The 144,179-nt window shown below is 38.6% G+C and overlaps 3 protein-coding genes across 6 annotated transcripts; all 3 read left to right on the top strand.

The window, feature by feature from the left end:
- The first annotated feature begins 32,240 nt into the window (after nucleotides 1-32,240).
- On the top strand, nucleotides 32,241-130,964 carry TMLHE (trimethyllysine hydroxylase, epsilon). Of its 4 annotated transcripts, none has more exons than XM_042974711.1 (8): nucleotides 32,241-32,370; nucleotides 49,232-49,422; nucleotides 74,341-74,517; nucleotides 79,843-80,122; nucleotides 90,169-90,288; nucleotides 114,161-114,271; nucleotides 128,107-128,245; nucleotides 128,643-130,964. In XM_042974711.1, exons 2-8 carry the CDS (start codon nucleotides 49,242-49,244, stop codon nucleotides 128,772-128,774), a joined length of 1,140 nt encoding a protein of 379 aa, XP_042830645.1. In that variant the 5' UTR covers nucleotides 32,241-32,370; nucleotides 49,232-49,241; the 3' UTR covers nucleotides 128,775-130,964. The 4 variants fall into 4 exon arrangements, with proteins under 4 accessions (XP_042830645.1, XP_042830643.1, XP_042830646.1 ...); XM_042974709.1 differs by lacking the exon at nucleotides 114,161-114,271 and adding an exon at nucleotides 99,841-100,077; XM_042974712.1 differs by lacking the exons at nucleotides 74,341-74,517; nucleotides 114,161-114,271 and adding an exon at nucleotides 99,841-100,077.
- Nucleotides 130,965-141,599: 10,635 nt separating this feature from the next.
- On the top strand, nucleotides 141,600-142,125 carry LOC122235352 (histone H2A-Bbd type 2/3-like). The gene has a single exon (XM_042974373.1). The coding sequence runs from the start codon at nucleotides 141,686-141,688 to the stop codon at nucleotides 142,025-142,027; it is 342 nt and encodes a 113-aa protein (XP_042830307.1). The 5' UTR covers nucleotides 141,600-141,685; the 3' UTR covers nucleotides 142,028-142,125.
- A 576-nt stretch (nucleotides 142,126-142,701) lies between these two features.
- LOC122235364 (40-kDa huntingtin-associated protein) lies at nucleotides 142,702-143,946 on the top strand. The gene has a single exon (XM_042974461.1). It carries the CDS (start codon nucleotides 142,714-142,716, stop codon nucleotides 143,842-143,844), a length of 1,131 nt encoding a protein of 376 aa, XP_042830395.1. The 5' UTR covers nucleotides 142,702-142,713; the 3' UTR covers nucleotides 143,845-143,946.
- The last annotated feature ends 233 nt before the right edge of the window (nucleotides 143,947-144,179 follow it).

The following is a 144,179-nucleotide window of genomic DNA, read 5'->3' as shown; positions in this document are numbered from 1 at the left end:
TTATATTCACAATGGAATACTATGTGGGAATGAGAAAGAATGAAATATGGCCTTTTGTAGCAATGTGGATGGAACTGGAGAGTGTTATGCTAAGTGAAACAAGTCACACAGAGAAAGACAGATACCATGTTTTCACTCTTATGTGGATCCTGAGAAACTTAACAGAAGACCATGGGGGAGGGGAAGGAAAAAAAAAGGTTAGAGAGGGAGGGAGCCAAAGCATAAGAGACTCTTAAAGACTGAGAACAAACTGAGGGTTGATGGGGGGTGGGAGGGAAGGGAGGATGGGTGATGGGTATTGAGGAGGGCACCTGTTGGGATGAGCACTGGGTGTTGTATGGAAACCAATTTGACAATAAATTTCATATTCAAAAAAAAGAAGAGCTTCATATATGAAAAAAAGGGCTTCATATGTAAAAAAAAAAAATGTAACTGTGCACCTGGGTAACTCAGTCGTTTAAGTGTCCAACTTCAGCTCAGGTCATAATCTCATGGTTCGTGAGTTCAAGCCCCACATTGGGCTCTGTGCTGACAGCTCAGATCTGGAGCCTGATTCAGATTCTGTGTCTCCCTCTCTCTGTTCCTCCCCTCTCACACTCTCTCTCTCTCTCTCTCAAAAATAAATAAACATTAAAAATCTTGTTTAAAAAAAGTATAGGGACGCCTGGGTGGCTCAGTCAGTTAAGCATCCGACTTCAGCTCAGGTCATGATCTTATGGTTTGTGAGTTCAAGCCCTGTGTTGGGCTCTGTGCTTACAGCTCAGAGCCTGGTGCTGCTTTGGATTCTGTGTCTCCTTCTCTGTCTGGTCCTCCCCTGCTCATGCTCTGTCTCTCTGTCTCTCAAAAATAAATAAATGTTAAAAAAATTAAAAATAAATAAAATAAATAATAAATAAAATAAAAAATAAAAAAAGTGTAGAGGTCTTAGTTGACCTTAATCCTATGAATCAACAATTTACAAAAATAAAAGCTACTATAAAAGCTACTAAAATCAGTCTTTGTTAGTAAAAGTATAGTATACAGAGGAAGGAAGATGTGAAACTTCTACTTAAATTTGCTCTGACCAAATCCAACCTGAAGGGATGTGCTCTATTTTGAGAGACAATTTTAGTTTGATAACAAGTAGAACTGCATAACCATTAGACTTAGCCAACAATGGAACAGATGATTTCCTTCCTTGACAGGCAGTGAGTTTCCCAACACTGGACATGTACAAAGAGAAAATGGAAATCTACTTGGAAAGATTTTGTACAAGAAATTCATCTTCAGCATGACAGGATAGGTGAAAAATAAATAAATCTCAAAATTTCCCAATTGGTGTGTTTTTGGCACAAGTGTTTCTCCACAAATGTACTATAGGGATGCAATAAAATATTTATTCCTTCAACTCTCATGGTGATCAGATAGAGCTTTGGGTAGCTGGAATCTCCATGCCAGTTGTCTCTGGCTGCAAACAGCCTTACCTCTTTGTCCCAGTGAGATATACAAATATTATTTTCTTTTTGTGTCATGATGTGAAAAAGAATGGGAGCCACAGTCCAAAATGAGTTCTTGGTTCCTTTCAACTAAGATGACTAAATTGTACAATATAGAGTTAGAATTGTCACTAGAAATTAGTCCAGGGTTTTTTCTCAATTACAGAACCCATAATTAGAGTAAAATATCAATAGAATCTTGAATTGAAGCAAAATAAGATAGCTGCTGTGAATTTGACTTAGAGAAAGATGGCAGAGAAGATGAAGGACATAGGCTACAGCTCTAACGGTCTGGCATTAGGAGGATAAGTCCCATTCTTTCTGTATTAATCATAGCATTGACCAGAGGCAAATATGACTGCCCTCTAATTGTATCCTGAATCAGTACCTACCTCTGAAGGGTTAATCTTTCTAAGTCCATGACTTGTGAAAAAGAGTATAGATACATTTTGACCAGCAAAAGACTAAATAGAAAACTCCAAGAAGGAACTGTCCAAGGAAGGCTGATCTGGATAAGATGCAATAAGAAGAGGGCCTGAAAAGCTGGGGGACAGTTTGAAGGCATTGGAAATTTGAGAGCCAGTAGTCAGGGAGGTTGGAAGGGCACCAAAGAAACATTGGCTGATTTCACACTTTGGCAGCTTTTCTGACAAACTTCCACACTTTGGCAGCATTTCTGACAAACTGTGGCCAGAAACATCTCCCACTGCATTGTCCCCTTTTGAGAATACTAGGCAGATTTACTAAAACCAACAAATGCTTTTCACAGAAGCGATAGCAACATCATTTCAAACCTACTTAATATTTAGTGAATAAAGGAGAAAACAATGTTATATACATGTAGTAGTTTGAAAGCATATCATGCTCATAGTCATGTGTTGTGCTCATGACGTAAGGTCATTGAAGGCAAGAAATGGTCTTGAGCTTTTGTATTTGCATTCTGGTGCCCAACAGAGCACAGCATGATGGATAGATGATATATTAAAATGATAGATTAGGTAGATGATAGATAGATAGATAGATGATAGATAGATAGATAGATAGATAGATAGATAGATAATAGAAGGAAGGAAGGAAGGAAGGAAGGAAGGAAGGAAGGAAGGAAGGAAGGAAGGGAGGGAGGAAGGAAGGGAGGGAGGGAGGGAGAGGGAGGGAGGGAGGGAGGGAGGAAGGGAGGGAGGGAGGACCATGGATGTCTATTCAAAACAAATGTTTGAATGAAATAGTTGGGTAATCGTTAAGACTTGGAATGACACTCATAAGAAGACAGAATGATTTGTCCTAGCCCTTGGCACGCCCTTCCTGCTTCCTCACCAAGCCCAAATACCAATCCTCAAAATATTCCCATCCCCCAGACATTAGGAGAAGCAATAACCTTCCTGCAGAAGAAAACTGGCTCTTTGCCTCAGGGATCAGAATGACTCAGGAAAGAGAGTGATTAACAAAAAATGTTATCAGGCTAAAAGATTACTGTTTAAATCATGAGCATCCTAGAAGAAAACAATTTAAAATAAGTAACTATCTTTCTCTTCCCAGCCTATAATTCCCCCTATGTCTCTTAGTTCTACATTCCCAAGGCCTCAGCTTCCTCATCACCTCTAAAATAAAGTATCATACCCTAGCAGATTGTGTTAGCACCTTCCAAAACCTCAGACGGTGGGAGTACAGTGGTTTAGCAGAATATAGATGGAGGTAAATGGCACAGAGTACGCCAAGTGTGTTACATAAAAGGAAAAGGTTGCCATGAGCTTGCATCTGAGGACAAGGAAAAATCATGGACTGGTAATCGGTATGGCTTTCCTCAGGGAACTCTATTTGAGGATGATCAGTGAATCTGGTCCCTAAAAGACTTTAAAAGGCTAGTATGATAGTAGAGAAAGAACAAAATAGAAAGTGTCTAGTTCTGGTTGTACTCTGCATGGCCTTGAACAAGTTCTTTTGCCAATCTGGGCCTAACGTTTTTAAATAGAAAAAAATAATATCTACTTTGCCTAACTCACAGGTCGTTATAAGGTCAGAGGTGATAGTTCTCATAAAATAATTATAAACTATAAAGCAAAATACAAATAAAGGGAATTTTCTACTCTAACCTTTTTGTTTTACAGAAGAGACAATTCTGAAGCCAAAAGATATTATGGTACTTGCTCAAAAATACAGATAGTAGCAGAGCCCAAATAAGAACTCATTCTCCTGACTTAGTCAAGTGCTTTCTCCACTACACCATTTTTACCTCCTTCACAAACTTGGTATATGTCAGAACTCAATTGACTGAGCTTGCAAGCATGGGGTGTCTAATTAATTTAGAATGATAATCTACACATTTGCATTCACACTGCAATAAAATTTACTGAGGAATGTTTAGATATTGTCACTGTAAATTTAATTATTTTTCTGTGGATTTTAATTTAGCAAACTTTTTGCAATCCTAAACATGTCTAGCTATTAATTGAAATAGTACTGTGGTCTGTATTGTAATTAGCAAATAATATATCAGCATAGGAATTATAAAAATGCTTATGACATCTTTTTGTAAGGTGTGATATTTTCAATTTAAAGTCAGTTTCTTAGAGATACAGGTAATAATGTGGGAGATTAATTTGGATTATACATATTGTATACCTTAAATACTTTAATGCTTAGAATGTGGAGGGTGAGAGTTCCAAGGATAAATTTTAAAACTTTGTAGAAGATGAATGAGAAACACAAAACTTTGTAGAAGGTGAATGAGAAATACAATAGTATAAATGGATAGCATGATGTGACAGAATAGGAAGAGAAGGATAGAGGAAGGATGAGAAAAAAGGGTAAAGGAGAATTAGTCTAAAGGTAACTCTATAAAAGCCATTGATGATTATTTAGAGACACATTAGAAATTATTCAGTCAGTACTTAAAGCCCAGAAATAATCCCTTTATTACTTGCCTAATCTATGTTGTTTATCTCCTAAAGCAAATCATTGGAATGAAGCCAGTATTGCATTAAGGTTACTAATGGCTCACTGTCTATGATGACTTAATTTTTTAAATTTGAAAGACACTTAAAAAAATCCTCTACAAGTACCCCTGAGCCCTTGGGCCTTTATAATACTGGCAATCCTAAGTCATGGAATAGGGAAGAGGACAGAAATAGAATATCCTAGAACTGATAGTTATGGCTTAGAACATAGAGACTGAAATATTCTGTGAGATCGGCCCAAGCAAAAGAGAAAAGCGAAAGAGGATCAGCAATTAAACAGAGAAGACACAGGAACAATATGGGGCCCAAGGACAGGTAGTTATTCTGGAAGCCCCAAGGTAGTGTTACATTTCATGGGTTTTTTTTTTAAAGGCGAAAGATTTATGCGATCTGAAGAGAAACCAGAGTATCATGGTTTTTTTTTTTAAAAGGCTCAAAACAAAGGAGTGAGGAGATATTTAATATAAGAATTACCACAGTATCTCAAGATATAAAGTGTATAAAATGCATAAGGAGCAATAATCTGAAGTGCACAGCTAAATAAAGTCGTGCATATGTATATATACCTGTGTAATGCCTATGTAGATAAAGATATAGAGCATATCTAGCACACAAAATTTCCTCTGGTGCTTTCTGATTCTATATTTCATTTGTCCCTTCCCAGAAGGTAACCCCTATTCTGACTTTTTGTTATCATAGATTTTCTTTTTCTAAAAATTGATATAAATGGAATAATATAGTATGTACTTTGCTGTGTCTGGCACTTTTGCTCAATACATTGCTTAGAATAATACTCTCTAGCTCCATCAATGTAATTGCAAATGGCAAGATTTCATTCATTTTTATGGATGAGTAATATTTTTTTTTTTTTTGCTTCATCCCAGAGGTTTTGGGCTATTGTCTTCTCATCTCATTTGTTTCCATGTATTTTTTTATTTCTTCTTTGATTTCATGGTTGACCCATTCATTCTTTAAGTAGCATGTTATTTAACCTCCATGTATTTGTGGTCTTTCCAGATTTTTTTTCTTGTGGTTGACTTCTAGTTTCATAGCACTGTGGTCAGAAAAGATGCTTGGTATGATTTGAATCTTCTAGAATTTGTTGAGGTTTGTCTTGTGGACTAATATGTGATATATTATGGGGAATATTCTGTGTGCACTTGAAAAGAATGTGTATTCTGTGGTTTTAGGATGAAATGTTCGGAATGTATCTGTTAAATCCATCTGGCCCACTGTGTCATTCAAAGCTATTGTTCCCTTGATGATTTTCTGTTTAGATGATCAATCCATTGATGTAAGTGGGGTGTTAAAATCCCCTACTATTATTGTATTATAATCTATTAGCTCCTTACATTTGTTATTAACCATTTTATGTATTTGTGTGCTTCAATGTTAGGTGCATAAATATTTACAGTTGTTACATCTTCTGGTTGGGTTGTCCCCTTTATTATTATAAGGTGTCCTTCTTTGTCTCCTTTTACAGTCTGTGTTTTAAAGTAGACTTCATCTGATACAAGTATTGCTACCCTGGCCTTCTTTTGACATCCATTCATATGACAAAGGTTTCTCCATCCCCTCACTTTCAGTCTGCAGGTGTCTTTAGGTCTAAAATGGGCCTCATGTAGGCAGTATATAGATGAGTCTTGTTTCTTATTTATTCTGCCACCCTATGTCTTTTGATTGGAGTATTTAGTCCATTTACATGCCAATTAACTACTGACAGATATGTATTTATTTATCGCCATCTTATTATTTGTTTTGTGGTTGTTCCTGAAGATTTTCTCTGATCCTTTCTTACCTTTCGGTTTTTCATGTTTTACTGATTTTCTCTAGTGTTGTATTTGGATTTCTTTTCTCTATTCTTTGCATGTTTATTAGTGGGTTTTGACATATGGTTACCATTAGGTTTACATATAACATCTTCTGCACATAGCAGTCTCTATTAAGATTATGGTAGTTGAATTTTGAACACATTCTTTTCTCCTTTTATCCCCATATTTTAGGTATGTGCTATTATATTTTATATCCTTTTTTCTCTGAATTCCTTGACTGATTTTTTACAGAAATATTCATTTTGGGGACGTTGGGTTGGGTGGCTCAGTCAGTTAAGCGTCTGACTTTGGCTCAGGTCATGATCTCACAGTTCATGGGTTCAAGCCCCATGTCGGGCTCTGTGCTGACAGCTTGGAGCCAGGAGTTTGCTTCGGATTCTGTGTCTCTTTCTCTCTCTCCCCCTCCTCCACTTGTGTTGTCATCTCTCTCTGTTTCTCTCAAAAATAAATAATCATTAAAAAATTTTAAAAAGGAAATATTCATTTTTACTCTTTGTATGTTTCCTACCTGTATACTGTCACTTTTGGTCTTTCCTTTTCACTAAAAGAGTCCCCTTTAGTATTTTTTTTTCAGGACTGGTTTAGTGGTCATGAACTTCTTTAGTTTTTGTTTGTCTGGGAAACTCATCTTTCATTCTATTCTGAATGATAGCCTTGCTGGGTATTCTTGGCTGCAGATTTTTCCCACTCAGCACTTTGAATATATCATGCCACTCCCTTCTAGTTTGCAAAGTTTCTGCTAAAAAATCTCTTACTAAATTTATGAGCTTTCCATTGTAAGTTAATGACTTCTTTTGTCTTACTGCTTTAATTTTTTTTATCATTATATTTTGCAAATTTAATTACAATTTGTCTTGGTGTGGGTCTGCTTTTGTTTATTTTATTGGGGGTTCTCTATGCCTCCTGGATCTGGATATCTGTTTCCTTCCACAAATTAGGGGAATTTTCAGCTCTTATTTCTTCAAATAAATTTTATGCCCCCCTTTCTCTTTCTCTTTTTTCTTGGACTCCTATAATATAATGTTATTACATTTGATGGAGTTGCTGCGTTCTCTAAGTCCATTCTCATTTTGCATTATTTTTTGTTGTCTCTTTTGTTCAGCTTGATTACTTTCCATTACTCTGTCTTCTGGGTCACTAATTTGTTCCTGTGCTTCTTCCAGCCTGCTGTTCTTTCCATCAAGTGTTTTTCTCATTTTGTTTATTGAGCCCTTTATCTCCATTATGTTATTCCTTATCTCTATGTTAAGATTCTCACTCATGTCTTCCATTCTTTTCTCAAGTGCAGTGAGTATTCTTATAATCATTGCTTTAAATTCTCTATCAAGCATGTTACTTACATTTGTTTCATTTAGATCTCTGGCCATGGCTTTGTCCTGTTCTTTCATTTGTGATAAATTTCTCTGTCTCCTCATTTTGTTTGCCCCTCTATCTCTGTTTCTGTGTGTTAAGAAAGTCAGCTGTGTCTTCTGCTCATGAAAGTCGTGACTTTATGACCTAAATGAAGATTTTAAACCATAAAAATCCTAGAGCAGAACATAGGCAGCAATCTCTATGACATTCGCCATAGCAACTTCTTTCTAGATATGTCTCCTGAGGCAAGGGAAACAAAAGCAAAAATAAACTATTGGGACTTCATCAAGATAAAAAGCTTCTGCATAGAAAAGGAAACAATCAATAAAACTAAAAGGCAACCTACAGAGTGGGAGAAGATATTTGCAAATAACATATCTGATAAAGAGTTAGTATCCAAAGGGCACCTGGGTATATTAACTGACTGGAGATTAAATAAAAACTTGACAAAAATAAAAAGGAAAAAGAGAAATACACACTTCTATGTTTATTTCATCATTACTTACAATAGCCAAGATATAGAAGCAATCCAAGCATTCATCCATAGATGAATGAATAAAGAAGATTACGTATATATATATATATATATATATATATATATATATATGCATAATACGTATATATATAAAATATGTATGTGTGTATATATACACACACACACATATATAATGGAAATTTACTCAGCCATAAAAAAGGATGAGATCTTGCCATTTGTGACAACATGGATGGACCCAAGGATATTATGCTAAGTGAAATAAATTATAGAAAGACAAATATCATATGATTTCACTTATATGTGGAATCCAAAAACCAGAAAAAATGAATAAATAAACAAAAAGCAGAATCATACCTATAAATACAGGGAAAAAAACTGATGGTTGCTAGAGGAGAGGGGTGGGAGATGGGCAAAAAGAAGTGAAACGGAGTGAGAAATATAGGCTTCCAGTTACAGAATGAAAAAGTCACAGAAACAAAAGATTCAGCATAGGGAATATAGTCAACGGTATTGTAATAGCATTGTATGGTGACAGATGGTAGCTGCACTTATGGTGAGTGTAGCATAAGGTATAGAGACATTGACTCCCTATGTTGTATACCTGAAACTAATATAACATTGTGTGCCAACTATATTCAAACTAAAAAAAAGTCATGCATTCCCCTAAAAGGGGCTTTCAAATGGCCATTAAAAAAAAAAAAAAAAAGATGCATTGACTTTATAAATCATCTGGAAAATTTTTAATGTTTATTTATTTTTGAGATAGACAGAGTGTGAGTCGGGGAGGGGCTGAAAGAGAGGAAAATACAGAATCTGAAGTAGACTCCAGGGTCTAAGCTGTCAGCACACAGCCCAACTCAGGGCTCAAACCCACCAAGAACAAGATCATGACCTGAGCCGAAGTCAGACGCTTAACCGACTGAGCCACCCAGGTTCCCCAAATCACCTGGAAATTTTAAATTAAAACAGAATGAGGGGCACCCGGTGGCTCAGTCAGTTAAGCCTCTTGATTTTTTTTTTAATTTTTTTAAGACTCTTGATTTTGGCTCAGGTCATGATCTCACAGTTGTGAGATTGTGAGCGCCGCATCGCTCCCTTAAGATTTTCTCTCTCTCCCTCCCTCTGATCCTACCCACTTATGCTCTCACACTCCCTCAAAAAAAAATTCAAAAAACCACAATGTAATAGCTTACACACCTACAAAAAAGGCTAAAATTTTAAAAAATCTATCATTGACTACTAATTCTGTTGTTAGGCTGGTGGAATAAAGGGCACTCTTTACACCTGCTGCTTTGCCTATAAATTGCTTGTATCAATCAGGGTCTAGTCAGGAGACAGAAACTACAGAAACCACTAAACATTGACCAAACATTGAACAAATAAAAAAGCAAAAAGAGAACAATAAGTTATCGTAGATATCATAATGGTAGGAAGCAGCTACCACCCCTAGGGCTGGGAAACAAAGAGGAAAGTTTGGAATTATTAAGTCCTAGAAATGAGGAGAAGACACCTTGAGATGTGAAACTCAGATCTCTGAGGCCTGCTGATGCTTGTGTCTCTGATTGCAGAAGACAGTCCCCAGTGAAAGACTTCTGAGGAGGAGGCGCTTCCAGATGGTGGTGGAGTGTCTGAGGGGATGTAATGAGGCTGGTTCTGGAGACACTGGGAAAACTGCAAACTGGAGTTAGCTGCTACTACATGCAGGAATTTATGCTGCTCTAGCACTCCCTATTGGCAATGCCTACCAGGGACCTAGCAGTCAAAACATAAATGTGGTTTGCATAATATTAGCCCCAATATTCACAAAGCAAAATACAGAATGTGGGCTTGAATCTTAAGATAAATTTCTTAATAACCAGCAGTCAACCCATTTGCCTAGTAAGCATTCATTCATATCCTTCTACATGTATTTTCAATTCCATACACCAACAGAATAACTCTCTGTATTTGATTAACAAGATGTAATTATCCTTCATGCAAACAAGACAGTGTCATAGTCTCTCCAAGTGAGGAGTGACAAAATTCCAATAGTCATTGTATACATCTCTGGACTATGTTGATTTCTCCTTAAATTCAGGCACAGCTCATCTGAAATTTCTGTTACCTAAAGGCTAAGTTGTAAAGTTAAGCTCTAACAACAATCTTTATAAAATATAATGAGAAAGCAGACAGAGAAAAAGAAATTAGTCAAATATACACATATATTTTATATACAATACATACATTTAAAAAAACAAGTAAAAATGATGTTTCATTTCCATTTATATACCCTCTGGTTCTGAGTTAGTATCTAAAGCATTCTTTTTTCACTACTTATTCAAATATTCCTTGCCCCAACTTGTGCCACCTTGTGGGGAGATACACAGTTTTATTTCTAAAAGGTTTGAACCTTTAATGGTCTTACCTATTTTCTCTTTGATGTAGTTTTCCATTAACTTTTACTATTGGACACAGACATACTATAGAGGTGCCCCATAGAATCTCCTGGGCACCAGCCATAGTCCTCCCTGACCCTGTTGTCAGCAACCCAGTTTCCCTTGAAGATCAGGATCAATCACTCCAGCCAGTAGAGTAACCCCCTTTCCTAATTGTTGGTTCAGTTGGCATAAGAACCTCCAAATATGCAATAGCAGGTGGCAGTCTCAAATTCCGATCTCATAAAACCATTGTTGTGGTCCCTGCTGAAAACAATCCTCCCTTGGTAGATAAGACCTCCAAGCCAGCAGAGCTCAAAGTGACAAGGACAAGAAGCAAAAATTCTGCAAGTGGGTTACTGGGGAGCCACTTCCACATTCATCCCTTGATTCCTAAGTACATGGGTACGTGCACTTAGGGTACTATCTTCCAACTGATGCCACAACTGAGTCTTCAGTAGTCTACCCACTGTTTAATCAGTCCAGCTGCTTCTAGGTGCTATGACATATGGTAAGACAAACAAATTCCATGGCATGAGCCCATTTATGTACTTCTTTTGCTATGAAATTAGTTTATTGTTCAGAATCAATGTCATTAAAATACCATGATAGTGAATAAGGCATTTCACAAGTGCACACATGGTAGAGCTAGCAGAAGCATTATAGTAAATCATACCCAGGGTGAATGTCTACTCCAGTGAGGACAATGGCTTCCCCCTCCTTTGACAGAAGCAACCCTATGCCACCAGGTGGATGGCTTGTCCCTTCTAAGGGAGTGGAGCTAAGCGTTCTGCTTTTCTCCTGGCATGTTAGGCACTCAGTAGCAACAATACCCCTATAATCCTGTGAGAAGATATCTCAAAATGCTTTTGACCAGTTGACCACCAGAAATTTCACTGAGATCTTGTGATCTCAATTTTATGGTATTTGTTTCCCATTTTCTGATTCTCATATTTAAATAAGGCATTTAAAGTCCGTGCTACTTTTCCCCCAACAGGTAAAATCACTGTAATGCTATCAATGTAGATAACCAGTATAATATTTTGTGGAATACGACGAGAGTTAGCATATTTATATATTATGGCCCAGAGGAAGATTGTTGATATAGCCATGAGGCCAGATTGTGAAGGTGTACTGTCAGCCCAGTCAGGTAAAACTAAACGGATTCTTGTGATCCTTGCAAACTTATATAAAGAAAAAGCATTTTCTAGGTCAATGGCTGCATATGTCAGGGGATGTGTTGATTTGTTCTAGTAAATAAAGCACATCTAGAATGCAGCTGTTACCATCTGATGAAGTTTATAAAAGTTCACAGTCATTCTCCAAGTTCCATCCTATGTCTGCACAGTCCAAACAGGAGAGTTAAATGAGAATGTGATATGTATCAATACCCCTCTTCTTTTAAGTATCTGATGGTGTTACTAATTCCTATGGTTTCCACAAGCATTTAAGTTTTCCTTTTGGTTTACTATCCTGGTATGAAGGGAAAGTTCCTGAGGTTTATACTTGACTCTTCTTACAACAATAGCTCTCATTTCATAGATCAAATAGCATATATGGAGATTCTGTCATTGTCTGAATGTATCTATTTCAATTGTATATTCAAGAACTAGGGGAAACAACCACAGAGTGTGTTATCCTACCTATTTAGTCACTGTTATTAAAACATAGGTCAAAACTCCACTTAGTATCTTACTGCCACAAGCTCACATTTAGATTCGTGGACCAGAATAATGACTTGGGTCCTTAGAAGTTAACATTAATTCAAAGACAGTGTCTAGTATCCCCCAACGTGTATGAATATTTCCTTTTCCCCAGTGGTGTCACTATGGTGAATGGCCACAGGTCCCTTTGGGTAAAGTTTGGGATAAGATTTACAGTACATTATGTATAGCAATGCTGTAGGGTTTGTCCCCAAGGGACCTAGCCTCTCCTTCACAGAGCTCTGGGTCTGTCTGGGAACTTCTTAGGTCTTGGAACTGGGTTCTTAGAGAACACGGATTTCCATTTTAGTAATTCCAGTAAAGTTTCTCTCACACTGGAGCTTTCTTGTTATTTAAAGTATCATTTTAATAGTATGTTCATCTATTGTATTCCTAAGGACATTGATGAATTAGCTATCATCAAAGATCCTTGAGGACTAAAGCACTATGATCATTGCTTCGTCCTCATTTCCAATTATGGTATTTATTCTCATCTTCTCCTGTAGTTAAGTGTTGACAGTTGGCTGTGGTAGTGGTGCTGGTGAGTGTAGAAACTTTATGTGATAAATTTACTCCATCTTTTCTGTCCTCCTAAGGTTCTGGATTATTTTCTCTACATTATGCCATGGAAGTTCTAGCACCGTAACCTCATTAAATATAGGCCATCATTCAGTCCACATTAAGATGCTAAAGCTACTTCCTACTGCAAAAGCTAATGCATTAAATCCAGAATCTCTGGTAAGTATACTTATATCAATACATTTGGCCTGATACAATGTTAGATTCCATCTTTCTTGGTAAAACACTTAGAATCCATTTCAGTATATATTGATTAGGTTTATGGTATTATAACTTAGAAAATCTTTAAATTTTGACCAAGTGTAAATTATTTCCTCTTGAGTCAGATTGCATTTGCCCATCAGCACATTGAGATCTGATCCTAGTTACAAGTCTAGTGGCAAAAAGTAGTAGGACAGTAGATCCTGAGAAGAATAGACATCCCTTTGCAAGGCAACATTGAAAAACAATTTGACAGTATCTCCTAAAGTTGAATGTATGTATATTCTATGACCCAGCAATTCTATCCCTAGGGATGTACCTAACAAAAATTTATGCACATATACTACAAAAGACATGTACAAGAGTGTTCATAGCAGTATTATACTTCACATTCCCAAATTGGAAACAACCTCAATGCCCATCAAGAGTAGAATAGATGAATAAATTGTGGTATGGTCACACAATGGAATTCTACACAGCAATGAGGATGAATGAGTTGTTGCTGTACACAAAATTAATAATGAATTTCATAAACATGATATTTTGGGAATGGAGACAAAACAACACAAATACACACACACACACACACACACACACACACACGGTTTCATTTATATAAAGTTCAAAACAGGGGCACTTGGGTAGCTCAGTTGGTTAAATGTCCAACTCTTATTTTGGCTCAAGTCATGATCTCATGGGTATAAGATCGAGCCAAGAACATCCATGATGGGCATGGAGCCTGCTTAAGATTCTCTTCCTCTCCCTCTACCTCTCCCTGCTTGTACTATATAAATACATACATACATACATACACACACACACACATACATACATAAATACATAAACAGACAAATAAATAAATAAAGTCAAAACAGGCAAAACTTATTTATGTTGTTAAGTCAGGATATTTATTTTTCTGAGGAAGTCTCCTGGAGTACTGGCAACATTCTAGTTCTTGACTGAATTTGTGTCGACACAGGTGGTTTCATTTTGTGAATATCAACTGAATTGCATACTTATACTATGCCCAGTTTTCTGTACTTTTGTTACATTCAAATTAAAAATGTTTTTAATCAAATTAAAAAAAAGGGTGGGGCGCCTAGGTGGCTCAGTCGGTTAGGCTGCCGACTTCAGCTCAGGTCATGATCTCGCGGCCTGTGGGTTTGAGCCTCGCGTCAGGCTCTGTGCTGGCAGCTCAGAGCCCGGAACCTGCTTCTGATCCTGTGTCTCCCTCTGTCTCTCTGCCCCTCCCCTGTTTGCTTTCTGTCTCTTTCTCAAATAATAAACATTAAAAATAATTTTTAAATGTTTTTAAGCAAATCAAAACCACGAGATATCACCTCACACCTGTAAGAATGGCTATTATCAAAAAGGTAAGAATTAAGTGTTGGCAAGGATTTGGAAGAAAAGAAACTCTTGTGTGCCATTCTTGGGAATGTAAATTGGTGCTGCATCTATGGAAAATAGTATGGATATTCCTCAAAAAATTAAAAATAGAACTAGTATATATCCAGCAATTCCACTTCTGGGCATTTATCCAAAGAATACAACACTAATTCAAAAACATATCCGTACCACCATTATATTAAAGCATTATTTATAATAGCCAAGACATGTGATACATAATGGAATATTATATAGCCATAAAAAGGGAAAACATATTTTTTTAAGTTTTTTTTTCCTCCAAGTTTTTATTTAAATTCTAGTTAGTTAACATACAGTGTAATATTAGTTTCAGGTGTACAATCTAGTAATTCAACACTTCCTTACAACATTCACTGCTCATCACGACAAGTGCACTGCTTAATCCCCATCACCCATTTAACATATCCCCCACCCACCTCCCCCTCTGGTAGCCATCAGTTTGTTCTCTATAGTTAAGAGTCTGTTTCTTTGTTTGTCTCTCTCTCTCTTTTTCCCCTTTGCTCATTTGCTTTATTCTTTAAATTCCACATATGAGTGAAATCATATGGTATTTGTCTTTCTATGACTGATTTATTTCACTTATCATTATACTCTCTAGTTCAGTGCAGGTCGTTAAAAATGGGATGATTTCATTCTTTTTTATGTCTGAGTAATATTCCATTGTATGTATATACCACTTCTTTATCCATTCATCATCAGACAATGGATACTTGAGCTGTTTTCATAATTGTAGATAATTATGCTATAAACATTGGGGTGCATGTACCCATTTGAGTTACTATTTTTGTATTCTTTGGGTAAATATCCAGTAGGGTAGTTGAATTGCTGAATCCTAGGGTAGTTCTATTTTTTACTTTTTGAGGAATCTCCATACTGTTTTCCACAGTGGCTGTGCCACTTTGTATTCCCCCCAACAGTGCAGGAGGGTTCCCCTTTCTCCACATCCTCACCAACACTTGTTTCTTCCATTGTTTGATTTTAGCCATTTTGACAAGTGTGTGGTGATATCTCGTTGTAATTTTGATTTGCATTTCCCTGAGGATGAGTGGTGTTGAACATCTTTTTCTGTGTCTGTTGACTATCTGTACGTCTTCCATGGAAAAATGTCTATTCATCTGTTCTGCCCATTTTTTAGCTGGATTATTTGTTTGGGGGGTATTGAGTTTTATAAGTTCTTTATAGATTTTGGATAATAACCCTTTATCAGATATATCATTTGCAAATATCTTCTCCCACTCTGTAGGTTGCCTTTCAGTTTTGTTGATTTTTTTTCTTCCCTCTGCAGAAGGTTTTTGTTTTGATAAGGTCCCAATAGTTTATTTGTGCTTTTGTTTCCCTTGCCTCAGGGGACATATCTAGAAAGAAGTTGCTATAGTCGATATCAAAGAGGTGATTGCTTGTGCTCTCTTCTAGGATTTTAATGGCTTCCTGTCTCACATTTAGGTCTTTCATACATTTAGAATTTATTTTTGTGTGTGGTGTAAGGAAATCATCTAGTTTCATTCTTTTGTGTGTTGCTGTCCAGTTTTCCCAATACCATTTGTTGAAGAGATTGTCGTTTTCCCATTGGATATTCTTTCCTGCTTTGTTGAAGATTAATTGGCCATACAGTTGTGGGTTAATTTCTGGGTTTTGTATTCTGTTCTATTGATCTATGTGTCTATTTTTGTACCAGTACCATACTGTTTTGATCACTACAGGTTTGTAATATACCTTGAAGTCCGAAATTGTGATGCTTTCAGCTTTACTTTTCTTTGTCAAGGTTACATTGGCTACTCAGGGTCTTTCATCATTCAATGCAGATTTTAGGATTGTTTGTTCTAGCTCTGTAAAAAATGCTGGCGGTATTTTGATAGGAATTTCATTAAATGTGTAGACTGCTTGGAGTAATATGCACATTTTAACAACATTTGTTTTTCCAATCCATGAGCATGGAACGTTTTTCTAGTTCTTTGTGTAATCTTCAATTTCTTTCATCAATGGTATCTTTTACCTCTTTGGTTATGTATATTCCTAGCTGTTTTATGGGTTTTGGTGAAATTATAACAATGGTATTGATTCCTTAAATTCCCCTTATTCTGCTTTATTATTGGTGTATGGAAATGTAACACATTTGGGGCGCCTGGGTGGCTCAGTCGGTTGAGCATCCAACTGTGGCTCAGGTTATGATCTCACATTGGTGAGTTCAAACCCCACATTGGGCTCACTGGCATCAGCCTGTCAGCATGGAGCCCACTTTGAATCCTCTATCCCCACTCTGTCCCCCTCTCTCTTAGCGCCTCCCCCACTTGCACCCTCTCCCTCTCAAAAAATAAATTAAACATTAAAAAAAAGAAATGCACGAGGCACCTTGCTGGTTCAGTCAGTTAAGCGTCCGACTTCAGCTCAGGTCGTGATCTCACAGTCCGTGAGTTTGAGCCTCACGTCAGGCTCTGTGCTGACAGCTCAGAGCCTGGAGCCTCCTTTGGATTCTGTGTCTCCCTTTCTCTCTGACCCTCTCCTTCTCACGATCTGCCTCTCTCTCTCTCTCTCTCTCTCTCTCTCTCTCTCATATAAATAAAGGCTAAAAAATTTTAAAGAAAATGCAACACATTTCTTTCACATGTTGATTTCATATCCTATGATTTTACTGAATTTGGGTATCATTTCTAGCAATTTTTTGGTGGAGACTTTCAGGTTTTCTACATAGAATATCATGTCATCTGCAACTGGTGAAAGTTTAACTTCTTCATTGCAGATTTGGATGCCTTTTATTTCTTTGTGTTGTCTGAGGAAAGGCTCTTAATTTTTCCTCATTGAGGATGATATTAGCTGTGCGTTTTTCCTATATGACCTTTATTATGTTGAGGTATGTTCCCTCTAAACCTACTTTGTTGAGGGTTTTTATCATGAATGGATGTTGTACTTTGCCAAAAGATGCTTTTTCTGCATCTGTTGACAGGATCATATGGTTCTTATCCTATCTTTTATTTAGGTTGGTGTATCATGTTGATTGATTTGTAAATATTGAACCACCCTTGCAGCCCAGGAATAAATCCCACTTGATCATGATGAATGATTCTTTAATGTACTGTTGGATTTGGTTTGCTAATATTTTGTTGAGAATTTTTGCATCCATATTCATCAGGGAAATTAGCCTGTATTTCCTTTTTTTTAGTGGGGTCTTTTTCCAGTTTTGGTATCAGGGTAAATCTGGCCTCATAGAATGAGTTTGTAAGTTTTCCTTCCTTTTCCGTCTTTTGGAACAGTTTGAGAAGATTAGGCTTTAACCCTTCTTTAGATGTTTGGTAGAATTCCTATGAAGCCATCTGGCCCTCAATTTTTGTTTTTGGGAGCTTTTTGAGTACAGATTCAATTTCTTTGCTAGTTATTGGTCTGTTCAAGTTTTATTTCTTCCTGTTTCAGTTTTGGTAGCTTGTATGTATCCATACATACATATGGTAGCTTGTAATCCATAAATTAATGGATTTATCCATTAATTCTAGTTTGTCCAATTTGTTGACATATGGTTTGTCATAATATTCTCTTATAATCATTTGTATTTCTGTGGTGTTGGTTGCTATTTCTCCTCTATCATTTGTGATTTTATTTATTTGGGTCTTTTTTCTTTTCTTTTTATTAGGTCTGGCTAGAGGTTTATCGATTTTGTTAATTTTTTTAACAAACCAGCTCCTCATTTCATTGATCTGTTCTACTGGTTTTTTTTTCAGTTTGTATCTTATTTATTTATACTATAATATTTATTTCTCTTCTTCTGCTGGTTTTAGGCTTCATTTGTTGTTCTTTTTCTAGCGCCTTTAGGTGTAAGGTTAGCTTGTTTATTTGAGATTTTTCTTGCTTCTTAAGGTAGACTTGTATAGCTATATACTTCCCTCTTAGGACCACTTTTGCTGCACTCCAACAGTTTCATCTGTTGTGCTTTCATTTTCGTTTATTTCCACGTATTTTTAAAATTTCTTCTTTGATTCAATGGTTGACCCAATCATTGATTAGTAGCATGTTGTTTAAGCAGCATATATTTGTGGTCTTCCCAAATTTGTCTTATGGTTGACTTCAGGTTTCATAGTGTTGTGGTCAGAAAAAATGCATTGTATGATTTCAATCTTTTTGTGTTTGTTGAGTCATGATTTGTGACCTAGTATGTGATCTATTCTGGAGAATTTCCCATGTGCACTTGAAAAGAATATGTATTATAATGCTTTAGGATGGAATATTCTGAATATATCTGTTAAGTCCATCTGGTCTAGTGTGTCATTCAAAGCCATTGTTTCCTTGTTGATTTTCTGTTTAGATGATCTGTCCATTGATGTAAGAGGGGTGTTAACGTCTCCTACTATTATTGTGATATTATCAATGAGTTCCTTTTGTTCATTATTAATTGTTTTGTGCATTTGTATGCTTTCGTGTTGGGTGCATAAATATTTACATTTGTTATATCTTCTTGTTGGGTTGTTCTTTTTATGATTATATAATGTCCTTCTTTGTCCCTTTTTACAGTCTTTGTTTTAAAGTCTAGTTTCTCTGATAAAAGTGTTTCTACTCAAGCTTTCTTTGAAATCCATTTGCATAATAAATGTTTCTCCATCCCCTCACTTTCAATCTACAGGTGTCTTTAGGTCTAAAATGAGTCTCTTGTAGGCGGTATATAGATGAGTCTTGGTTTTTTTTTAATCCATTCTGACACACTATGTCTTTTGATTGAAGCATTTAGTCCATTTACATTCAAAGTAATTATTGATAGATATATATTTATTGCCACTTATTACTTGTTTTATCATCATTTCTCGAGATTTTTTCTGATCCTTTGTTGTCTTTGTCACTTTTTGTCTCTCCTTTGCATTCAGAGAGTCCCCATTAATATTTTATGCAGGGCTGGTTTAGTGATCATGATCTCCTTTGGTTTTCATTTGACTGGGAAACGCTTTACCTTTCCTTTTATTCTGAATGATAGCTTTACTGGATAGAGTTTCCTGACTGCGAATTTTTCCCTTTCAACATATTGAATATATCACACTCCCTCCTGGTTTGCCAAGTTTCTGTTGAGAAATCTCCAGCTTGTGTTATGGGGTTTCCTTGTAAGTTAAGGACTTCTTTTGTCTTGCTGTTTTTAGGATTTTTCTTTATTGCTATATTTTGATGTCTGTTTCCTTCCTTGAGATTAGGGAAGTTTTCAGCTATTATTTCCTTAAATAAATGTTCTGTCCCTTTTTCTCTCTCTTCTTCTTCTGGGACTCCTATAATACAAATGTTATTACATTTGATGGAGTCACTGAGTTCCCTAAGTCTATTCTTGTGTTCCATAATTCTTCTTTCTCTCTTTTGTTCAGCTTCATTATTTTCCATTATTTTGTCCTCTAGGTCACTAATTCATTCTGCTGTTTCTTCCAGCCTGCTGTTCATTACATCATGTCTGTTTCCAATCTCTTTTATTGCATTCTTCGTCTCTGACTGATTTTTTTTAACTTTCTATCTCTGTGGTAAGGGTCTCACTGATACCTTCTATTCTTTTCTCAAGCCCAGTGAGTATCCTTATGATTGACACTTTTTAAAATTATCTATCAAGCATGTTACTTATATCTGTTTTGCTTAGATCTCTAGCCATGGCCTTATCTTGTTTTTTCATTTGAGATAAATTCCACCATTTTTGAATTTTGTCTAAGTCTCTGTCCTCTTCTCTGTGTTAGAAAAGCCAGTTATGTTTCCTGCTAATGGCTATGAAGAAGAGGTCATATAATTTCCAGGGCCTGAGACTTCAGGCAGTGTCTCTGGTGTGTGCAGTGTGCACTCTGCTGCTGTGTTTTTGGCTGCTCTATCCTTCCGGTCAGTCATGGGCAGAAGCTCTCCTTGCCTGCAGTGGGCAGTGTTTGGTCCGTTGCCTGAATGTGGTGAGTTTTAACTAAGTATGCTCTGGTCTGCTTGTGAAATGAGACCTGTCACTACTTCCACCAGAACTGAGGCCTTGCAGAACCTTCTGATTCTGCAAATGTGCAAATGGAAACAAAACAAAACAAATGAGCAAATGGAAAAAAAAAACTGAAACAGAAACAAACAAAAAATCAGATTATTAACTATAGAGAATGAAATGATGGTTAGCAGAGAGGAGGATGGTGGGGAATGGGTTACATAGGTAATGGAGATTAAGGAGTGCATTTGTTGTGATGAGCAGCAGGTATGGTATGAAGTGGTGAATCACTATATTGTATACCTGAAACTAATATTACACTGCATGTTAACTAACTGGAATAAAAATAAACACTTAAAAAAAGAACTTGTGGTATTTCTAAAAATGGGTGTGAAGATAGAGATCCAAAGAGAGAGATCAATTGAATATCCAGTTAAAGAGAATTTAGAGTGCCAAATCCCCTCTTTACCTCAGCTTGGTGGATGGTTTCCATGTTTATTCTCATCACAACAGAAGTCTGAGGTTTTATTCTCTGCAGAGTCTCTGAATTGCAAGATGCCAAATACAAACCCTAACTCTAACCTTAACCCTGACCCTAAACCTAATGCTACCTCTAACCAGTCACCCCTAAAATCTGCCCATAACCCTAGCTGTAACCCTGAATCTAACCTGTGGAGAGGTCTCTGAATGGCAGGATACGAGGCACATACTCTTTAACAGTAACCTTATTTCTAAATCTAACCCTAACCCAAACCCCTAACTGCTAACCAGTAACTCCTAAACCTAACCATAGCCATAACCATAAACTTGTCTTTCTGGAAAGGTCTCTGAACTTCAGGACAATAGGCACATATAGTCACTCTAAATCAAACTCTAATCTTAGACCTGCAGGGAAAAAAAGATTTGGTATATATACACAATGGAGCATTACTCAGCCATAAGAATGAAATCTTGCCATTTGCAATGACATGGATGGAGCTAGAGAGTATTATTCAAGCAAAATAAATCAGTCACATAAAGACAAATAACATATGATTTCACTCATATGTGGAATTAAAGAAACCAAACAAGCAAAGGGGGAAAATAAGAAGAAACAAAGAGCCCAACCAAGAAACATACTCTTAACTATAAAGAACACACTGACGGTTACCAGAAGGGAGGTGGGTGAAGAGATGGATGAAGTAGGTGATGGGGATTAAGGAGTGCACTTGTGAGGAGCACTGGGTGTTGTATGGAAGTGTTGAATCACTACATTGTACACATGAAACTAATATTACACTGTATGTTAGCTAACTGGAATTTAACTTAAAACCTGATAAAAAGAAAGTATGTGTTTAAATTTATAATAGTTTTCTAAAGCAATTGTGCATTTTATTTTGCCATCAGCAAGTTATGAGAGCTCAAACTGTTCCACACTCTCACTAACATTTGGTAGTATCATTATTTAAAATTTTTATACATTTTAGTTGGTGTGTTGTTTTGTGATTTTCCCCCCTTCATCTAAGGGGTAAATGACATTGAACTTCTTTTCATGTGTTATTAGTCATTTATATTTTCTTTTGTAAAGTATATATTCAAGTATTTTGCCTATTTCTAATTGGGTTTTTTTGTGTTTTTATTTTTTTAAGTTTATTTATTTTGAGAGAGGGAGAGCATGCATGAGAGCAGTGTAGGGGAAGAGAAAAAGGGAGAGAGAGAATCCCAAGCAGGCTTTGAACTGCCAGCATGGAGCCCAATGTGGGACTCAATCTCACCAACCACGAGATCGTGACCTGAGCCAAAATCAAGAGTAGGATGCTTAACTGACTGAGTTACCCAGGTGTCTCTGTGTTTTCACTTTTTACCTTTAAGAGTTCTTTATGTATTCTAATTATCTGATCTTTGTAATGTGTATGCATTATGACTATTTTCTCCCTAGTCCATGGCTTATATTTTCATTTTCATAATAATATCTTTGATGATGTGCAAAAGTTTTTAATGTTGATGAAGGTCAATTTATCAATTTTTTCTTTTATGTTTTTCTTCTGTTTTAGGAAATATTTGCCTATCTCAAAATTATTAAGATATTCATCCATGTTTTCTTCTTTATGCTTCATAGTTTTAGTATTTATGTTTATGTCTATGATTCATCCTAAATTAAATTTTGTGTATGGCATGAGAAGGTTAATTTTCTTCAATAATCAGTGGTTTATGACACTTCCTTTCCTTATTTAATGGCATTGGTAACTTTAGAAAAAGTTAATTGAAGTTATCAAGGCAGTGTGGTGTTGGCAGAAGGATAGACACAACAATGGAATTGAATTTAAAAGTAAGAAATAGACCCATTCAAATATGTCCAAATGATTTTTGTAAAAGTAATTCAATAGAGTAAGAATAGCCTTTATATATATATATATATATATATATATATATATATATACATATATATATATATATATATATACACATATATATATATATATATATATTCCATTGGAATGGAATATATATAAATATTCCATTTATTCAAAATAAACAAATATGTAGAGACAGACGTAGGTTAGTGGATACCCAGGGATGGGAGAGATGGGAGTGAATAGGGAGTAAGGAGGGTTACATTTCTTTTCAAGTTAATGAAAAATTTCTAAAGTTGATTGTACTAATGGATGTACAACAATGTGAATATATTAAACCACTGAACTTGTACACTTTATATATTTATTTATTTGGGGGGAGAGTGAAAGTGGGGAAAGGACAGAGAGAGGGAGACAGAGGATCTGAAGCTGGTTCTGCACTGACGGGCTGACAGCAGTGAGTCTGACGCGGGGCTCAAAATCACGAACTGCAAGATCATGACCTGAGCTGAAGTCAGACGCTCAACTGACTGAGCCACCCAGGTGCCCCTGTACACTTTATTTATTTATTTATTTATTTATTTATTTATTTATTTATTTAAATATAAGTTAGTTAGCACATACTGCAATCATGATTTCAGGAGTGAATCCAGTAAGTCATCCCTTATGTATAACACCGAGTGCTCATCCCAACAAGTGTCTTCCTTATAATGCACCTTATCCATTTAGCGCATCCCCCTACTCACAACCCCTCCAGCAACCTTCATTTTGTTCTCTATATTTAAGAGTCTCTTATGTTTTGTCCCCTTCCTTGTTTTTTATATTATTTTTGCTTCCCTTCCCTTATGTTCATCCGTTTTGTATCTTAAATTCCACATACGAGTGAAGTCATATATTTGTCTTTCTCTGCCTGACTGATTTTGCTTAGCATAATACTCTCTAGTTCCATCCACGTTGTTGCAAATGGCAAGGTTTCATTCTCTTTGATTGCTAATACTCCACTGTATGTATGTGTGTATATATATATATATATATGTATGTGCATATATATATATTTATGTGTGTATATATATATATGTATATATATGCCACATCTTCTTCATTCACTCATCAGTCAATGGACATTTAGGCTCTTTCCATTCTTTGGCTATTGTCAATAGCGCTGTTATAAACATTGGGGTGCATGTGACCCTTTGAAACAGCACACCTGGATCCCTTGGATAAATACCTAGTAGTGTGATTGCTGGGTCATAAGCTAGTTCTATTTTTAATTTTTTTTAGGAACCTCCATACTGTTTTCCAGAGTGACTGCACCAGTTTGCATTCCCACCAGCAGTGCAAAAGAGATCCTTTTTCTCCACATCCTCACCAACATCTGTTGTTGCCTGAGTTGTTAATTTTAGCCATTCTGACTGGTGTGAGGTGGTATCTCATTGTGGTTTTGATTTGTATTTCCTTGATGATGTGTGATGCTGAAAATTTATCATGTGTCTGCTAGCCATCTGGATGTCTTCTTTGGAGAAATTCATGTCTTTTGCCCATTTCTTCACTGGATTACTTGGTTTTTGGGTGTGGAGTTTGATAAGTTCTTTATAAATTTTGGATACTAACCCTTTATCTGATATATCATTTGAAAATATCTTCTCCCATTCCATCAGTTGCCTTTTAGTTTTGTTGATTGTTTCCTTTCCCATGCTTACACTTTTTATTTTGATGAGGTCCCAATTTTGCTTTCATTTTTGCTTTTGTTTCCCTTGCCTCTGGAGATGTGTTGAGTAAGAAGTTGCTGCAGCCAAGGTCAAAGAGGCTTTTGCCTGCTTTCTCCTCAAGAATTTTGATGGCTTCCTGTCTTGTGTTTAGGTCTTTCATCCATTTTGAGTTTATTTTTGTGTATGGTGTAAGAAAGTGGTCCAGGTTCATTCTTCTGCATGTCACTGTCCAGTTTTCCCAGCACCATTTGCTGAAGAGACTGTATTTCATTGGATAGTCTTTCCCGCTTTGTCAAAGATTAGTTGGCCATACGTTTTTGGGTCCATTTCTGGGTTCTCTATTCTGTTCCAGTGATCTGAGTGTCTGTTTTTGTGCCAGTATTATACTGTCTTGATGATTACAGCTTTGTAACACAGCTTAAAGCCCGGGATTGTGATGCCTCCAGCTTTGGTTTTCTTTTTCAGGATTGTTTTGGTTATTCAGGGTCTTTTCTGGTTCCATACAAATTTTAGGAGGGTTTGTTTTAGCTCTGTGAAGAATGCTGCTGTTATTTTGATAAGGATCGCATTGAATGTGTAGATTGCCTTGGATAGTATCTACATTTTAACAATATCTGTCCTTTCAATCCAGGAGCATGGAATCTTTTTCCATTTCTTTGTGTCTTCTTTAATTTCTTTCATAATCTTTCTACAGTTTTCAGTGTATAGATTTTCCACCTCTTTGGTTAGGTTTATTCCTAGGTATTTTATGGGTTTTGGTGCAACTGTAATTGGGATCAATTCCTTGATTTCTCTTTCTGTTGCTTCATTATTGGTGTATAGAAAAGCAATCAATTTCTGTGCATTGCTTTTATATCCTGCAACTTTGCTGAATTCATGGAATATTTCTAGCAGTTTTTTGGTAGAATCTTTTGGGTTTTCCATATAGAGTATCATGTCATCTGCAAAGAGTGAAAGTTTGACTTCCTACTTGTCGATTTGGATACTTTTTATTCTTTTGTGTTTTCTGATTTCTGAGGCTAGGACTTCCAATACTATGTTGAACAACAGTGGTGAGAGTGGACATCCCTGCTGTGTTCCTAACCTTAGGGGGAAAGCGCTCAGTTTTTCCCCATTGAGGATGATATTAACATTGGGTCTTTCATATATGGATTTTATGATCTTGAGGTATGATTCTTTTATCCTTACTTTCTTGAAAGTTTTTATCAAGAAAGGATGCTGTATTTTGTCAAATGCTTTCTCTGCATCTATTGAGAGGATCATGTGGTTCTTGTCCTTTCTTTTATTAATGTGATGTGTCACATTGATTGATTTGTGTATATTGAACCAGCCCTGCAAGGGACAGCCTTTCAAACAATTGTCCTGGGGCAACTGGACATCCATAGGCAAAAATATGAACCTCAACTTAACTTACACCTTACAAAAATTACTCAAAATGGATCATGAACTTTAATGCAAAACATGAAACTATAAAACTTTCAGATAAAACATGTGATAATATTTGGGATATAGGCCTGGGCAAAGAGTTCTTAGACTTTAACACCTAAAGCATAGGCAACAAAAGAAATACTGATAAATTAGACCTCATTGAAATTCAAAACTTTTACTCTATAGAATACTCAAAAGAATGAAAGAGACAAGCAACAGAAAGGGGAGAAAATATTTGTAGCTCAAGTACCCAACAAGGATTAGTATCTTAAACATATAAAGAGCTCTCAAAATTCAACCATAAAAAAAAATCCAAGCAAAAAACATGAAGAGACATTTCACTGAAGATAATACACAGATAGTAAGTAAGCACATGAAAATTTGCTCAATATCATTAGTCATCAGGGAAATGCAAATTAAAACCACAATGAGATATCATTACAGACCTATCAGAAAAGCTGAAATGAAAAATACTGGCAATATAAAGTGTTGGAAAGGTTGCACAGAAAATGGATCTCTCATGCATCACTGGTGAGAATGTAAAATGTTTTACCCACTCTGGAAAACACTTTGGTTGTATCTTAAAATATTAAACATGTAACTACCACATAACCCAGCAATTATACTCAGGGATATTTAGCCCAGAATAATTAGAACTTGTGTTTACACAAAAACCTGTACATGAATGTTCATAGCAACTTTATTCACAGTAGAAAAATACTGGAAACAGCCCAGATGTTCTTTGATTGGTTAATGGTTGAACAAACCCCCCAAAATAAATGAATGAATGAATGAATGAATGGCCATATATGTGTAGGTATATTACTGGATTCTAATCTGTTCCATTGACTTATTTGTCTACAATATCATACTGTTTTGATAAGTGTAGTTTTTACAGAAGTCTTGAAACCAAGAAGTGTAAGTTCTATTTTCCCTATTTTTAAAGATTTGTTGGAAACCCCAAGACATATGCCTGCCCATTCAAACATCTTCACAGCTTTGTCTTCTCTAATGTCTTGTTCCATGGATTTAATTTGGTTAGCTGCTCTGAACTCTGATCCTTGCCTCCTGAGCTTAGTGAGAATGCTAAACTCATCTTGGAATGCAGCTTTCTATGTTGGCGTCAGAAAATTGACACCAGGCAAAGAATGGAGTGATCCTGGGGACTTACTTTGTGAGTTTCTCTTCTAATGTAAATCACAGTCATGTGCTGACTATTGTTCAATACCTGTAAACAGTTTCTTGGCATATATTATGCAGTTTTATGATTTCTGTAATAGCATGAGTGCTAGTCTGGTGCCATTAACAATATAGATTTATTAAACTTTCCTTTGTTTAAATCATGCAGATTCAGCTTCTGTTGCATGCAGCTAAGAGTCCTGACTGATACAAGCTGTTACTTTATGTCATGCTCTATGATAGTTGCTTAGAATTTATTATGTGACTTAATCCTTATTTGGGGAAATCCTTCCTTGTAGAAAACAAAGCATTGGGGAAGAGGCATTTCTCTCTAACAGTGGTAAGAAGGGTAAGCAGGTTTCAGTGAGAGAAACTTTCTAGATGGACTAGGCATGTATAAATGCACAAGAGAGTGAACATGACAAGAAATAAAATATGAAACCTTTGGCATTTTCATGGGAATAGTTCTGAGACCTTCATAAGTTCCCCTAATCTAATAAAACCACTATACCAGAGAATTTCCTCCATAAAATGCAGTAAGATGCAATTGTTCATACAGTTTAAAATCCTATAGGATTATCTTAAATGCCCTTCCCATGCCTATTAACACTAGGAAAAGCAACCATCCCAGTTTACCCTGGAGTATCATAGTTTTAGGAAAATCTTTAGGGAATCTCTCAGTCTCAGGCAAACTGGGATGGTTGGTCACCCTTGAAAACTGTCCTTTACTATAATATGACATCAGTCACTTAACTACAGTTAATTGGTCCTGATGACTTAAAGCTTGATGATGAATCCCTCTCCCAGTGTCTGTGGCAGGTGCCTTTCAGATTTTCTTTCAAGAGAAAATCTACTGTGGGCAGTGGAGTTAGACAACAGCCTCCAGCTGTAGCACCTTGGGGATATTTTTGCATCATTTTACCCAAGGCCATACCCATCCCAGGCATCTCCAGGCAATTTCTGAGCACAGAAGGGATATTAGGAACATTTATGCTCAATGTGGGATTCTTATAATTAGTAACCTTTGCTCTAGAGTTCCCAGTTGGGCTGGCTGGAAATTCCACAGAGTTGCACTGCAGTCTGAGGCATTTTGTACCCATTCCTCCTTAATTTCCTCTCCTTTAATAAGTGTCAGACCTGTACTATGGTCTGAATTCTCCCCTGCCTACGCCTGCTCTTCCTCTTTATCTTCTTAATCATTACCCACAATAGATCTCTGGACTTGTAACTCCATCTTGGCATCTGCTTTTCAGAGGACCCAATGTGGCATAATGTCTCTTTCCAGTGGTTGAAGCTGTAAGATGAAAATTTGGGAAGGTATCAGTAACCATATTTCTTATTGCATGAACTTGAGAAACAAAGGAAGATTTTAAAGGAGATGGGGGAAGGAGAGAGAAAGAAAGGGAGAGGGAAGGAGAGAGAGGAGAGAGAGGACAGAGACAGGGAGAGAGTGTGAGCACAAATGTGTAGGGAAGAATATGGATAAAAGAATGATAGAGCTATAATGGCATTTGAATAATTGCCATTTGACCATTCTTGAGGCCTAACTGTATCTTGCCCTTTCCAAATTTTGATTGTTCCATTCCTTAAATTTTGTAACAAACTCCACATCTTTCCACAGATTTCTCGCTCACTTAAGTTAGTTTCAGGTAGATTTGTGTCCCTTTCAACTAATGAAATACCTCTTCACTGCAAAAGTTATTATACACGCTACTGATTTTGTGCTGAGTCATATTTCTGTTAAGTCAGAAATGTTCATACCCTGCTCGTATCCTCAGACATAAATTAATACAACACTTCTAAGGTTTACCATGTTTTTGTTCATTGGTAGATGAGGAAAATTTTGCATGGCCTACATGATTTCTGAGATGTTTTAGCATTTACTTATTTCTGTATAGAATGTATAGAATTGTTGTCATAGACCAAAGCCTCAGCCAAATTTGACATTGCACTTTGTCCAGAATATTTATTTTCTGATTAAAAGTCACTTTTAATCATATAATAAAGGTTAGTTTTAATATGAATTTTTTCTTTCTTTTCTTAATTATTTTTAAGCTTTTCAAAGGTCACTAGTAGCTTCCTTTAAGGACCATTTTGATAAATCAAAATTCAAAAATCACAATATACAGTTTGAATCACTTTTCAACAACTCTTAAGGTTGTGACCAAGTTTAGAGAGTATGAAAGCTTCATTCAGATGCTGACAAAAGTAAGATATAGAAGTTGGCCAAAGATGAGAGCTCCTACACATCACCCTTCTAGAACATTCATGCAAGAATGGTGCTGATTTGGTCTGGGGCAGGGCTGTCAACTTATAGCCCACAGGCCAAATTCCACCTCTCTCTTGTTTTTGTAAATAAAGTTTAATGGAATACATTTACACTCATCATTTAAGTGTTGTTTGTGGCTGCTTTTGCTCAATGAAGGTAGAATCAAGTAGTAACGGAGACTGTATGTGTCCCACAACACCTAAAATACTATCGACCCTTTACAGAAAAAAAATGCCAACCCTCGGCCTCAAGTATTATCAGTACATGTGGAGACGAACAGATGAGCAGATTATATTTTTGAAAGCAGAGCAGGAACAAGCCTGGTGTATTCTAGGAACACAAGGAAGACCAGTGTGGCTGAAACATAAAGGACCCACATACTATTGTGTATTTTTTTAGCACATTTGTACCTATTGATTTTTGAGACATTAATTCACTCACTCAACAAATGTTCTTTAAGTTCCCACTCTGCTAGACAGTGTTAGCTATTTCACACACACAAGCACGTAGAAATTGTAATAAGGGAAAGCAGCAAGTAAACAATTGCAACACAGAATAGTAAGCACTAACTAAAAATGCAATTGATGCCAAAAGGAGGAAATTAACTTTTGTTTCACCGCCCACTCAATACTTATCTGATATTCCATGGTACCTTCTTCAGATTATACCTGAACCACATCTTATCTGGTTGGTCACAGCTCCCTTCCTTCATTCACTAAAACGCATCATTATAACATTAATAATCATAATCATAGCAGCCAGTACTCACTGACCAGTAACTGTGTGTCAGACACGGCTGGGTACTTTATACACATTGTTTCATTTAATCATCACAACCCTGTAATATAGAGACTATTATTATGCCCATTCGTAAAATCAGAAACTGAGGGTCAGAGACCAAGGTCTCATGTGTGTCTCACAAAGTAGCACTCAGGACATCTACTATTTTCTTACTCATCTACTCTGGCTTGCTGCTGATGCCTAATGTTATGATCATTGCTCCTTGATGGTATCACCTACCAAAGGCACCACTACCCCTGCCAATACCAACCAATGTCTATACCAAATTCTTCTGTCTACAGCATTAATGTTTGACTCCAGGTTATTGTTTCTCATAGATGTTCTATATCTGGGAACAATGAACATATTTTGTGAAAGAGTTCTTTGTAGTTTTTACTTGTGCTTTTATTATAGTTCCTGTCCTCAGGTTTGGAGCCAGATTACCTAGGTTTGAATCTCAGACCTGAAACTTAACTATTCTGCGATTCTGATGAAATCGCTTAAGTGGTCTGTAACCCAGTTCCATTATCCTTAAAGCAGAGATAATAATGTTGTCTACATTAGTGTTTGTTATAAAAAAAACTTGGCCTAGCATTTGGCATATAAGGCAGGTTTAATAAATGTTGGTTATATTACTAGGGCAAATGACTTCTTTTTCCAACTGTTAAACAGGCTTTATCTATCAACCTCTTGCCTCTTTCTGGGTACTTACTATCTGTTGATTTCACCTTACCTTTACTGATCTTACTCACTCTAATTAATACTGTCATGCTCCTTCCTATTATAGGACCTTTGATCAGGCTGTCCCTTCTGTGTAGAATGTTCCTTTTCCTGTTTGCCTGGCCAATTCCTATCAGTTCATTAAGCTCCATAAGGGCATGGACACTATCTGGTTTGTGTTTACCATTTTACACCCAGAGCTTGATATCGCACCTGCTGTACACTAGGCACTCATTAATACTGGCATGAAAACCAGCCTGAGTCTAGAGTCACTACATTCAGCTATTCCTCTGTATATGAATTCACCTCCTAGACTAGCTAGAGCCTTTTCTTCTGTCTAATCACTGGTTCTAGATAATTTTCAACAAATATTCAGTAAATACATACTACATGTTAGGTTCTGTGCTAGGGTCTTAGAAAATAAATTTTATAATTTATTATTTAAAATTTATTTAAAAATATATATATATATATTTTTACCATCTCAAGAGGCCACTTGTTCATTGAAAGACACAGGCATGCAAAGGTAGAAGTAATAATACAGAGTGATATTTGCTATACCGAAGGCCTGTACTGGATCCATTGGGCATATTGAACCCATGGAAAAGAATAGAAATTTATCTGGGAAGAGAGAGACTGATTCATAGAGGAGGTAATATCTAAACTGAGTCAAAATAAGGAGTAGCAATTCTCCTAAAGAACAAGCAGGGGTAGAGCGTGTGGCAGAAAGATTTTCGGGACAAAATTATGAAGTCATTTCCTTCTTTTATTGGTGCTAACTTTTACAAACCATTTCCTTTATTACCCTTTGATATTAGACGAATTATTTTTCATCTGTAATAAGTGCAATACCGGTCAGTTTATTTTTCAATGTCTGTACGTCATATTTGTTTGTTCTTGCTCTAGATTTTTTTTCCCTTTGTTCTGGACTTCATTTTCATTGTATATACTATTTCAGTGCAGTTTTTGGTCTTTTTGTAATATGTGTTGTTCTTAAATTTTTAAGTGCATAAGCTGTGCATTCGTGATGGCTCCTTCCATTCTAATGTTCATTGTATTTAGCACTGTACAGGGGCCCTGAATTCAAGTAGCTCAAATGAACTCCTGGGAGTCCAGCAGTGAGTGGTATGTGGCTTAAGTTCAAGAAAGTGGTGCAAGGAAGTGGAAGAATTTTTGTTCCAGCAAACCTCGATAAGCAACCTCAGTAGTGGGGAGAGTCAGGAGGGGCACAGAAAAGGCAAACAAGGAAACCTAGGTGTTAGTTACACCCAGTATACTTTCATGAGTCCGTCTCTTCTCCTCTCTGTGCCTGGGGCTCCAAATCTGTCAAACTAAGGCCATCGACTAGGGCACCCCGTCGCCACCCTTCTGGACCAGAGGCTGTAGCACACCCCCGCAGCAGTCCGGGTCCCGGGCGCACAGGACGCGCACCCACAAGGCCGGAAGAAGTGGGGCGGGGCCTCTAGCCAGTTGGGCCTGAACGGACTGGGGGAGGGGAGCGCGGGGCAGATGGTCTCTGGGAAAAAGCAAAAGGCGGGTGCAGGGCTGCCTCCCACGGCTCTACTTGCTTGCATTTCCTCCCGCTTTGCTGAGTTGGGAGTCGCGACCTCCAGGACAGGTGGGTCCCGTCCCACGGATCGGGAAGGGGTGTCTTTGGTGGGTGCAGTGGCTGGGTTAGCCCGGGCGCTCTATTGAAGGCCTGGCACGGGAGGCGGGGTGAGGGGAATGGTTCCCACCCCGTCTGCTCGGTACCAGGGCGGTGGTACTTACCTTAACCCTGGCTGAGGAGAAGGCCACTCGTGCATTTCCGCACGGCTGTCGTCACGGTTTATGCCAGTTGCGCGACAAAGCCCGGAGATCAGCGCAGGGCCAGATGGGCCTAGCGCTCGGAAAGAGCTGGGAGAGCTGGAGGAAGCTCGGGTTCGGAGTGACGCCCAGTGTACATTGTTTCAAACTCGATCCGACTTCCCCGCCCTGGGTCTGTCACCGACTTGGTGTCTAGCTTTCAGAGAGCCCCTAGCCTGTCCATGTCTCACTTTGTTCGGCGGTAGAGTGGAAGGTGGAACTCCTTTCGTTATAATATCCACCAGTGTTGTCTGCGCATTGTACCCTTCGTCTGCCCCTCCCGAGCAAGAATGCCTAGCAGGAGTCGGGAGTGGCAGGGCAGGGCAGCGGAGAACTTACGCGAGGAAGTGCTCTCCCTTACGAAAACAATTCTGAAAAACCTTTTCAATGTTTTTAACTACTGACTGCCCCTAAAACTGGAAAAAGCATTCATCCAATGCCCTAGAGGTGACTGTCCACTCTGGAAGAATGCTTTTGTGAATGCTTTACTGTTAAAGATTTTTAACCAAATGATTGATCAAAACATTATGAGTTGAATGAACGTAACACAATGCCTAGCAAAAGTCTCCTCATAAAAGACTTGGGTGGTTTACCTGTTACCAAATCGCTGCAAAAAAAAAAAAAAAAAAAAAACCCAAAAAACAAGCAAACAAACAAAAACCTTGAGCTCTCATATGGAGAAACACTTCCATAATCCATTCCCACATAGCAGTCGTTTAGAGTTGCTTCTTGGGGCGCCTGGGTGGCTCAGTCCGTTAAGTGTCCGCCTTCGGCTTGCGTCATGATCTCGCAGTTGGTGGGTTCGGCCCGCGTCGCGCTCTGTGCTAACAGCTCAGAGCCTGGAGCCTGCTTCGAATTCTGTGTCTGCCTGTCTCTCTGCCCCTCCCCCATTCACACTCTGTCTCTCTCTCAAGAAATGGATAAACATTAAAAAAAAATTAGAGTTGCTTCTTAGCTGGCATTGTCCTTTGAGGAATCATTATAGTAAAACTTACATACAGTTTATTGTACATTAACTCTAGAGATAGAATTATAAACACTATGGGCCAACATTTTGGTGTCATTCCAATTCCATCTCATTAAGAAACTGCTTATAATGATAATGACAGCCATATACTATGCAAAATCCTGTAGTCTTCACAACCGTGAGACATGAATGTATTTGTCACCATACTTAAAGATGTGTTCTGTCTCATAACCAATATGATGAAGGGAATGTTCACTGGGTTAGTTGAGTCTGAGGCGCATCGTCCACATACCCCATCTCATTCTTATTTCTGGGAAATCTGCACTGGGACAGATCACTTCCTGGTTTTGGTCTCTGTACCAGGAACCACAAGCAGTTCTGTATCTCTGCTTGTCCTGAGCTGGGAGAAGCAATAAAATATCCAAGCTGATCACTTGATGTCTGTGGTGTTTCTGGCAGTTGTATTTTTTGCCTGCCAGCCCGACGGTCTGGGGGGAGAGGCTGGATTAAGAAACCCGTTTGGTGGGAAGAGTCTCTGATCCAAGCCAAGGTGAACACAGATCCACCAGTTGGGTGCCATTGTGACCCTGTTTCTACAACACCAAACGTCCCCTGTGCTCCTAAGGGTTGTACGCTGTGCCACTGGCCTCATGTAAAGAAATTACAGAAGAGGCTCCTGGCAAAACCCGGTCTGTGCCACACGTACAGGTTCTAGGCAAGGAGTGTCTGATGTGAAGGTGGGTGTTCTTCTGGACCTGAGATATGGCGATTTTCCAAACGGTTGATAAAGTGAGAGGGAAACTGTGATAGACCTCTGCTGAGCCGACCTTGAGGGTGAGTTTAGGACTGGCTGTTTGGCAGGCACTGGTGAATGAACTTTGTTTGGCCGTATTTCTACTCTATTCATTTATTCTTTCACTCCAAAGACAATCAATGAATGCTTAGTCTGTGCCAGCATGCTGATCCACTCACTGAGATTAGCAGTGAAGGAAGACAGTAAGTTCGGAGGCGAACAGCAATTCCACTTTAAGCATGCTAAGTCGGAGGCATCCTCTCTCTTCCCGATTCCCAATATAGAATCAATACAAAATCTCACTTCTGCTTCCTGAATATTTTTAAACCTATCCACTTCTCTTTGCCCCCACTGCTACTCCAAATTTCAAGCCAGCAACATAGTTTTGTAAATTCATTTATTAAAAAATTATTATCATTGAAATAGAATTGATATACAGTGTTATGTTAGTTTCAAATGTACAACATATTGATTCTGCAATCCTATACATTACTTGGTACTTACCAAGATAAATGCAGGCACCATCTGTCAACACACAATGTTATTGTAATATTATTGGCTATATTCTCTATGCTGGGCTTTTCATCTGCGTGACTTACTTACTTATCCATTTAAAAAAAAAACTTCATCTTCCAAATTTTGTTAAATATATTTAGAGAAGTTCTCATAATTCTTATCCTTGCTCTCTAAGGTATTCTCCCCCCACCCCGGGTTCTTCAATATCACATGCCTCTGTATAGACTTCTTCTTTTTTTGTTGTTTATTTATTCATTTTGAGAGAGGGAAAGAGAGAGAGCCTGAGTAGGGGAGGGGCAGAGAGAATCCAAAGCAGGCTCTGCTCTGTGCTGACAGCACAGAGCCCGATGTGGGGCTCAATCTCATGAACAGTGACATCATGACCTGACCTGAAATCAAGAGTTGGATTAACCAACTGAGCCACCCAGACACCCCTAGATTTTTTTTATTTGATATTTATCATGCTCATTCTCTGACCTTCCTGGATCTGTGGTTTGGTGTTTGTCAATAATTTTTGAAAATTCTTAGCCATTATTACCTCAAATATTCCTTCAGCTCCTTTCTTTACTTCCTGCTAATCAATTAAGTGTATGTCACGCCTCTTGAAATTGCCCCATAGTTCATAGGTATTCTGTTCTGAGCTTTATTAAAATTTTTTTTTCTCTTTGAATTTCAGTTTGGGAGGTTTCTCTTGACTTATGCTTACATTCACTGATTCTTTCTTTGACCATGTCCAGTCTACTGATGAGCTCATCTAAGGCATTCTTTATTTTTGTTAGTGTTTTTTAATTTCTAACATTTCCTTTAGATACTTTTGTAGAATTTCCATCTCTCTGCTTACATTTACCCATCTGTTCTTGAATATTGCCTGCTTTTTCCAATCGAGCCCTTAACGTATTAATCATGTCTTTTCTTTCAAAACTGTCATATCTGAGTCTGGCTCTGATACTTATTTTTTATCTTAAGACTAGGTTTGGGTTTTTTGTTTGTTTGTTTGTTTTGCTTTTAATGTACCTTATAATTTTTTTGTTGAAATTCAGGCATAATGTATTGTGTAATGGTACTGACATAAATAGCCTTTAATATGAGGTTTTGTTTTAATCTGGCTGGAAGTTGGGCTGTATATAATGTTTGCGGTAGCTGTAGGTGTCAAAGACTTCACATTTTCCTAGTGTCCTTGATTTTTGTCTCCCTTTTGTCCCTCCTATGCCTTAAGTACTACTCATCAGATAGAGTCTACATCTTGCAGATCCTTCATTTAATAATCCACTCTTATTATACTGAAGTCTGATGGCATGGTGGTACGGTGTGAGATAGGGGATGCATTCTATAATCTTATGATTAAATCTTAGTTTTTTAGTGGGCCTGTGTCCTTAACAGTGTTTCATACCACCTCCCTTTTGGTAACATGAAAAGGCTTAAGAAGGCTCAAGTAAGAGAAGGGCCGTTTCCCCAGATGGGATAAGACTCTGATTAAAGTCTTTTCCCCTGGAGAGCAGGCCTTTGTTATAGAGACAGCTCTGTTAGGAGAATACTCTATTATGGGCAATGCAATGTTTACTCTCCCCTCCCCTGCCAGAACCATGCAGGAATTGTTTTGGACCCTATACCATAAGATCCTGGTGGGATTCATGGAGGTAAAAACCCATGAAAGTGTGGGTTCCCCCTTAAGACTATGATCCCAGAAGTCTCTCCTTCTCAAGGTGGACCACACTCAGCCTCCAGCAGTTCATCCAAATTACCATTTAAGTGAATGGAGTTTCTCCTCCAGGTAAATAGATCTTGGCTGTGCTTCTCTGGCTTTGCCAGTCTCTCCAGATTTTGGGTGGCAGTTTGCCCTGCAACCTCAGTTGTCTAAATCTAAGAAGAGCCATTGTTTCTCAATTTGATCACCTTTTTCTTATTGTTAGGACAGGAATGACAAGATCCAAGCTCTTTACATGTCAGAACTTAAACCCAAAGTCTGATGAGGTTTTTAAACTATGATCTTGTAGCTTATCTGGCTGATTCTCACTTTTAGGGCTGGTGAAACAATCTTTTGTAACTTTCTTCAACCTAACCAGAAGTAAAAGCCTAGGGCTTGAGTGACTTTTCAATTTCTTTTAATTTGAGTAGACTTGACACTCAGTGTTACATTAGTTTCAGGGATACAACATAGTGATTCAACATCTCCATACATTATGCTGTGCAGCTACCATCTGTCATCATAAAACACTATTACAATACCATTGACTGTATTCTCTGTGCTGTTCCCTTTATTCCCATGATTTATCCACTCCATCACTGCAAGCCTGTATCTCTCACTCCCCTTCACCCATTTTGCCCATCCCCCCACTCCCCTCCCCTTTGGCAGCCATCAATTTGTCCTCAGTTTTTATAGGTCTGATTCTGCTTTTTGTTTGTTTCTTTATTCATTTGTTTTGCTTTTTAAATTCCACATATGAGTGAAATCACATGGTATTTGTCTTTCTCTGTCTGATTTATTCATGTTGTCCAAATGGCAAAGTTTTATCTTTTTTGTGGCTGCACAATATTCTGTTATACACACACACACACACACACCACGTCTTCCTTATCCATTTGTCTCTCAGTGGACACTTAAGTTGCTTCCATATTTTGGCTATTATAAATAATGCTGCAACAAAATAGGGGTACATATATCTTTTCAAATTAGTGTTTTAGTTTTCTTTGGGTAAATACCCAATAGTGGAATTATTGGACCATAGTTTAGTTCTATTTTTAATTTTTTGAGGAACCTTCATATTGTTTTCCACAGCTGTACCAATTTGCATTCCCACCAACACGCATCCTCACCAACACTTATTATTTCTTGTCTTTTGGATTTTAGCCATTCTGACAGGTGTAAGGTGATATCTCATTGTGGCTTCTATTTGCATGTCCCTGATGGTGAGTGATGTTGAGCATCTTTTCATGTGTGTTGACCATCTGGATGTCTTCACAAAAATGTCTAGTCAGGTACTCTACCTTGGCTTGAGTGTCAATGCTTGCAGGAGAAGGCCTTGGCTCCTTACAAGTCATAGAATTGGGATGGAGAACCTCAAAGATCTACACACAGTTTAGCAAAAACTCCACCAACAGAATAGTGATACATCAAAGAAACTTTTCCATCTTAGTCTAGGCTGTAGATGAGCCTTAATTAGGATGTGGGTTCAAATGCCTATAAAAAAGACCAAAAGTGGAAGTGGAAAAGTGGAAGAAATGCAGCCCAGAGTGCACTGTGGTGGCCTCACCTAGCTCCTCAAGGAATCTCCATGTTCTGAAAGACTCTGGACAGAACTGGTCACTGCAGCAGGCCAGTGTTGCACTTCTTCCACAAAGGGTCTGCTCACCCGTGAACACCAGATTCCTGAATACACACCAAAAGGTTACTATATGTGTGTATACTAACTACATATATATATATATATATATATATATACACACATATATATATGTATATGTATATGTATATGTATATGTATATGTATATATAATGGGTTTTATATATATATGTAAACATAAATGAATTTCATATATAAATAGAATAAATGTTTTATATATTATATATAATTATATGTATATAATATATATTAAAAGGTTATATATAATAAATGTATAAAAGTTTGCATTTGATTTATATGTAATAAATATTTATTACATATAGTAACTATAATAAATATCTATATGTATTTAAATGTAGTCTTAGAGTTCTTCCAGGGAAAGAGCTCCAGAAGAAACCTCGGAGAAATCTACAAATGTTGTGATGTTAGAAAACTACTTGTTACAAATGTGATAGCTAAACAACAGGAAGATGAGAGCCAAAGGTTTTTCTATCCAACTAAGTTAACTTTAAGTCATAAATGCAAGCTATAATGAATGTGCAAGACTCAGGAAATATTAGTTCCATGATGCTTTACTAAGGTATTTAATGGAAATACAAAAGCTTCAGATAACTTAGAAATCATAGGAGACATTTGACGTATGTTTAATGGTGAGCTGTAACTATGTTTACTTGTAAAGCTAAGAATAAGTGAGGAAGATGAAATGACAGAATAGAGGCAAATATTTTATACTCTGAAATATAGATATTACACAAGTAACAAAAAAATGGGTGTAGAAAGAGGACATAGATACTAACCAGGAGTAAGAAAATATAGGTTTAAATTAGAGGCTGGGTCAGAAGGAGGGGAGAGAAAAAGAAGATACTAGCAAATTTTATTATGACTCATGAAGGAAATCAATAGAAAGTATCTTTAAAAGGAGGATAAAAGTAGATCTGATATAATCCCAGCTTAGAACCTTTGCACTAACTTACTTTACACTGGATATCTTCATGACTAACTTCCTCTTTGTTCAAATGTCATCTTTCTCAATGAGGTTTAGCCTTACCATCATATTTAAACCGCCTACTACCTCCAGCCTACCCCTTTTTCATGCTGGATTTTTTTCATAGCTCTTATCATCTTATAATGTGTTATATAGTTTACTTATGTATTGTGTTTATCTTTAATCATCTCCCACCTCCCAATGGAAGATACACTCCATGAAAGGAGGAGTGTTTGTCTTTTTTGTTCACTTATATATCCCAAGCACCTAAAATAGTGCCTGGAACAAAGTTGGCGTCCAATAAATATTTTTTAAATGAGTTGATTAATTAATTAGTTAAGAGTGTTAGGGAAGTTTTCTTCAGTGAATTGATATTTAATCTGAGACCTGAAGAATGAGTAGAAAGAATAAGAGGGAGAACATGATAGTCAGAGGAAACATAGGTAAAGCCCCTGAGGTGGTGGGGCAAGATGGGGCCAATTATGTAAAACCTTGAGTGCCATTGTAAAGAGATGACTCAATCCTTTTGCCTTCCCTCAAGGAGCTCTTAGCAAAAGGGGAGAGAAAAATAATAATTTAAGCAGGTGATTATTATACATGTTGTAATTGCACTAATAAGGGTATGCACAAAGAACTATGAAAACATTGACTAGGCAGCTATTACCTCTTCCTAGGGCAGTTAGGAAGATTTTATAAAGAAGGTGACATTTGAGCTAGATCTCAGGCTGGAGAGTGACATGATGAAAGTGTTTTAAGAAGATTAATCTGGCAATAGTATGGAAAATGGATTGGAATGTGGAAGGACTAGAGGCAAAGAAACCATCTAGCCTATGGCAGTAGTCCAGGCATGAGGTGATGAAGGCTTCTATAGGAATGGAAAAAGGAGGACAAATCTGAGAGACATTGGAAGGAAAAATTGACGGGAGCTAAATGGATTCTTGGCTTTAAGCCTTTCAGGAGGTAATGCTTCTTCCTTAGTAATAACCATGAAAAGATTCAAATTGACCTATTATGTAATTGCCTACTCTGACTAGAATTTCTAGCTATGGCTGTTCTCCAAAAGTTTCTGTTATTGTGATTGATACTTGTTGGACCTTAATTTACATTAAGATGGTTTTAGACTCTAAAGATTGGGGAGCTCTCAAAAACATAATTTTGACTATGAAACAGCAAATTATTCTATTAAAGGAGAAGTGAGGGAAACCATGGGGCTACATAGGAAGTTTTACAATGAGCTCATAGTTCCCTTTTTAAAAGAATAATATGAAAAGAAGGATGAATATAACAGGTGGTATGTGCCTAAAGCATCAGTATTTGGAAACATAAGGCCCCAAAATCACCTCAGGTTGGTAGAAATACATATTTGCAAAAAGAACAAGAACAATGTGCATGTGTCCTGGCATGGGAAAGCTATAAGTCAGATGATATCATTACACTACTCTCAATGATCAAAGGAATTATGGAGAATAGGAGAAGTGCTTTAAGACTGGATTTATGTAAATATATTACCACTTCTAACAAAGACAAAGAAGGAAGAATTTTCAATCTAGTAATCAGTGAACTAAGTATCTCCTGGGTTGGATTCTAGAACAGGCTTTCAAGTAAGTGTGTACTTAGAAAATTACAAAGTTATCAACAAAGACATTCCACACAAATGTAATTTTTAAAAAAAAAAAAAAGCTTATTGGGGGTAGTTTATGGAAATTTGGCAGACATAATGTGCATTAAGTGAATTAATGAATGAAATTTCATTAAGATTTTAACAACTCTTTCATGAAACCTTCATGAACAAGAATTATAAATCTATATTTTGATGGGTTTTATAATTAATATAATTATGTATTAATTAATTAAATCTACATACTCAAAGGGAACTGATTAAGAGACCATAGGCAAAGGAAGAGTTTCTGTTGGCCTCCTGCAAAGCCTACCTTTGGTTTGACCTGACTATTTTCATTACTGACTAAAGTGAAGAGTTACAACAGACATCTTACCAGATTTAAAGAAAATAGGAAGTTGGGAGAAAAGTAATTCGATTGAATTCCCACAAACATTTATGGAGTTTTACAAAGCACTAGGAACCATGCTAGATGTTAGAGTACAAATATTAAGGAGACATACATCTTCCTGTTGAGGAGCATCCAAATATTACTAGGAAGAGAGACATAAAAACATAGTTTCATCAAAATGTATAAAGAAGGAATATAGAGACATAAACAGAATATTAAGAGAGAACAAAAGAAAGCTTCATTCTGGGAATTTAGGGAAGAATTCTTAAATGAAATGGTATCTCCACTGATTCTTGAAATATGAATAAAAGGCAGGGTTTCCTACTCTGTTTGAGAGAACAAAGGGCATGAACATGAATTTCTTAGAATCAGGAAAGAGTATAGTGAGTCCGGCAAACAATAAGCAATGAAGTACAAGGAGGAAGTGAGGCTGAAAGGTGACTCAGGACCAGGTAAAAGAAGGCATTATGTAACATGATAACAAATTTGGATGGACTTCACCCTGAAGGCCTTAGGGATCCATTCAGAGAGAATTACACACCAACAAGTCTATTTTAGTTCACTCTTCCTACAGTGTGCAAAATGGTTTGAAGGGAGGGCAAATGTGTATATGGAGAGATCAATTAGAAGACTATTACATACAGTCTTTGGGAGAGAAATAACAGTGGGCTTTGACTGGGATGGTGGCAAGTAAAGCTATAATGCAGTGGGTCAGGTTAGGGAATTTCTTAGAGAGTAAAAGTTATGATTTGATAATTGCCCATAAGGGAGAAATTTTACTTTTTCAAAATTTTTCAAAATGTCTATTCATTTTTGAGAGAGAGACACACACACAGCACAAGTGGGGGAGGAGCAGAGAGAGAAGGAGACACAGAATCCGAACCAGGCTCCAGGCTCCAAGCTGCCAGCACAGAGCCTGATGTGGGGCTCAAACTCACAAGCCGTGAGACCATGACCTGAGCTGAAGTCAGACGCCCAACCAACTGAGCCACCCAGGCACCCCCATAGGGGAGAAATTTTAAAGGGGAGGTATCAGTTTGAAGCACAGATTTCAGATTGAACCAGTTATAGACCTGATTGGATGGTACTGGAATTGACTGTGAGGAAGAACACTGTGGGAGGAGCCAGTTTAGGTACAGTAGATATCCGGAGGCCATTAAAAGGTGCTTCATGAGGCCTGAGGACAGGAGTATTCGTTGTGTTTACTGATATATTTCCAGCACTTGTAACAATGCCTGGCACCTAGTACATGTAAAGGTCTGATATATTTGTAATAGGAGCCCTAGAGGGAGAGGAGAGATAGAATGGTACAGAAGCATGAAGAGATGGTAACTAAGAGTTTTCTAAAAGCAACAAAAGCATTGTATTATTTTGTTATTGCTGCATACCAACTTACCAGACACTTAATAGATTAAACTAACACCCACTTATTAGTTCACAGTTCTATAGATCAGGATACCAGGTTTGTCATTACTGGCCAGTATATTAAAGGCTAAAATGAGGGTGTTGGCCAGCCTGCATTCCTTTCTGAGGGCTCTGGCTAAGAACGCACATTCAGCTTCATTCAGATTGTTGGCTGAATTCAGTTCCACGTGGCTGTAGGACTGAGGTTGCTGTTTCCTTCTTGCATGCCATCTGTTACTCACTCTCCTTTCCTTGAGACTGCCTGCATGACTTTCCCTGTGGTCCCCTCCGTCTTCAAAGCCAATGGAGAATCTCCTTGACAGCAAATCCCTCTCTGGTTTCACATCTCTCACCAGAAACATCCCTGTCCCTTTTAAGGGATGGCTGGATAAGGACAGTCCAACCAAGGATGTTTCTAAAAGTCATCTGTGCATTATACATTGCTTAATCACTCAAGTGAAATCCCATCATATTCATACTCTAGGGGAAGGGATTATAATTTGGCAAGGATCACTGGAAGTCACTTTAGAATTCTGTCTATCACAAACATCAAGTCAAGGATTCAAAAAGTCCTGTGACTCAAAGAAGAATAAATACAAAGAAAACCTTATCTAGGTGTTTTTGTAAAAACTGCTAAAAATGAATAAAAAGATAAAAACGTAAAAGTAGTTGGAGAAAAAAGATGTAATACCTAATACGGAGCAGCAGTTAGATTGGCTTTGACTTCTTGACAGAAACAACATGAAGATAATGGAATGACATCTTCAAAATGCTGGAGGAAGTAACTGCCAATCCAAATTTCTATATCCAGTGAAAATAGCCTTCAAAAATGGAAGTAGGGGTGCCTGGGTGGCTCAGTCAGTTAAGCATCTGACTCTTGATCTTGGCTCGGGTCATGATCTCGGGGTTCGTGGGATCAAGCCCTGTGTCAGGCTCTGTGCTGGCAGTGTGGAGCCTACTTGGGATTGTCTCTCTCCCTCTTTCTCTGCCCCTCCCCTTCTAATGCTCTCTCTCTCTTTCAAAATAAATAAATAAACTTTTAAAAAATTGAAGTAAAAGCTGTTTTTAGATGGTTCAGAACTTAGGGAATCTGCCACCAACTGCAAAGGTAATATTAATGATCTTCAAGCAGAAGTAAAATGATCCCAAATAAAAGCTGGGAGCTAGAAGATGGAATGAAGTGTGATGGAGAGGTTAAATATGTGAGTAGGTTTGAATGCCCCTTGGTTGTATAAAACAAAAATAGTAATGTCATGTTATGTGGGATATATATGTGTTAATTAAAATACACAACAGTAGTTGAGGAAGGAATACAAATGGAGTGAATATAAATTCTCTAATCTGCATTATAATTTAATAAGTCAAAGATACATGTTGTAAGTCCTAGAATAACTCCTTTTTAAAAACCAGTAAAAGAATGTATAATAAACAAGTAAACAAAGGAGGAAATTGAATAATACAAATTACCTAATAAGTATAAAAGAAAACAACAGAGAAAAGGTAACAAAACAGGCAAGAGAAATAGAAAGAAAATATTGATATACTAGAGTTAAGTTCAAATATATCAATAATTGTGTTAAATGTAAATGAACTGAACACATTAATTAAACAACAAAGAACATTAAGCTGTTTAAGAAAACAAAATATAACTATGTGCTATTTATAAGAGACACAAGTTAAATGTACAAATACAGGAAAATTGAAAGTTAAAGGGTGGAAGAAATATACAATGCCAACACCATCCAAAAGACAACAGATGGAGATATATTAATAACAGACAAAGTTGAAGGTTTTTTTTTTCTAGGAAAGAGTATAGCCACCCCATTTTCAGAGCTCCCCTCATTAGGGGTCTTTCCATAGCCACCTGGGATCCTGTTCAGTGGCAGTTTACTGAAGCCACCCTCAACAAGCAGACCTACCTGGGATGTATCTTGGTTTCTTCATCAAATGTCAATCCTACTGAGGATCTGAACCAATCTGACACACTACATCTATAAAAGTACCGGTACCCAGAACACATGGTAACAGGATCCTTGTGTTGCCTAAATTCAAAGATTGAATTAATGTGGAAATCTCAGGCTCTAAAGTCAGTTAGTGAAGAGATGCTCAAAGTTGACTTTAAGGTGGGAATATTTACTAGACATGGAGAGATTTTGTAATGTCCTTTTTATGCACACAGAAAAATAGATGGTAATCCTGGGCCATAAAGTAAGTCTCAAAAACTTGAAACAATTACAGTCATTTATACTAGCTGTTTGTTTGTTTGCTTGCTTTTGTTCACTTCAGAGTGAAATGAAGTTAGAATATAATAATGAAAAATCTAGAGGGGTGCCTGGGTGGCTCAGTCGGTTAACCGTCCAACTTCAGCTCAGGTCATGATCTCGCAGTTCATGGGTTCGAGCCCCACATCAGGCTCTGTGCTGACAGCTCAGAGCCTGGAGCCCTCTTCAGATACTGTCTCCCTCTCTCTCTGCCCCTCCCTGTCTCGCACTCTGTCTCTCTCTTCCTCAAAATAAATAAACATTAAAAAAAAACTAGAAAATCTCCCTAAAATATGTAGTATACTTCTAAATAACCTGTTGGTCAAATTTTAAAAATCACAATGTAAATTAGAAAATATTTAAATGAACTGAAAAATGGAACATTGCATATTAAATCCATGGCAGGGAGGATTTTTATGGCAGTCAAAAAGTGAAATTAATCTGTATGATCCTATAATGATGGTACATGTCATTATACATGCAAACCCATAAAATGTAGACCACCAAGAGTGAACCCTAATGTAAACTATTGACTTTGGGTGATACAGATGTGTCAATTATAGGTTCATCAGTTATAACAAATGTACCACTCTGATGGGGATGTTGATAATAAGGGTTCAGCCTATGCATGTCTGGGGAAATCTCTGTATCTTTCCCTCAATTTTGCTGTGAACCTAAGACTTCTCTAAAGAAATAAAATCTTAATTTAAAAAATGTTCAGTGGGCAAAAGATCTGAACAGATACTTGGCCAAAGAAGATATACAAATAGCAATTAAGACTATGAAAAGATGCACAACATCATATATAATTAGGGAAATGCAAATTAAAATAATGAGGTGTCATGCACAACCATTGGAATAGCTAAATTTAAAAAACTGACGGTGCACCTGGGTGGTTCAGTTGGTTGAGCGTCCAATTTTAGCTCAGGTCATGATCTCACAGTTCATGAGTTTGAACCCTACATTGGGTTCTCTGCTGTCAGCGCAGAGCCTTCTTCGGATCCTCTGTCACCCTCTTTCTTTGTCCCTCCCCTGCTCACACCCTCTCTCTCAAAAATAAACTCTTTTTTAAAAAAAGAGTGCTATTGATGGGTCACATGCTAAATCTATATTTGACATTATAAGAAACTGAAACTGTCATCCAAAGTAGCTAGACTGTTTTGCATTCCACCAGCAATGAATCAGAACTCCTGTTCCTCCACATCCTTGTTATAACTTGGTATTGTCACTTTTTAATTTATTTCTTTAATTAATTAATTTTTGAGAGAGAGAGAGAGAGAGAGAGACAGCATGAACAAGTGGGAGGGGCAGAGATAGAGGGAAAGAGATAATCCCAAGCCAACTCTGTGCTGCCAGCGCAAAGCCTGAAGTGGGGCTCAGCACCATGGAACCGTGAGATCATGACTTGAGCCAAAACCAAGAGTCGGATGCTTAACCAATTGAGCCACCCGGGCACCCCCCATGAATTGCACTCTTAAGTATTTACCGAAGTGATCTGAAAACTATAAAATGCAAAATGTATTTTTGTATGTGAGAATAGGTGTGGAGACTTCACATGCGTGTGATCTGGAATTTGGTTCTCCAAACTGTTGATTGTTGATTGTTGACGAATGGGAATGACAAATATTGAAGACAGGAGGTTTCACTTTTTATTTTCTTCTATATTTATGGTTTGTTTAGACTTTTTTTTCTTTTTACATGTGAGCAAATTTTATTTTGTAAGTAAATACGAAACAATGAAACACTTCTTCAAATAATATAGATCACGTGGAGTCCTCCTGGTTTTACCAGGCATAGTTAACTGCTTTCTCTTTTGCAGTTTTTCACTGTATTCTGTGTTTAAAAATGTCATAAGTAGCAGTAGTTATCACCCTATGTTTGTCTTTCTTCCCCACTAGATTGTGAGCTTCTTGAATGGTGGCCGAGATTGCTGACTTATTTATGTTTCTCTTCCCAGTACTTAAGAAAGTACCTGCTAGGGGTGCCTGAGTGGGTCAGTCAAGCGTCTGACTTCACCTCAGGTCATGATCTCACAGTTTGTGACTTCATGCCCTGCATCGGGCTCTGTGCTGACAGCTAGAAGCCTGAAGCCTGCTTCGGATTCTGTGTCTCCCTCTCTCTCTGCCCCTTCCCCGCTCATGCTCTCTCTCTCTTAAAAATAAATAAACATTTAAAAAAATGTGAGTATATATATATATATATATATATATATATATATAGAGAGAGAGAGAGAGAGAGAGAGAGAGAGAACCTGTTATACACATGCTCAGTAATATTTGTTGAGTGAAATAATGAAGAAAGGAATACATATACTTGCTTAAGAGTGGTTTTCTGGGGGAGCAATCCAATGTAAAGGGAGAAGAGTATTCAATTAAGAATTAGTGTCAACTGGGGGTGGCTCAGTGTGTTAAGAATCCAACTCTTGGTTTCAGCAGGTCATGATCTCACGGTTCGTGAGATCAAGCCCCGTATCGGGTTCTATGCTGATAATGTAGAGCTTGCTTGAGATTCCCTCATTCCCTCTCTCCCTCTCTCTCTGCTCCCCCCACCACCAACCACATCTCTTTTGCTGTCAAAATAAATAAACTTAAAAAAAAGAACTGAGCACTAAACCAGGGGTTGGAAAAATTGTACTTTGAAGGACCAAATAGCAAATATTGTAGACTTTACAGGCCACATATGGTCTTGGCCTCATATTATTTTTTGTTCTTGTTTACAACCTTTTATTTTTTATTTATTTTTGAGAGAGAGGGAGTGAGCATGAGCAAGGGAGAGGGGTGGAGGGGGAGAGAGAGAATCTTAACCAGGCCCCACAGTCAGCATGGGGCCTGACATGGGGCTTGATTTCATGATCCTGTTATCATGACTTGACCTGAAGTCAAGAGTCAGATGCTCAAGTTACTGAGCCACCCAGGAACCCCTACAATCCTTTAAAAATATAAAATCCATTCTTAGCTTGTGGGACATATAAAACTAGGCATGGACTATAATTTGCCAGCCTCTGTAGGTAGGAGGTTGAGAAACAAGAGACAGTAGAGAACATAAATGTAACCAAGACACCAGCAGAGGCCTTGCCATGCTCTGCTCCTTGCTTACACCCATAAAATATCAATAAATTTGACTTTAGTTCCTCATTTCCTAGCCTGTCATCAGAATATGCCCAAGTCATCACCCCAAGTCATCAGAATATGCAGTTACATCTCTAGCTATGGCCTTTGTGTTTATCATTGATGTCGTCCCACATCAACGTGACATTCAGTTCCTTCCTCAGCTTACACCACACACACACACACACACACACACACACACACACGCACATACCACTGAAAGCAATCATTCTATGGGTTTAGTGACCTTAAGGGGTTATTGAAAAGGTTCACATCAAGCACCATACAGCTTCTCTGTAGTTGGATGGCTTTCTCCCTCTTTTCTCACAGAACAAATTAATTCTTTTAAAGGTATTATGCAAATGAAGTTTTTTTATTAATCTTTCTGAAACCATGACACTCAGGGAATCACCAACTCTAAGCAGGTTTGTCAAGGTAGTTTTACCAACAGATATATTTTATCCCTAACAATAATCATTATAAAAATGATAATGATAATAATATGGGACAGACACAATTCTAAGTACTTTAGTCTTTATATTAGGCAAATTAAATAAGTATTATTATTATTATCCTCATTTTACAAACAGGAAACCAGAGTGACTGAGAGTTTAAGTAACTTGCCCACAATCATGCATAATCAGTGGGAAAAAAAAGTTTCAAGAAGTCAGGTGAGAGTGATCAATAAATAGTGTCACAAGTGGAGAGGGCCAAAAGGATTAGACCTGTAAAGCAATTCTTCTATGTGGTGGTAACGTTAAAATTACTGAATTTCGGGAGTGCCTGGGTGGCTCAGTCGGTTAAGTGTCAGACTTCAGCTCAGGTCATGATCTTGCGGCTTGTGATTTCGAGCCCCACATCAGGCTCTGTGCTGGCAGCTAAGAGCCTGGAGCCTGCTTCAGATTCTGTGTCTCCCTCTCTGCCCTTCCCTCGTTTGCACTATGTCTCTCTCTCTCAAAAATAAATAAACATTTAAAAAATTTGTTTAATTAGTGAATTTTTAAAGAACGATTTCAGTTAAATAGTATGTTAGAAGCAAGATTACAAGACATACAAAAAGACTATGTAGTGAGAAAATGGAAGTAATGGTTATAGACCACTTATGCTTAGCTTTTCAGAATTTTTCCTTTGTTTAATCCTGAATTGAGATAATTAAATCTATTCTTTCATATAGTTACATCTGTAGTGTTATTCCTACAGCTTCATAAAGGTTATTTAATACTGTTACTAACTCTCTCTTCTCACTGTCAGATTTTCTAAGATGTGGTGCTGCAGGCTGTCCCATCTACACGGCAGGCTCCAGAACCTGCTGAGCAGAGGAGTCACATGCTCAGCCTTCCAACAGCCCAACTTCAAAAGCTTGTTTCCATTAGCCATCCGTTGGCACCATACGGCCTCCAAGTCTCTGAACTGTGCTTGGCAGCAACACGAAGATCATTTTGGTAAGATATATGGAGACAGATACTTCATTTTTTTTAAGTTTTATTTTCATTCCAGTCAGTTAACATATAGTGTAATATTAGTTTCAGGTGTAGAATTGATTCGACACTTCCATACAACACCTGGTGCACATGACAACAAGTGCACTCCTTAATGCCCATCACCTGTTCAACCCATCTCCCCATCCACCTCCCCTCTGGGAACCATCAGTTTGTTCCCTATAGTAAAGTCTGTTTCTTGGGTTGACTCTATTTTTTTTCCCTTTGCTTGTTTGTTTTATTTCTTAAATTGCACATGAGTGAAATCATATGGTATTTGCCTTTCTCTGACTGACTTATTTTGCTTAGAATAATGTACACTCTAGCTCCATCCACATCGTTGCAAATGGCAAGATTTCATTCTTTTTGATCACCAAGTGGCATTCCACTGGATGTATCCCACGGAAATGAAATGTAACATCTTACCCATGTTTGAGTGTACAGTTCAAGTGTTAACTATATTCACATTGTTGTTCAATATCAGATACTTCTCATGTGGACTGAAAATATTTTCTGTGCAGTTGTAAGGGCCTCTAGCCATTTATTTCCAAGATTATCCTACAGGTTGCAAGAAAGACAAGAATAATATACAGCAACAGTATAATCTCATCCTAGCAAAAGAGAAGGGAACATTGCTCTACTCCAGTCCCGCTCTGTCTCTCTCTCTCATATAATGGGAAAAATAAAATAAAAGAAAGCCTCAGTATATAGGGAAGAGGGTTTCAAAGGCATAGACTGGGAATGCTACAGCCAGGTAAGGTATTAGGTGGCAGAGGGGAAAAAAGCTTCACCCTGTCTATTAGTTTCCTAACACTGCTATAATAAATTACCATAAACTAGTTGGCTTAAAACAACAGAAATCTGGGGAGCCTGGGTGGCTCTGTCAGTTGAACATTTGACTTTGGCTAAGGTCATGATCTCACAGTTCATGAGTTTGAGCCCCTTGCCAGGCTCTGTACTGAGAGTGCAGAGACTACTTGGGATTCTCTGTCTCTCCTCTCTCTTTGCTCCTCCCCACTCGTGCTTTCTCTGTCTCAAAATAAATAACTTTTTTAAAAAGTTAAACAACAAAAAGAGACATTTATTTTTTCACAGTTCTAGAAGATAGAAGCCTGAAACCAAGGCAGGTAGGGATATATTCCCTCCAAAGACTCTAAGAAAGAACTCTTTCTTGCCTCCTCAACATTCTGGTAGTCGCTGACAATCCCTGGTGTTCCTTGACTTATGGCAACATCACTTCACTGTCTGCCTGTCATCACATGGCTTCTTCCCTGTGTGTCCTGTGTCTTCAAATATCTCTCCTTATAAGGGTACCAGCTGTGGGATTTGGGGTCAATACTGTAAGATGACCTAGTACCATATGACCTCATCATATCTTGATCATCTTCAAAGACCCTATTTCCAAATAAAGTCTCATTCACAGGAGCTAGAAATTATGGGTTCAACATCTTTTGGGGGAATACTGTTCAACCTATAACCCTGAAAAGGGACAAAAACAATTGTGAAGGCTATACCCAAAGACATAGGCCCACTGTTTACTCCAAAGACTGAGACTTAATCCAAATATTAGATAGTGCCCTTCTCCTCCATACATTATACATTATGCGTTATAACCTGATAATAAGCCCCCAGTTAAAATAACAGTGGATTATAGCTGGGAGAGCTGCAACAGACAGGCAGTTTCTGAGGTACAGCACAAAGAGAAGGGCCAAGGCCAAGAAGAGAGACAAAAACAAGGTCACTAGAGGAATTCAATGCCTTTGGTACCCATAGAGACAAAAACCAGCTCTAGCCCCTCTCTTGGCCAGATTGGTATAAATACTCACCTTAAAGTCCCATTTACCTCAGAGGCTACTGCTTTATACAACACATGTGCCTTTCAACAACAAAATTACAAAGCATGCTAAAAGGCAACAAATAACAATTTGAAGAGACAAAGCACAATGAGAACTAGACTCACATGTGACACAGGTGTGGAAATTATCAGTCAGGAAATTAATGGCTAATATGTTAAGGACTCTAATGGATAATGGAGATGGGAGACAAAATGAAAGACCAGATGGATAATGTCAGCAGAGTGATGAAAAATATAAGAAAGAATTTTTAAAATCAAAATCATAGCAACAGAATTGAAGGAGGACATTAATGGGTTCATCAGTAGACTTGACATATTCAAAGATATAATCAGTAGATGTAAAAAATAGGTCAGTAGAAATTACCCATACTGAAATGCAAGAGAGAGAGAGAGACAGAGAGACAGAGAGAGAGACAGAGACAGGGAGAAGAGACAAAAACATACAGTATTCACACACTGTGGGACGATACTAAGGGATGGAGAAAGAAGCACCATGCAAATGATAATCAAACAAATAGTAGCTATATTTCAGACAAAGCAGTCTACAGAACAAGGAAGATTATTAGTGATAAAAAGGCACATGACATAGTGATAAAGGGATCAGTTCTTTAAGAGAACATGTAGCCATTTTAAAAATGTAGAACCTAACAAGAAACCATCAAAGTACATAAAACAAACACTGATATAAAATTAGAAATAAACAAATCCACAATTGTCCTTGGAAATGTTAAAACCTCCTTCTTCACCGTTATTGATAGATTAAGCAGCCAGAAAATCAGTAAGGATATAAATAACCTGAATGGCACTATCAACCAACTTGACCTAATTGACATTTATAGAACAGTCCATCCAGGAAAAGTAAAGTACATGTTGTTCTGAAATGTAAATGAAACATCCACCAAGACAGACCACATTCTGGGCCATAAAAAAGCTCAACAAATTTGAAAGAATCTAAAAGCATAGATTATGTACTCTGATCATAATGGAATCAACTAGAAATCAATAACAAAAAGATAGAAGTCTCTAATATTTGGAAATTAAGCTGTATTCCAAAAAATATATAGGTATAAAGTCTCAAAGTTAAAAATATTTTGAACTAAATGAAAATGAATATAGAACTTATCAAAATTTATGGTAAGCAGCTAAAGCAGTGGTTGGAGGGAAATATGTAGCAATAAATGTATATATTAGAAAAGAATAAAGGTCAAAAATCAATAACCTATACTTCTACATTAGGAAATTGGATAAGGAAGAGCAAATTAAACCTAAATCAAACAAAAGGAAGGAAATAGTAAAAATTAGAGCAGAAATCCATGATATAGAAAATGGGGAGAAAAAAACAAGAATATCAATAAACCCAAAACTGTTTATTTGAAAATATCAATAAAACAGATAAGCCTCTAGCCAGACTAACCAAGAAAAGAAGGGAAGAGAGAAAGATTACCAATGTCAAGAATTTTTATCACTGATCCTACAGATACTAAAAGGACAATAAGAGGAATACCAGAAACAACATTATGCCCATAGATTTGATAATTCAGATGAAATGGACCAATTCCTACAAATACACTACTATGGACTGAATTGTTCCCTCCCACCAAAATTCATGTTGAAGCCCTAACTCCCCGTATTACTGTATTAGAAAGATGGTCTTTAAGGAGGTGATTAAATGACATGATGAGGATAGAACCCTGGCCCAAATGCACTATCCTTATAAAAGAGGAAGAGTAGTGATATTTTCCAGTGATATCTCCCTACCCACCGCCCCCCCAGCCTTCTTTCTCTCATGAGGATGTAGTAAGAAGGTAGCCATCTATATAAACCAGGAAGAAAGCTGTCACCAGGAACCAAATCAGTTGGTGCCTTGATCCTGGACTTCTAGCCTCCAGAACCATTAGAAAATAAACTTACATTGTTTAAGCCAACCAGTCTATGCATTTTGTTATGGCGACCTGAGCAGACACAAAATACCAAAACTTAAGAAAAATTACATAACTTGAATAGTCCCAAATCTTTTAAAGAAATAGTAATAAAAAAAACTTTCAAAAAAGAAAACACCTGGCCAAGATGGTTTCACTCATGAATTCTACCAAACATTTCAGAAAGAAATATCACCAATTCTATACATTTTCCTCCAGAAAATAGAAGAATAAAGGACATTTCACAACTTATTTTTTGAGGTCATCATTACCCTAATACCAAAGTTAGACAAAGACAGTAAAAGAAAGAAAAACTATAGATGAGTATTTCATGAACATAAACATAAAAATCATGCCAGAATATTAACAAATCAAATCCAATGATATATAAAAAGGATCAAGGCCAGCTAGGATTCATCCCAGGAATACAAGGCTCTTTCAACATTAAAAAAAAAATCAGTGTAATCCGCCATATGAATAGGCTAAGAAACACTATATGATCATCTCATTAGGTTCAGAAAAACAGTTTAACAAAACTCAATACCCATTTATTATAAAAGCTAAACAAATTGGTAATAGAAAGGAACTTTCTTAACCCAATAAAGGACATATATGAAAAACATACAACGAACATCGTACTTAATGTCAAGATATTGAATTCTTTCCTCCTAAGATCAGGAATAAGAGAAGGATATCCTTTTCTCACCACTTGTATTCAACATTGTTTTGGAAATCCTAACTAGTGCAATAAAGCAAGAAAAATAAAGACATGCATATTAGAAAGGAAGAAATAAAACTTTTTTTTTTTGCAAATGATATGATTATCTATGTAGAAATCCCCAAAGGATCTACAAAAAAATCATGAGAGTAAGTTTAATGAAGTTGCATAATACAAGGTTAATATACAAAAGTCATTTGTTTTCCTATAACAACTAACGACTGCAATTTGAAATTAAGAAAGCAATACCATTTATAATAGCACCAAAAAATAAGTACTTAGTTTAAATAGTTAAATATTTTAGAATCTGTATTCAGGAAACTGAGGAACACTGATGGAAGAAATGAAAGAATGAAATCACTGGAAAGGCATTCCATGATCATGGATTAGAAGACTCAACATTGTTAAAATGAGAATTCTCGATATGATCTATAGATTCAATGCAATCCCACTCAAGCTTTTTTTATAGATATCAACAAACTGGTTATAAAATGTATGTGGAAAGGCAAAGGTACCAGACTGGCCAATAGAATTCTGAAGAAAAAGTCAAAGGACTCAAACTACCTGATTTTAGGACTTACTGTAAAGCTATAATAATCAAGACAGTGTGGTGTTGGCAAAAGGATAGATACACAGATTAGTGGAAGAAGATGGAGAAAACCCAGAAATAGACCCATACAAATATGGTCAACTCATTTTTGACAAAAATACAAAGCCAATTCTATGAATATTTTTTTTCCAAAAACTGGTGCTGGAACAATTAGATATCCATGTGCAAACAAAACAAAACAAATCAAATCAAAATGCTGACACTTACCTCATACTTGGTGTAACTATTAACTCAAAGTTGATTATGGGTCTAAATGTAAAATGCAAAACTATAAAAGTTGTGTAGGAAAACAGAACAAAGTATTACCTTTGATTAAACAGAGTTCTTAGATACAACTTTAAAAGTGTAACCAATTAAGGGAAAAATGATAAATTGGCCTCTATCAAAATTCAAAACATTTTTTCTCTGGCAGACACTTTTAAGAGAATGAAAAGAAAAGCCACAGACTTGGAGATAATTTTTGCAAACCACATATCTGAGTAAAGACTTGTATGCAGAATATATAAAGACCTCTTAAACTTAGTAAGAAAACAACCCACTTTTTTTTTCAATATATGAAATTTATTGTCAAATTGGTTTCCATACAACACCCAGTGCTCATCCCAAAAGGTGCCCTCCTCAATACCCATCACCCACCCTCCCCTCCCTCCCACCCCCCATCAACCCTCAGTTTGTTCTCAGTTTTTAACAGTCTCCTATGCTTTGGCTCTCTCCCACTCTAACCTCTTTTTTTTTTTTCCTTCCCCTCCCCCATGGGTTTCTGTTAAGTTTCTCAGGATCCACATAAGAGTGAAAACATATGGTATCTGTCTTTCTCTGTATGGCTTATTTCATTTAGCATCACCCTCTCCAGTTCCATCCACGTTGCTACAAAAGGCCAATTTCATTCTTTCTCATTGCCACGTAGTACTCCATTGTGTATATAAACCACAATTTCTTTATCCATTCATCAGTTGATGGACATTTCGGCTCTTTCCATAATTTGGCTATTGTTGAGAGTGCTGCTATAAACATTGGGGTCCAAGTGCCCCTATGCATCAGTACTCCTGTATCCCTTGGGTAAATTCCTAGCAGTGCTATTGCTGGGTCATAGGGTAGGTCTATTTTTAATTTTCTGAGGAACCTCCACACTGCTTTCCAGAGCGGCTGCACCAATTTGCATTCCCACCAACAGTGCAAGAGGGTTCCCGTTTCTCCACATCCTCGCCAGCATTTATAGTCTCCTGGTTTGTTCATTTTGGCCACTCTGACTGGCGTGAGGTGATATCTAAGTGTGGTTTTGATTTGTATTTCCCTGAAAAGGAGCGATGTTGAACATCTTTTCATGTGCCTGTCGGCCATCCGGATGTCTTCTTTAGAGAAGTGTCTATTCATGTTTTCTGCCCATTTCTTCACTGAGTTATTTGTTTTTCGGGTGTGGAGTTTGGTGAGCTCTTTATAGATTTTGGATACTAGCCCTTTGTCTGATATGTCATTTGCAAATATCTTTTCCCATTCCATTGGTTGCCTTTTAGTTTTGTTGGTTATTTCCTTTGCTGTGCAGAAGCTTTTTATCTTCATAAGGTCCCAGTAATTCATTTGTGCTTTTAATTCCCTTGCCTTTGGGGATGTGTCGAGTAAGAGATTGCTACGGCTGAGGTCAGAGAGGTCTTTTCCTGCTTTCTCCTCTAGGGTTTTGATGGTTTCCTGTCTCACATTCAGGTCCTTTATCCATTTTGAGTTTATTTTTGTGAATGGTGTGAGAAAGTGGTCTAGTTTCAACCTTCTGCATGTTGCTGTCCAGTTCTCCCAGCAGAATTTGTTAAAGAGACTGTCTTTTTTCCATTGGATGTTCTTTCCTGCTTTGTCAAAGATGAGTTGGCCATACGTTTGTGGGTCTAGTTCTGGGGTTTCTATTCTATTCCATTTGTCTATGTGTCTGTTTTTGTGCCAATACCATGCTGTCTTGATGATTACAGCTTTGTAGTAGAGGCTAAAGTCTGGGATTGTGATGCCTCCCGCTTTGGCCTTCTTCTTCAAAATTACTTTGGCTATTCGGGGCCTTTTGTGGTTCCATATGAATTTTAGGATGGCTTGTTCTAGTTTCGAGAAGAATGCTGGTGCAATTTTGATTGGGATTGCATTGAATGTGTAGATAGCTTTGGGTAGTATTGACATTTTGACAATATTTATTCTTCCAATCCATGAGCAGGGAATGTCTTTCCATTTCTTTATATCTTCTTCAATTACCTTCATAAGCTTTCTATAGTTTTCAGCATACAGATCTTTTACATCTTTGGTTAGATTTATTCCTAGGTATTTTATGCTTCTTGGTGCAATTGTGAATGGGATCAGTTTCTTTATTTGTCTTTCTGTTGCTTCATTGTTAGTGTATAAGAATGCAACTGATTTCTGTACATTAATTTTGTATCCTGCGACTTTGCTGAATTCATGTATTGGTTCTAGCAGACTTTTGGTGGAGTCTGTCGGATTTTCTATGTATAATATCATGTCATCTGCAAAAAGCGAAAGCTTGACTTCATCTTTGCCAATTTGGATGCCTTTGATTTCCTTTTGTTGTCTCATTGCTGATGCTAGAACTTCCAACACTATATTAAACAACAGCAGAGAGAATGGGCATCCCTGTCGTGTTCCTGATCTCAGGGAAAAAGCTCTCAGTTGTTCCCCATTGAGGATGATGTTAGCTGTGGGCTTTTCATAAATGGCTTTTATGATCTTTAAGTATGTTCCTTCTATCCCGACTTTCTCAAGGGTTTTTATTAAGAAAGGGTGCTGGATTTTGTCAATGGCCTTTTCTGCATCGATTGACAGGATCATATGGTTCTTCTCTTTTTTTTTATTAATGTGATGTATCACGTTGATTGATTTGCGAATGTTGAACCAGCCCTGCATCCCAGGAATGAATCCCACTTGATCATGGTGAATAATTCTTTTTATATGCTGTTGAATTCGATTTGCTAGTATCTTATTGAGAATTTTTGCATCCATATTCATCAGGGATATTGGCCTATAGTTCTCTTTTTTTACTGGGTCTCTGTCTGGTTTAGGAATCAAGTAATACTGGTTTCATAGAATGAGTCTGGAAGTTTTCCTTCCCTTTCTGTTTCTTGGAATAGCTTGAGAAGGATAGGTATTATCTCTGCTTTAAACGTCTGGTAGAACTCCCCAGGGAAGCCATCTGGTCCTGGACTCTTATTTGTTGGGAGATTTTTGATAACCGATTCAATTTCTTCGCTGGTTATGGGTCTGTTCAAGCTTTCTATTTCGTCCTGATTGAGTTTTGGAAGAGTGTGGGTGTTTAGGAATTTGTCCATTTCTTCCAGGTTGTCCAATTTGTTGTCATATAATTTTTCATAGTATTCCCTGATAATTGTTTGTATCTCTGAGGGATTGGTTGTAATAATCCCATTTTCATTCATGATTTTATCTATTTGGGTCATCTCCCTTTTCTTTTTGAGAAGCCTGGCTAGAGGTTTGTCAATTTTGTTTATTTTTTCAAAAAACCAACTCTTGGTTTCGTTGATCTGCTCTACAGTTTTTTTAGATTCTATATTGTTTATTTCTGCTCTGATCTTTATTATTTCTCTTCTTCTGCTGGGTTTGGGGTGTCTTTGCTGTTCTGCTTCTATTTCCTTTAGGTGTGCTGTTAGATTTTGTATTTGGGATTTTTCTTGTTTCTTGAGATAGGCCTGGATTGCAATGTATTTTCCTCTCAGGACTGCCTTCGCTGCGTCCCAAAGCGTTTGGATTGTTGTATTTTCATTTTCGTTTGTTTCCATATAGTTTTTAATTTCTTCTCTAATTGCCTGGTTGACCCACTCATTCTTTAGTAAGGTGTTCTTTAACCTCCATGCTTTTGGAGGTTTTCCAGACTTTTTCCTGTGGTTGATTTCAAGCTTCATAGCATTGTGGTTTGAAAGTATGCATGGTATGATTTCAATTTTTGTATACTTATGAAGGGCTGTTTTGTGACCCAGTATGTGATCTATCTTGGAGAATGTTCCATGTGCACTCGAGAAGAAAGTATATTCTGTTGCTTTGGGATGCAGAGTTCCTAATGTATCTGTCAAGTCCATCTGATCCAATGTGTCATTCAGGGCCCTTGTTTCTTTATTGACCGTGTATCTAGATGATCTATCCATTTCTGTAAGTGGAGTGTTAAAGTCCCCTGCAATTACCACATTCTTATCAATAAGGTTGCTTATGTTTGTGAGTAATTGTTTTATATATTTGGGGGCTCCGGTATTTGGCGCATAGACATTTATAATTGTTAGCTCTTCCTGGTGGATAGACCCTGTAATTATTATATAATGCCCTTCTTCATCTCTTGTTACAGCCTTTAATTTAAAGTCTAGTTTGTCTGATAGAAGTATGGCTACTCCAGCTTTCTTTTGGCTTCCAGTAGCATGATAAATAGTTCTCCATCCCCTCACTCTCAATCTAAAGGTGTCCTCAGATCTAAAATGAGTCTCTTGTAGACAGCAAATAGATGGGTCTTGTTTTTTTATCCATTCTGATACCCTATGTCTTTTGGTTGGCGCATTTAATCCATTTACATTCAGTGTTATTATAGAAAGATACGGGTTTAGAGTCATTGTGATGTCTGTATGATTTATGCTTGTAGTGATGTCTCTGGTACTTTGTCTCACAGGATCCCCCTTAGGATCTCTTGTAGGGCTGGTTTAGTGGTGCAAATTCCTTCAGTTTTTGTTTGTTTGGGAAGACCTTTATCCTTCTATTCTAAATGACAGACTTGCTGGATAAAGGATTCTCGGCTGCGTATTTTTCCTGTTCAGCACATTAACGATCTCGTGCCAATCCTTTCTGGCCTGCCAGGTTTCAAAAGAGAGATCAGTCACGAGTCTTATAGGTCTCCCTTTATATGTGAGGGCACGTTTATCCCTTGCTGCTTTCAGAATTTTCTCTTTATCCTTGTATTTTGCCAGTTTCACTATGATATGTCGTGCAGAAGATCGATTCAAGTTACGTCTGAAGGGAGTTCTCTGTGCCTCTTGGATTTCAATGCCTTTTTCCTTCCCCAGTTCAGGGACGTTCTCAGCTATAATTTCTTCAAGTACCCCTTCAGCACCTTTCCCTCTCTCTTCCTCCTCTGGGATACCAATTATGCGTATATTATTTCTTTTTAGTGTATCGCTTAGTTCTCTAATTTTCCCCTCATACTCCTGGATTTTTTTATCTCTCTTTCTCTCAGCTTCCTCTTTTTCCATAACTTTATCTTCTAGTTCACCTATTCTCTCCTCTGCCTCTTCAATCCGAGCCGTCGTGCTTTCCATTTTGTTTTGCATTTCGTTTAAAGCGTTTTTCAGCTCCTCCTGACTGCTCCTTAGTCCCTTGATCTCTGTAGCAAGAGATTCTCTGCTGTCCTGTATACTGTTTTCAAGCCCAGCGATTAATTTTATGACTGTTATTCTAAATTCACTTTCTGTTATATTATTTAAATCCTTTTTGATCAGTTCATTAGCTGTTGTTATTTCCTGGAGATTCTTCTGAGGGGAATTCTTCCGTTTGGTCATTTTGGATAGTCCCTGGAGTGGTGGGGGCCTGCAGGGCACTTCCCCCGTGCTGTGGTGTATAACTGGAGTTGGTGGGCGGGGCCGCAGTCCGCCCTGATGTCTGCCCCCAGCCCACCGCTGGGGCCACAGTCAGACTGGTGTGTGCCTTCTCTTCTCCTCTCCTAGGGGCGGGATTCACTGTGGGGTGGCGTGGCCCGTCTGGGCTACTTGCACACTGCCAGGCTTGTGGTGCTGGGGATCTGGCGTATTAGCTGGCGTGGGTAGGCAAGGTGCACGGGGGCAGGAGGGGCAGGCTTCGCTCGCTTCTCCTTAGGTGATCCGCTTCGGGAGGGGCCCAGTGGCAGCGGGAGGGAGTCAGACTGACTCCCGCTGCCGGAGGTTTGGCTCCGCAGAAGCACAGAGCTGGGTGTTTGCGCGGAGCGAGCAAGTTCCCTGGCAGGAACTGGTTCTCTTTGGGATTTTGGCTGGGGGGTGGGCGGGGGAGATGGCGCTGGCGAGCGCCTTTGTTCCCCGCCAAGCTGAGCTCTGCCGTCCGGGGGCTCAGCAGCTCTCCCTCCCTCTGTCCTCCAGCCTTCCCGCTTTCCGAGCAGAGCTGGAGGTCACTTCTGACCTCCCAGACGCTAAGTCGCGCTTGCTGTCGGAACACAGTCCGTCCGGCCCCTCCGCTTTTGCAGCCAGACTCGGGGGCTCCGCTTGGCCGGCGAGCCGCGCCTCCGCCCCGGCTCCCTCCCGCCAGTCCGTGGAGCGCGCCCCGCCTCGCCGCTCTTCCTCCCCTCTTCCGTGGGCCTCTCGTCTGCGCCTGGCTCCGGAGACTCCCTTCTGCTAATCCTCTGGCGGTTTTCTGGGTTAGTTAGGCAGGTGTAGGTGGAATCTAAGTGATCGGCAGGACGCGCGGTGAGCCCAGCGCCTCCTACGCCGCCATCTTCCCTCTTCAAGCAATAACCCACTTTTTAAAAGGGTGGGAAGATCTTGGGGCACCTGGGTGGCTCAGTCGGTTAAGTGTCTGATTTTGGCTCAGGTCATGATCTCATGATTCGGGAGTTCAAGCACCACATCAGGCTCTATGCTGACAGCTCAGAGCCTGGAGCCTGCTTCAGATTCTGTGTTTCCTTCTCTTTCTGCTCCTCCCCCACTCACAGTCTGTCTATCTCTCTCCCAAAAATAAATAAACATTAAATTTAAAAAAATAAAAGGGTGGGAAGATATGAACAGGCATTTCATTAAAGAGGATGTAAGTATGGTAAATAAACATGTGAAAAGATGCTCAACATCATTTTCTTTATGTAAATGCAAATTAAAGCCAAAACGAGATATCATGCACACATACTGGAATAACTAACCCCCCCCCCGAATAAAAAGCTGACAGTACTAAATGCTGGCAAGGGTGCAGAGCAACAGAAAGTCCTATACATTGCTGGTGATTATACAGAAATGGTATGTCCACTCTAGAAGACAGTTTGGCAGTTTCCTCTAAAATTAAACCCCGCACATGAATAACAGCTTTATTCATAATTGTCAAAAGTGGGAAGCTGCCAAGATATCCTTCCAAAGGTTGATTAATAAACCGTAGTACATCCATACAATGGAATACTGTTCAACAATAAAAGGTAATGAGCTATTAATTCACACAATTAATGAGCTATTAATTCACACAACAGCATGAATCGTAAATGCATTCTGCTACATGAAAGAAGCCTGACCATTAAAGGCTACATACTGTATGATTTCATTCATATAACATTCTGTTAAAGGCAAAACTATAGGGACAGAAAATAAATCAGTGGTTGCCAGGGGGTTGGGAGGAGGTAGTGTAATACGGGATATTTTTAGGCCGGTAGAAACAATCTGTATGGAAATATAGTAGCAATAACTACATTTGAAAAAAAAAAAAAACCTATAGAAGTTTATAGCAAAAAGTGAAAGGATACAAATTTAAATGTATACAAATTTTAGAAAATCAACCAGGAAGTCAGATCTGAGGATGGAATACATCCTGTGATAAATGAATCCAACTGTATTATAAATATGTAACTATTGAAGGGAATGGACGGAAAGGTGGTGGCCTATATAATGTTGGAAAACAGTGCTTTGACCGGAAACCGTAAGGCTAAAGACAAAAGGAGCTATACATAAACACTATACTCTCGTTTTTAAAGTTGTTTCTTATATGAGAACAGATTTACAATTCTAAAACTGCTGTATATGTATCAGGATTAAACACATAAGAGCATGGCAGACAGTGGGAACCAGGTTTCTCAGCATCAGAGAGTGTGGTTACAAATAAGCACAGGGGAAATGCTAGAATGAATCGTGTGGTTCTGGATTAGAGTTGGAGATATCAATATGAACTCATGTATAGCTTAATATAGATACAGGTGGATATATGCAGAAATCATTATAGATGTTTTTTCACATAGATAGTGTATTTCCTAGCTCTGTCCATTGCGAGAGCCTAGAAGAAGTGATACCTCAGTAGCAGTGAGTGCATTCAGTGACCAGATCTTGATTTCTAATGCTGTTCTCCAATAAAAGGAACCAAGCCTCCTGGGTGAAATGACTTATTCTAGGGCTTGGTCAGGGAAAATACAAGATAAACCTGGAGAAACTTGAAGTGCCAGAAAATAAGGAAGTGCTAAAAAAAAATGAAACGATGTTAAAGGGACACAGGAGCCAACTAAAAGAGTTGCCAATGGCCGAAGCTGGAACAATTTGAGCAAGAAAATAAATAATATATATTGGATTCTAACCCGAGATAAAAAATAAATATCCATGAGTCCATGTTGATATAAACAAATGATCGAATAAATGGGGAGAGTAGAGACAGATCTCCCATACAGGAGAATTTCAAATAGTTTATGTAGTCATTTCTCCTCCTCCCACTATGGAGGTCAATCTTAACTCCCCAGTCCTAGCATGTAGGCTGCATTTAGTGATTTGCTGCCAAAGAATAGAATATGGAAGGAGAAGGAATAACTCTAAGTAGGGAATCTGGCAAGCTCTATCTTGGCCTGGTGTTAAAGGATAACACCATCAGTAATAAGTCCTATTACTAGCATGTACCACTGATATGATGTGTTGAAAAGGGCACTTCACTTGTGTAGCCCATCTCCCAAAAACCTATACTATAGGTTATACTATAACCCCACTTCAACCATGAGAAAATCATCATACAAACCCAAATTGGGGAGCGCTCTAATAACAAAATCCCTCTCAAAATTGTCAGGGTCATCAAAAACAAGGAAAGTCACAGCCCAGAGAAGCCTAAAGAGACATGATTAAGTGTACGGTGGGACCTAGATGGGATTCTGGAATAGAAAAAGGACATTAGGGGGAAACTAACAAAATTCAAATAAAGTATGGTATTTTGTTAATAAATTGTGTATCAATATTTATTCATTAGTTGTGGCAAATTTACCAAACTAATATAAGATATTCATAATAGAGGAAACTGGGTAAGGACTTTATCGGAACTGTTTGTACATTTTCTGTAAATCTAAAACCATTCTAAAACTTAAAACAAGTTTAGTAAGAGGAAATTGGAGAAGGTAGTGGAAACATCAAGCCATAAGTTTCACTATGAAAGGGAATATGATTGAGGTGGGGTGGTAATGGGAGGGGTACACAGAGTGAAGGGGAACATCGTTTTAAGATGGTGGGATATTACAACATGTTTGCTGATGAGAAGGATCCAGTAGGGAGGGAAACTTTGATAATGCAAAGAAGGGGGTGGAGCAATTTCAGAAGTGTAGCGCCTGTGTGGGAGAGAAGAGATAGGGTCTAATTCCTAAATGGAAGTGTTAGCCTTAGTTAAGTGCACAGATGTCTCAACCATAGTAACAAGAAGGAAGGTAGAATATATGTGCACAGGTGCAGGTAAGTGGGCAGATGTGGAAGGAACATGAGTTTGTGGAGATTCTCTTCTAATTGCTTCCATATTCTCTTTGAAGGAGTAAGCAAAGTTATCAGTTGAAAATGGGAAGGGAGAGGCGGTACTAGCAGTTTGAGGAGAGAGGAGACAGTGTGAAATAGTCTTCTTGGAGAGTGAGTGAGTGATTTTCCCAGGAAATTATGCAAGGATTGTTTGGCAGTGGTGAGTACTCATTTGAGATTTTTGGTGATGATTTTAAAATGAAAATAGTCATTGTGGTTTAGAAAATTTTCTCTGACAATGTTCAGCTGCTTGGCTACAGGCACAGACAAAGTAGGGACTTGAGTTTTTTAGGAGTGGGGCTTAGAAAAAAAGGAGTGGGGCTTTTTCAGGGAAGTATGGTGGAAGGAGAGAGAAGGGCAAGGGAGTTAGGGTGTTTTCAGGGAATTGATTAAAATGAAGGACCATTGCATCTGGGCTCCATAAGGAGAGAAATGAAAACATTAAAGAAGACAAGATGATGGATGACAAAAAGGAGGTTGTGGTCAATGGATTAGAGTTCTTTGTGGGGTTGAAAGAGTATCAGAGTGAGGAGTGCACAAATAATTGAACTGAAAAGGAACAAGATGTAGGATAGGATGTTAAAAATGAAAATTATAAAGGTATTACAATTAATGGTGATGAAGTTGTTGAGAATGCTGACAGGAGAGGGATGGCAATAAACTGATCTTTATTTACTTATTTAAAAATAGAGGGGCTCAGGAGATATTTGACTAGAGTAATGAAGAAGGGTAGAGTCATATAGGACAGCATGAGTTTCAGAAGAGCAAGGGAACAACTATCCTACCAGTATGATTACAGCATTGTCTTGCCCTGTTGAGCAAAAACTAGAACACTCTTTCCAAAATACAATCTGATTTCACAACTCCGATTTTAAAAATCTCTTTGTGGAGGCCCACGGTGAAAGACGGTGGTTGCCTAAATGTGGCATGAGAAAGGAGTGGAAAGGTCATATAGATTTTAAAAAGATTTGGGAGGTAGAAGCAGCACACCTTGGTGATCGATCAAATGCAGATTATGAGAAAGATGAGTTAAGATGAATCCCAAGTTTCTTTTCTGTATTGACATTTTGGCCTAGTTAAGAAACATTTGTTTAGTGTCAATTTTGTGTATAGCTGAGAATTTCTAGAGACCCAAGATGTAAGATGTGGTATCCAAGAAACATAAAATAAGTAAATAAATATAAGAAGTATGAATACCTTATGCCATATGCAAATGCAAATTAAGTTGTTACCTACCAAATACTTAATTTCAAAGAAAATGTAGGGTTGTTCAAGGAAGCTTCCTTGAATAAATGAATTTGTAGCCAGATTTTGAAGGAAAAGATGGTCATTTAGTTAGGGGAGCTTATAATTTCAAGGAGATAAATGGCAAGGGCAAAGACGAGAATGAACTCAGTCATGGGAAGAAGGACAATAAGGACAGCAATTAAACTAAAATGTAGGGGATGTTCTGGAGCTTGCAAAGAGAGAAGTCTAGCCACATAGGACATAGGATTCTACTACCATACTGTATGTGCCTAGCAACTCCTGAACTGAAAACAGTATATGTATGGCAGGTAGTAGTCAAGATTACTAGATATTGAACAGAGCAAGAGAAGGTCATTCATAGAGGTCATTTCAATGAGAGGATCCTTCTCATTTCTGATGTGTAACCTATATTGGAGTTACCAGTAAGGCAGCTTCAGCACTGCTTATTGATTTCCTCAACAGACATTTAATGGGCACAACGTCTAGAAGCTAGACGTTGTGATAAGTGCTAAGCATGCAGTGATGAAGAAGGCACACTCAGTATCTTAAAGGTGCTCCTAGTCTTTGGTAAAGACAAACCTGTAGACCATTATAAGACAGCATGATAAATGCTTTTAGGCGATATATAGGGTGCTGTAAGAACAAAGAGGAGAAGTACCTGACCCAAACTGAAGAGTTACATATGACTGCTTATAAGATATAACCTGTGAACTGAGTCATGAATACAGAATATGATTTAGGCAAGGAAAGAGGGGTGAGAAGGTGAGGATAAATGTTCCAGTCAGAGGGAGCTGCATGTACAAGAACTTAAAGGCTGCAGACAAGATGGCATAATGGCCTATATGGACTGTTGCATAGAGTACAAGGAAGGGTTGTTTGAGAGAAAATGTTTAAAAAGTTATTGAGTTGGTGATATTAGCAAGTCCTGTGAAATCACCAGAAGTGGAAGAGAAGGTGATAAACGATTTTATGGCTATGAATTATTTTGGGAGCCAACAAACACTTTCTGTAAAGGGCCAGATAGTAAATATTTTTGGCTTTATGGGTCGTGTACATATCTGTTTCATGGTCTTCTTTGTTTTGTTTTTGTCTTACAACATTTTTAGAATGTAAAAACCATTCTTACCTTGCAAGCTGTACGAAAACAGGCTACAGGCTGTATGTGACCCCCAGGCTATTTGTCACATCCTGGATTAGCTCAGTGTAATGACCCATCTGAATGAAGTTAATCACTTTTGTCACTTCAAGGACAGGGTTCTCAATATTTTTATCTTATGAATTGCATAGGAATTCTGTAGAAAGCTATGGATCCTCTCAATGGAAAAATGTAGGACTACCCACACATACGCACAATTTTATTATTCCATGGATCCTAGGTAGGTCAGGAATTTGCCACTTAACATTGTTTTTTTATATTGTTTGCAAAACAGGTTTCTTTTCATATAGACAAATTTATCTTTTATGATTTTCATATATATTAAAATGGCCATTCCTACCTCAAGATTGTCACTGTATAATAATTTTATTTTTTATATTTTGATCTATCAGTAATTTACTGTTTTGAATGATATGAATCCAGAGTCAAATCTGTCAAATATTCTTTTTCTCCAAAACTAGTTATTGAATAATATATCTTTTCTCTACTGTTATGAAATGACACCTTTAACATAAACATATTTCCATGTATACTTGGGGCTGTTTTGAAACTCTATTATGTTCCCTTAACCTGTTCATCTATTCTGCACAAATACCATACTTTTTTTTTTATTCTAGTTAGTCAACATATAGTGTAATATTGGTTTCAGCAGTAGAATTTAGTGATTCATCACTTACATACAACACCCAGTACTCATTACAAGTGCCCTCCTTAATCCCCATCCCAAATCTAGTGCATCCCCTACCCACCTTCCCTCCAGCAGCCCTCAGCTTGTTCTCTATAAGAGTTAAGAGTCGCTTATGGTTTCCCTCCCTGTTTTTTTTTTTTCAAATATCATACTTTTTACATGACTGTAGCTTTATATATGTTTTTTGTATTTTGTAAGACAGTTACCCCCTTGCCTTTCTTCTTTTTCAAAATTATAAGTTTATCAATCCTGAATATGAATTTTGGAATTAGCCTGTCCAGTACATGAAAATTTCCATGTGAATTTGGACTGGAAGTACATGGAATTTTGTGCATTAATTTGTTGGAGAATTCGTATCTTTTCATTATTGAATCTGCCTCTCTTTGAGCATATTTCTCTGTAAGCGGTCTTCCACATTTTTGCTTATTTCCAGCTGCATTATACTTTTTGTTCCTCTAACAAATTTGATCTCGTTTTCATTTACCTTTCCTATATTAGTAACCCAGTATATAGGAAAGTCTTTAATTTTTTGGCAACTTTTATTTTGGTATAACTTCGAACTGACAGAAAAGTTGAAAGAATAGTATAAGTACCTCCTTTATAACCTCTACCCACCTGTGTTTCCTTTTAAAATACTTCAGTGGTTTCCTTTTCCAATATTTTTTTCTTAAATTTTTTTAAATTTTTATTTATTGTTTTTAATATGAAATTTATTGTCAACTTGGTTTCCATACAACACCCAGTGCTCATCCCAACAGGTGTCCTCCTCAATACCCATCACCCACCCTCCCCGCCCTCCCACCCCCCCATCAACCCTCAGATTGTTCTCAGTTTTTAAGAGTCTTTTGTGGTTTGGCTCCCTCCCTCTCTAACTTTTTTTTCCTTCCCCTCCCCCATGGTCTTCTGTTAAGTTTCTCAGGATCCACATAAGAGTGAAAACATATGGTATCTGTCTTTCTCTGTATGACTTATTTCACTTGCATAACACTCTCCAGTTCCATCCACGTTGCTACAAAAGACCATTCTTTCTCATTGCCATGTAGTATTCCATTGTATATATAAACCACAATTTCTTTATCCATTCATTAGTTGATGGACATTTAGGTTCTTTCCATAATTTGGCTATTGTTGAAAGTGCTACTATAAACATTGGGGTACAAGTGCCCCTATGCATCAGTACTCCTGTATCCCTTGGATAAATTCCTAGAAGTGTTATTGCTGGGTCATAGGGTAGATCTATTTTTAATTTCTTGAAGTACCTCCACACTGTTTTCCAGAGCGGCTGCACCAGTTAGCATTCCCACCAACAGTGCAAGAGGGTTCCCGTTTCTCCACATCCTCTCCAGCGTCTATAGTCTCCTGATTTGTTCATTTTAGCCACTCTGACTGGCGTGAGGTGATATCTGAGTGTGGTTTTGATTTGTATTTCCCTGATGAGGAGTGACGTTGAGCATCTTTTCGTGTGCCTGTTGGCCATCTGGATATCTTCTTTTTTTTCCTCTCCTATAAGACTTTATTTTTTTTTCAATATATGAAATTTATTGTCAAATTGGTTTCCATACAACACCCAGTGCTCATCCCAAAAGGTGCCCTCCTCAATACCCATCACCCACCCTCCCCTTGGATATCTTCTTTAGAGAAGTGTCTATTCATGTTTTCTGCCCATTTCTTCACTGGGTTATTAGTTTTTCAGGTGTGGGATTTGGTGAGTTCTGTATAGATTTTGGATACTAGCCCTTTGTCTGATATGTCATTTGCAAATATCTTTTCCCATTCCATTGGTTGCCTTTTAGTTTTGTTGATTGTTTCCTTTGCAGTGCAGAAGCTTTTTATCTTCATGACGTCCCAATAGTTCATTTTTGCTTTTAATTCCCTTGCCTTTGGAGGTGTGTCAAGTAGGAAATTGCTGCAGCTGAGGTTAGAGAGGTTTTTTTTTCCTGCTTTCTCCTCTAGAGTTTTGATGCTTTCCTGTCTCACATTCAGGTCCTTTATCCATTTTGAGTTTATTTTTGTGAATGGTTGTAAGAAAGTGGTCTAATTTCATTCTTCTGCATGTTTCTGTCCAGTTCTCTCAGCACCATTTGTTAAAGAGACTGTCTTTTTTCCATTGGATACTCTTTCCTGCTTTGTCAAAGATTAGTTGGCCATACATTAGTTGGCCATGCAACTGCATTTCTGGAGTCTCTATTCTATTACGTTGGTCTATGTGTCTGTTTTTGTGCCAATACCATGCTGTCTCGATGATTACAGCTTTGTAGTAGAGACTGAAGTCTGGGATTGTGATGCCTCCTGCTTTGGTCTTCTTCTTCAATATTACTTTGGCTATTCAGGGTCTTCTGTGATTCCATACAAATTTTAAGATTACTTTTTCTAGCTTCTAGAAGAATGCTGGTGCAATTTTGATTGGGATTGCATTGAATGTGTAGATGGCTTTGGGTAGTATTGACATTTTAACAATATTTATTCTTCCAATCCATGAGCACGGAATGTTTTTCCATTTCTTTGTATCTTCTTCAGTTTCCTTCAAAGGCTTTCTATAGTTTTCAGCATACAGATCTTTTACATCTTTGGTTAGGTTTATTCCTAGGTATTTTATGATTCTTGGTGAAGTTGTGAATGGGATCAATTTCTTTATTTGTCTTTCTGTTGCTTCATTAAGAATGCAACTGATTTCTGTACATTGATTTTGTTTCCTGTGACTTTGCTCAATTCATGTGCCAGTTCTAGCAGACTTTTGGTGGAGTCTGTCAGGTTTTCCATGTATAATATCATGTCATCTGCAAAAAATGAAAGCTTGACTTCATCTTTGCCAATTTTGATGCCTTTGATTTCATTTTGTTGTCTGATTGCTGATGCTAGAACTTCCAACACTATGTTAAACAACAGCGGTGAGAGTGGATATTCCTGTTGTGTTCCTGATCTCAGGGGGAAAGCTCTCAGTTTTTCCCCATTGAGGATGATATTAGCTGTGGGCTTTTCATAAATGGCTTTTATGATGTTTAAGTATATTCCTTCTATCCCGACTTTCTTGACAGTTTTTATTAACAAAGGATGCTGAATTTGGTCAAATGCTTTTTCTGCATCGATTGACAGGATCATATGGTTCTTTTCTTTTCTTTTATTAATATGATGTATCACATTGATTGATTTGCAAATGTTGAAAAAGCTCTGCATCCCAGGAATGAAGCCCACTTGATCATGGTGAATAATTATTTTTATATGCTGTTGAATTTGATTTGCTAGTATCTTATTGAGAATTTTTCCATCCATATTCATCAGGGATATTGGCCTGTAGTTCTCTTTTTTTTGCTGGATCTCTGTCTGGTTTAGGAATCAAAGTAATGCTGGCTTCATAGAATGAGTCTGGAAGTTTTCCTTCCCTATCTATTTTCTGGAACAGCTTGAGAAGGATAGGTATTATCTCTGCTTTAAATGTCTGGTAGAATTCCCCAGGGAAGCCATCTGGTCCTGGACTCTTATTTGTTGAGAGATTTTTGATAACTGATTCAGTTTCTTCGCTGGTTATGGGTCTGTTCAAATTTTCTATTTCTTCCCATTTGAGTTTTGGAAGTGTGTGGGAGTTTAGGAATTTGTCCATTTCTTCCAGGTTGTCCAGTTTGTTGGCATATAATTTTTCATAGTATTCCCTGATAATTGCTTGTATCTCTGAGGGATTGGTTGTAATAATTCCATTTTCATTCATGATTTTATCTATTTGGGTCCTCTCCCTTTTCTTTTTGAGAATTCTGGCTAGGGGGTTTTCAATTTTGTTTATTTTTTCAAAAAACCAACTCTTGGTTTCATTGATCTGCTCTACAGTTTTTTTAGATTCTATATTGTTTATTTCTGCTCTGATCTTTATTTCTCTTCTTCTGCTGGGTTTGGGGTGTCTTTGCTGTTCTGCTTCTATTTCCTTTAGGTGTGCTGTTAGATTTTGTATTTGGGATTTTTCTTGTTTCTTGAGATAGGCCTGGATTGCAATGTATTTTCCTCTCAGGATTGCCTTTGCTGCATCCCAAAGCATTTGGATTGTTGTATTTTCATTTTCATTTATTTCCATATGTTTTTTAATTTCTTCTCTAATTGCCTGGTTGATCGATTCATTCTTTAGTAGGGTGTTCTTTAACCTCCATGCTTTTGGAGGTTTTCCAGACTTTTTCCTGTGGTTGATTTCAAGTTTCATAGCATTGTGGTCTGAAAGTGTGCATGGTATGATCTCAATTCTTTTATACTTATTAAGGGCTGTTTTGTGACCCGTATGTGATCTATCTTGGAGAATGTTCCATGTGCTCTCGAGAAGAAAGTATATTGTTACTTTGAGATGCACAGTTCTAAATATATCTGTCAAGTTCATCTGATATCGTTCAGGGCCCTTGTTTCTTTATTGATCCTGTGTCTAGATGATCTATCCATTACTGTAAGTGGAGTATTAAAGTCCCCTTCAATTACCACATTCTTACCAATAAGGTCGCTTATGTTTGTGATTAATTGTTTTATATATTTGGGGGCTCCTGTATTTGGCGCATGGACGTTTATAATTGTTAGCTCTTCCTGATGGATAGACCCTGTGATTATTATATAATGCCCTTCTTCATCTCTTGTTACAGCTTTTAATTTAAAGTCTAGTTTGTCTGATAGAAGTATGGCTACTCCAGCTTTCTTTTGGCTTCCAGTAGCATGATAAATAGTTCTCCATCCCCTCACTCTCAATCTAAAGGTGTCCTCAGATCTAAAATGAGTCTCTTGTAGACAGCAAATAGATGGGTCTTGTTTTTTTATCCATTCTGATACCCTATGTCTTTTGATTGGAAGATTTAGTCCATTTACATTACATTCAGTGTTATTATTGAAAGATATGGGTTTAGAGTCATTGTGATGTCTGTAGGTTCCATGCTTGTAGTGATATCTCTGGTACATTGTGGTCGTTGCATTATTTTACTCACAGAATCCCCCTTAGGATCTCTTGTAGGGCTGGTTTAGTGGTGATGAATTCCTTCAGTTTTTGTTTGTTTGGGAAGACCTTTATCTCTCCTTCTATTCTGAATGACAGACTTGCTGGATAAAGGATTCTCAGCTGCATGTTTTTTCTGCTCATCATCACATTGAAGATTTCCTGCCATTCCTTTCTGGCCTGCCAAGTTTCAGTAGATAGGTCTGCCACTAGTCTTATGGGTCTCCCTTTGTAGGTTAGAGCCTGTTTATCCCTAGCTGCTTTCAGAATTTTCTCTTTATCCTTGTATTTTGCCAGTTTCACTATGATATGTCATGCAGAAGATCGATTCAAGCTATGCCTCAAGGGAGTTCTGTGCCTATTGGATTTCAATGCCTTTTTCCTTCCCCAGATCAGGGAAGTTCTCAGCTATGATTTGTTCAAGTACATCTTCAGCCCCTTTCTCTCTCTCTTCCTCTTCTGGAATTCCTATTATACGGATATTGTTCTGCTTGATTGCATCACTTATTTCTCTGAATCTCCCCTCATACTCCTGAATTTTTTTTATCTCTCTTTTTGTCAGCTTCCTCTTTTTCCATAATTTTATCTTCTAATTTACCTATTCTCTCTGCCTCTTCAATCCATGCTGTGGTCGCCTCCATTTAATTTTGCACCTCATTTATAGCAATTTTTAGCTCCTCATGACTATTCCTTAGTCCCTTGATCTCTGTAGCAATAGATTCTCTGCTGTCCTCTATGCTTTTTTCAAGGCCAGTGATTAATTTTATGACTATTATTCTAAATTCTTGTTCCATTGTATTGCTTAAATCGTTTTTGATCAATTAGTTAGCTGTGGCTACTTCCTCTAGTTTCTTTTGAGGAGAATTCTTCCATTTGTCATTTTGGGTAGTCCCTGGGGTGGCTCCAAACTGCAGGTCACTTCCCCTGTGCTGTCCTGAGAAACTTGTGTTGGTGGGCAGGGCTGCAGTCAGACCCCATATCTGGCCCCACCCCACCGCTGGGGCCACAGTCAGACTGGTGTGTACCTTATCTTCCCCTCTCCCAGGGGCAGGACTCACTGTGGAGTGGTGTGGCCCCTGTCTGGGCTATTTGCACATGGCCAGGCTTGTAGTGCTGCTTTGATGGGATCTGGTGTATTAGCCAGGGTGGGTCCACAAGGTGCACAGGGGCAGGAGGGGTAGGCTTAGCTTACTTTTCCATAGGTGGTCCCCTGTGGGAGAGGCCCTGCAGCACCGGGAGGGAGGCAGACCTGTCGGAGGGATGGGTCCACAGAAGCACAGCATTGAGCATTTGTGCGGTGCCAGCAAGTTTGGTGACAGGAACTGGTTCCCTTTGGAATTTTGGCTGGGGGATGGGAGAGGGATATAGCGCTTGCCAGCACCTTCGTTCCCTGCCGAGCTGAGCTCTGTCTTCCGGGGCTCAACAACTCTCCCTCCCCGTGTCCTCTCGCCCTCCCGCTCTCCGAGCAGAGCTGCTGACTTTTAACATTCCACATGTTAAGTCCCGCTGGCTGTCAGAACTCACAGATTCTGGTCCCTCCGCTTTTGCAAGCCAGACTTGGGGGCTCTGCCTTGCGGGGGGGTGGGGCTGCCGCTCCACCTCCCGGCTCCCTCCCGCCAGTCCCTGTAGCATGCACCGCCTCTCCACCCTTCCTACCCTCTTCCGTGGGCCTCTCGTCTACGCTTGGCTCCATAGAGTCCGTTCTGCTAGTCTTCCGGCAGTTTTCTGGGTTATTTAGGCAGATGTGGGTGGAATCTAAGTGATCAGCAGGACGAGGTGAGCCCAGCGTCCTCCTATGCCACCATCTTCTCTCCTCTCCTCCTTTTCCAAATTTAGAACTCTGATATGTTTTGAGTTTATCTTGGAGACTGGTGACAATATGGTTATGGACCCAATATTGTCTTTTTTCCAAATGGCTACCTAGTTGTCCAAACGCCATTTATTTTAAAAGTCATTATTTCCCCAGTGTATAACTATCAGTTTATTAGATACCAAGTTCCTATATTTAGGTGTATTTTTGGACATTTTATATGCATGTGTTGTTTTATCTGCTCTGCCTATCCCAACGTCACTGTTTTAATTCTAGAGATTGCATAGGATGTTTTCTATCTGAGAGGCTCATGTTCCTCTCATTGCTCTTGCTTGTTTCTTGGTAGAAAACTTTTTGAAGGAAGTTTTCTGACTATTGATTGTTTTTAAGTTTTCCTCAATAAATAATTATCTCTTTTTGTAAAATAATACATTAAACAATCTGAAAGAATGCTTTCCCCTAGAACTGCAATATGCAAACACCGTGATGTGCTTTGATTATGTGTGGCTTCGAGACCACTGCCGCTCAGCATCTTGCTACAACTCCAAGACCCACCAGCGCAGCCTGGACACTGCCAGTGTAGACTTATGCATCAAGCCAAAGACCATTCGTCTGGATGAGACCACACTCTTTTTCACTTGTGAGTAGACAACAGACTTTGCCTTCATTGGAGTATTCTTCTAAGGAACAATTATTTTGCAAAAACTGGTTTGCCTCATTCCAAAACAGAGAATTTTATTTTTTTAATGGACGTATAATTAACATAAAATATCTTCTTAGTTTCAGGTGTATAACATTGATTTGACAATTCGGTACATTATTCAGTGCTCACCATACATGTAATCACCATCCAAGACCATACAACGTTATTACCGTATTATTGACTGTATATTCCCTACGCCATACCTTTCATCTCTGTGGCTTGTTGACTTTATAACTGAAGTTTGTACCTCTTAATCCCCTTCACCTACTTTGCCCCTCCTCCTCCCCTTTGGCAGCCACCAGTTTGTATTTGCTATCTTGTATTTGAGAAACTGGTTTTTTGTTCGTTTGTTTTGTTTTTTAGATTCCACATATAAGTGAAATTATGTGGTATTTGTCTTTTTCTGTCTGACTTATTCCACTTAACAAATACCTTCTGGGTCCATCCATGTTGTTGCAAATGGCAAGATCTCATTTTTTATGGCTGAATAACATTCTATTGCGTGTATATATATCTCATCTTCTTTATCCATTCGTCTATCAGTGGTCACTTGGGCTGCCTCCCTATCTTGGCTATTGTAAATAATGCTGCAACAAATATAGGGGGGCGTGTATCTTTTCAAATTAGTGTTTTCTTTGAGTAAATACCAAACAGTGGAATTATTAGATGGGATGGTATTTCTATTTTTAATTTTTTGAGGAACCACAAAGCTGTTTTCCACAGTGGCTGCATCAATTTACATTCCTGCCAGCACTGCATAAGTGATCCCTTTTCTCCACATCTTCAACAACCCTTGTTATTTCTTATCTTTTTGATGCTAGCCATTCTGACATGTGTAGGTGATATCTCATTGTGGTTTTCATTTGCATTTCCTTGATGATGAGAGATTTTGAGCATTTTTTCATGTGTCTTTTGACCATCTGGATGTCTTCTTGGAAAAATGTTTATTCAGGTTCTCTGTTTTTAATCAGATTATTTGCTTTTTGATGTTGAATTTTGTTAGTTCTTAATATATTTTGGATATTAACCCCTTATAGGACATATCATTTGCAAATATCTTCTATTCACCAGATTGCCTTTTTGTTTTGATGATGGTTTCCTTTGCTGTGCAGAAGCTTTTTATTTTTATGTAGTCCCAATAGTTTACTTTTGCTTTTATTTCCTTTGCCTTGGGAGACATATCTAGAAGAAGGTTGCTATGGCTGATGACAAAGAAGTTACTCCCTCTGTTCTCTTCTAGGATTTTTATGGTTTCAGGTCTTACATTTAGGTCTTTAATCCATCCTGAGTTTGGTGTGTGTGTGTGTGTGTGTGTGTGTGTGTGTGTGTGTATAGTGTAAGAAAGTGGTCCAGTTTCATTTTTTTGAACATTGCTCTCCAATTTTCCCAACATCATTTGTTAAAGAAACTCCTTTTCCCATTGCATATTCTTGCCTCCTTTGTTGAAGATTAATTAACCATATATTCATGAGCTTATTTCTGGGCTCTCCATTCTGTTCCATTGATCTAAGTGTCTATTTTGTGCCAGTACCACACTGTTTTGATTATTACAAATTTGTAGTATATCTTGAAATCTGGGATTGTGATACCTCCAGTTTTGCTCTTCTTTCTCAGGATTACTTTGGCTATTCAGGGTCTTTTGTGGTTTCATACAAACTTTAGGATTATTTGTTCTAGTTCTGTGAAAAATACCGTTGGTATTTTGATAGGGATTACATTGAATCTGTAGATTGGTTTGGGTAGTACCGACATTTTAACAATATTAATTCTTCCAATCCATGAGTATTGGATTACTTTCCATTTTTTGTTGTTGTTGTTCAATTTCTTTCATTCATGTCTCATACTTTTCACGGTATAGGCCTTTCATCTCATTGGATAAATTGATTCCTAAGTATTTCATTCTTTTCAGTTCAGTTGTAAATGGGATTGTTTTCTTAACTTTTCTTTCTGCTACTTTATTATTAATGTATAGATACACAATAGATTTCTGTATATTAATTTTGTATCCTGCAACTACTGAATTTATTTACTGAATAAAAGCATTTCTTTGCAACTTCCTGTGAATCTATAATTATTTCAAAATAAAAAGTGAAAAGAAAAAAGCTTTGGAGGAAACAATATTTACAATCAATACTTTTGACTACTGATTTCTCTATAGTAAAAAAAAAAAAAAAAAACCCATGCCATAGAAAGGTTTATTTCTATGCAAAACATTTGCAACATGCATTACAGAGACTGAAAACCTATTAATGTATAAGGTATTTTATTGCCAGTTTGTAAAGAAAAGCATTAGTATTTCAATAGAAAAATGTGAGAAAGAAGTGAACAGGCAGATCGTTAAAGCATGAGTCAGCAAATATTCTGTAAAAGCCCAGATAGTAAAAACTTTTAGGTTTTGCTAGCTGTACAGTCTCTGTCACAACTGTTCAGCTATTCAATTCTTCAGTAGTAGGGTGAAAGCAGACATACTCAATATGTAACCAAGTGAGTATCATGTGTTCCAAAACAGGTATGATAAAGACAACTGCCAGGCAGATTTGGCCTGTGGGCCATAGTTTGGTAACCCTTGCATTTAAAAAATATGTCTATACAGATGGCTAACAGACACATGAAAAGATGCTGAACTCACTCATCATCAGGGAGATGCAAATCAAGACTACAATGAGATACCACCTCACACCTGTCAGAATGGCTAAAATCAACAACACAAGAAACAACAGGTACTGGCGAGGATGTGGAGAAAGGGGAACCTTCTTACACTGTTGGTGGGAATGCAAACTGGTGCAGCCACTCTGGAAAACAGTATGGAGGTTCCTCAAAAAAATTAAAAATAGAACTATCCTATGACCCAGCATTTGCACTTAGGAATTTACCCAAAGGACACAAAAATACTGACTTGAAGGGACACATGCATCCCAATGTTTACAGCAGCACTATCAACAATAGCCAAATTATGGAAAGACCTCAAATGCCCATTGACTGATGAATGGACAAAGAAGATGTGTATACACACACACACACACACACACACACACACACACTGGAATATTACTCAGCCATCAGAAAGAATGAAATCTTGCCATTTGCAATGATACAGATGGAGCTAGAGAGTATTATGCTAAATGAAATAAGTAGACAGAGAAAGACAAATACCACATGATTTCACTCATATGTGAAAATTAAGAAACAAAATAAATAAGCAAAGGGAAAAAGAGAGAGAAAAACAAACCAAGAGCTAGATTGCTAACTATAGACAACAAACTGAGGGTTGCTGGAGGGGAGGTGGATGGGGGGATAGGTTAAATGGGTAATGGACATTAAGGAGAGCACTTATTGCAATGAGCACTGGGTGTTGTATGTAAGTGATGGATCACTAAATTCTGCTCCTGAAACCAATATTACATTATATGTTAATTAACGAATTTAAATAAAAACTTGAAATAAAGTAATAATAATTTAAAAATAAAAATAAAAGATGCATGTCTAACAAATATAAATGTCTAACAAATGTTCTTATTAGCCTTATTAGTAAATGAATAAATTAAAATTATTACAATAAGAGCTTTACCTACCAAATTGGAAAAACTATCTTTAAAAAATAAACATACTCTATTTTGATAGGTGCATATATATTGCTGTAGAGAATGAAAATTGGTATACTTTTTAAAAATACTGTGGGAACATTTTTTAAATATTTATTTTGAGAGAGAAAGAGCAGGAGCAGGGCAGGGGCAGAGAAAGACGGAGAGAGAGAATCACAAGCAGGCACCACACTGTCAGTGCAGGGCCCAATGCGGGGTTTAATCTCACAAACTGTAAGATCATAACCTGAGCCAAAATAAAGAGTTGGACGCTTAACTGACTAAGCCACCCAGGCACTCTGAAATTGGTAGACTTTCTAATAAAGTAACTTAAATGCATCAAGACTCATAAAAGTTTAGATCTTCAGATTTAACAATTCCACCTTCTGTGTTCCTATTTTAAGAAAATCATCAGAATTATAAACAAGGATGTCACTATTAAATAATAAGGAAATGAAAGAAAAAAACCCTACACGCTCCAGAGAAAATTGGTTAGGTAAATCTTGGTAGTCCATATTCTGCAAATTATAAGAATTTTTATAAAGATTTCATTTTTTAAGTTTTATTTTTATCCCAGTTAGTTCACATAAAAGTGTAACATTAGTTTCTGGTGTAGAATTTAGTGATTCAGCGCTTCCATAAAACACCCGGTGCTCATCACAAGTGCCCTCTTAATCCCCATGACCTATTTCACCCATCCCTCCACCCACCTCCCTTCTGGGAACCATCAGTTTCTTCTCTATAGTTAAGAGTCTATGAATTTATGAAACAATCATAGGATGAAGATTTAAAATTCTTAAAATGTTTATTCATTTATTTTGTGAGAAAGAGCACAAGCAAAGGAGGGGAAGAGAGAGAGAATCCCAAGTAGTCTGCACACTGCCAGCACAGAGTCTGTCGTGGGATCAATCCCATTAGCATGAATGAGATCATGTCCTGAGCCGAAATCAAGAGCTGGATGCTCAACTGACTGAGCCACCCAGGTGCCCCAAAGATTTAAATTTTTATTGATAAAATCACTCTTAAAATATTAAGTTACAAAGGCAGGGTACATGGGAAAAAAGTGGAAGGAATGATGCCAGGCTGTTAACAGTGGTTTCATCTGCATGGTAGAATGGTAAATACAGGTAATTTTTAAAATCTTTCTCATATGTTTTATGCTTTACAAATTCTTTATGATACTTTTATTGTCATGGGGTGGGAAGCCAAACAGAAACAGAGACAGAGAAAGAGAAGTAAAAAGAAGTAAGAGAAAAGATAAGATGCCAGCAAAGCCTTTTACTCCCCTTGCTATACCCTTTGCATATCCTGAAGATTTTCTAAAGCATTTGGGGGGGATTTTTTTTTACTTTTTGGGGGTTTTTTTGGCACAGTGGGCAAAGTCACTTATGAAATCATTATCCTGTTATATTGATGTCATATCATTAGGTCAAACTACCCTAATTCATTTAGTCCATTCTAGTTGGTAAGATGTATTTGTTCATTCATTCACTTACTAATTCATACTACTCAACCTACAAATATTTCTGTTCTCAGGAACATTCTAGGCACTTGTTTTAATTTTGTTCCATAAACAATATAGCACTGGGTAATTGGTTGCTAAAAATAACATTCTTAACCAGTAAATTATTGGCAGTACTTATAACTATTATTTTAATGTCTTTTATTTTTCCCTTAAAAGGGCCAGATGGTCATGTGACTAAATATGATTTGGATTGGCTGGTGAAAAACAGCTATGAAGGGCAGAAACAAAAGGTCATCCAGCCTAGAATCTTATGGAATGCTGAAATCTACCAGCAAGCCCAAGTTCCATCTGTAGATTTCCAGAGCTTCCTAGAAACAAATGATGGATTAAAGAACTTTCTGCAAAATTTTCTGCTGTATGGAATTGCATTTGTAGAAAATGTCCCTCCCACTCAAGAACACACAGAGAAGTTGGCTGAAAGGATCAGCTTGATCAGGTAACTTATTAGTTTCTAATATCTATAGTAATAATTTCCAGAGCATTAACACCAGTAAAATAACAACAGGGTATGGTCACCTTGTTTTTAATCATGAATATTTTGTGGTCCGAATAAAGTGATTCCCATTTATAGTGCTTTATTTGAGGCCCAGATTTCTAATCTCTAAAGACACTTACATGTTAAATATGATGAAGACTTCAAAGTCACTGTAAAATTTTTCAGCTTAGTGGTCCTCAAAGTGACAAGTACCATTGTACACTAGGAGGAGGACTAACTTTGGATAAAGAGAATCAGGTAGTATTCTGAGTTCCACCATCAGGGGATTGTGTGAACATAGGCAACTCCATTACACTCACACCTGTACTCTCCACCTCCACCTCTACCCCCTTGGCCTTGATTTTCCCATCTGAACAATTAGAGGATTGAATAAAATGGTGTCTAAAGATCATCCAGTTTTGACCTACTATGATTGCTAAGGCTTGATTCAGAGACTAGTTGTTAATAATACTGCCTTACACAATATAGCGTGTAACCAACAAATTTACACCATTATTTTCTTTTGGTCATTATAGAAATCATGATAAGTGTATATTTTATCTCCTGTTCTGCTGAGCCACTTGAGACCCACATATATTAAGTAGGTGGCTTGCCCAGTATTGTTCTGCTAGTAGGTAGTAGAACTGGGATTTGGGGTAGAGCTGAGATGGTGGTGTACTAGGAGGACCCTAGCTTTGCCTTGTCCCTCAAACACAGATAGATAACTATCAAATCATTCTTTTTTTTATTTTTTTAATGTTTATTTATTTTTGACAGAGAGAGACAGAGCATGAGCAGGGGAGGGGCAGAGAGAGAGGGAGACACAGAATCTGAAGCAGGCTCCAGGCTCTGAACTGACAGCACAGAGCCCGATGCAGGGCTCGAACTCACAGACCATGAGAGCATGACCTGAGCTGAAGTCAGACGCTCAACCGACTGAGCCACTCAGGTGCCCCTCAAATCATTCTTAATACCCAAGAAATTGACCTGAGGAGTTATAGAACAAACTACAACTAGGGGGAGAGAAGAGGCCACATCAAGGAAGGTAGGAAGTGCAGAGACGCAATTTGGGGGAGAAACGTACTGTAGGTGCTGTGGGAGAAAGAGAGCCCTGGTTGCAGAGAAATGTGAGAGAGAGTGGAGCACACAGGGATAAGCACAAGGAGATCACTTCTGCAAAGCCATTGGCCGGGAAAACAAGAGGGGCTGATTTTCATGAGTTTTTGCAGTCAAGGGGGCTCAAAGACTGGAATTTTAGAGGTCCCCAGACTTGACTGGGATAGAAACCTGAGGACACTGCCTGACTCTTAGAGATAAGGCAGGCAAACAACCTGGGGATAGATGGCTCGATATGAGGAACTACTAAGTAAGGCACACGAGAAGAGACTGTTCACTCTTCTTGGAGCACATCTGTGAGAGGTGGCATTGCCTTTCTGAGGACAAAAGACGACACCATTTTCCTCTCCCACCCCTCGGCATAGGCATAGAGATACCTGCAGAGGGTAGCTAACCGGGAAATTAGCTGTTTAGCCTTCTTGCTCCAAATCCCACACCCACGTGCTCTGGTACACCCACCCTTCCATGTCAAACTGTATCCATTTCAGTGTGGCAAAACCCTTTCCCAGAGGACCAGCACAGGCCCCTGCCACAGCAGGTCCCTAAATTTTGGAGTTCTAAAAGTCAGCAGGCTTGGCTGAGATAGATCCCAGAGTATACTGTGCTGCTCCAAGCAGGCATATGACCCAGAGACAGTGTTAAAATGGTGATCTGAAAAACACATAGGACACACAACGGGAAATTATTTGCTCCTCTGGGGGTGCTTTTCTCAGAGCAGGAAGCATGGACTCCCTTCTACAGGGACAAAGGAGTGGGCTGGCACAATTTTCCTCCCTCGCCCCTCAGCATAAACCAACTTCAGGAAAACAGCACAGTGCCAACACAAACTGACTAACCTGCTTACACGAAGTCACACTTTGTGCTGCTGGTACTGCTTTTCTCGGGCAAGTGTGCCTAGGACCAGCACAGCAGGCCCCTTCCCCAGAAGATCAGCACAAACCCCTGCCCACACCATGTCTCCCAACCAGAGAGTTGTTCAAGGCTTCAGTTCTAGTGGAAGTAGCATCAGGTCCCTTTTAACAAGCAGACCAGAGCACACCTAGTTAAAATGCACCACACTTTGGCTAAGGTGCAAACACTCCCCACTGCATGCAAGAAGAGCCTCTGCAGGAACTGACCTGAGGGATAGAGCAGCCAAAACACAGCAGCAGAATCACACAACACACATCAAAGACACTCCCTAAAGCACCAGGCTCTGGATGCTATATGACCTCTTCATACAGCCATTTACACTCAGGAGCAGAAACTAACAGACTTTTCTAACACAAAGAAGAAGACAGAGACCTAGACAGAATGCCAAGACAAGAACTCATCTCCAAAGAAAGAACAAGAAGAGGTCATGGCCAGGGGTCTAATTGAAACAGACAGACATAATTTAATATGCCTGATGGAGAATTTAAAGCAACAATCATAAAGATACTTGCTGGTTGGAAAAGTATGGGAGACATCAGGGAGACCCTTACCACAAAATAAAAGAATTAAAAAACAATCCATCAGAAATGAAAAATGTGATAACTGAGATTCAAAACCAACTGGTTGTAATGACCACAAGGATGGAAGAAGCAGAAGAATGAATAAGTAATATACAAGATAGAATTATGGAAAATAATGAATTTGAACAAAAGAGAGAAGAGTGATGAATCACAAGAATAGACTTAGGGAACTCAGTGACTCCATTAAATGTAATAATATTTGTATCATAGGGGTCCCAGAAGAAGAGAGAGAAAGGGGGAAGATTTATTTGAGGAAATAATGGCTGAACACTTCTCTAATCTGGAGAAGGAAAGAGACATCCAGAATCAGGAGGCACAGAGAACTCCCATAAAAATGAAAAAAAAAGCAGGCCAGCAAGATATATTGTAGTTAAATTTGCAAAACATAGTGATAAAGAAAAGAATCCCAAAAGCAGCAAGACAAAAGAAGTCCCTAACTTATAAGGGAAGACCCATAAGGCTAGCTGGAGATTTCTCAACAGAAATTTGGCAGGCCAGAGGGAATGGCATGATTTGTTCAAAGTACTGAATGGGAAAAACCTGCAGCCAAGAATACTCTATCCAGCAAGGCTATCATTCAGAATATGAGGAGAGATAAAGACTTTCCCAGACAAACAAAAACTAAAGGAGTTAGTGATCATTAAACCAACCCTGCAAGAAATATTAAAGAGGGCTCTTTGAGTGGAAAGGAGAGAACAAAATTGGCAAGGACAACAAAGGATCAAAGAAAATCTCCACAATGACAAAGCAAGTAATAAAATGGTATTGAGTACAGATCTATAAGTAATCACTCTGAATGTAAGTGGACTAAACACTCCAATCAAAAGACATAGGGTGTCAGAATGGATAAGAAAAGAAGACACATCTGCATGCTACATATAAGAGATTCATTTTAGACCTAAAGACATCTGCAGATTGAACATGAGAAATATTTATCATGCAAATGGACATCAAAAGAAAGCCATAATAGCCAAACTTCTATGAGACAAACTTGATTTTAAACAAGTCTTTGTAAGAAGAAATGAAGAAGGGCACTATATCAAAATAAAGGTGACTATCCCGTAGAAAGATATAACAATCATAAATATTTATGCCCCCAACTTGAAGCATGCAAATATATAAACAATAGCATATATAAAGGAACTAATTGATAATAATACAATAATAGTAGGGGACTTTAACACCCCACTTACACCAATGGACAAATTAAGCAAAAAATCAACAAGGAAACAATGACTTTGAATGACACACTGGACCAGATGGACTTAATAGATATATTCAGAACATTTCATCCCAAAGCAGCACAATACAGTTTTTTCAAATGCACATGGGACATTCTCCAGAATAGACCACTTACTAGGTCAAAAAACAGACCTCAACAAGTACAAAAAGACTTTTATCATACCATGTATGTTTTATGACCACAACACTATGAAACTTGAAGTCAGCCACAAGAAAAAAACTGGAAAGACCACAAACACATGAGGGTTAAACAGCATGCTACTAAACAATGAGTGGGTTAACCAGGAAATCAAAGAAGAAATTTAAAAATACATGGAAACAAATGAAAAATGAAAACATGATGCTCTAAAATCTTTGGAACTCAGCAAAAGTGGTCCTAAGAAGGAAATATATAGCAATACAAGCCTACATCAAGAAGCAAGAAAAATCTCAAACAACCTAAACTTACACCTAAAGCAGCAATAAAACAACAACAAATGAAGCCTAAAGCCAGCAGATAAAGGGACATAATAAAGATTAGACCAGAAATAAATGATATAGAAACTAAAAAACAAAACAAAACAAAACAGTAGAACAGATCAGTGAAACCAGGAGCTGATTTTTTGAAAAAATTAATAAAATTGATAACCCCCTAGCTGTTGCAGACTTTGAGTCTGGAGTTCTCTCTTGTCCAGCAAGAGAGTGGATGCAGAATTGAATATGAGAGAGGCTAATGTCCGGGAGGTGACAAGAGCCTCGAATAAGGGTCCTTGCTCAGTTTTTATTAGGATTAGAAGGCTTACAAATGTGATGGACGTGCAGAAAGAGACAATGAAACAGTAAACATTAACTCGTGTGTGATAGAAAAGGGGTTTCAAAGATGTGCAGTGTTAGGGGTTTGGGTCAATACAAAACAAACTCACGGTGCCAAGCAGATGGTTTACAGCAGGCACAAGGCGCCACGTCTGTTTATCTTAGCTTGCCTACGGGATAAGAGAGAGCAGGCTACCTTAGGATCAACAAGGCACTTTTCTTTTGCTAATTAGCTCCGCTCTGGGCAATTTCACCGTGCTGCAGTCTATAGCCCTGTTTACCTGTTTACCTATTCTGGACCTTAAGTCCTGTGACAGCAGCTTTCTGTTTTGTTCTATGCTGGGAGCACTTTTGCCCTATTTGCCTAATCTTGGATGCTTTCATTGTAAGCCTTGTTAACCCATTGGTACAAGCTCAGGGAATTCCAAAACTTATTCCCCACACTTAGCAAGTCTTATCAAAAGAAAATAGATTAGTCTCAAATAAATTAAATCAAAATTAGGGAGGAGAAATAACAACCAACACCACATAGATACAATTATAAGAAAATATTATGAAAAACCATATGCCAACAAATTGGACAACCTGTAAGAAATGGATTAATTCCTAGAAACATAAACAACCAAAACTGAAACAGGAAGAAATAGAAAACTTGAACAGACTGATAATCAGAAAAGAAATTGAATCAGTAATAAATCTCCCAACAAACAAAAGTCCAGGGCCAGATGGCTTCACGGGTGAAATCTAACATTCATTTAAAGAAGGGTTAAAACCTATTCTTTTCAAACTGTTCCAAAAGATAGAAATGGAAGGAAAACTTCCAAACTCATTCTGTAAGACCGGCATTACCCTGATTCCAAAAGCAAAGACTCCACTAAAAAACAGAACTACAGGCAGATTTCCCTGATGAATATGGATGCAAAAATTCTCAACAAACTACTAGCAAATCGAATCCTACAGTACATTAAAAGAATCATTCACCATGGTCAAGTGGGATTTATGCCTAGGCTTCAGGGGTGGTTCAGTGTTTACAAATAAATGAACATGACACCACATTAATAAAAGATAGGATAAGAACCATATGACCCTCTCATTAGATGCAGAGAAAGCATTTGACAAAATACAATATCCATTCGTGATAAATAAAAAAAAAAAACCTTAACAAAGTAGGGATAGAGGGAACATACCTCAACATAATAAAAGCCATATATGAAAAACCCAGAGCAAATATCGTCAATAGGGAAAAACTGAGGGCTTTTCCTCTATGGTCAGGAACAAGATAGGTATGTCCAATCTCACCACTGTTACTTAACATAATACTGGAAGTCTTAGCTTCAGCAATCAGAAAACATAAAAAAATAAAAGGCATCCAAATAGACAAGGAAGAAGTCAAACTTTCACTATTTGCAGATGACCTGATACTCTATTATAGAAAACCCAGAAGATTCCACCAAAAAATTTGCTAAAACTGATACACAAGTTCAGTAAAGTGACAGGATATAAAATCAACATACAGAAATGTGTTACATTTCTATACTCCAATAATGAAGCAACAGAAAGAGAAATCAAGGAATCAATCCCATTTAAAATTGCACAAAAAAAAGGTAAGATACCTAGGAATAAGCCTACCCAAAGAGGTAAAAGATCTCTATTCTGAAAACTAGGAAACACTGGTGAAAGAAATTGAAGATGACACAAAGAAATGGAAAAACATTCCATGCTTAAGGATTGGAAGAACAAATATTGTTAAAATGTCTATATTACACACCTTTAATGCAATCCCTATCAAAATACCACTAGCATCTTTCACAGAGCTAGAACAAACAATCCTAAAATTTTTATGGAACCACAAAAGATCCCAAATAGCCAAAGCTATTGGGATTAGAAAGCAATCTTAAAAAAGAAAAGCAAAGCTGGAGGCATCAAAATTCTGGACTTCAAGTTCTATTACAAAGCTGTGGTGATCATGACAGTATAGTAATGGCACAAAAACAAACACATAGATAATAGAACAGAATACAAAACCCAGAAAGTAACCCACATCTCTATGGTCAATTAATCTTCAACAAAGCAGGAAAGATGAGAAAAAGACAGTCTCCTCAACAAATAGTTTTGGGAAAACTGGACGGCAACATGCAGAAGAATAAAACTGGACCACTTTCTTATACCATACACAAAAATAAATTCAAAATAGATGAAAGACTTCAATGTAAGACAGGAAAACCATCAAAATCCTACAGAAGAACAGAGGCAGCAACTTCTTTGACCTCAGCCATAGGAACTTCTTACTAGACGTGTCTCCAGAGGCAAGGGAAATGAAAGCAAAAATGAACTATTGTGACTTCATCAAGATAAAAAGCTTCTGCACAGTGAAGGAAATGATCAACAAAACTAAAAGGCAGTGTTCAGAATGGGACAAGATATTTGCAAATGGCATTTCTGATCAGGGGTTAGTATCAAAAATGTAGAAAGAACTTATCAAACTCAACACACAAAAACCAAATAATCTTGTCAAGAAATGGGCAGAAGACATGAGTAGACATTTTTCCAAAGCAAACGTGCAGCTGGCTAACAGAGACTTGAAAAGTTGCTCAACATCACTCATCAACAGGGAAATGCAAATCAAAACTACAATGAGATATCACTTCACATCTGTTGGAATGAATGGATGAAACTAACAACACATGAAACAACAAATGTTGGTGAGAATACAGAGAAAGGAGAACCCTTTTGCACTGTTGGTGGGAATGCAAACTGGTACAGGCACTCTGGAAAACAGTATGGAGGTTCCTCAAAAAAATTAAAAATAGAACTACCCTATGACCCAGCAATTGCACTGCTAGGTATTTACCCAAAGGATAAAAAACACTGACTCAAAGGGACACATGCACCCTGATGTTTATAACAGCATTACCAATATAGCCAAATTATGGAAAGACCCCAAATGTCCATCAACTTATGAATGGATAACGATGTGGTATGTACGTACAATGGGATATTACTCAGCCATCAGAAAGAATGAAATCTTGCCATTTGCAATGACATGGATGGGGCTAGAGTGTTTTATGCTAAACGAAATAAGTCAAAGAAAGATACCATATGATTTCACTCATGCGTGGAATTTAAGAAACAAAACAGGTGAACATAGGGGGAAAAGATAGGCAAACCAAGAAATACACGCTTAACTATAGAGAACAAACTGAGGGTTGGTGGAGGGGAGGTGGGTGGAGGGATGGGTTAAATGGATGATGGGCATTAAGGAGGGCCCTTTCTGGGATGAGCACTGGGTGTCATATGCAAGTGATGAATCACTGGGTTCTACTCCTGAAGCCAAGACTACACTGTACGTTAACTTGAATTTAAATTTAAAAAAAGAATGAAATCGTGCCATTTGTAATGACATGCATGGAATTAGAGAGTGTAATACTAAGCTAAATAAGTCAGTCAGAGAAAGACAAATGCCATATGACTTTACTTATATGTGGAATTTAAGAAACAAAACGAATGAGCAAAGGTGTAAAAAGAGAGAGAGGCAAACGAAGGAAAAAACTCTAGAGAACAAACTGATGGTTACCAGACGGGAGGTGAAGGGGGAAGGGTTAAATAGGTGGTGGCGATTAAGGAGTTCACTTGTCATGATGAGCTGTGGGTGTTGTATGGAAGTGTTGAATCACTCTAGTGTACACCTAAAACTAATATTACACTGTATGTTAACTAGCTGGAATTTAAATTAAATTTAAATTTAAATTTTTAATTTAATTTTCAATTTAAAAATTAAAAAAATAGTGTGATGTATATATAACAGTGCTACCAGAATATGTTCACTAATAACAATTCAGTAATTAATTTAAAAATACTAGAAATCAGATAGGTCAGGCCTCCTGATCCTAAATACAGTGTTGTTTCCACTTGCCAGTCTGCATTTCTATGTAGTACTTGGATTGATCTTGTGTAGTATTAAATGTGATGTAAACATACTTTGTTATAATTAGTACTTTCCTTTTACTTGATAAGGGCTAGATATAGCTCATTATGTAGCAGATAGTGTGCTGGGTCATTTGCCCTATCCTTGTACAGCATAATCAACATTTTGAACCATTTAGTTATAAACACATTTTAAGAACTTTCAAGTAAATGAACCTGTGCTGTAAATAAATTGAGAGGGCTTTAGGGATTATAGTCCATGAGAAAGGATGTTCCCTGTTTGGCCTTTGAGGGTTCAGAAAATAAGATGAACACTGAAAAGTAAAGAATTAAAGTGACCTTTGGTCAGATGTGAGCCACCAGGAAAATAATTGTAAAATCGAAACCCATGATGTATATCTCAAGGAAAGATACAGCAACAGTGATACAGCATCTCACTAAATACTTGCTAACAGAAACTATCTTCTCTTTTTCTTATTCCTCCCTGTCCAAAAGATGGGTGAGGACCTACATTAACCACTTCTAAAAGCATCTGCATAAAGACATCTTTTTCTATGTAAGGAAAGTGAGCATAGGAAAGAACCTTGAATGTGAAAGCTATTAAAAGTGGGCATATAAACAAAGAGGAATGGTTCCCTAAGCTTTGAAACTACAATATACAGTTGACCCTTGAACAATGCGGGGGCTTAGGGGAACTGACCCCCTACCCACGCCACACGTTGAAAATTCATGTATAACTTTTTGACTCCCCAAAAACTTAACTGCTAACAGCCTACTGTTGACCCGAAGCTTTACCAATAACAATTAACACGTATTCTATATGTTATACGTATTATATACTGTATTCTTACAATAAAGGAAGCTAGAGAAAATAAAATGTTAATAAGAAAATCATGGGGAGCTTGGGTGGCTCATTTGGTTAAGCATCCGACTTTGGCTCAGGTCATGATCTCACAGTTCATGGGTTTGAGCCCCACGTCAGGCTCTATGCTGACAGCTCAGAGCCTGGAGCCTGCTTCAGATTCTGTGTCTCCCTCTATGTCTGCTCCTTCCCCACTTGCACTCTCTCTTTCTCAAAAATAAATAAACATTAAGAAATTTTTTGAAAAAAAAAAGAAAACCATAAGGAAGAGAAAATATATTTACAATAATGTATTTATTGAAAAAACATCCATGTACGAGTGGATCCATGCAGTTCAAACCTGTGTTGGTCAAGGATCAACTGTTCTTTCAGTTTTCCCCCCAACTTCCTAAAATATTAATCAGTTACAGAATTGTTAAGACTGGTGGTGTGTTCAAATGTCATCTACACCTTACGGACAGAAATCTGGAGCCAAAAAACTAATGTTATTTGTGAATAACTAAAGGAGTTATTAGAGTTGTAAAAGACAAAATTAAAAATTTCAAATAGTTAAAAATCTTTCTTCATTTCATTGACAGAGAAACCATCTACGGGAGGATGTGGTATTTCACTTCAGACTTCTCCAGGGGTGACACGGCATACACCAAGCTGGCTTTGGATCGGCACACTGACACTGCCTATTTTCAGGAGCCCTGTGGGTAAGTGGATTCAAATTTTCCATATTAGGATCTTTACATGTGATGGTCTTGAATAATTTCTCAATCATTTTCCTTCTATTTGAACCAATATCATATCTGCTGCTGACGTTTATGACTATTTCTTTTTATTCTCTCAGCAACATGGTCATTTTTAAATACCCTTGCTCAGTCTTAGAACTTACAAGAATAAGTTTTTTGAAATGATTGAAAATACACCTTACTACATAAGTGGATCTTAATTTTGCTTAATTTACATTTTGTCAAAGTAATTACAAATAACATAAAAAAGTATTGCCTAACCATTAATTTTGGAATTGCACAGTTTTCTTGTATTTAGTTATATTGCAAAGAGGTCAATATTCTAGACACAGCTGCTTTGGGTGGTGTTAACAGGAATTTGAATCCAATTTATAAGAAGGTGCAGAGGAGGAATTAATGAAAAATTTTTCACATAGAATCAGAAGTTGCTGAGCCAAAGATATACCATACTTTTTCCCCTTTATTGATATATAGTTGACATAAAACATTATATAAATTAATAGTTGATATAAAACATTATATAAATTTAAAGTGTATGGTGGCTATATATTGTAATCTGATTATCATTGTAGCTAACAGAGAGTAGATCTTAAATGTTCTCACCACAAAAATAAAATGATAATTATGTGACATGATGAATAAATACCATACTGAACTTATCTACTATTTGCCACTTCTTAGAGGTAACTTTGTAGTTGTTATTTTGTTGTTATTGATCTTGCTCCTGCATATATAGATGATAAGCCTGAGGCACAAAGATACTACTAAAGTGAGTGTACCTATGCATTTATAAAGAGCATATGAGCGGGTGATAATATGCAATTGATTGTGGCTACATAGATTTTCTTAAAGAGTTTGGAACTTAAGAATATTTGGTTCAGGAGAGGAAGAATAAAGCAGCTTTTAGAGGGTCCTTGTCAATGTTATCAATATATGAAGATCCCAACAGCCTGCGTCCTCATTCTAGGGGGTGCAGAAGGAAGAAAGAGGAAATGGGATGAGAAACAACTAGACAGAGGTTGACATTCAAATACTGAAAAACCCTTTTCTCAAATCTGAGCAACTCACTACCAAAGATAAGCAGTTAGTTGTCTGTGCCTTTAATTTAACCCTTTCTATTCAATGACAAGGACCAAGTACATTAGCAGTATAGTAAGAGTGGTTGAGAGTTCAGGCCATGTCATCAACAGATCTGGATCTGCATCCCACCTGGCACATATGTTAGCTTTGTGATTTTGGACAAATAACCTCTGTGCCTCAGTTTCCTCATTGGTAAAATGAAACTAGTAATAAAACCTATTCATTAGTATTGCTCAGGGATTAAATTACATAATGTATTTAAAGCACTTGGCATACTGCCTGAAACATATTAAGTGGTCATGAAATGCTAGCTATGATTATTATCACTTTAGCCATTGTCATCATCATCATCAACATTGTTATATGCCTTGTCCTTTCTGAAGCTACCTTTGCTCTGGATCTCATATTTTCTGGCCTCCTTGGAGATTTCTCTCTCCTACATATTCACCCTTTTCATACCTCTTGAATCCTTCCTATCAGCTTCTCATATCTTCTTTGGACTCTGTCTCCCTCTAGTTACAGCCCTGCCTTATTCCTTCCCTTCACATCTAAACTTATTAAAAGAATCATCTACCTTCAATATCTTTTTATTTTCATTTCCCATTCACTCCTCAAATTCATAGTCGCTAGTTCATCCAACCCCCTCCCAATTAAAATTACTCTCTCCAAAGTCACCAGAAACTTGTTGCCATACCCAGTGTGTACCTTTCAGTCTACATCTTACTTGACCCCTGGCGAATGCCATTAACCACTAACTCTTCTTAAATATCCTTTCTTTTTTTAGTTTTCCTCCTGTATCTGACCACTTTTCCTCAGCATCCTGTGCTGCCTTTTTTTCCTCGGTCCATTTCTTACTTGAAATGATCTCTCTAAATGACTTCTTCCATGATCTTGGCTTTGGCTATCACCTACCGACAACTACAAAATCCACCTCTCTTCTGAGTTAAATAACTTCAACTAGCTACTAAACAATCTTGACCTAGATGTTTCACAGAAAGCTCAAAAACCAGAACTGAACTCTCTCATTTTATTTTTTTAAATATTTATTTATTTTTGAGAGAGAGAGAGAGAGAGAGAGAGAGAGAGAGAGAGAGAGAGAGGGAGAGAGAGAGAATGAGTGGAGAAGGCACAGAGAGAGAGGAGACACAGAATCCGAAGCAGGCTCCAGGCTCTGAGCCATCAGCACAGAGCCTGATGCAGGGCTCGAACTCATGAACCGTGAGATCATGACCTGAGCCGAAGTTGGACCCTTATCCGGCTGAGCCACCCAGGCACCCCTGACCTTTCTCATTTTAATTGTGTTTATATTAGATTCTCCTTGATTTTATTCCTTCTTTTTTTTCAATATATGAAATTTATTGTCAAATTGGTTTCCAAACAACACCCAATGCTCATCCCAAAAGGTGCCCTCTGCAATACCCATCACCCACCCTCCCCTCCCTCCCACCCCCCATCAACCCTCAGTTTGTTCTCATTTTTTAAGAGTCTATTATGCTTTGGCTCTCTCCCACTCTAACCTCTTTTTTTTTTTTCCTTCCCCTCCTCCATGGGTTTCTGTTAAGTTTCTCAGGATCCACATAAGAGTGAAAACATATGGAATCTGTCTTTCTCTGTATGGCTTATTTCACTTAGCATCACCCTCTCCAGTTCCATCCACGTTGCTACAAAAGGCCAATTTCATTCTTTCTCATTGCCACGTAGTACTCCATTGTGTATATAAACCACAATTTCTTTATCCATTCATCAGTTGATGGACATTTCGGCTCTTTCCATAATTTGGCTATTGTTGAGAGTGCTGCTATAAACATTGGGGTCCAAGTGCCCCTATGCATCAGTACTCCTGTATCCCTTGGGTAAATTCCTAGCAGTGCTATTCCTGGGTCATAGGGTAGGTCTATTTTTAATTTTCTGAGGAACCTCCACACTGCTTTCCAGAGTGGCTGCACCAGTTTGCATTCCCACCAACAGTGCAAGAGGGTTCCCGTTTCTCCACATCCTCGCCAGCATCTATAGTCTCCTGATTTGTTCATTTTGGCCACTCTGACTGGCGTGAGGTGATATCTAAGTGTGGTTTTGATTTGTATTTCCCTGATGAGGAGCGACGTTGAGCATCTTTTCATGTGCCTGTCAGCCATCCGGATGTCTTCTTTAGAGAAGTGTCTATTCATGTTTTCTGCCCATTTCTTCACTGGGTTGTTTTTCGGGTGTGGAGTTTGGTGAGCTCTTTGTAGATTTTGGATACTAGCCCTTTGTCCGATATGTCATTTGCAAATATCTTTTCCCATTCCATTGGTTGCCTTTTAGTTTTGTTGGTTATTTCCTTTGCGGTGCAGAAGCTTTTTATCTTCATAAGGTCCCAGTAATTCATTTTTGCTTTTAATTCTCTTGCCTTTGGGGATGTGTCGAGTAAGAGATTGCTACGGCTGAGGTCAGAGAGGTCTTTTCCTGCTTTCTCCTCTAGGGTTTTGATGGTTTCCTGTCTCACATTCAGGTCCTTTATCCATTTTGAGTTTATTTTTGTGAATGGTGTGAGAAAGTGGTCTAGTTTCAACCTTCTGCATGTTGCTGTCCAGTTCTCCCAGCAGAATTTGTTAAAGAGACTGTCTTTTTTCCATTGGATGTTCTTTCCTGCTTTGTCAAAGATGAGTTGGCCATACGTTTGTGGGTCTAGCTCTGGGGTTTCTATTCTATTCCATTGGTCTATGTGTCTGTTTTTGTGCCAATACCATGCTGTCTTGATGATTACAGCTTTGTAGTAGAGGCTAAAGTCTGAGATTGTGATGCCTCCTGCTTTGGTCTTCTTCAAAATTACTTTGGCTATTCGGGGCCTTTTGTGGTTCCATATGAATTTTAGGATGGCTTGTTCTAGTTTCGAGAAGAATGCTGGTGCAATTTTGATTGGGATTGCATTGAATGTGTAGATAGCTTTGGGTAGTACTGACATTTTGACAATATTTATTCTTCCAATCCATGAGCAGGGAATGTCTTTCCATTTCTTTATATCTTCTTCAATTACCTTCATAAGCTTTCTATAGTTTTCAGCATACAGATCTTTTACATCTTTGGTTAGATTTATTCCTAGGTATTTTATGCTTCTTGGTGCAATTGTGAATGGGATCAGTTTCTTTATTTGTCTTTCTGTTGCTTCATTGTTAGTGTATAAGAATGCAACCGATTTCTGTACATTGATTTTGTATCCTGCAACTTTGCTGAATTCATGTATCAGTTCTAGCAGACTTTTGGTGGAGTCTATCGGATTTTCCATGTATAATATCATGTCATCTGCAAAAAGCGAAAGCTTGACTTCATCTTTACCAGTTTGGATGCCTTTGATTTCCTTTTGTTGTCTGATTGCTGATGCTAGAACTTCTAACACTATGTTAAACAACAGCGATGAGAGTGGGCATCCCTGTTGTGTTCCTGATCTCAGGGAAAAAGCTCTCAGTTGTTCCCCATTGAGGATGATGTTAGCTGTGGGCTTTTCATAAATGGCTTTTATGATCTTTAAGTATGTTCCTTCTATCCCGACTTTCTCGAGGGTTTTTATTAAGAAAGGTTACTGAATTTTGTCAAAGACCTTTTCTGCTTCGATTGACAGGATCATATGGTTCTTTTCTTTCTTTCATTAATGTGATGTATCACATTGATTGATTTGCGAATGTTGAACCAGCCCTGCATCCCAGGAATGAATCCCACTTGATCATGGTGAATAATTCTTTGTATATGCTGTTGAATTCGATTTGCTAGTATCTTATTGAGAATTTTTGCATCCATATTCATCAGGGATATTGGCCTGTAGTTCTCGTTTTACTGGGTCTCTGTCTGGTTTAGGAATCAAGTAATACTGGTTTCATAGAATGAGTCTGGAAGTTTTCCTTCCCTTTCTATTTCTTGGAATAGCTTGAGAAGGATAGGTATTATCTCTGCTTTAAACGTCTGGTAGAACTCCGCTGGGAAGCCATCTGGTCCTGGACTCTTATTTGTTGGGAGATTTTTGATGACTGATTCAATTTCTTCGCAGGTTATGGGTCCGTTCAAGCTTTCTATTTCCTCCTGATTGAGTTTTGGAAGTATGTGGTGCTTAGGAATTTGTCCATTTCTTCCAGGTTGTCCAGTTTGTTGGCATATAATTTTTCATAGTATTCCCGGATAATTGCTTGTATTTCTGAGGAATTGGTTGTAATAATTCCATTTTAATTCATGATTTTATCTGTTTGGGTCTTCTCCCTTTTGTTTTTGAGAAGCCTGGCTAGAGGTTTGTCAATTTTGTTTATTTTTTCAAAAAACCAACTCTTGGTTTCGTTGATCTGCTCTACAGTTTTTTTAGATTCTATATTGTTTATTTCTGCTCTGATCTTTATTATTTCTCTTCTTCTGCTGGGTTTGGGGTGTCTTTGCTGTTCTGCTTCTATTTCCTTTAGGTGTGCTGTTAGATTTTGTATTTGGGATTTTTCTTGTTTCTTGAGATAGGCCTGGATTGCAATGTATTTTCCTCTCAGGACTGCCTTCGCTGCGTCCCAAAGCGTTTGGATTGTTGTATTTTCATTTTCATTTGTTTCCATATAGTTTTTAATTTCTTCTCTAATTGCCTGGTTGACCACTCATTCTTTAGTAGGGTGTTCTTTAACCTCCATGCTTTTGGAGGTTTTCCAGACTTTTTCCTGTGGTTGATTTCAAGCTTCATAGCATTGTGGTTTGAAAGTATGCATGGTATGATTTCAATTTTTGTATACTTATGAAGGGCTGTTTTGTGACCCAGTATGTGATCTATCTTGGAGAATGTTCCATGTGCACTCGAGAAGAAAGTATATTCTGTTGCTTTGGGATGCAGAGTTCTAAATATATCTGTCAAGTCCATCTGATCCAATGTGTCATTCAGGGCCCTTGTTTCTTTATTGACTGTGTGTCTAGATGATCTATCCATGTCTGTAAGTGGAGTGTTAAAATCCCCTGCAATTACCACATTCTTATCAATAAAGTTACTTATGTTTATGAGTAATTGTTTTATATATTTGGGGGCTCCGGTATTTGGCACATAGACATTTATAATTGTTAGCTCTTCCTGGTGGATAGACCCTGTAATTATTATATAATGCCCTTCTTCATCTCTTGTTACAGCCTTTAATTTAAAGTCTAGTTTGTCTGATAGAAGTATGGCTACTCCAGCTTTCTTTTGGCTTCCAGTAGCATGATAAATAGTTCTCCATCCCCTCACTCTCAATCTAAAGGTGTCCTCAGATCTAAAATGAGTCTCTTGTAGACAGCAAATAGATGGGTCTTGTTTTTTTATCCATTCTGATACCCTATGTCTTTTGGTTGGCGCATTTAATCCATTTACATTCAGTGTTATTATAGAAAGATACGGGTTTAGAGTCATTGTGATGTCTGTATGATTTATGCTTGTAGTGATGTCTCTGGTACTTTGTCTCACAGGATCCCCCTTAGGATCTCTTGTAGGGCTGGTTTAGTGGTGCAAATTCCTTCAGTTTTTGTTTGTTTGGGAAGACCTTTATCCTTCTATTCTAAATGACAGACTTGCTGGATAAAGGATTCTCGGCTGCGTATTTTTCCTGTTCAGCACATTAACGATCTCGTGCCAATCCTTTCTGGCCTGCCAGGTTTCAAAAGAGAGATCAGTCACGAGTCTTATAGGTCTCCCTTTATATGTGAGGGCACGTTTATCCCTTGCTGCTTTCAGAATTTTCTCTTTATCCTTGTATTTTGCCAGTTTCACTATGATATGTCGTGCAGAAGATCGATTCAAGTTACGTCTGAAGGGAGTTCTCTGTGCCTCTTGGATTTCAATGCCTTTTTCCTTCCCCAGTTCAGGGACGTTCTCAGCTATAATTTCTTCAAGTACCCCTTCAGCACCTTTCCCTCTCTCTTCCTCCTCTGGGATACCAATTATGCGTATATTATTTCTTTTTAGTGTATCGCTTAGTTCTCTAATTTTCCCCTCATACTCCTGGATTTTTTTATCTCTCTTTCTCTCAGCTTCCTCTTTTTCCATAACTTTATCTTCTAGTTCACCTATTCTCTCCTCTGCCTCTTCAATCCGAGCCGTCGTGCTTTCCATTTTGTTTTGCATTTCGTTTAAAGCGTTTTTCAGCTCCTCCTGACTGCTCCTTAGTCCCTTGATCTCTGTAGCAAGAGATTCTCTGCTGTCCTGTATACTGTTTTCAAGCCCAGCGATTAATTTTATGACTGTTATTCTAAATTCACTTTCTGTTATATTATTTAAATCCTTTTTGATCAGTTCATTAGCTGTTGTTATTTCCTGGAGATTCTTCTGAGGGGAATTCTTCCGTTTGGTCATTTTGGATAGTCCCTGGAGTGGTGGGGGCCTGCAGGGCACTTCCCCCGTGCTGTGGTGTATAACTGGAGTTGGTGGGCGGGGCCGCAGTCCGCCCTGATGTCTGCCCCCAGCCCACCGCTGGGGCCACAGTCAGACTGGTGTGTGCCTTCTCTTCTCCTCTCCTAGGGGCGGGATTCACTGTGGGGTGGCGTGGCCCGTCTGGGCTACTTGCACACTGCCAGGCTTGTGGTGCTGGGGATCTGGCGTATTAGCTGGCGTGGGTAGGCAAGGTGCACGGGGGCAGGAGGGGCAGGCTTCGCTCGCTTCTCCTTAGGTGATCCGCTTCGGGAGGGGCCCAGTGGCAGCGGGAGGGAGTCAGACTGACTCCCGCTGCCGGAGGTTTGGCTCCGCAGAAGCACAGAGCTGGGTGTTTGCGCGGAGCGAGCAAGTTCCCTGGCAGGAACTGGTTCTCTTTGGGATTTTGGCTGGGGGGTGGGCGGGGGAGATGGCGCTGGCGAGCGCCTTTGTTCCCCGCCAAGCTGAGCTCTGCCGTCCGGGGGCTCAGCAGCTCTCCCTCCCTCTGTCCTCCAGCCTTCCCGCTTTCCGAGCAGAGCTGGAGGTCACTTCTGACCTCCCAGACGCTAAGTCGCGCTTGCTGTCGGAACACAGTCCGTCCGGCCCCTCCGCTTTTGCAGCCAGACTCGGGGGCTCCGCTTGGCCGGCGAGCCGCGCCTCCGCCCCGGCTCCCTCCCGCCAGTCCGTGGAGCGCGCCCCGCCTCGCCGCCCTTCCTCCCCTCTTCCGTGGGCCTCTCGTCTGCGCCTGGCTCCGGAGACTCCCTTCTGCTAATCCTCTGGCGGTTTTCTGGGTTAGTTAGGCAGGTGTAGGTGGAATCTAAGTGATCGGCAGGACGCGCGGTGAGCCCAGCATCCTCTTACGCCGCCATCTTCTTCTCCTGACCCGATTTTATTCCTTCTATCTGCATTCATATTTATTACTTACTTTACTTTGTTATTTACTTTTATGTTTATTATTTTACTAAATTTTTATTAATTTTATCTTCCCCTTGTTAATTTGGGAATTCTAGTTGAGCTTTCTAGCCCATTAAGTCACCTTTCCTTTCCCTGTTAACATTTTCAGCCACAAATGACTCAACTATTTCAACATGGCCCCTAAACTGAACTTCAACCCCTCACACTCCCTCATTATAATCCAACTACAATTCTCCATCTTTGCATATGACAAGTTAACTCAAGTGAAAAACCTGAAGTCACTCTAGATTTTTGCTTGTTCTTTGTCCACCACATTTAATTAATCATCAAATCTACTACTATAGTATCTCTTTGGTGTGTCTTTTCTACACCTTTCTTAAGCTCAAGCCCTCAGTATTTTTGTCTATTTCAGTCATCAAGTTGTTCTCTACATTTTTTGTCATCTTGCTTCCCACAAGTCCATCTCCCATACTATCATCCTAATCAAGTCTTAAAAATGTTAATGTGACCATAGAGCTTCCCAGTTTAAAAGCCTTTTGTGATTCTCTGTTCTATGCTGATATACACTTCTTGCTCTCTTCCTTGAATATACCTTGTAAAAAATGTCCTTTCTTTGTGGCCCCTCTATATCTTTTATATAACTGTATTACAGTTCCTATCATAATCTTATTGATATTTCTATGCTTCATCTTTTCCTACTAAACTACAGGCTTCTTTATTTTTTATTTTTTAAATTTTTTTAATGTTTATTTTTTGAGATAAAAAACTTTTTAATGTTTATTTTTGAGATTTTTAAAAAATTCTTTTAATGTTTATTTTTGAGTTTTTATAATTTTTAATGTTTATTTTTGATATATATTTTTTTAATTTCGGGCTTCTTTAAAACAGAGACTATATCTTATTCATGTCTGTATTTCCAGGGTCTGTCACATATAGGCTTTAATTCATATTGAATATGTTTAGAAGAAACCTGTAATAGTATTAGTATTTCAAAGCACAAAAAAGTACAACTGGCTATATGGAAAGATAGTTAGGAAATGAAAATGACACAAGTAGATTCGGTAATTATTTCATATATAATTTTCTAAAATTTTGATATGTTCTCTTTTCTCCACTGAACAGAAGACTTTAATTTTTTCCCTTTTCAGCATTCAAGTGTTTCACTGTCTTAAGCATGAAGGAACAGGTGGCAGGACACTGCTGGTAGATGGATTCTATGCAGCAGATCAGGTACTTCAAAAGGCACCTGAGGAATTTGAGCTCCTCACCAAAGTGCCACTGAGGCATGAATATATTGAAAATGTTGGCGAATGTCACAACCACATGATTGGGGTTGGGCCAGTCTTAAATACCTACCCATGGAATAAAGAGCTGTATTTGATCAGGTGAGCACCAAAGAACTATCCCCCACTGTAATGTACTTACCCATTATTAGCCTTCAAATGTGATGAAAATCCCTAAAATCCTTATACTGACCACATTTTAATCTTGCTGTTTTAAGTCTCTTTATTAACAATTTCTGTTATTATACTTCCCATGGAATAATAAATAGGCCAACAGGTAAAGAATACTAGATTTTAAAATGAAAACATTATTAAAATCAAAAAAGTGATTAAATTGTGCTCAGTGACCAAACAGCTAGAGTACCCAAAGGCATCATGACCACACTTGTCTGTAGCCCACATTTATGCAAATCCCCTGACCTGTATATCCAACAGTCTACTAGATAGTGCCACTTAGGTATCTTATAGCATCATAAAGCACATCATATTCAAAATTGAACCCATAATCTCCACTCATTTCAGTCTGCTCCTCCACACCCAGTTGTAAATATAAAAATAAACTGTTTCTCCTGCCTTTGCCCCTGGATTTTAATAGGAACTGCATAAATACTAATTCACTGCCATCGGATAACCTCCTCTAGAAAACTCTCTCTTAGTCATCTCTTGTATCCCCGTTGCTTAGAACAGTGAGCAGGTAATCAGTATTTTTTCCAACATTTGACGAGAAACATTTTTAAACATATAGAAAAGTTGTAAGCATTTACAGTAAAACCCATAGACCCACCACCTAGATTCTACCAGGAGGGTATTGCTATATGCTTGTTTTCTTATCTGTCTGCCTATCTGCCTGCCTATCTGTCTATCTATTAATCTCATTTTTGATGCATCTCAAAGTACATTGCAGATATGACTACATGTCCCCCTAAATGCTTCAGCATTTATATCTTTAAGTAAAGTTCAATATTTGTTTACAAATTTTTAATTTTGAAATAAAACTTACATAAAATTATGTTTTAAAATATCAAATATACACTTGCTGAATTTGGACAAATGCATATACCTATGTAAACCAAACACCTATCAAGATATAGAATGTTCCTGTCACTGCAGAAAGTCCCTTATACTCTTTCCTAGTCCAACCCTGCACAGCCACCCCAGAGGAGATCATGGTTTTGATTTTTGCCACCATTGATTAGTTTGGCCTGTTCTAGAAATTCATACCATAGAATAAATGCTTTTATTAACAAACACCTGGGCTGTTTCTAATTTGGGGTTATTATGAATAAAACTGCCATGAGCATTCATAGAAAAGTATTTTTGTAGATCTGTGTCTTCATTCCACTCAGGTCAATAGCTACAAGTGGAATACTGCGTCATAGAGTAGGTGAGTGTTTAGTTTCATAAGTAACTGCCAAAACTTTTACTAAAGTAGTTGTTTGATTTTATATTGTCATCAGCAGTGTATGAGGATTGTAGCTGCTCCACATCCTTGCCACTACTTGCTGTTGTCAGTCTCATTAGTTTTAGCCATTACGGTGGTTATCTCTTTGGGATTTAATTTGCATTTTTTTGATGACTGATGATGTTGAGCATCTTTCCATGTGCTTATTGGCCATTTATATATCTTCTGAAATATCTGGTTAAATCTTTTGCCCATTTTTTCATTGAGTTGTCTTTTCATTATTGAGCTGTAGGAGTTCTTTATATATGCTGGTCACTATTTCTTACTGAATATATGTTTTAGGAATATTATTTTCTATGCTGTAACTTACCTATTTATTTTTTAACAGTGTCTTTTAATGGGGAGAGAATTTTAATTTTAATAACATATAATTGATTATTTTTTTCTTTAACAGTCATTGTTTCTATGACCTGCATAAGAAATCTTTAACTACCCCTATGACATGATGACATTCTCCTATGCTTTCTAAAAGTACTATAGTTTTATTTTTACATTTAAATCTGTGATCTATCTCAAATTAATTTTTTCTGTGCGGTGAGGTATAGGTAGAAGTTCATAGTTTTTACATATAGGTATCCAGGTGTTGTAGCCTCATTGAATTGCCTTTGCAACTCTGTCAAAAATCAAATGGCCATGTAAATGGGGGTTTGTCTCTAGGACCTCTATTTGATTCCATTATGTATTGGTGGATCCTTATGACAGTTCCACACTGTCTCAGCTAGTGCAAGTTTATACTAATTTTTTTCTTTATTTTTTTTTAAATTTACATCCAAGTTAGCTAGCATATAGTGCAACAATGATTTCAGGAGTAGATCCCTTAACGCCCCTTACCCATTTAGTCCATCCACCCTCCCAGAACCTTTCCAGTAACCCTCTGGTTTTTTTTTCCATATTTAAGAGTCTCTTATGTTTTGTCCCCTTCCCTGTTTTTATATTATTTTTGCTTCCCTTCCCTTATGTTCATCTGTTTTATATCTTAAAGTCCTCATATGAGTGAAGTTATATATTTGTCTTTCTCTGACTGTCTCATTTCGCTTAGCATACTACCCTCTAGTTCCATCCACATAGTTGCAAATGGCAAGATTTTATTCTTTTTGATTGTCGAATAATACTCCATTGTGTGTGTGTGTGTGTGTGTGTGTGTGTGTATGTATATATATACATACACACACACACACATACCACATCTTCTTTATCCATTCATCCATCATTGAACATTTGGGCTCCTTCCATACTTTGGCTATTGTTGATAGTGCTGCTATAAACATCAGAGTGCATGTGCCCCTTCAAAACAGCATACCTGAATCCCTTGGATAAATATCTAGTAATGCAATTGCTGTGTCATAAGGTAGTTCTATTTTTAATTTTTTTGAGGAACCTCCATACTGTTTTCCAGAGTGGCTGCACCAGTTTGCATTCCCACCAGCAGTGCAAAAGAGATCCTCTTTCTCCCCATCCTCGCCAACATCTGTTGTTGCCTGAGTTGTTAATGTCAGCCATTCTGACAGGTGTGAGGTAGTATCTCATTGTAGTTTTGATTTGTATTTCCCTGATGATGAGTGATGTTGAGCAGTTTTTCACATGTCGGTTGGCCATCTGGATGTCTTCTTTGGAGAAGTGTCTATTCATATCTTTTGCCCATTTCTTCACTGTATTATTTGTTTTTTGGGTGTTGAGTTTGATAAGTTCTTTATAGATTTTGGAAACTAACCCTTTGCCTGATATGTCATTTGCAAATATCTTCTCCCATTCCGTTGGTTGCCTTTTAGTTTTGCTGATTGTTTCCTTCACTGTGCAGAAGCTTTTTATTTTGATGAGGTCCCAGTACTTCATTTTAAGTTTACAGTAATTCTTGAAGTCAGATAATATGTTTGTTAACTTTGTTCTTTTTTAACATTATTGTGGATATTCTAGATCAGGGGTCTACAGATTTTTTTTGTAAAGGGCTAGATAGTAAATATTTTAGGCTTGTGACATATATGGTCTTTATTGCAACTACTCAATACTGTTGTGGATGTACAACAGCAGCCATAAACAACATATAAATGAATGAGTGTGACTGTTCTAATAAATATTATTTACAAAAGTGGTCAGTGGTCTGGATTTGGCCCACAGACCATAGTTTACCAAGCCTCGTTCTAGATTCTTTATATTTCCATACAGATTTTTAAATCAGCCTGTCAATTTCTAGGAAAAAGCCTGTTAGGGTTATGATTGGGATTGCTTTGAATCTATAGATCATTTTGGCGATAACTAACAAACTAACAGTTTTGAGTCTCCCAATCCATGAACCTGATTTATCTATTTATTTAGGTCTTCTTTAATTTCTCTTAGCAGTGTTGTGTAGTATTGAATATACAGATCTTGTATTTCTTCTGTTAATTTTATTCCTAAGTATTTTTATATTTTGATGGTATTATAAAATAAAATTTTAATATTATTTTCAAATTATCTGCTGCATTATATTAAAAATTGATTTCTTTTTAAATTAGCCTTTTATTCTATATCCTTGCTAAAGTAATTCATTAGTTCTAAGTTTGTGTTTTTTGGGGTTTCTTAAAATTTTTCTATATACAAAATCATGTTGTAGGGATAGTTTTATTTCTTCCTTTGCAATTTATATGCTTATTCATTTGTTTTTCTTACCTTATTACACTGGCTAGCACCTCCAGCACTATGTTAAATAAGGGTGGCAAGAGCAGACATCCTTAGGATGAAAGTGTTCAGTGTTTTGCCCGGTATGATATTAGCTATAAGAGTGTTGGTGATGTCTAGGGGCACTTGGGTGGTTCAGTCGGTTAGGCGTCCAGCTTCAGCTTGGGTCATGATCTCACGGTCCATGGGTTCAAGCCCCATGTCGGGTTCTGTGCTGACAGCTCAGGGCCTGGAGCCTGCTTCAGATTCTGTGTCTCCCTCTCTCTCACTCTGCCCTTTTCCTGCTCACACTGTCTCTCTCACTCTCAAAAATAAATAAATGTTTAAAAAAAATTTTTTAAGTGCTGGTGATGTCTTTTATATTCTGGATGAATTTCACTTCCAAGTTTCCTGAGATTTTTTTACATCATAAATGGGTATTAAATTTTAATAAATCCTTTATATTCATGTCAGTCATCAATGAAAATAACTATGTGATTTTTCTTCTTTATTCTGTTAATATTGTAAGTTATATTAATTTCAAATGTTAAACCAGCCTTATAGTCCAAGGATAAACTATGCTTGGTCACAATTTATTACTATACACACACAGCGTGTATGTGTGTGTGTGCATGTCTGCGTGTGTATATTTAATACTATGGGTTCAATCAAGAAATAAATACCACACATTAGTTTATTTTTGTTGTTTTTTTTCTATTTTAATTAATGAGCAGTTAATATACAATATTAATTTCAGGTGTACAATATAGTGATTCAACAATTTTATACATTACTAAGTGCTCATCATGACAAGTATACTCCTTAATCCCCATCACCTATTTCTCCCATCCCCACCCACCCACCTCCCCTCTGGTAACCATCAGTTTGTTCTCTATAGTTAAGAATCTGTTTCATGGTTTGTCTGTCTCTCTTCTTTTTTCCCTCTGCTTGTTTTGTGTCTTAAATTCCAATATGAGTGAAATCATATGCAATTTTTCTTTCTCTGACCAGTTCACGTAGCATTATACTCTCTAGCTCCATCCATGTTGTTGCAAATCGTAAGATTCATTCTTATATATGGCTGAATAATATTCCATATATATATATATATATATATATATATATACACGTATATATATATGTACATACACACACACACACACACACACCACATCTTCTCTATCCATTCATCAATTGATGGACACTTGAGCTGCTTCCATAATTTGGCTAGGCATGCGTGTATCTCTTCCTTGCATAAGTTCCTTATATATTTTTGGATACTAACCCTTTATCAGATATGTCATTTGCAAATATCTTCTCTGATTCCCTAAGTGGCCTTTTAGCTTTGTTGATTGTTTCTTCACTGTACAAAAGCTTTTATTTTGATGTAGTCCCAATAGTTTACTTTTCTTGTTGTTTCCCCTGCCTCAGGAGACATATCTGGAAAAATGTTGCTAAAGAACTTATAAAATGCAACACCCAAAAAACAAATAATCCAGGTAAAAATTGGAAAGAAAAAAGTGGGCAGAAGACATGAGTAGACATTTTTCCAAGGAAAACATACAGATGACCAACAGACACATGAAAAGATGCTCAACATCACTTGTCATCAGGGAAATACAAATCAAAACTACAATGAGATATCTCGTCACGTCTGTCAGTATGGCTAAAATTAACAACACAGGAAGCAACAGAAGATGTTGGTGAGATACAGAGAAAGACAGATACCATATGGTTTCACTCTTATGTGGATCCTGAGAAACTTAACAGAAACCCATGGGGGAGGGGAAGGAAAAAAAAAAAAAGAGGTTAGAGTGGGAGAGAGCCAAAGCATAAGAGACTGTTAAAAACCGAGAACAAACTGAGGGTTGATGGGGAGTGGGAGGGAGGGGAGGGTGGGTGATGGATATTGAGGAGGGCACCTTTTGGGATGAGCACTGGGTGTTGTATGGAAACCAATTTGACAATAAATTTCATATATTGAAAAAAAAAAAGAAGATGTTGGTGAGGATGCAGATGCAGAGAAAGGGAAACCCTCATGCACTGTTGGTGGGAATGCAAAGTGGTGCAGACACTCTGGAAAGCAGTAGAGAGGTTCCTCAAAAAAAGAAATAGAATCATCCTGTGATTTAGCAATTGCATGACTAGGTATTTACCCAAAGAATACAACAATACTAACTCGAAGGGACACATACACCCAGATGTTTATAGCAGCATTGTTTACAATAGCTAAATTATGGAAAGAGCCCAAATGTTCATCTATTGACTGATGAATGGATAAAGAAGACAGAATATTACTCAGCCATAAGAAATAATGAAATCTTGCCATTTGCAGTGATGTGGATGGAGTTAAGAGTATTATGCTAAGTGAAACAAGTCAGGAAAGACAAATAGCATATGATTTCACTCATATGTGATTTAAAGAAACAAAACAAACAATCACAGCAGGGAAAAAGAGAGAGGAAAACCAAGAAACAGACTCTTAACTGTAGAGAACACACTGATGGATACCAGATAATAGGTTGGTGGAGAGATGGGTTAAATAGTTGATGGGGATTAAGGAGGGCACTTGTGATGAGAACCAGGTATTGTGTGGAATTGAATCACTAAATTGTACACCCAAAACTGATATTATACTGTATGTTAACTAACTGGAATTTAAATAAAAACTAAAAAAAATAGGAAAAAATGTTGGGGGGAGTTAAGATGGCAGAGGTGTTGGGAGACCCTAGGCTTACCCTTTCCCTCAAATACAGCTGATAAATATCAAATCATTTTGAACACTGAAGAAATAAATCTAAGGACTGAGATTAAAAATTCGTGGTCTGAGGATCTCCTGGGTTTCACAGGGAGAAGCAGTTACCCTGCTTGGAGCGCATTTGGGAGAGATTGCACAGCCTCTTTAGGGGCAAAAGACCTGGCAGATGCCACTGACCTACCCTGTTCACTAACATAGGAACAAGAACACTGGCTGAGGGCAACAAGCCTTTGTGCTGGCTTTCTGCTACACTTTACCAAAAACTCTGAACTACTGCATGGTTGTGCAACCGGTTTCTGGGACAAGCCAGCACTGGCCACAGCACAGCAAGAACCTCCCCCAGAGGGTCAACATGGGTCCCCGCCATGCAGATCTCTAAAATACGGAGTTTTGTTTTTTTTTTTAACATTTATTTTTGAGACAGAGAGAGACAGAGCATGAATGGGGGAGGGTCAGAGAGAGAGAGGCACAGAATTTGAAACGGGCTCCAGGCTCCCACCTGTCAGCACAGAGCCCCACACAGGGCTGGAACTCACGGACCGCGAGATCATGACCCGAGCCGAAGTCGGCCGCTTAACGACTGAGCCACCCAAGCGCCCCTAAAATACGGAGTTTTGAAACCCAGCTGCGTGCCTGAGATAAAACACAGGAGTGCTGTGCTGCCTGGTAGGCAGACAGCTCAGATGCAGGCAGGGTTAATGCGGAGATCTGGTGGAAGCCAGAGACACAAGAGAGGTGATGTTCTTCTGTGAGGGCCTCCTGAAGAGAGGTGGGTGTGAATTCCCCAATCCAGGGATGAAAATAGGGCGATGCCATTTTCACCCCACCCATCAGCACTGACCTACTTCAATGAGCAAAACAGTGCCACCAAGTGGAGGCCAGAGCCACTTACACCAAGCCCCGCCCCCCTGCAACCTACAGGTACATCCTCACTAGGGCAAATCCATCTAAGAATTAGCGCAGAAGGCCCCACCCCCAGCAGACCAGCACAAACCCTCACAGGCACCAGGTGTACTGATCATAGAGTGCTACAAAGCATCAGTTCTAGGGGTAATACGATCTAGCTTCCTTTGGTTCCCCCTGCCCTTGGGATACAAAAAAAGCAATTAAAATACCTTTTTTTAATCTAGTTTCTTTTAACAAGCATACCAAAGCACATCTATAATCTAGTTTCCTTTTTATATCTTGAAAGTATGATAAGACAGAGGAATTCACCCTAAAAGAAAGAACAGGAAGAAGTAATGGCCATGGATTTAATCAATACAGATATAAGTAAGATGTCTGAACTAGAATATAAAACAATAATTATAAGGATACTAGCTGGACTTGAAAAAAGCATAGAAGGCACTAGAGAATCACTTACTGAAGAGATAAAAGAACCAAAAACTAGTCAGTCCAAAGTTAAAAATGCTATAACCAAGATGCAAACCCAGATGTATGCCAAAACAACAAGTGTGGACAAAGCAGAGGAATGTATGCATGATATAGAAGATAAAATTATGGAAAATAATGAAACTGAAAAGAAGAGGGAATAAAAGGTATTGGGTCACAAATTTAGACTTAGGGAATTCAGCAACTCCTTAAAGTATAATAACATTCATATAATGGGAGTCCCAGAAGATGAAGAGAGAGGAAAAGGAGCAGAAGGATTATTTGAGTAAATTATAGCTGAAAACTTACCTAACCTGGGGAAGGGAACAGAAGACATTGAAATACAAGAAGCACAGAGGACTTCTGTTAAATTCAACAAAAGCCAGCCATCACCAAGACATATCATAGTCAAATTCACAAAATACACAAAAAAGTGTGAAAGCAGCAAGGGGAAAAAAGTCCTTAAACTATGAGGGAAGACAGATCAGGTTCACAGCAGACCTGTCCACAGAAATGTGGCAGGCCAGAAGGGAGTGGCAGGATATATTCAATGTGCTGAATGGGAAAAATATGCAGTCAGGAATACTTTATCCAGGAAGGCTGTCATTCAGAATAGAAGGAAAGATAGTTTCTCAGGAAAACAAAAACTAAAGGAGTTCATGACCACTAGACCAGCCCTACAAGAAATATTATAGGAGCCTCTTTGAGTGGAGAAAAAAGGACCAAAAGCAACAAAGACTAGAAAGGAACAGAGAACATCACCAGAAATACCCAACTTTACAGGTAACACAAAGGCACTAAATTACTATCTTTCAGTAATCACTCTGAGTATAAATAGACTAAATGCTCCAATCAAAAGATATAGGGTGTCAGAAAGGATTGAAAAAGATCCATCTATATGCTGCCTACACGAGACTCATTTTAGACCTAAAGACACCTGCAGATTGAAAATGAAGGGATGGAGAGCCATCTATCTTGCTAATGGATGTCAAAGAAAACCAGAATAGCCATAACTTTTTTCAGAAAGACTATATTTTAAACCAAAGACTGTCACAAGATATGAAGAAGGGCATTACATCATAATTAAGGCATCTATCCTTCAAGAGATCTAACAATTGTAAATATTTATGCCTCAAACTTGAAAGAACCCAAATATATAAATCAATGAATAACAAACATAAAGAAACTCACTGATAATAATACAATACTAGTAGGGGACTTTAACACCCCACTTACATCAATGGACAGATCATCTAAGAAAATCAACAAGGAAACAATGGCTTTGAAAGACATACTCAATCGGATGCACTTAACAGATACATTCAGAACATTTCATCCTAAAGCAGCAGAATACACGTTCTTTTCTAGTGCACATGGAACATTCACTGGAATAGACCACATACTGGGTCACAAATCAGCCCTCAACAAGTACAAAAAAAGACTGAGATCACACCATGCATATTTTAGGACCACAATTGTATGAAACTTGAAGTCAATCACAAGAAAAAAATTGGAAAGATCGCAAATACATGGAGGTTAAAGAACATCCTACTAAAGAATAAATGGGTGATGGGCATTAGGAGGGCACTTGTTGGGATGAGCACTGGGTGTATTATGGAAGTGATGAATCACTGGGTTCTACTCCTGAAACCAATACTGCACTGTATGTTAACTAACTTGAATTTAAATTCAAAAAAGAGAATGAATGGGTTAATCAGGAAATTAAAGAAGAAATTTTAAAAAGTACATGGAAGCAAATGAAAATGAAAACACAACAGTCCAAAACTTTTGGGATGCAGCAAAGGCCATCCTAAGAAGGAAGTATGTTGCAATACAAGCCTACCTTAAGGAGCAAGAAAAATCTCGAATATACAACCTAACTGTATGCCTAAAGCATCCAGAAAAGGAACACCAAATAAAGCCTAAAACCATTAGAAGAAGGTAAATAATAAAGATTGGAGCAAAAATAAATGATATGGAAACAAACAAACAAAAAACAGAACAGATCAACAAAACTAAAAGCTGGTTCTTCAAAAGAATTAATAAAATGGATAAACCCCTAACCAGATTTATCAAAAATAAAAGAGAACAGTTTCAAAAAATAAAATCATGAATGAAAGAGGAGAGATCACAATCAATACCACAGAAATACAAAGAGTTATAAGATAATATTATGAAAAATTATATGCCAACAAACTGGGCTATCTGGAAGAAATGGACAAATTCCTAGAAACATACAAACTACTGAAATTAAAACAGGAAGAAATAGATAATTTGAACAGACCCATAACCAGCAAAGAAACTGAATCACTAATCAAAAATCTCCCAAAAAGCCACCCTGGAAAACAGTGTGGAGGTTCCTCAAAAAATTAAAAATAGATCTACCTTATGACCCAGCAATAGCACTGCTAGGAATTTACCCAAGGGATACAGGAGTGCTGATGCATAGGGGCACTTGTACCCCAATGTTTATAGCAGCACTTTCAACAACAGCCAAATTTTGGAAAGAGCCTAAATGTCCATCAACTGACAAATGTATAAATATGTTGTGGTTTATATATACAATGGAATACTACTTGGCAATGAGAAACAATGAAATCTGGCCATTTGCAGCAAGGTGGATGGAACTGGAGGGTATTATGCTAAGTGAAATAAGTCAGGCAGAGAAAGACAGATACCATATGTTTTCACTCATATGTGGATCCTGAGAAACTTAACAGAGGACCATGGGGGAGGGGAAGGGGGAAAAAGTTATAGAGAGGGAAGGAGGCACACCATAAGAGACTCTTAAATACTGAGAACAAACTGAGGGTTGATGGGGGTGGGGGAGAGGGGAAAGTGGGTGATGGGCATTGAGGGGGGCGCCTGTTGGGATGAGCACTGGGTGTTTTATGGTAACCAATTTGACAATAAATTTTACATATATATATAATATTATATATAATTATATATTTTTTATAATTTTTTATAAAATTATATAAATTTTATTTTAAAATTTTTATAAAATTATAATTTTATATTTTATATATTTTATATATTTTTATAATTTTTTATAAAATTATATAAATGTTATAAAATTTTTTATAATTTTATATATATATAAGTCTCCCAAAAAACAAAAGTCCAGGGCCAGATAGCTTCACAGGTGAATTCTATCAAATATTTAAAGAAGAGTTAAGGGGGGCCTGGGTGACTCATTCAGTTAAGCATCCAACTTCGGCTTGCAGTTTGCAGTTTGTGGGTTCTTGCAGTTTGTGGGCTCGTGTCCCACATTGGGCTCTGTGCTGACATCTCAGAGCCTGGAGCCTGCTTTGGATTCTGTGTCTCCCTCTCTCTCTGCCTCTCCCTGCTTGCTCTCTCTCTCTCTCTCTGTCTCAAAAATAAAATAAACATTAAAAAATTTTTTAAAAAATAAAGAATTAATACCTATTCTTTTCAACCTGGTCCAAAAAAAAAAATGGATGGAAAACTTCCAAACTCATTCTACAAGGCCAGCATTACCTTGATTCCAAAGCCAAAGACCCCACTAAAAAGGAGAATTATAAGCCAATATCCTTGATGAACATGGATGCAAAAATTCTCAACAAGATACTAGCAAATTGAATCCAACAGTATATTAAAAGAATTCTTCACCACGACCAAGTGGGATTTATTCCTGGGCTGCAGGAGTGGTTAAATATTTGTAAAGCAATCAATGTGATATACCACATTAATGAAAGAAAGGATAAGAACCATATGGTCCTCTCAATAGATACAGAAAAATCCTTTGACAAAATACAGCATCCATTATTGATAAAAACCCTCAACAAAGTAGGTTGAGAAGGAACATAACTCAACATCATAAAGGCCATATATGAAATACAGATAGTATCATCCTCAATGGGGAAGAACTAGTTAAACTTTTCCTCTACGGTCATGAAGAAGACAGGGATATCCACTCTTACCATTACTATTTAATATAGTACTGGAAGTCTTAGCCTCAGCAATCAGACAACAATCTTTCATGCTTTACTGGTTTTCTTTCATGATACACTTGTATTCCTTTCTCTTTATTCTTTGCATATTTATTACTGGTTTTTGATTTGTGGTTATGATTTTGTTGTATATAACATTTTCTCCATATTGAAGTCTATATTAAGTTGATGGCCATCTATGTTTGAACCAATTCTTTACCCCTCTTTTCCCCATGTTTTGGATATATGGTGTCATATTTTACATTCTTTTATGAATCCCTTGACTGATTTTTAGAGAAATACTTATTTTTAAGGCTTTTGTTTTTTACTTTCGTACTCTCACTTTTGGTCTTTCCTTTCTGCTCAAAAAGTCCCCTTTAATATTTCTTGTAGGGCTGATTTAGTGGTCATGAGCCCCTTTTGTTTTTGTTTATCTGGGAAACTTTCTCTCTCCTATTCTGAATGATAGCCTTGCTGGATAGAGTATTCTTGGCTGCAGATTTCTTCCTTTTCACACTTTGAATATATCGTTCCACTCCCTCTTTCCTGCAAAGTTTCTCCTGAAAAATCAGCTGATAGTCTTATGGAGTTTCTTTTGTATTTAACTGTCTTTTTTCTCTTGCTGCTTTAAAATTTCTTTATCACTTTTTTTTTTTTTGCCATTTTAATTACTATGTATCTTGGTGTGGACTTCCTTGAGTTGATTTGGAGGGGGAAGGGGTCTCTGTGCCTCTTGTATCTGGATATCTGTTTCTTTCTCCAGATCAGGGAGGTTTTCAGCTATTATTTCTTCAAATAAGTTTTCTTCCACCTTTTCTCTCTCTTCTTCTCTTGGGATACCTTAAATGTCAATGTTATTATGCTTGATGGATTCACTGAGTTCCCTAAGACTCTTCTCATTTTGCATCATTCTTTTTCTCTCAGCTGCTCAGTCTGATTACTTTCCATTACTCTGTCTTCCACACCACTAATTCACTCCTCTGCTTCCTCTAGCCTGCTATTTATTCCATCAAGTGTATTTTTATTTTTTTTAATTTTTTAATCTTTATTTATTTTTAAGAGAGAGAGAGAGAGAGACAGACAGACAGAGTGTGAGAAGGAGAGAGGCAGGAAGAGAGGGAGACACAGAATTCAAAGCAGGCTCCAGGCTCTAAGCTGTCAGCACAGAGCCCGATGCAGGGCTTGAACTCATGAACCATGAGATCATGACCTGAGCTGAAGTCAGATGCTTAGCTGACTGAGCCACCCAGATGCCCCATCCATCAAGTGTATTTTTAATTTTACTTATTGTGTTCTTCATCTCTGATTGGTTCTTTTTTATCTCTTTGTTAAGACTCTCACTGATATCTTTCTTTTCTCAAATCCAGTGAGTATCTTTATGGTCATTACTTTAAATCTGTCAGGCAAGTTACTTATATCCCTTTTGTTTACATCTCTTGCTGTGGTTTGGTCCTGTGCTTTCATTTGGGACATATTTCTCTGTGTCCTCATTTTGTCCAACTCTCTATGTCTATTTCCATGTGTTAAGAACATCAGCTATGTCATCAGCTATGTCCTTATGAAGAAGAGGTCCTGTAGTGCCCTGCCATGCAGTGTCCCCTGTTCCCCAAGGCCTAGTGCTTCAAGGAGTGTCTCCTATGGTTGTTGCATTTGCTCTGTTGTTGTGTTCTGGCCTCTTCTTTCTCAGTCCAGTTGTCTGAAGAGGTTCTGTTTGCCTGTAGTGGGAAGTGTTTGGTCCCCAGCAGGGGTGGGGCACATTTTAACAAGGTGTGTGCTGGTCTGCTTTCAAAATGAGACCTTCCACCACTGCCTGAACTAAGCCTGCAAATCTCACACATCAGGACATGATATTGGTGGGTTTGCAACAGTCTTATTGGGGAGGAGGCCTGTCACACTGGGACAGAGGAAGTGTGACTGGGCAGGGCAGATCTGCAAAAATGTCTGGGGGAGTGGGCTTGGTGTAAACAAGGTAGGTAACAAGTGTGGGCACTGTGCTGGTTTCTGCAGGTGGCCTTGTGTTTATGCTGGGATTTGGTGGATGGAAATGATGCATGCCAGCTCCTGTGTTCCTGGGGGAGGTCTCCCCATGATCCCTGCCTCTCTAGACCATGCTCTGAGGTGAGCAAATCACTCTCCCTTCAGTCAGCCCCTGGAGTTTTTCAAACTGCTGCTTCCACACTGTATCTCTGAGGGCAGTTTGTTCTGCTGTCTCTTGAAAGGCAGTGACTTAGCTTTCTAACACCCTCTGGGCTTTCCCAGGGCCAAGCTGCTGATTTTTTTAATTCCAGGCATTAAGTCTTGCTGGCTGTATGAACTCATGAAATTCGGCCCCTCTCATTTTCAAAGCCAAATGTTATGGGGATTCATCTTCCCTCTACAGACTTCCCAGTGTGAAAGTATGTTTTTTGCCCTTCTCCACACCAATGGCTGTCTCCCCAGCACAGATGGCCATTTTGCTCCCTACTGCATCTCTGCCCTTCCTACCCTCTTTGATGTAGCCTCTTCTCTATCTCTAGTTGAGTTGGCTCTGCCAGTCTTCAGATTGTTTTCTGGGTTGTTTACACTGATGTGACTGTTATCTGGTTGTATCCATGGGAGGAAGCAAGTTTAGAATCCTCCTACTCTGATATATTCCCAGTTGACCTCCACACAGTAATTTAATATAAAGAATCATGAGGCTATGGTAAAAGAGTAATTATAAGATATAAGGAAATTCAGTATAGTACCCTAGGTCTGAGGCAGAGTAGCTAAGGAAGAATAAACCTAGAAGGAGTGCAGACCTCAAAGAAAGCATAGTTCAGCCCCCTAAAATCAGAGTAGTTGCTGGTTTCACTAGGCAAGAGCTAGTTCTAGAGTTGCTGAGCAAACAATAGGCCACCTGTCCAGAGTGCAGGCAATCAGCAGGGTGGTGTGAGTATGCAAAAGAAGTCTGGGTGCCAGTGAAAGCAGGAACAATTAAGAGCACATAGATTACACAAGATGAAAGTGAGGGATGGGAACTTGCAGGATGACTGTTCCGTGTGTGTCCCTGCAGATCGTAGGGGAGCTCTGTGTTGAGAGGGTTGTGGAAAGGTTATCACCAGGCTGAGGCTGTAAGGCCACATTGGGACCAAATCCTGGGCCCCAAAGGGACTGACACTACCTGACAGAGTCGTGGCCAGGTCCAGAGATACTAGCAAGAGAACTTCTTGCACTTGTCCCTCCAGCGCCCTCTACGGAGAAAGTTTAAATATTGTGCTCACTATAAAGAATACTTAAAGGATTCTTATATGGAGAGCATACTATGTAAGGAAGGATGCATTTGGAACTGAGAAGCAATAAATTGGTAACTGACAGATATACATAGCTGCTTTCAGGTTAATAATATCGTGTTGAAGAAATATTTCATCTAGGTTCAAAAGGGACATTGATCTGCAATTTCCTTTTTTGGTAGCTTTTTTCATATTTTGGTATTAAACTGACTTTGTAAAATTCTGGTTTAGCAAAGAATTTGTATAATATTAGTGTTATTTCTATTTTAAATGTTTGCTAGAATATACCTAGGAACCTTTCTAAACCTTTTTGGGAAGGTTTAGAATATTCAATGTTTGCCATAGATATAGAGCTAGTAAGATTTTGTTTCCTCTTTAGTGTTCCTTACAGGAAACTTGAACATTTTACCTGAGTTGTCAAATTTTAGTCATAAAGTAATTAACGATATTCTCTTGTTATTTTCATAAAGTCTGTAGGCTCCATAGTGATATCAGATTCTTGGTATTGGTAATATTTGTTCTTTTTTTCTTGTTGACTCTAAGAGTTTAACAATTTTGTCGGTCATTTCAATGAGCCATCTTATTGTTTTGTTAATTATCTGTATTGTTTGTTTCCACCTTACTGATTTATGTTATTTTTCTCTTATTTTTACATATTTTTGGTTTAATTTATTCTGATTTTTGTATTTGCCTAAGGTAGAACCGTAGGTCATTGATTTTATACATTTAGTCTTTTTTTATTATTTTTTCCCTTTTAATTTTTTTTAATGTAGTTGACACACGTTACATTAGTTTCAGGTGTACAATTTAGTGATTTGATAAGTTTATACGTTATGCTATGCTCACCACATGTATAGCTACCATCTCTCGGCATACAATGCTAATACAGTATCATTGACTATATTCTCTGTGCACTACCTTTTACTCCCATGATTTATTCATTCCCTGTCAGGAAGACTGTATCTCCCTCTTCCCCTCCAATTTTGTCCAAACCTCCACTCCCCTCCCCTCTGGCAGCCAACAGTTTTACATTTAGTCTTTTCTAATATAATTATTTAAAGCTGTAGTTTTACCTCTAAGCCTTTTTGCTACATCCCACAAATATTGATATGTTTTGTTTTCATGGTCATTAGGGATAACACCTTTTCTAATTTCCTTATGTTTTCTTTAACCATGTATTAATTAGAATTATGTTCTTTAATTTCCAAGTATCTGAGGTTTTTATAGGTATCTTATTATCAATTCTAATTCAATTCTATTGTCATCAGAAAACATTCTATAGACTTGAAGTTTTAAATTTTTATTGTGACTTAGTTTTTGGTCCAGGAAATGGTCTTGGTGAATATACCATGTGCACTTGAAGAGCATATGCATATGTTCTGCATTTCTTGGTATACTATTTTATAAATACCAATTAGGTCAAGGTATTTGATAGTATTATTTGATATTCCATGTCATTTCTGATTTCTTTTGTCTAATTATTCTGTTAAGTGCTGAAAGAACAACATTAAGATATACAGATAATACTCTGATATTTTTTCTATTTCTCCCTTTAATTCCATCAGTTCTTGCTTCATGTAGTTTTAATACCTGTTATCAAGCACATACTCATTTATGATTTTTATACCTGATGAAGTGACATTTTGACATCATAAGCTGTCCCTTTTTAACTTTGTTTTGCACTCTATTTTATCTGAAATTAATATAACCACTGTAACCTTCTTAGGCTTACTCTTTGCATTCTTCTTTTTAAAATTTATTTACTTTCAGAGAGAGAGAGAGAGAGAGCAGGGGAGGGGCAAAGAGAAAGAGAGAGAGAGAGAGAGAGAGAGAGAGAGAGAGAGAGAGAATCCCAAGCAGGCTCCACACTGCCAGCATGGAGCTCAATGTGGGGCTTGAACCCAGGAACCATAAGATCATGACCTGAGCCAAAGTCAGATGCTTAACCAATTGAGCCACCCAGGTGCCCCACTCTTTGCATTCTGTTTAATGTTCCACTCTTTTTTTTCCCTAACTTATCTGTATTTTTATATTTAAAGTGTGGTTTTGTAAGTATCATATACTTTAGTCTTGCTTTTTTATCCATTCTGACAATCTCTTTGAATTGGGATATTTAGTGCATTAACACTTTTTAAAGCTTTAAAACATTTTGAAGTTTTCATTTGTATACCATAAAATAATCTGTTTTAAGTGTACAAATCAATAATTATTAATATGCTTACAAAGTCATGTAACCATAATCACAATCCAGTTTTTGGACATTTTTATCACCCCAAAAGTTTCCTTATGCCCACTTAAGCAGTCACTCCCCATTCCTCCACCCCACTCCACCCTATACAAAGCTTCTGCCAATTATTAATTTAATTTCTGTGTCTGTGGATTTGCCTATTTTGTTTGTTTTTTTTTTTAATTTTTTTTTCAACGTTTATTTATTTTTGGGACAGAGAGAGACAGAGCATGAACGGGGGAGGGACAGAGAGAGAGGGAGACACAGAATCGGAAACAGGCTCCAGGCTCTGAGCCATCAGCCCAGAGCCTGACGCGGGGCTCGAACTCACAGAACGCGAGATCGTGACCTGAGCCGAAGTCGGACGCTTAACCGACTGCGCCACCCAGGCGCCCCTGGATTTGCCTATTTTGGACATCTTATATAAATGGAATCATACAATATTATGGTCATTTGTGTCAGCTCTCTTTTACTTACAGAATGTTTTCAAAATTCATCCATGTTGTAGTATGTATCAGTTTAGTTGCTGAGTAGTATTCCATTAGAAATGTATCACATTTTGTTCGTACACTTCAACAATAATGAACATTTGGATTATTTCTGGTTTGAGGTTATTTCAAACAATGCCGCTATGAAGATTTGTGTAGGTCTTTGTATAGACATGTTTTCATCTCTATTGGGTAGATTTCTAGGAATGTAATTGCTAGTTCATATGTGAAATCTATGTTTCTACATTTGGGGAACTGCCAAACTTTTCCACACAGGATGCAGCAGTTTACATTCCTGCCAGTAGTGTATGAGGGCTTCGGTTTCTATACATCTGCACCAATTATCATTATCTGTCTTTTTGATGATAGCCATCCTAGTGCGTGTGAAATAGTATTTCCTTGTGGTTTTGATTTGCATTTCCCTGAGGACTAATGATATTGAACGTCTTTCATATGCTTCTTGCCCATTTACAGATCTTCTTCAGTCAGATCTTTTGTCTATTTTTAAATTGTATCATTTGACTTCTTATTGGTCAGTTTTATGAGGTCTTTAAATATTCTGAACAAAGTTCCTTATTGGATATATTATTTGCAACTATTTTTCTCTCAGTCTGTGACTTGTCTTTTTACTTCCTTGAGTGTGTTCTTTGACATGCTAAAGATTTAAATTTTGATGAAGTCCAAAATATCTATTTTTGTGTTGTGTATACTCTTCGTGTGGTGTCTAAGAAGGCTTTTTTTAATCCAAGGTCATGAAGATTTACTCCTATAACCTATACTAAGAGTTTTATAGTTTTAGCTCTTACATTTATGTCTCTAAAGGTGTAGTTAATTTTTGTTTACAGTGTGAGGTCCAACCATATTCTTTTTTGTATGTGGATGTTCGTTTGTCCTGGCACTATTATTGAGGAGATTATTCTTTCCTTTATTGAATGGTCTTGGCATTCTTATTGAAAATCAACAGTACATAGATATATGAGTTTATTTCTGACTTTCAGTACTGTAACATTGACCTATAGGTCTATTCCTATGCCAACTCCATTAACATTTAATGTAATTTATTTTTACTTTTAATCTTTTGTTTTCTCTTTGCCTGATCTATTTATTTTCGCTGTTCCTCCTTTCCTAACTTCTTATGGATTATTTTCAATATATTTTATTTAATTATATTTTAATTTATGCACCATATAACCTTTTTTCTGGCAGCTTTAAAGATTTACTCTTCAGGTTGATATGTAGGAATTTGACTGTAATGTTCCTAGGTATTGTTCTTTTTGTATTCCTAATGGGAATTCTCTCTGAGGTTCTTGAATCTTTAAATTTATGACTTTCACCAAATTTTGGTCATTATCTCTTCAAAGTTTTTTCTGCCCCATTTTTTCTCTTCTCTTTCCAGAACTCCAGTTACACACGTCAGACCTTTTAATATTGTCCCACAGGTCCCTGATGTTCTATTCCGTTTCTTTTCAAATTTTTTCTATCTTTTCTTCCAATAGATCAAATGAAATTATTGTTTTCAAATTCACATACCCTTATCTGTTAACATATTATATTATGGTTAAGCCTATCTGGTAAATGTTTTAATTCAGATATTGTATTTTTCAGTTCTAAAATTTACATTTTGTTCTTTTTTATGCTTTCTATTCATTGCTAAGAGTTTCTATACCTTCATTATAAGCATATTTTTCTTCACCTCATTGATGTAATGAGAATAACTGCTTTAAAACCCTTGTCTGATATTTCCAACTTATGAGACATCACAGGATTGACTTTTGTTCTCTGTACCCTTCATAATAGATCACATTTTTCTGGTTCTTGTTACATTGAATAATTCTGGATTGTATGCTGGAGAATGTGAATATTATGTTATTGAGACTTTAGACTCTTGTATTTCTCCAAAGAATGTTGATTTTCACGTTTTTTAAATAGGCAATTAACTTAGTTGTACTCAAAATTCAAACTCTGTTCTTTGATAGCTCAAATTTCTGTTCCATTATTTTATCTTTAGATGTAATGCTTGGAGTTTTTCTTTCACATGTGCAATTCAGGGGCCATCCATCCAGATATTTGAGCAGAGCTTACACACAGAGTTTGGTGCTCTCCTTCTCTGATTCTCTCCTTTCCAGGATTTTCTCTTCACTTTTTGGTAGCAGTGGTTGCACCAAGCCTATCCTCTGGTTCTTCAGGCCAGAAAAAAATGGAGAGTTCCTTTAGGATTTTAGCTGCCTGATATGGTGTAGGCTGTGGCATGCCCTCAGGCTAGATGTCATGAAAATGGAAACTCACCCAGTGCAGTTCCTTTCTTCCAAGTGTCAACTCCACCCCACAGTCTGCCTATATAGTACCTTCAGATAGTTATTTTTGGTATTTTATCTAGAGTTTTTAATTGTCATGTGTGAGAGGAGGGGTTGATCCAATAGGATTTACTTAGCCATTACTGGAAACAGAACACAGTGATCAGTATTATTTGATAAAATAAAAATACAACATACTTTTTATATAAGTAAGCTTTTTCTATAAATGAGATATTTGTAACATACAATGACTATTCAAACTTATTATTTAATAATATTTATTAAATAATAAATATTTTTAAATTTATTAAACTTTAGAGCAAGGGGTATTAAAAAGCAAATATTTATTTTATTTTTTAATATAATTTATTCTCAAATTGGTTACCATACAACACTCAGTGTTCATCCCAACAGGTGCCCCCTCAATGCCCATCACCCACTTTCCCCTCTCCCCCACCCCCCATCAACCCTCAGTTTCTTATCAGTATTTAAGAGTTTCTTATGGTTTGCCTCCTTCCCTCTCTGTAACTTTTTCCCCCTTCCCCTCCCCCATGGTCCTCTGTTAAGTTTCTCAGGATCCACATATGAGTGAAAACATATGGTACCTGTCTTTCTCTGCCTGACTTATTTCACTTAGCATAATACCCTCCAGTTCCATCCACCTTGCTGCAAATGACCAGATTTCATTCTTTCTCATTGCCAAGTAGTATTCCATTGTATACATAAACCACAACTTCTTTGTCCATTTGTCAGTGGATGGACATTTAGGCTCTTTCCATAATTTGGCTATTGTTGAAAGTGCTGCTATAAACATTGGGGTACATGTGCCTCTATGCTTCGGCACTTCTGTATCCTTTGGGTATATTCCTAGCAGTGCTATTGCTGGGTCATAGGGTAGCTCTATTTTTAATTTTTTGAGGAACCTCCACACTGTTTTCCAGAGCGGCTGCACCAGTTTGCATTCCCACCAACAGCGCAAGAGGGTTCCCGTTTCTCCACATCCTCACCAGCATCTATCGTCTCCTGACTTGTTCATTTTAGCCACTCTTACTGGCGTGAGGTGATATCTCATTGTAGTTTTGATTTGTATTTCCCTGATGAGGAGTGACGTCGAGCATCTTTTCATGTGTCTGTTGGCCATCTGGATGTCTTCTTTAGAAAAGTGCCTATTCATGTCTTCTGCCCATTTCTTCACTGGATTATTTGTTTTTCAGGTGTGGAGTTTGTGAGTTCTTTATAGATTTTGGATACTAGCCCTTTGTCTGATATGTCATTTGCAAATATCTTTTCCCTTTCCATCGGTTGCCTTTCAGTTTTGTTGACTGTTTCCTTTGCTGTGCAGAAGCTTTTTATCTTCATGAGGTCCCAATAGTTCATTTTTGGTTTTAATTCCCTTGCCTTTGGAGATGTGTCGAGTGAGAAATTGCTGTGGCTGAGGTCAGAGAGGTTTTTTTCCTGCTTTCTCCTCTAGGGTTTTGATGGTTTCCTGTCTCACATTCAGGTCCTTCATCCATTTCGAGTTTATTTTTGTGAATGGTGTAAGAAAGTGATCTAGTTTCATTCTTCTGCATGTTTCTGTCCAGTTCTCCCAGCACCATTTGTTAAAGAGACTGTCTTTTTTCCATTGGATACTCTTTCCTGCTTTGTCAAAGATTAGTTGGCCATACATTTGTGGGTCCATTATGGGGTTCTCTATTCTATTCCATTGGTCTATGTGTCTGTTTTTGTGCCAATACCATACTGTCTTGATGATTACAGCTTTGTAGTAGAGGCTAAAGTCTGGGACTGTGATGCCTCCCATTTTGGTTTTCTTCTTCAATATTACTTTGGCTATTTGGGGTCTTTTGTGGTTCCACACAAATTTTATGACTGTTTGTTCTATCTTGAGAAGAATGCTAGTGCAATTTTGATTGGGATTGCGTTGAATGTGTAGATTGCTTTGGGTAGCATTGACATTTTAACAATATTTATTCTTCCAATCCATGAGCATGGAATGCTTTTCCATTTCTTTGTATCTTCTTCAGTTTCCTTCATAAGCTTTCTATAGTTTTCAGCATACAGATCTTTTACATCTTTGGTTAGGTTTATTCATAGGTATTTTATGGTTCTTGGTGCAATTGTGAATGGGATCAGTTACTTTATTTCTCTTTCTGTTGCTTCATTATTGGTGTATAAAAATGCAACTGATTTCTGTACATTAATTTTGTACCCTGCGACTTTGCTGAATTCATGTATCAGTTCTAGCAGATTTTGGTGGAGTGTGTTGGGTTTTCCAGGTAGAGTATTGTGTTGTCTGTGAAAAGTGAAAGTCTGACTTCATCTTTGCCAATTTTGATGCCTTTGATTTCATTTTGTTGTCTGATTGCTGATGCTAGGACTTTCAATACTATGTTAAACAACAGTGGTGAGAGTGGACATCCATGTCGTGTTCCTGATCTCAGGGGGAAAGCTCTCAGTTTTTTCCCATTGAGGATGATATTACCTGTGCAATTTTCATAAATGGCTTCTATGATGTTTCAGTATGTTCCTTATATCCTGACTTTCTTGAGGGTTTTTATTAACAAAGGATGCTGAATTTGGTTAAATGCTTTTTCTGCATCTATTGACAGGACCATATGGTTCTTATCTTTTATTAATGTGATGGATCACATTGATTGATTTGGGAATATTGAACCAGCCCTGCAGCCCAGGAATTAATCCCACTTGACCATGGTGAATAATTATTTTTATATGCTGTTTGAATTCAATTTGCTAGTATCTTGTTGAGAATTTTTGCATACATATTCATCAGGGATATTGGCCTGTACTCTTTTTTTGCTGGGTCTCTGTCTGGTTTGGGAATCAAAGTAATGTTGGCTGCATAGAATGAGCCCTGAAGTTTTCCTTCCATTTCTATTTTTTGGAACAGCTTGAGAAGGATAGGTACTAACTCTGCTTTAAATGTCTGGTAGAATTCCCCTGGGAAGCCATCTGGTCCAGGACTCTTATTTGTTGGGAGATTTTTTATGACTAATTCAATTTCTTCACTAGTTATGAGTCTGTTCAAATTTTCTGTTTCTTCCTGTTTGAGTTTTGGTAGTGTGTGGGTGTTTAGGAATTTGTCCATTTCTTCCATGTTGTCCAGTTTGTTGGCATATAATTTTTCATACTGTTCCCTAATGATTGAAAAAGGAAATATTTAGATAGAACTATTTTCCTATCCTTCAGCCATTATTTTCTTAATTTATTTATTTAAATTCAAGTTAATTAACACACAGTGTAGCATTGGTTTCAGTAGAACCCAGTGGTTCATCGCTTACATATAACACCCAGTACTCATCCCAAAAAGTGCTCTCCTTAATTCCCATCACCCATTTAGCCCATGTCCACACCCACCTCCCCTCCAGGAGCCCTGTTTGTTCTATGTATTTAAGAGTCTTGTATGGTTTCTCCCTCTCTGTTTTTATCTTCTTTTTCCTTCTCTTCCCCTATGTTCACCTGTTGTGTTTCTGAAATTCCACATATGAGTGAAATCATATGATACTTGTCTTTCTCTGACTTATTTTGCTCAGCATAATATGCTTTGGTTCCATCCACGTTGTTACAAATGGCAAGATTTCATTCTTTTTCATCGCTGAGTGGTATTCCATTGTATATACAGATACCACATCTTTTTTATCCATTCATCAGTTGATGGACATTTGGGCTCTTTCCCTACTTTGGCTATTGTCGATAGTACTGCTATAAACATTGGGGTGCATGTGCCCCTTCAAATCAGCACTCCTGTATCCTTTGGGTAAACACCTAGTAGTGCAGTTGCTGGGTAGTTCTACTTTAATTTTTTGAGGAACCTCCAAACTGTTCTCCAGAGTGGCTGTACCAGTTTGCATTCCCACCAGCAATGCAAAAGTCTTCTCCTTTTTCTGCATCCTCACCAACATCTATTGTTTCTTGACTTGTTAATTACAGCCATTCTGACAGGTGTGAGGTAGTATCTCATCCTTGTTTTGATTTGCATTTCTCTGATGATTAGTGATGTTGAGCATCTTTTCATGTGTCTGTTAGCCATCTGGATTCTTCTTTGGAAAAGTGTCTATTCATGTCTTCACTGGATTATTTGTTTTTGGGGTACTGAGTTTGATATGTTCTTTTATGTTTTGGATACTAACCCTTTGTCCGATATGTCATTTGCAAATATCTTCTCCCATTCTGTTGGTTGTCTTTTAGTTTTGTTGATTGTTTCCTTTGTTGCAGAAGCTTTTTATCTTGATAAGGTCCCCATAGTTCATTTTTGTTTTTATTTCCCTTGCTACCAGAGATGTGTCTAGTAAGAATTTGCTACAGCTGAGGTCAAAGAGGTTGCTGCCTCTGTTCTCCTGTAGGATTTTGATGGTTTCCTGTCTCACATTGAGGTCTCTTATCCATTTTGAGTTTATTTTTGTGTACAGTGTAAGAAAGTGCTCTAGTTTCATTCTTCTGCATGTCACTGTCCAGTTTTCCCAGCACCATTTGCTGAAGAAACTGTCTTTTTCCCATTGGATACGGGAAATGGCCTTACAAGAAATGTTAAAGGGACTTCTATAAGCTAAAAAAGGCCCTTATTAGGAAAAACAAGACATATAAAAACAGACACATAGATCAATGGAACAGAATAAAGAATCCAGAAATGGACCCACAAATGTATGGCCAACTAATCTTTGACAAAGCAGCTTTTGCTTTCTGGAAAACTCTTTGTCTCTTCTTCAATTTTGCCTGAATTTTGCCTGAATGGCAAATTTGCTGCATAGGGTATTGTTGTTTCAAAGGGGTTTTTTTTCTTTCATATTTCTGAATATATCATGACACTCCCTTATGGCCTGCCATGTGATGATATTCTTATGGGGGTTCCCTTATATGCAACAAGTTGTTTTCCTCTTATTTCTTCTAAGATTATCTTCTTGTCTTTAACTTTTGAAAGTTTAATTATATTGTGTCTCAGTGTAGGTCTCTTTGGATTCCTCTTTTGGGGATTCCATGGGCTTCTTGGATGTAGCTGTCTCTTTCTCTAGGTTAGAGTAGTTTTCTGTTATTTTTTTGAATAAGCTTTCTGCCCCCTTCTCTCTCTCTTCTCTTTCTGGGACCCCTATAATGTGAATATTGGTCTGCTTGATGGAGTCTTGTAATTCCCTTCATCTATCTTCACTCTTTTTCATTTTTTACATCCTCTGATTGAATGAATTCTACTTTTCTGCCTTTGAGTTTGCTGATATTTTCTTCCACTTTATCTAGTCTGCTCTATTAACTTTGTAAATTCAGTTATTGTATTTTTCAGCTTGTATTTGTGTTTGTTACTTTTTAACATTTTCTATCTCTTTGTTAAAATTCTCACTTTGTCATGCATTGGTCCCCTGACCTTGGTGAGCATCTTTTGGCCATTTTTAAAAACCCTTTGTCAAATATACCACTTATCTCCATTTTATTAAGGTCTGTTTCTGGAGTTTTACCTTGTTCTTTTGTTAGAACATATTCTTCTGTTTCTTCATTTTTTTCACTCTGTGTTGGTTTCTGCATATTAGATAAAACAGCCACCTCTCCCACTCTTGACAGAGTGGTCTTGTGTAGGAGATGGATCTCATAAATCAGCTCAGCCTTAGCTCTTGGTTGTTTCTCAAACTTATATGATTGTCTAAGCCACTTTTTTTTGTTCTTAGTGCCTCCCAGTAGTTGATGGCGTGTCAAGACCTGTCAGCCTCCCAAAAGGGAGGATCTCAGTCAGCACCTAGATACAAACTAATTAGAAGCCAGATTCTTGGTTAGCAGCTTTTAAAGTATACAAGTAGATTTCTTTCTAGGCAAGACCAGGATCTGAGCATATCTGTATGCTCCCTTGCACTAAGCCTTGGGTAGACAGCCAATTAAGAAACTTTTAACTCTTCAGTCCTCAGAGAGAAGCTTGGAATTGAGTTCCCTCCTAATTACTGCACCAGGGGTGGGGTTTATAGTAAGATTGTGTCTCAGCATCTTTCACCCATTTTGATGTGAGTTTTTTTTCATTTGCCCAATGTGTAGGAGTCACTCAGCTAGTTTCTGGATTTCTTTCAGAGGAAGTTTCCCCATGTGTAGCTATAGATTTGGTATGTGCATGGGGGGAGGTGAGTTTGGGAGCTTCCTATGTTGCCATCAAGGATCAGCACCACCAGCACTATTTGTAAAGTGCCGAACTGGAAACTACTCAAATATCGATCAACAGTAGAATGTATGAATAAATTATGGTATAGTCACAAAATAAAATTCTATACAGCATGAAGGATAAATGATCTACTGCTCTATAACACAACAATGATAAATCTCCCAAATATATTAAATGAAATAAGCCAGACACAGCAGAGTACATTCTGTAGTATTTTTTGTTATATAAAGTTTATAAACAAGCAAAACTAATCTTTGGTGACAGAAGTCATGATGGTAGTTATCCTTGAGTTAGGGGAGAGACAAGATGGGAAAGGGGGACAAGGGAGTGTTCTGGGATATGGGTAATGATCTGTTTATTGAGTTGGATGCTAGGGGAAGGAATGTGTTCACATCATGAAAATTCATCAGGCTTATGATTTATGTACTTTTATGTATATGTACTATACTTCAGTAAAAGGTTAATTTGACTTAAGTAAAAAAAAAAAAAGACAAAAAAAAATCCAATATTTTTAGCAAAGGCTTTTCAGTGGCTTCCCATAGTACTCAGAATAAAACCCAAAGTCCTTACCATGGCCTAAAAGGTTATACATGATCTGGCCTATGGCTATCTCCTCCACATTATTCCTTCCTATTATTCCCCTTGCTTACTTAGCTCCAGCCACATGGCCTTCTTGCTGTTATGCAAACATAATAAAACTCCTTTCCATCCTAATGCTTTTTACTTGCTATTCCTCTTTCCTGGAACACTCTTCCCTCACATGTCACATTGTTGGTTTCTTATCACACAGGTACCAGCTTAAATATCACTTCTTCAAAAAAGTCCTCACTTAACACTCCATCTGAAATAGAGTTCCCAATCACTTTTTATTACATTACGGTATTTTTTCTTTATAGCATCTGTAACTATCTATGTATTTATTACTTGTTCTTCATTTGTCTTTCTTAATAGAATACAAACTCCCCAAAGGCTGGGGTCACATCTGCTATGTTTATCATTGTGTCTTTAACACCTGACATCGCCTAGCACATAGGAGCTGCTCATATAAATGTTAGAGTTACATGAATGAATTAATGAAGATCCCTGGGTAAACTGTCACTAAGCTATAGCTTGGCTTTTCCCCCCAAAGGGAAACACTTAGAAGTTCTAAGTCATTCTGTTAAAAATAAAGCCATGTTAGTATCACCTCTCTTGCCCACCTCAGCTTGATGAATAGAAAGCTCAGATATTTCCCCAGTGCTTCTGTAAAATTTGGCCAAGAGAATGTACTTTAGATAAAACATCATATCCTAAGAAGAGAAACCAGCTAGAACTTACTTCTGTCTCCTACCCCCAGATTCTCCAAAGAAAAAATATATATATGGTCAATAGGCAGTGGAGCTCCTCTCTACAGTCCTATATTCCTAAGAAAACGTTGACTTATTCTCACCTTATCTAGGACAAGTAATGAATATAGAAAAGGCCTTATATAGAATTGTTCAATAAGCAAAAGGTGTCTTTAACATGTGTTTGAGGATATCTTTTCTTCTTGTGATTTCATCTTAGATACAACAACTATGACAGAGCTGTCATCAATACTGTGCCTTATGATGTTGTCCATCGTTGGTATACAGCACACCGGACTCTGACAGTAGAGTTGAGGAGACCTGAGAATGAGTTTTGGGTCAAACTAAAGCCTGGCAGGGTGGGTGCCAAACTCTAAAGATGTCAAATAATTTTGATTTAAAGATGTCAAATAATTTTGATTTAAAGATGTCAAATAACAATAAAATGAAGCCAGTGTAGATACTCAATAGATATTCAAGTATTCTTGAGTAAAAGAATACTCAAGAAACAAGTTTGTCAAGTGCAGGACCTATTACCTACTGTAACTTATCTTTGTAACTTCCACCCAGCCTGCTGCAGGGCCATGCATATCCTAAGTTCCAAATGTTTGTTTAATCTCAAAAAGAAAAATATGTCATCAAATGTAATCAGAGAACAACCTAAAGCTTTTTTTAAGTGATCTCTTCTGATTTAGAGTTCCTTTGGTCTGCCCTTGTTCTGATGGTGTTTTATTCTCTGTTTTTGCCCATTCACAGGTTCTATTTATAGACAACTGGCGTGTCCTACATGGCAGGGAATCCTTCACTGGCTATCGCCAACTCTGTGGCTGCTATTTAACAAGGGATGATGTATTAAACACTGCTCGTCTCTTGGGGCTTCAGGCTTAAAATTGACAGCATTAGGATTATGAACACACCCGACATCCTGCCTACCAGAATTTCATATCAGCAGAATAATATTGTGTCAATATCTACTTCAAATTGTCTCTTTATCTCATCACACAAAACAGAAGTTGCAACTAGATCAGTTAGAAAGGAAAGCATTTTAGGAATGACAAAGCCTTTATAAAGCAGGATAAAGCAAAATGTTTGGTCTTAGGACACGTTAACACTATTAAAAGTCATTGAGGACCCCAAAAAGTTCTTGGATGTGGATTATATCTATTGATACTAACTGTATTAGATATTAAGACTGAGAAATGTTTAAAATTCAAGAACACAAAATCACACATCCCTCTCAGTGTCAGAGAGATGACATCATCACACATCAGGTAGCCTTTGGAAAAGCCTCTGTACATTTATGAGATAATGGGAGTTAAAAAGGCAAATATCACCTCAGTGTTATCATAAAAATAGTTTTTAAACTACAGGCCCACTAAAAGGGTCTCAAGGATCCTTACAGGTGTTTTCAGACCACTCTTTAAGAACCAGTGAGCTGGAGGATACCTTAGGACAGTCCTTTACATAGACCTGTGGATTAAAGAGTTTAACTGAAACCCTACATTTATACCTACAGTGTCCTATAACTACAGATACTACAGAAATTGCTTCATAACACAAGCTCTGTGATAAGGGAGTAACTAAATACAAACACGTGTTTGTATCTTACAAGAAGAGTTATCTCCATCCACGTCATCTCTTGAGGAGTTAAACTAGGAAGTCACAATAGCTCCTGTGGAACAAAACCATCAGTTCAATAATTGTGTGAGGGATAATTACAGAAAGTTTTTAGAGACTTCTGAGGTTCCATATGATAATGCATATATACACACATACGCCACAAGAGAGTACAGAGGGTTAGTCTGTAAGACTGTTCAGTGAACTCATCATGATAGATAATGTGCTTCCAAAGAATTGGACATCACTATCCAAACTTGCATTTTTTCTTTTGACGGAATTTAGGATGCAATCTGTTTTCTCCATTTCTGCTGATCTTTTTTTCTTCTCTTAAAATATTATACTTTTTAATTGCTAAGATTTGACAGGGTTAAGTTTAATACCTTGTTTCTTTTATTTTTTTTAATGGCTTCCTTTACATATGGGTAGAGAGACAGAGAGATGGGTATGAGGCTTATTTTCCCCTAGGTTTCATTGAAAGTGAAGCTGTACAATAACTTCATTGACCACTATAGAATGATGAAAGAGAATCCAGGCTACTATGTGCACAAGAGGAAAAAAAGCATTATTAGTGAGGATAGAAGTCACAAATCAAAACCAATATTCTCATAGAGAGTAGAGTCTAATCTAATATTCACAAAGAGCCCCTAGTTCACATTTAGTAATTTATGCATTATCTTATTGACTCATCCAGTGTCCTAAAGTATGTTCTCAAAATATTTCTCCATTTTATTTGTAGTATATAGGAATCTTTAAGGGTCTTCATGAAATTTGTCATCCTTAGGTCAAAAGATTGATAATTAAGTCTAGGTTTTAAAGAATATACCCGTTAGCAATCAGAGCAGAAGTAACACTTTAACATGCAGTCTATTCTCCCTACTGTTATATACTCCTGAAATATGTCACCATTAGTATTCATCAGGATATTTACTTTTTTTGAAGTCTTGCTTAACTTAGCCTTGAAAATTATATTTTAACTACAGTCAGCATTGATTTATAACAAGCAAATCACATATTCAGGGCTCTGGAGAGACAGGGATACAGATCAGTCCTTCTCGCTAAAGGATTTCCTTTACCTTCTGTCTCACCTAGGACCTTGATTCATTAATTATTTCACCCTCGCTTGCCTAAACTTTCAATCCATACTTTTCTACAATGTACTCTTTTCACAGGAAGAAAGAAGGAAGGTAATCATTTGAGTATTGCCCATGGTGCGTTGAAAACTTTCTTTGTGAGATGTTTCTTTTTTACGTCTCTTTCTTGTGTCCCTGAATATGTAAGCATGGAGTCTCTGTCTACCAAGCTCAGTGTAAAGTTACTTTTACCTTTTGCTAAGGTGGGATGGGATCCGTGGGTCAGGAGCACTGCGCCTATCATAGTGTTCCATAGCACCTAACATAATCACTACATAATACAAATTTGTTGGAATAAGAATAAATTAATAAATCATTTTCAAATAAATTCACCAGAAATTACCATGTTCTTAGTAAATATGTCCTTTTGTGTTTGGCAGTTAACCAGCACTTAATTTTGTTTACCTTCATCTAGAGTAACAAACTATTAAGGAGGGTTCAGGACTGAGGGGTTTCCTGGGCTTCAGAACTTAGTGTTAAAACTGGGAAAGTACCACACAAACCAGGACTATTGTTCTCTCTACCCTCTTGCTGCTAGCTATGTCTTTTTCTTAGGTTCATCACTGGTTCCCATTTCTGTATGAGTGCTCTGTGCCCTCATAACCTGTGTAGTCCACGATGAAAAGGAAAAAAGATGGATAAACTATGGTGTGTTGTGGTGGTTCCTAAAATAGACCAGCAGCATCAGCATCATTTGAGCACTTGTTAGAAATGAAAATTCTCAGCCCCCACCCTGGACTTACTAAATCAAAAACTGTGGGGGTAGAATCCAGCAGTTTGCATTTTGGAAAGCCCTCTGGGGCATTCTGGTGCCCATCAAAGTTTGAGAATCACTGAAGGGAAGAGCCTTGTTGTTGAGTTCTAGGCTCTATTTTAGCTATAGTTTGCTTTGCAGTTTTCTCTTCTTCACTTTATTTTTTTACTTTATTTATTTATTTTGAGAGAGGACAGGGGAGAGGGAGAAAGAGAGAATCCAAAGCAGGCTCCAACCCAGCACAGAGCCCAACACGGGGCTTGAGCCCACAAACCGTGAGATCATGACCTGAGCCAAAACCAACAGCTGGATATTCAACTGACTGAGCCACCTGGACACCCCCTTTTCTTCACTTTAAAATGGAGGGAGGCCTTGGACTAGGCAACATCTAAAGGTTCTGTCACTCTGTAATTTTGTTTGACCTCTCATAGCTTAAGTTTTCTCATATGAGTAGAGTAAGGAAAATACCTACCTCACAGGTTTTTCTAACAAATTTGTAATTATTAAATAAGATGTTTACAGCATATAATGATGACCAATAATAATAGCTAACTCTTTCATAGTGCTTTCCGTGTGCCAGACACTGTTATAACTGCTTTTAATCCCCATAGCAACCTATTTTATAAATGAATAAATAGAGGCAATGAGAGATTAAGTGGTTTACCCAAGATCACATGGCTAAATAAGTGTCAGAGGTTGTTAGAACCTCGAAAATCTGGCCACAGAAACAGTGCTTTTAATTCATGAAAGTGGGTGATGGGCATTGAGGAGGGCACCCGTTGGGATGAGCACTAGGTGTTGCATGGAAACCAATTTGACAATAAATTATATTTAATATAAAAAATAAATAAAAGTGAGTTTTAAAAAGCAAAAAAAGGGGCGCCTGGGTGGCTCAGTCGGTTGAGCGTCCGACTTCGGCTCAGGTCACGATCTCACGGTTCGTGAGTTCAAGCCCCGCGTCAGGCTCTGGGCTGATGGCTCAGAGCCTGGAGCCTGCTTCCGATTCTGTGTCCCCCTCTCTCTCTGCCCCTCCCCCATTCATGCTCTGTCTCTCTCTGTCTCAAAAATAAACATTAAAAAAGCAAAAAAAATATTCCATATTCCAAAATAAATATTAATTACTTCCCCCTTGTGCATATTTACAGTCTAGCTGATCATTCATAGATAGTAATCATCATCTTCATTATTAAGTTCCTTCCAACAGAATCTTAAGAGAACCATGAGAATATCTAGATGTTTTACAAATAGTTTGTAAACATCCAACCCCCCCCCCCAATTTTTAAAAAGAAGTGTTTTTCACATTCTCTAATTTTACTTCTTCCAAAGGTAGAAGGTTGATGATAGAAGGAAATCAATCCATTCAGTACTTTTCCTTCTTTCTACACTGTACAAAATATGTCAGTTGTTAGGTCAAAACCATTTTACAGGAAATATTCCCATCACTGCCCCAGGGAACTCTAGGGCATATTGAAGATCTACTCACAGGGCCAGCTGGTGGCTTAGTTGTAAAGTTGGGCCATGTCTGTGCCCTCACCTCCTTAAGCCTACAGCTCACCACAGCCAAAGACCCTGGCAGATATGGTAGTAGTTTATTTTTTGGTTCTCTTTCGTTGTTGTTGTCAGATTTACATTCAGGGGTTGGTGGGTTTGTGGGTAGTTCTATCCTACTCCTTGGCTTTAAGCAGTGAGTCTGGCTTTTGTCCTCCATCTTGCTCAGAGCACTTCTGGACCAGAATATAAAGTATTAGCTTGATTAGCGGAATCCAAGCTTCCTTCCTGGAAGGCATCTTTAACAATTGTGAAAATCATCTTAAGCCATGTTGGTGGCTTAAGTTAGGTAAGCCATGTTAGTTTCATAGTGGTGTTCTAACCTACTTTTTTATGGGTAGATAAACATAGTAATTTATCCTATGCACAAGTGAAGATCACAAGGGTCAATGCTATGGTGAACCTGTGAAGTCAGTGAAGGTTTTTCCCTGCTAGCCCCACCTTTCTCCATGGTTGATCCTTTGTCCCATTGATGATGGCCACTCCATCCAGTTCAGGTATTCAGTATCTTCTCAGCTTCTGCTTTCTAGATCCCTCTCTGATGCCTTGACTGAGGCAGAGTAGTGTCATAGGAAGAGCATGGACTTGAACCAAACTGGGTTTGAATTCTATCTTTGCCTCTGACTAACCTGGTAAATTTGGGGAAGCCACTTTCCTTCCTTGAGCCTCTGTTTCTTCATCTGCAAAGTGGGGCTAAAAATGTCATCTACTTAATAAAGCTGTGATGAATGAAATGAGGTCATGTGTATAAAGTGAGTACCATAGTGAGCAGTACACAATAAATAGTACTTAGTAATTGTTTATCATCATCACCAATATCATTTGAGCAAAAAACAGAACTGAAAAATGCAATAAATGAGATTCAAAACAGACTTGATGCAATGAACACAAGATGGAAGAAGCAGAGGAATTAAGAAGTGATATAAGAGATAAAATAATGGAACATGATGAATCTGAACAAAAGAGAGAATTATGGAACGTGAGAATAGATTTAGGAAACTCAGAGACTCAACCAAGCATAATAACATTCATATTATAGGAGTCCCAGAAGAAGAATAGAGAGAAAATGGAGCAGAACATTTATTTGAGGAAATAATAGCTGAAACCCTCCCTAATCTGGGGAAAGAAACAGACATCCAGATCCAGGAGGCACAGAGAATTCCTATCAAAATCAACAAAAGCAGACCAACATCAAGACATATTGTAATTAAATTTGCAAAATATAGCAATAAAGAAAAATCCTAAAGGCAGCAAGACAAAATAATTCCTTAACTTACAAGGGAAAACCCATAAGACTAGGTGGAGATTTCACAATGAAACTCAGCAAGCCAGGAAGGACTTAACATGATACATTCAACGTGCTGAATGGGAAAAATCCACAGCCAAGAAACTCTATCAAGTAAGGCTATGATTAACACTTTCCCAGACAAACAAAAACTAAAAGAGATCATGACCACTCAACCAGCCCCACAAAAAGGAGATTCTCTGAATGCAAAGGAGAAACCAAAAGTGACAAAGACAAGGAAAGATCAGAGAAAATCTCCAGAAACAATGACAAAACATAATAAAATGGCACTAAGTACATATCTATCAAAATTACTCTGAATGTAAATGCCCCAATCAAAAGACATAGGGTGTCAGAATGGATTTAAAAAAATAAGACCCATCCAAATGCTGCCTACAAGAGATAAATTTTAGACCTAAAGACATCTGCAGATTGAAATTAGGGGATGGAGAAACATATATCATACAAATGGACATCAAAAGAAAGCCAGAGTAGCAATACTTAGATAAATTACACTTTAAACCAAGACTGTAACAGAGATGAAGGGGGCACTATATCACAATAAAGGGGACAATCCAACAAGAAGACCTAATAATTGTAAATATTTATACACCCAATTTGGAAGGTCCCAAATATATAAAACAATTAATAACAAACATAAATAAACTCATTGTTAATAATACAATAACAGTAGGAGACTTTAACACCCCACTTACATCAATGGACAGATCATCTAAGCAGAAAATCAACAAGAAAACAATGACTTTGAATGACACACTGGACAAGATGGACTTAACATATATTCAGAACATTCCATCCTAAAACAGCAGAATACACATTCTTTTCAAGTGCACATGGGACACTTGCCAAAATACATCACACACTAGGTCACAAATCAGACCTCAAAAACTACAAAAAGATTGAGATAATACCATGCATATTTTTCTGACGAAAATGCTGTGAAACTTGAATTCAACCACAAGAAAATAAAATGGAAAGACCACAAATACATGGAGGTTAAATAATATAGTACTAAAGAATGAATGGGTCAACCAGGAAATCAAAGAAATTAAAAAAATACATGGAAACGAATGAAAAAACATAACAATCCAAAACCTTAAGGATGCAGCAAAAGCAGTCCCAGGATGGGAAGTGTATAACAATATTGGCCTACCTTAAAAAGCAAGAAAAATTTCAAATAAACAATGTAACCTTATACCTAAAGGAACTAGAAAAAGAACAACAAATGAAGCCTAAAGCCAGCAGAAGGGAAATAATAAAGATTAGAGAAGAAATAAAGGATATAGAAAATAAAAAAGCACTAGAACAGATCAATGAGGCCAGGAGCTGGTTCCTTGAAAAAAAAATAATGAAATTGGTAACCCCCTAGCCATACTTATTGAAAAGGAAAGTGAAAGGACCCAAAATAAATAAAATCACAAATGGGAGAGAAGAAATAACAACCAACACCACAGAAATACACTTATAAGAATATATCATGAAAATCTATGCCAACAACTTGGACAACCTGGAAAAAATGGATTAATTCCTGGAAACATATAAACAACCAAAACTGAAACAGGAAGAAGTAGAAAACTTGAACAGACTGGTAACCAGAAAAGAAATTCAATCAGTAATAAATCTCCCAAAAAACAAAAGTCCAGGGCCAGATAGCTTCACAGGTGAATTCTATCAAATATTTAAAGAAGGGTTAATACCTATTCTTCTCAAACCATTCTAGAGAATAGAAATGGAAGGGAAACTTCCAAATTAATTCTAGGAGGCCAGAATCACCCTGATACCCAAACCAAAGACTCCACTAAAAAAGAAAACTACAGGCCCATTTCCCAGATGAACATAGATGCAAAAATCCTACTAGCAAACCAAATCCAAGAATACATTTTAAAAGATCATTCACCACAATCAACTGGGATTTGCTTAGGAGGCAAGGTTGGTCCAGTATTTGCAAATCAATCAATGTGGTACATCACATCAATAACAGAAAGGATAAGAACCATATGATCGTTCCAGTGAATGTAGAAAAGGCATTTGACAAAGTACAACATCCATTCATGATAGAAGCTGTCAAGAAAGTAGGTCTGGAGGGAATGTACCTCAAAATAATAAAGTCCAAATATGAAAAACCCACAGGTAATATCATCCTCAATGGAGAAAACCTGAGAGCTTTTTCTCTATGTTCAGGGACAAGACAGGAATGTTGGCTCCTCCACTGTTATTTAATATAGTTCTAGAAGTCCTAGCCACAACAATCAAACAACAGAAAGAAATAAAAGGCATCTAAAATGCAAGGAGGAAGTCAAACTTTTACTCTTTGCAGATGCCATGGTACTCTACATAGAAAACCCAAAAGATTCCACCAAAAAAGTTGCTAGAACTGCTGATACATGAATTCAGTAAAGTCAAAGGATATAAAATCAACACACAGAAATCTGTTGCAGTTCATAACGAACTCTCTCTCTTTCTGAGAAAGAGAACTCAAGGAATCAATCCCATTCACAAATTAACCAAAAACCATAAGATACCTAGGAATAAACCTAACCAAAGGGGTGAAAGATCTGTACTCTGAAAATTATAGAAAGTTTATGAAAGGAATTGAAGAAGACACAAAGAAATGCAAAACTCTCCATGCTCATTGATTGGAAGAAAAAATATTGGTAAAATGTCAATACTACCCAAAGCAATCTACACATTCAGTGCAATCCCTATCAAAATACTAAAAGCACTTTTCACAGAGCTAGAACAAACAATCCTAAAACATGTATGGAACCACAAAAGACCCCGAATAATCAATGCAACCTTTTAAAAGAAAAGAAAAGCTGGAGGCACCATAATTCCTGACTTCAAGTAATATTACAAAACTGTAGTAATCAAGACAATATGGTACTGGGACAAAAATAGACACATAGATCAACAGAAGAGATTAGAAACCCCAGAAGTCAACCCACCACTCTATAGTCAATTAATCTTTGACAAAGCAAGAAAGAATATCCAAGGGGAAAAAGACAATCTCTTCAACAGTGTTGGGTAAACTGGACAGCAACATGCAAAAGAATGAAACTGGACCACTTTCTTACACCATACACAAAAATAAATTCAAATGGTTTAACAACCTAAGTATGAGACAGGAAACCATCAAAATCTGAGAGGAGAACACTGGCAATAACTACTTTTATTGGCCATAGTAACTTCTTTTTTTTTTTAAGTCTATTCATTTATTTTAAAAGAGGGAGAGAACATGATGAGAGGAGGGGCAGAGAGAGAGAGACTCCTAAGCAGGCCCCATGCTGCCAGCATGGAACCCACCGTGGGGCTCAAACTCACGAACCACAAGATCATGACCTGAGCCAAAACCAAAGACCGAACACTTAACTGACTGAGCCACCCAGGAGCCCCTGGCCATAGCAACTTCTTACTAGATATGTTTCCTGAGGCAAGGGAAACAAAAGCAAAAATAAACTACTGGGACCTCATCAAAATAAAATCTGCACAGTGAAGGACACCATCAACAAAACTAAAAGCAAGTGTTCAGAATAGGAGAAGATACTTGCAAACGACATACCTGATATAGGGTTAGTATCCAAAATCTATAAAGAAGTTATAAATCTCAATACCCAAAAAGCAAATCATCCAATTAAAAAATTGGCAGAAAACATGAATAGATGTTTTTCCAAAGAAGACATACAGATGGCTACATGAAAAAAGGATCAACATTACTCATCATCAGGGAAATACAAATCAAACTACAATGAGAGATCAACTCACACCTCTCAGAAAGGCTAAAATTAACAACAGAAGTAACATCAGGTGTTGGAGAGGATGCAGAGAAAGGGAAACCCTCTTGCACTGTTGATGGGGGTAACAGAGAGGCCACTCTAGAAAACAGTGTGGAGGATCCTCAAAAAATAAAAGTAGAACTACCCTACATCCCACAATTGCACTGCTACGTATTTACCCAAAGAATACAAAAATACTGATTTCAAGGGATACATGCACCCTGATATTTATAGCAGCATTATTGGCAATAGCCAAGTTATGGAAAGAGCCCAAATGTCCATCGACTGGTGAATGGATTATGAAGATGGGGTTTGCACATAAATAGAATGGAACATTACTGAGCCATAAAAAAGAATGAAATCTTGCCATTTGCAATGACATGGAAGGAGCTAGAGAATAATATCCTACGCAAAATTAGCCAGAAAAAGATAAATACCATATGATTTCGCTTTTATGTGGAATTTAAGAAAAAAAATAGGGGCACCTGGGTGGCTCAGTCGGTTGAGCATCCAACTTCGGCTCAGGTCATGGTCTCACGGTCCATAAGTTCGAGCCCTGCATCGGGCTCTGTGCTGACAGCTCAGAGCCTGGAGCCTGTTTCGGATTCTGTGTCTCCCTCTCTCTCTGACCTTCCCCCATTCATGCTCAATCTCTCTCTGTCTCAAAAATAAATAAATGTTTAAAAAAAAGAAAAAATAAGCATAGAATGGGAAAAGAGAGGGAAACCAAGAAACAAATTCTTTTTTAATTTTTTTTTAACATTTATTTATTTTTGAGACAGAGAGAGACAGCATGTGAACAGGGGAGGGGCAGAGAGAGAGGGAGACAGAGAATCCGAAACAGGCTCCAGGCTCTGAGCTGTCAGCACAGAGCCCGATGCGGGGCTCGAACTCACAGACCGCGAGATCATGACCTGAGCCGAAGTCAGACACTTAACCGACCGAGCTACCCAGGCGCCCCGAAACAAATTCTTAACTAAGGAGAATACACTGATGGTTACCAGAGGGAAGATGGGTGGGGGGATGGGTTAAATAGGTGATGGGGATTAAGGAGTGCACAAGTGATGAGCACCAGATGTTTTATGGAAGTGTTGAATCACTATATTGCACACCTGAAACTAATTATACACCATATGTTAACTGACATTTAAATAAAAACTTACCAAAAAGTGAAAGGAATCCCTTTTACAATATCATCAAAAATAATAAAATACTGGGGAATAAATTTAACAATAGATGTGCAAGATTATATTTGCTAAAAGGAAAACATTGCTGAAAGAAATTAAAGAGGGCCTAAATCAATGAAAAGCCATTCTGTTTTAGTGATATGAATACTTAATATTGTTAAGATGGCCATAATCTCGAAGGCAATATATAGATTCAATACAGTCTCTATCAAAATTTCAATGATCGGGGAGCCTGGGTGGTTTAGTCGGTTAGGTGGCAAACCTCAGCTCAGGTCAGGATCTCGCAGTTTGTGGGTTTGAGCCCTGCATCAGGCTCTGTGCTGACAGTTAGGACCCTGGACCCTGCTTCAGAGTCTGTGTCTCCCTCTCTCTCGGCTGCTACCCCACTTGAACTCTATCACTCTCAAAAGTAAATAAACATTTAAAACGTTTTAAAAACCTTTTCAGTGATCTTTTGCAGACGTAAAAGCCAATCCTAAATTTCTATGGAAATGCAAGGGACAGAGACAGCCAAAACAATCCAGAAAAGAAGAACAAAGCTGTGCGATCCACACGTGCCACTTTCAAAACTTACTTCAAAACTACAGCAATCGTAAACTGTGGTACTGGCATAGGGGTAGACACGTAGGTCAATGTTTTTGAATTTACAGTGAGAAATAAACCCATAGATTTACGAATAGTTGATATTCAACAAGGGGGCCCAGACCATTCAATGGAGGAATGAGCAATCTCTTCAACAAACGGTGCTGGGAAAACTGAATGTTGACAGAAAAAAGAATGAACGTGGGCTCCAGTTTCACACCACGTATGAAAATGAATTCCAAAACGGATCACAGACCCAAACGTAAGCGATGAAACTATGAAACCCTTGGAATAAAACATAGATATAAATCCCCCTGGCTTTACCTACACAACAGTTCCTTACATATGGCAGCAAAAGCGCGGCCACAAAAGAAGGGGGGTGGTGGAGAGAGGATAAGTTGTACACCATCCAAACCAAAAACTTTTGTGCATGAAAGGACTCTGTCTAGAAGGTGAAAGGACAAAACGCACAGGATGGGAGAAGCATTTGCAAATCACACGTGGGATAAGGGTGTATTTTCCAGAATGCGTAAAGAACACCTACAAGTCAGCAATGAAAGCACGAACGAACAGCCCAGTTAAAAAATGGGAAAGGACTTGAGCAGACGTTCCTCCAAAGTGGATGTGCAAATGGCCAAGAGGCACATGCAAAGACGCTCAACATCACGCGCCAACAGGGCGATGCGAATCACAACCGCCATGAGGCACCACTTCGCAGCCAGTAGGATGGCTCTTCTAGGCACAAGAAAGCAAAACAAAGGCAAAAAGACGGGTTCGGGCGAGGGTGCGCAAGGACTGGGACTCACACACTGCTGCTGGGAATGCAGAGCTGCTGTGGGGATCCGCTGGGCGGCTCCTCAGTAAGTGACCGGCAGAATTAGCACCCGACCCCTCAATCGCAGCCCCAGTGCAATTTCCTACCCTAGGGAATCAGAAACAGGCGCTCAGACAGAACCCTGTGCAGGAAATGCTCGGCGCAGCGCTGTTCACATCTGCCGCAAGGTGGGAATGGCGGAGCTGCCCGTCAGCCCGTGAACTGGGAGAGGCCGCCACACACGGTGTGTCCCTGCGGTGGAATATTACTCGGCCGTGAAAAGGCTTGAAGTGCCGACTCACGCTCCCACACGGACGAACGGACCCTAGTGACAACGCTGCGCTACGGGAAAGCAACCAGGCACAGAAAGCCGCCTGTTCGCCCAGCGATCCCGCGTGCAGAAAGAAGTAAGTGTCCGGGACAGGCGAACCCCTATGGGCAGCAAGCCGACTGGCGGTTGCCTGCGGGCTCCCGAGGACGGGGGTGGGGGGCAGGGGGGTGCGGTGAGGACTGGCTGCCTGACACGTACAGGGGTCTCTTTGAGGGGTGGTGCCACGGTTTGGAACTAGACGGCCGTGGTGGTCGCCCGACCCCTCTAGTGTATACTCGGGGCCGCTGGCTCCTACACGCGTGTTGTGTGTGCACAATGCGCCCGCCCAGCCAAAAGCCAGCGTTCCTTCAAACAGGGGTTCCAGGGAGCAGGCTCCCGCCCAGCACTGTTTCTCTGCAGCGGGGGCCCATGGGAAAGCAGTGACTTCACCGGATGTACGTGTCCCAAAACGCGCACCCGACCAATGATGGGGTCGGTCTGTGATCTCTAGGATATAGAGTAGCGGCTCTGGAACCCTGCCGGTCGGAAACTTCGGGCCAACTGGCTTTTTACACCGCTTCCCGCCACATCGCACCATATCCAGCCCTATCCGACCGCATCCAGCCACACCCGACCGCATCCAGCCCTATCCGACCGCATCCAGCCCTATCCGACCGCATCCAGCCCTATCGCACCGCATCCAGCCGCACCCGACCGCTTCCCGCAGCGCACGCCAGACCGAGGCCCGTCCGAGAGAGCGCAGCCGAGGCCCAGCATGCCTGTGAGGAGGAGCCGTCGAGGGTCGTCCGGTGGCCAGAGCCGGGTCCGCTCCCGCACTGCCCGAGCCGAGTTGACGTTCTCCGTGAGCCACGTGGAGCGCCTCCTGCGGGAGGGCCGCTACTCGCAGCGCCTGGGCGCGTCCGCCCCGATCTTCCTAGCGGCCGTCATCCAGTCCCTGACGGCCAAGGTCCTGGAGCTGGCCGGCATCGAGGCCCGCAACAGAGGCAGGAGGCTCATCACCCCGGATGTCGTGGACATGGTGGTCCACAACCACCCGCTGCTCAGCGCCTTCTTCCAGTCCACCATCATCTCCCAGGCGGTCCCGGGCCGGTACTAGCTGTCCCACGCGACGTGGGGTCCGGCAGGCGCCAGGCCTACTCATGGCCGGGGTGGGCCCCGGCCGGCCTGGTGCCTCAGGCAGTCCCTGAAAGCCAATAAAGTGTTTGGAGAAACCCGCGTGAGTGCTTCTGTCGCTGGTGTGTGGGGCGTGGTCGCGGGACGTCCCTCGTCGGGGGTGGGGGTGGGGGGGGGGTGGGGAGGGGGTCGTGGTCGGGGAAGACCCAGCAGAGCAGCTTGTCTCGGGGATCATGCAGGCGGTGGCCCTGGGCGGGAGAGGCTGGCTCGGGTGGAGGCTTTGACGGGAGGGGTGACGAGTGACCGGGGCGGGGGGACCTGGCGAGCGAGAACCCTGCCAGGTTGGAATTGGGGTCACGCGGGACGGCGAGCTGGGTTTCGGGCCGGTTCGGTTACAGATTCTGGGAGACGCCTTCGGCAACGCGGGTAAACAGGCTGTCACCCAGCCACAGCGGGCACCTGGCCAGGCCCCGCCCCAGGGTCCACGATTTGCACACACGACCCGCGCGGGGCCAGGCCTCTCCTCCGGGCCCCGTCGCTTGCGTATCACCGGGGCAACGGGGCGCCTGGCTGCCCGAGCGCGGACGCAGGGCACGTCGCCGCCGGGCGCCCGCACGTCCGACCGTCCGCGTCCGCGTCCGCGTCCGCGTCTGCGTGTGGGCGGCGAACATGGCGGCGTCCGCGCCCGGCCTGGGCGGCGCTGCGGGCCCGGGCCCCGAGGCCGGGGACTTCTTGGCGCGGTACCGCCAGGTGTCGAGCAAGCTGAAGAAGCGGTTCCTGCGGAAGCCCAACGTGGCGGAGGCGGGCGAGCAGTTCGGGCAGCTGGGCCGGGAGCTGCGCGCCCAGGAGTGCCTGCCCTACGCGGCCTGGTGCCAGCTGGCGGTGGCGCGCTGCCAGCAGGCGCTCTTCCACGGGCCTGGGGAGGCGCTGGCGCTCACCGAGGCCGCCCGCCTCTTCCTGCGGCAGGAGCGCGACGCGCGCCAGCGACTCGCCTGCCCGGCGGCCTACGGGGAGCCGCTGCAGGCCGCCGCCAACGCCCTGGGCGCCGCCGTGCGCCTGCACCTCGAGCTGGGCCAGCCGGCCGCCGCCGCCGCCCTCTGCCTGGAGCTGGCCGCCGCCCTGCGCGACCTGGGCCAGCCGGCCGCCGCCGCCGGCCACTTCCAGCGCGCCGCCCACCTGCAGCTCCCGCAGCTGCCCCTGGCCGCGCTGCAGGCGCTTGGCGACGCCGCCTCCTGCCAGCTGCTGGCGCGCGACTACAACGGCGCCCTGGCGGTCTTCACGCGCATGCAGCGCCTGGCGCGGGAGCACGGCAGCCACCCGGTGCCGCCGCCGCCGCCGCCGCCGCCCCCGCCGCCGCCGCCTCCGGGGCCACAGGTCGGGCCCGGCGCGGCCCCGGCCCTGCCCGCCGCGCTGCTCCCTGCGAACGGCGGCCCTGCGCCCGCGCCCTCTCCCGCCACGCTGGGCGCCTTCTCCGACGTGCTGGTCCGCTGCGAGGTGTCCCGCGTGCTGCTGCTGCTGCTGCTGCAACCGCCGCCCGCCAAGCTCCTGCCGGAGCACGCCCACACTCTGGAGAAGTACTCCTGGGAGGCTTTCGACGGCCACGGGCAGGAGAGCGGCGGCCAGCTTCCTGACGAGCTGTTCCTGCTGCTGCAGTCCTTGGTCATGGCCACCCACGAAAAGGACACGGAAGCCGTCAAGTCGCTGCAAGTGGAGATGTGGCCGCTGTTGAGTGCCGAGCAGAACCACCTCCTTCACCTGGTTCTGCAAGAAACCGTCTCCCCCTCGGGACAGGGCATCTGAGGACTCACGTGAACGAAGGCACTCGTTGCTTGCTACCAAACGTCGTGCGTCTGTCTCCCTTGGCGTTTCGGGGGGAAATACAAGTCGTGGATGCCGGCAGAGTTCTACCTTGGTTTCTCTTACTCCTCTGGCCACTGTAGCAATATAGTTCACTGGGAGGTACCTGTGTCCCAAAGACTGACTTCCATAACGGAGGGAGGGAAAAACAACCAGGACAACGTGATGGGATCAGAGTGGAAGACAGGGCTGTCTTCCCCGAGGCTGCAACGTAAGAATGAGAACCCTCTTGCGGCGCCTGGGGTGGCTCAGTCCGGAGTCTGATTTCAGCTCAGGTC

This window comes from Panthera tigris, chromosome X (genome assembly GCF_018350195.1).
Source record: "Panthera tigris isolate Pti1 chromosome X, P.tigris_Pti1_mat1.1, whole genome shotgun sequence".
Taxonomy (NCBI): Eukaryota; Metazoa; Chordata; class Mammalia; order Carnivora; family Felidae; genus Panthera; species Panthera tigris.
Note: the sequence above shows the minus strand (reverse complement) of the source record. Positions and strands in the feature narration are given on the sequence as shown.

What these genes read in the sequence shown, in the direction of transcription:
- TMLHE (XM_042974709.1), top strand. Translation starts at nt 49,242, where the DNA reads ATGTGGTGCTGCAGGCTGTCCCATCTACACGGCAGGCTCCAGAACCTG. An exon ending in TATTTTCAGGAGCCCTGTGG is followed by an intron (nt 90,289 to 99,840) that starts GTAAGTGGATTC and finishes TTCCCTTTTCAG; the next exon opens with CATTCAAGTGTTTCACTGTC. An exon ending in TCAAACTAAAGCCTGGCAGG is followed by an intron (nt 128,246 to 128,642) that starts GTGGGTGCCAAA and finishes GCCCATTCACAG; the next exon opens with GTTCTATTTATAGACAACTG.
- LOC122235352 (XM_042974373.1), top strand. Translation starts at nt 141,686, where the DNA reads ATGCCTGTGAGGAGGAGCCGTCGAGGGTCGTCCGGTGGCCAGAGCCGG.
- LOC122235364 (XM_042974461.1), top strand. Translation starts at nt 142,714, where the DNA reads ATGGCGGCGTCCGCGCCCGGCCTGGGCGGCGCTGCGGGCCCGGGCCCC.